Raw genomic sequence first — 115,026 nt, forward strand, 5'->3', positions numbered from 1 at the left:
TTGCGATGATCCACCTCCCGTCGACGCCCTCGAACCTCCGCTCAGGGAACGCGAGCTTGCACGAACGCAGAGAGGAGACTTTCTGCGGCCGCGAAATCGGCCCGAGCCTCTCGAAAACGTTTTCCACGGGCCGGATCCGCGACCACAAATTCATTAACGAGCCGAGGATCCCCCGGAGGGAGCGAACAATGCGTCGCCTAATAGAAATCAAATCGCCTCGCCGTTTATAACGACCCGCCTTCCTTTTGTTTCCCCCTCCTCCCCCGCCCGCCATGGACCTCCTTCGCGCCGCTCTTTTTCGCCCATCACGGAATAATCGAACAAGATTGATGAGAGCGGCGTGACTGGCGCTTAGACGGAGACAACAGACGCTCGATTCTCCCCGCTATCTTTTTCTATCTCCGCGTAACCTCGTTCCACGGAACGTTCCCTCCGGTGTCACGGTGCCCCGTGACACCGTGCTTTATACAGACACCAGCTCCCGACGTCCGGAACATCTAGGTTTCACGCCTGGAATTTCCATTGTGGCCGGATGCTTCAGAAAAATCGACTTGCACGCGCGACGTGGCACTCGGAATCGGTGCGTCCTCGTTGTTCCATTCGAATTCGACGACGATCGCACGACGCCTGGAGATTCTTATTAGTTCAGATCGACAGATAGACAGCCTGCGTGTATCACGCGTTGGTTCTTGATCGATGCGATCTGATCGAGACATTGATAGTTTTGTTGTATCGTAAGAAACGCGCGTTCTGCGATAGCTTACGTCAGGTTGGATCGATAGTTTCGTTGGTTTTCTAAGGAAATGACGGATGCACCACATTTTTCGCTTTATTTCATCGATTTTTATCGATTGGGGTTGATAGAACGAAATGGGAAAATAATATTGTAGGATTTTACTACAATTAGTTTATTAACAGTAAATGGATTAAACAGATGTTGGTTAAACAGGAAACGATGGTTGTTTAGCCTGAACTAATCATAATAACGTATTATAATTAAGACAACTAGACAGTTAATTTGCAACTCTCGTCACCACTGATCCAACGCTCTGTCGACAGCGCAATTCGCACTCTCTGACTTCTCAACTCAAAATGACTGTTAATTCGTCTTTGTCCCTTGGCAACCCCCTGTCTTTTGTCTTAGCCAAACCATGAAAATGTTCCGCAACCGCTTGTTTATAATTCGCCTGATATCTCTTAGGCCTTTCAATATAAAACAGAAGATGTCGTGAGTCTGTTGCTTAACCCTTTGCCCTGAAACAACGAGCGAAACTCGTGGTAAGAAATTTGGGCCAAAAGCACCAGATTCAAGTGGAATCAAACACACGATAAACGTTTATTAAACGCGACATAGTAGCACGGCAGAACAATTGGCTTAGAATTTTCAATGAGAATTGACTGTAAAATTCACGCAAATAAAATAAATAAATAAAAGCAATAACCAGGAGCATGACTCGTGGTAAATAAGAAAACACGTATTACTTTCGATGGACGTTGTTTTACTCCGAGGTCCATTGTCTGCCAGTATATTTGCGATGGTACAGAATATCCTGAATTAACAAGAATTGTTAGTTGCACTCGATATTTTCTTGTTCTACTTACGTCTAATTATTTGTTACGTTCACACGTTTGGATTATAATTTTCTTAAAGAATTAGACAACCCTTATACCTGTCGTATCAGTAAAAAGAAAATCTAATATTGTAGTATCGGGGGAATTTAGTTATAAATTTTTCCTGATATTATTTATAACTTATTTATAATAAATAAACTAAACAGATATGAATTAGAGAGAAAACGATGGTTGTTTAACTTGAACTAAACGCAACAATCTTATTTTACTTCGACCACTCGAGTCGACAACTCAATCTCTCAACAACGCTAGCAACTCTCGCAACTCGACAATGCTAACAACTCTTTTTTTTTCTTTTTTTAACTTTGTTTATTAATTCCAGGTCTTTTACATATTTTTTTTACATGATTTTTTTTCCAGAATAAACGCTGAATTCTAATTGTAGGGTGGTACAGGCAAAAGTACCGATACGCGACGGTACGACGTAGCCATGCATTATTACATTCTTTTCTCTTTTTTTTTTTTTTTTAAGATTATTATTGTTAAATAAGATAAAATTAAGCCGCTGTTGCGTTGTGCTTATGTACGATATTTTAATTTATGTCCTGAAAGCCTGGACGCAAAAACAGGACTAATGCTAACAACTCTACTCCTCGACTTGTCGACTAACTCTGACCTCTCGACTCACTCTTTGAACCCAAATCGTCCCCCTCCGCTAGTGTTCTTTTTTTCCTTTTTTTCCTCCGCAAGAACCAGATGACCTTAGTCATATATGATAGGCTATTTTCCTATGTAAACTAACAACTGAAGGACAGACGACACTGTTGTGATCGATCTCTAATTAGGCCTTTTTTACGATACTACAATATTGATGATAGTAATGAGAATTGCGTTATTTTTGCGGATAGTTTTATTCGGTAGATCCTTCTGATGACGACAGCGATGATAGCGATATTGTGTTTCCTATTGTGTTTCATCGTTTCATGAAATATCACACAGTTGAAGATTACTAATTTTCCACGAGTTTTCTCAAAACGTTATTAACAGTGCTTACAGTGCTGAATACTCGCGGCCTATGCGGTCCGTACGGCTAGCGCTGACGATCGCTGTGGACGGAATCTTTTTCGTTAGACTAAACTCTGTTGATTGACTATTCAAAGCGCAAATCGTAATAAGTTATAGTAATTCCTTTGCGCGAGATTAAATGATTCAAGAGCGTTATTTTTTTAGTATTAATTATTTATTATAAACATTGAAATTTACAACAAACTAGAATTTGGGTAATAAACTAGAAAACAATAAACTAGAAAACTAAATTTAGTAAATATAAGACAAGTTAATAATTCAGTTGTGTGTGAAAAATTTCAAAACAATTATCGATACATAATCCGACATCGCATTTTCCGCATTCTCTTATTTTTCACACAAACAACACATTTTCTTCTTGATAATTAGATGCGATTGTCCGCGAAACAGATAGACAACTGTTATAACGAGGTGTTATTGGCATTTGTTTACTGCCGTTACTAAGGAATGCATTTATATTTATCTCACACAAACGTAATAGTATTATTTCTACGTAGGTGTTCGGAAAAATTGACAAACGCATATATGCGTCCTTAGTCCACGCCGGGCACTTACAGATAACGCATATATGTGTCCTTAGTCCACACCGATAGCTTTCGCTAGACGCATATACTCGCCCATAGCACTCTAAGGGTTAATTTACAAATTCTTACTGATACATTATCCACTTGTAAATAATAAATCATTTTTCTTCACCAATGAAGCGATCATAATTACTTGCAAGACATCTTAAAAGTGTTAGTTGTGCCTAAACGTGTTTGTTATCTCACAATTCCTTTTCTTACGGTGAAATAAACATGTCATAAGACGCGTACATTTTGCGCAAGTTCGAGCACACGGCTGAACAGCTAAAACGTCTCGACGCGTAATCAACTTTCTTGTTTATTGTGGTCCAAGCAAGGACAAGGGGTTAAAACGAAAGAAACTTCGAACGACCTAAGATTTCTCGATCAAAAGACAGTTTTCCAGTAACTGGAGCAAATCAAGAAAATACGATTGAAAATTGGGCACCGTTTCAAAGCTGGTGAAAATTTTGTAATCCATTTATGTTCGCGCTAATAAACTTTCGCACCGAATATTAAGTCTATACGTTTCTTACTGTTCGATAAATACAATAAATAATTACACATTTTTAATAGAATGTTTAATATCGAAGCTGCTTGCTGCGCAAATCTACAGACAAGATAGCAATTGGCTGCCAAAGATATTTAAAAACAGAATTATATTTTACTATGATGGTCAACGTATCTAACGATAAATATTTTCCAACCTTCTAACGCGTCTTCTGTGCAAGTGCGTCGTGCATTTCGCAACTTCGTTACACGCAGCTAATTCGTCTGCACAGCGCGCGAAAGACCGCGTCTTTGCAAAACGAAACAGCGTTGAACGAGGTAACGAGAAAGGTGGAAAAACCGTTCGATTATAAGATGGAACTGCGTCTCGACGTCGCTGTTCCCAATATTCTCCACCCATCAGCGCGTTTATCGACCGTTTAAACTTTATAGATGGTTCATGGATTACGATTATATTAAGGTCGGGTCGGATTTGCTTCGGATCAGTCGAGGAGAATGGCGGGGGTTGGAGAGATCGAAGCGGCTCTCTCCGAGGGACCCCTGGCGCGAAACTACAAGCAGTCAGAAAAATGGATGGGCTGCTAACCGTGCCACACATGGAGCCCTCTCGGTTATTTCGCCTTTTACCTCACCGTCCCGCGGCGCGCAACGCGCTTTAATCGACTGCGTTCTTAATTACGTTTTCACCTGTGTCCCCGATAAACTACCATGGCTCGAGGTTGCTTTAAAATCGCGCGCCAGATACGCGATAGAACATCGCGCCAGTGAGCTTCCTTTAATCGTCGCGCGGATCGTTTCGGCTTCGATCGTCGCGTCTCGTCGACTGATTCTTCCGCTTCTTCGGCCAGGAGCGTCGTTCGAAGCAGCGTCGAGGAGAGGTCAGTACCTTTTACCTCTCGTAGAATGTACGTAATTTGATTGCAGGGTCAACGATTTGTAAAACAAGTAAACTGATTGTAAATCAGTGCAAAATGCTAATTACGATTAATGGAGTGTCCTAAATTGGAATGCTCTAAAACAGCGTATTTTGGGATTTCTTTTAGAAATGAAGTTATTCAATTTTGAGGTATGGTTTTATATATATTTGACGAATACGAACAAATCTTTGTAAGGTGAAAAGAAGATTATAACAGATTTCGGAACCTATTTCATGGGCTGCAGTTTTCAATCGATGGGAAAGATCCAGCTAGTAATTCTTGATTGAAACAAAAAACCAAAAAAGGATTAAATTATTATATATTTTCTTCCTGATGAACTAAGAAAGTTCGTGAAAAAGTTTATTTAAATAATTGTTACAGCACCTTAAAGTTTATTTTTCCTTTTTATAAAACACATTTCTTCTTTAAACCCACCAAAGATTTTAATTTTACACCATTTCCTGCATTTTTGTTCGTTCATCGAGAAGAAGAATATATAATAATTTAATCCCTTTTTGGTTTTTTCAGTCAAGAATTACGAGGTGGATCTTTCCCACCGATTGAAAACTTATTACACTTACAATTACAATTACAATCTTTTTTTTACTTTAACAAAATTTGTTCGTATTCGTTAAATATATATAAAACTATACCTCAAAATTCAATAACTTCATTTCTAAAAAAAATCACAAAAAGACGCTGTTTTAGAACATTCTAATTCAAAAGACCGCCTTAAGAAATATCGGATATGAAGTGCGGAAAATGTTGACCTGTCTAATCTGTTCGGGGGCGTACGAAAGACGATCGAGGAATATTTGCGGAAAACACTGGGAAGATTGAAAAACTTTGATTTTTCTATCGCGAAATGTTCCACATAGCAACGAGAATAACCGCGGTACAGAATTTCAACGCAATTTTCCTTTCTAGATAGCCGTTAATAATGCTGGTAGCTGGTGTCACCATGTCCCCAATAAATTGGTCAATTGGTTCTTGGCTTTTGTCTATGCCATTCACATAAATGAACGGAATATCGCGTTCTCTTTGCGACTAAGAGTTAGCACGCACAGGCTTTCCTACAAATACACCCTCTTTTCTCATGAATTTCGACCACACACTGACACCCAAGTTTTATTTTCCTCGTGAAAAAACTCGTTTCTCGGCGCTCACGGTGTTTTTCCACTGTCCAATTATAATTCTCGGCTGGCATGGCCGCGAGTAATTAATACAAAAGCTTGCGATTTACAACATGTAAATGCGTATTTATTTTTCGACCACATTCAAACAGCACGAGTTTTCTCTTCCTCCTGAGAAACTTGTTTCTTCGCATTCACAGCGTTTGCTACGAGCGTTCTTCCATCGTCTTACGTTGCGTTATCTGCCAACCATCGTTTCTTTCGACTTCTGCTCAAACTCAAAAGCGTATTGCCGCTGGAGAAAATAAATAACGAGCTCGCATTGGCAAACGAGTCAGCGGGCTGATCGAAACGAGGCTCGAGTGGGAAAAAAATAAGGTTCCCTCGGTGAGAGACGGTCGGAGAGCGGATCGATGGCCCTGTTTCCCCGGTATGTGCGAGAAACGCGGTCCTGGCGGTGGACGTTCGTGCCGAAGGCGTGAAACGGCCCCCGCAGGAACTGCACGGGACGGCGTGGTACGGCGGTGACGCCTCGCAGAGTGGCGTCGTTAAGACGCATTGCTTCCACCGTTGGTATCCGGGCATTTGTCCAGGACGACGCGTCCAGGAACTGGACTGCCGGCACACGGGGTTGGGGAGGATTTAGTGGCCGGCTCCCGCGCGTCTCCGGAATCGTGTTAGGATTTTCTTTAGCCCGAGCGCATGTTCTTCCCCGACGTTTCCACTCCTCCTGGGATTAACCTCTTCCGTACGCTGCTCGTCCATCGTGTACTGTCATCCGATGCGACTATGATATTTATTTGTTTGTTTGTTTATTTGTTCACGGCAGAGACCCATTACAGTGGAAACTTGATAATTCCAATAAAAATGTAATTACACAAATTTGTGTATTGTGTTTTTTAAGATTTTTTAAATTGAAAAGTACTTTCGCAACCTTGATGATTAGTCGCTATCCGAATCATCTAAAATCATATTCCAACGTCTTCGTTCTGGTGCAAGCAGACCGTGTACTGTCATCTGATGTGTATGATATTTATTTATTTGTTTGTTTATTCGTTCATGGCAGAGACCTATTACAGTGGAAGCTGGATGATTTTAACACAAATTTGTGTATTGTGTTTTTTAAGATTTTTTAAATTGAAAAGTACTTTCACAATCTGATTATTAGTCGCTATCCGAATCATCTAAAATCACATTCCAACGTCTTCGTTCTGATGCAAGCAAACCGTGTACTGTCATCTGATGTGTATGATATTTATTTATTTGTTTGTTTATTCGTTCATGGCAGAGACCTATTACAGTGGAAGCTGGATGATTCTAACACAAATTTGTGTATTGTGTTTTTTAAGATTTTTTAAATTGAAAAGTACTTTCGCAATCTTGATGATTAGTCGCTGTCCGAATCGTCTAAAATCACATTCCAACGTCTTCGTTCTGGTGCAAGCAAACCGTGTACTGTCATCTGATGTGTATGATATTTATTTATTTGTTTGTTTATTCGTTCATGGCAGAGACCTATTACAGTGGAAGCTGGATGATTCTAACACAAATTTGTGTATTGTGTTTTTTAAGATTTTTTAAATTGAAAAGTACTTTCGCAATCTTGATGATTAGTCGCTGTCCGAATCATCTAAAATCACATTCCAACGTCTTCGTTCTGGTGCAAGCAAACCGTGTACTGTCATCTGATGTGTATGATATTTATTTATTTGTTTGTTTATTCGTTCATGGCAGAGACCTATTACAGTGGAAGCTGGATGATTCTAACACAAATTTGTGTATTGTGTTTTTTAAGATTTTTTAAATTGAAAAGTACTTTCGCAATCTGATTATTAGTCGCTGTCCGAATCATCTAAAATCACATTCCAACGTCTTCGTTCTGGTGCAAGCAAACCGTGTACTGTCATCTGATGTGTATGATATTTATTTATTTGTTTGTTTATTTGTTCACGGCAGAGACCCATTACAATGGAAACTTGATAATTCCAATAAAAATGTAATTACACAAATTTGTGTATTGTGTCTTTTAAGATTTTTTAAATTGAAAAGTACTTTCGCAACCTTGATGATTAGTCCGAATCGTCCAAAATGACGTTCCAAAGTTTTCGTTCTGGTGCAAGCAAATATTCATTTTCGATCGTCGAATCAGTTTCGCTAACAGGTTCGATCTTTTCGACGAATCTTTCAACGAATATTAACCCTTTGCACTCCTATATCGAGTGTGACTCGACATCAGTTTTTATCTCAGGAGCTCAAAAGCAGGATTGCATCCTGGAGATTGTTTCAAGGCATATCATACACTCAAAAATTACAAAATGCAACAATAGAATAAAACCGGTATTTAAGTGAATTTCTTTCTTCCTTTATTTACTTAATTTGCCTTATTTTCTAGTTAAAGTAAATTTCAAATAAAACACTTAAAAGCTACTTGTAACAAAATCGGAATAAAATTCGCAGTGCAAAGGGTTAATTACATTTATGTGTCATACGGAAAATCGCGTTATACGGCAGTCTGCCGTATGTGTCAGATACAAAGGCCACTTTCGATGTTGCGCTACAGAAGGCGCACCAGCTAATCGGTACGAGTCGATGTCGTCAACAGTTGCTTCCTACGTACAGCTACGACATAGTGTGACAGGATGCGCGAAACCAATCGTTCGATGCGTCGTCTCCTTTCCTTGTTGTTGCAATTGTCTCGAACAACAGACCAAGACGACGCAATCTCCTTAGTTTCTTCATTATCCGTGCAAACTATTCGTTGCTCGTCAACCAGACGTACAATTGTCATCGTCCATGGCGACTGCAACTTGTTGCATTTACTTTGTATAAAACGCGTTCTAATAGGAAGCTGAAAAGGCGAAGGTTTTCCTGAAAGGTGAACGTAATCGAAGTTCCCGCAGAGTTTTCATCCGTCGAGTCTGTTTTACGCGGAAACTTCGAATCCTCTGCGACTGGAAGATCTCAGCGCTGCGAGTTACCGAGGTTCGACCGTGTTACAAGAAGAAAAAGAAGGAAGAAGATTGTTTGTCCCTCATCACTGTGTTTTCTGTGAAATCGAACGATTGAGCCGTGAAGCCTGGCCAATTATCACCGACCGTATAATTGCTAAATAATAATACAAAAGGCTGGCGATACGATCGAGAGCCGGCAGGGAGGATACAATGAGAGAATACGGTACTTTTTCCCTCGCAGCGTTTAATTAATCGGAAAAAGTAGGCGCGCGATAATTTCACGGTAACATCCTATTCGAGACTCGAGACAGACGCGCGGTTGCGTAACGAGACAAAGACATCGATCGTAAATCGCCTGATCGGACGCCATTTTGCGGAGCCTGGCGGTGGCGCCTCGGCTTCCGCGACACGACGAACGTCGTAAATCGTGTGCCGTGTACACCAGCGATCGCAGAATAACTCTGGCGGATAATTTTCCGTGACGCGTAATTTTCCGATCCATCGTTCGTGGAAAAGGTCGTCAAATGGAATATTTTGGTTCACGGTGTTTCGCGTTACGTCTGCCACCGCCTATTTATTTATTTATTTATTTATTAACAATCTACCAAATCAGGATATGCGTCGATTCTTCCTCGAATCAAGTTTCATCTCGACAGACAACAAGAGAATTTGTACGCGGATGTAACGATGCCACTGTCCCATAGATGGCGGAAGATTATTACGTCGGTGACAATGTCAGTGATAACATTGTTACGCTTCGCCTGAGACAGTGTACGTTGAGGTTGGCGTAACGGTAAAGCGCGATAGACACTACACGAAGGAAATTTGCAGGAGCGAGCGTACGCGGCGCGAGTTTACCTGGACTTTTCACAGAACCGGAGGCGGCGTTAATTACGAGCAGGATCCACGTCGGAGATTCGTGGACGCGTCGGGATAATGCGATTCCGAGACGATGGTAATCGCTGCCTCATTGTTCGCTGCCTGGCCTTACATAAACGCGCATACTGCCGCTGCAATTACTTAGCGTAATATATAAAGTATCGTGCAATTACTCCGGCAGCCGCGTTGCACCCCATCTTATCGAGGGAAAATCTGATCGGACTGTTTAACAGTATCGGTTTCATCCAGAGCAAACATCGTAACTCGTCGATGGACGCGCAATGCGTGTAAACGGCTCGCGTCGAATTTTGCCTGTCGGGAGAAACACGCGCACGTTCGCCGATTCCACCGACTACTTTCCAAGGTGAACTCCACTCCGTTCGGTAGAGCAGCTCTCCTCTCGGCGTACTTGACCCGCTGGCTATTAATCTCGTGTGCCATCACCCCTCTCGATCCCGCAGGAGGCGTTTCCCAACTAATATACGACGACACGACCCACGCCTCTATCGGCCACGGCCTAACGAGGACTGACTTTAACGGTTAAATAATATTGCTTTGAGCTCTTTCTCCACGGCTGCCAGGAAAACATCTACAACGTAACGTTTGCGAATTATTTTTCTCCTGCCTTCTTTTTTCCTTCGCCCGTTCGTTAGCAACGAATTTACAAGCGTCGATATTGCGATCCGCTGCAACGCACGACGAACGACTATCGCGCGGCGGCGGCCAGAAATTCGCGGCCTCGTTATGCTTTACGATCGTCCATGTAAAACAATGGAGCGTTCTGTCGGTTTTACAAGGCAACCGGGCGCGCACAGGTGGATCGTGGTTATTTACCGCGCAGTAATCGTTAACCCCGGCTCGCTCGTGTTGCGCGTATTTCTTCGGCCGACTTCTTGCCACGCCAAAAAACTCCCTGACCTAACCGTGCATCGACCTGTTCCCTGTTCGCGGTAACGTCGTACGAAATTGCGCCGACGAACGCTAGCTTCCTCGTGTTACGCTTCTGTTGGATGTGCCGGCTTGTCGAGACAAGCCGCAGTGATATCATCGCCGTGTCATTAACAGCAAACGCTCGTTTCTTCATACAGTGGCGAACAAAAGTTTCAGAACATTCACTTTCTCATAGATTCTCGCACATGCATTGTAAATAGGCTTTCGAGTTTGTTCTTATAATTGCGTGTATGCTATCTATGAACAGACTTTTGAAACGAACGATATGTTCGAGAGGATGAGCGGAACGATTGACCGGACACTAGTTTAACGTTGACCTTGGCAGACTTGGTCAAACAACCGGTTGCAAAATTTAATTTGACATTGTATATTCGTTGTTATTGCTGCTGTTCGAGCAGATTTATGCACATTCTTATATCATCAAAAATTGAGAAATTGATTAATCGAATGATATAAAGACTATCTATGAACAGACTTTTGAAACGAACGATATGTTCGAGAGGATGAGCGGAACGATTGAGCGGACACTAGTTTAACGTTGACCTTGGAAGACTTGGTCAAACAACCGGTTGCAAAATTTAATTTAAAGTTGTATATTCGTTGTTATTGCTGCTGTTCGAGCAGATTTATGCACATTCTTATATCATCAAAAATTGAGAAATTGATTAATCGAATGATATAAAGACTATCTATGAACAGACTTTTGAAACGAACGATATGTTCGAGAGGATGAGCGGAACGATTGAGCGGACACTAGTTTAACGTTGACCTTGGCAGACTTGGTCAAACAACCGGTTGCAAAATTTAATTTGAAATTGTATATTCGTTGTTATTGCTGCTGTTCGAGCAGATTTATGCACATTCTTATATCATCAAAAATTGAGAAATTGATTAATCGAATGATATAAAGACTATCTATGAACAGACTTTTGAAACGAACGATATGTTCGAGAGGATGAGCGGAACGATTGAGCGGACACTAGTTTAACGTTGACCTTGGCAGACTTGGTCAAACAACCGGTTGCAAAATTTAATTTAAAGTTGTATATTCGTTGTTATTGCTGCTGTTCGAGCAGATTTATGCACATTCTTATATCATCAAAAATTGAAAAATTGATTAATCGAATAATATAAGGACTTTTATTTAATTAGCGGAATTCGACGGCGAGGGATCGAGGGCTGTTGGTCGTCCATTGCCTGCGATACATCGCGATAATTTGTCGGGAAAGTGGTCTTAAGCTACTCTATACGTAGCTAACTATTGACACGCATTTGTGAATCAACCTTAATATGTGCGAGAGCAGACTGTGCACTTCATCCTGAAACGTACGAGTTCAGCGCGGTTTCTCGAACTAGAACTCTTCGAACGATCGCAAAGCGTAGAGTTGGCGGAGTGCCGGTTCAACTACGCGGAATTCGACGCTTTGTATCTCGTTGGAAACTCGTTAAGAAAGATGCGATTAAGAAAAGGGAAGAAAGGCGCGGTCTCGCAGCGAAGTGAAAAGGGAGCCGATATCGACTCTCGATTAGAACAGTTCCGACAAATCACCGTGATTACCGGACGTAATGATAGCTTGGTCGCGTTCCGCGTGATTCATAAGACCGCTGTTCCACGCAGAGGCTGCAGCTTGTGTTCGCTCGCCCGCCGCGCTCGCAGCTTGCCGCTCGTCGCGTGCCGAACGCGCGGCCCTCAATTTCCGATCCGCCGTCCCTTTCGTGACTCAAATCAAATTTAACCTCTTTACTTTGGATGAAACGCCAGGAAGAACAACGTTTCTCGTTCGACCCGTGACCACAACGATGGTCCAAACTAAAAAGGTGCAAATTCCCTTTAAATGGCCGTTTTGCTGTCGAAAGACGAGGCACGTGAACGAGACGCGGATCGACTTGGCCAGCGAGACTCGAAATAAAGTGGACCATGGCGGTGGCGTGGCTGAGAATGGGAAAGTTTCGTGCAATGGCCGAAACGAATTGCTCCCCCAGGTGAGGGCAAAGGCACGCGGAAGTACCGAGTTAGCGGAATTCCAGAAGTCCCGGAGAATCTGCAGTCGAAGATCGAGGTTGGACGAACGGTCGTGGCTGCGTCGCGAGGGGACGACGCTCCGCGACGACGAGGAAACCGTCTGGCTGACTTGCATAGTCGCCGAGATAAGTATCGTGGGCGAGATTTATCGCGGTGCACCGACTATGCGCCGACTATATGCTCGATAGTCGCTGCGAAGTTAGCGCGTTTCGCCACTAGCGCAACACCTGCGAATTTAACCGAATATCCGCGACGATCTGCAAGAGGGGGGACTTTTTCGCGCAACCTGCAAATCCACAGCCTCGAGAATTCGAAAGAGGAAATAGTCAGCCTGCCGAGAATCCGAGGATCAACGTGTACGAAGTTTAGAAATTCTAGGGGAAGGGGGATTTTGATCGCGATATTTTTGTAACTCGATTTGGAATCTAAAACTGAGGAGATAAATTTGTCGACTTCGAAGCTTCCACGTGTTACTTTTTTCTCCCATAGCTTTGAATTTTTATTCTAAAATTGTAGCTTGTTTCTTTTTTGAAATTTGTAATGGAGAGATTGTAAAAATAACTGAACTTCATTTTCAAAATTGACGATTGAATCTTCCCACGTTGTTTCAATGACAGACGTGGCTTGGGCCAAGAGTTTTCGAGAATCTATCGACGCAACGTTTCGAAAAATCCAAGTTAGACGTCAATCGTCAATGCCAAAGCTACCTGAAACTTAAAAGTCCAATGTTAACCAGTCAACTACGTCCCACGTGTATACGCTCCAACTTTATTTCGGTGCGTTTGACATACAACAAATTACCATTTGCTATTTATAAAGGCTCAAAATTTTAGTAAAAAGCAATGACATTCAGTGGTATGTTCCCTTTACGCTTCCAGTAAACCTACCAGGTATTTTACAAAAATAAAGAATTCGATTATTTGATCATCCCCTTTGCCGTGTATACCGGCTCTTTTATAGCAACTTTGCATAACTTTACACCAGCTACACCATCAAAAGCAAATTAACAAGTTAAAACACGCGACTAAACTAATCGATCCCGGAATTTTTCGCCAATCGATTTCTATCCATCGGATCGGCAACTAAGTGATTGCGGGTTTTGTCAATACCATCTAATGCCAAAACCCGCAATCACTTAGTTGCCAAGCCAATACATGTCGCGTCAACGTTGTCTGTCCCTGCAGCGGCGAAGATAACCGCTCGATAGAAGGGACGATAGAGGAGGCGACGAGAAGCGAGAGGCGACCTCGTGGCAGTCCTAAATCAAATTTAAAGTGCAACAGCGTGTATGGTTACAGGCGGGCCCGGATGTCTGGAATCGAGCTTAATAGCGGCTTTTTATCGGGGCGGCTCTCTGTCGCCGGTGGTGCGCGCTTACGCTAGCCGCGCGCCCGCGGAGCCTCGTATTTATGAAGGCGTGCGGATCGTCCGGGGCGACAGGTGCAGCTGCAGCACCGAGTACCGGCCACTGGGCACGCGTCTCCGCACGCTGCAGCTGAACTAATTACCGATGGCGCAGGCAAGTAACAGGTACGGTTAATGCGACCGAGAACTCGTCGCCGTGCCACCTTCCACCGATCGGCCAATACGTAACTTCTGCACACGACTCTTAGTCAGAGACCAGAAATAGCGTGTTTCGTGGCCGAGGCAAAATAACCATTACTTAACCATCTCGTTGAAGCAACGAGACCAACTTACAACGTACATCGTCGCTCGTAAGTATCAGGATATCTACTTGTCGTACTTAGCGTAGAATTCTAACAACTTCTACTTTATTTAGCGTTTTACGTGTGCAGGCGAGACGCGTGATTATATAGTCGAGCCTATTTTCAGGCTTTTCATGAGATTGAAGGAAAAATTGACAAGATGCTCTAGAAGGTTTCATGTTATAACGAAACATAAAAGTGAAGATACAAGGAATTGAAAAATTGTCTTGTCTCGAAGTTTGAGGGAAATTATATTTTCTTTGAAACTTGTGCCCTGAAAATGGCTGTGAAAAGACGTAAACTCGATGTTCACTTTGTTATGTTTTTATTCAACATTCCATGGATTTTTCTTTATTTTTGATCGCTTTTATTAACTCTTGCCTTCGACTGTGAAAAGACATAAACTCGATGTTCACTTTGTTACGTCTTTATTCAACATTCCATGGATGTCCCACTTGTAGTATCGGGGAAATTTAGGTATAATTTTTTTCCTGATACTATTTATAATTTGCAATTTATTTACAATAAATTACTTATACGGATATTAATCAGACAGAAAACGATGATTGTTTAATTTGGAACTAACTGTAACAATCTTACTCTAATTCGACCACTATCGCAACTGAACAACGCTAACAACTCCACTCTCAACAACGCTAACACCTCTCGCAATTCGACACGTTAACAACTCCACTCCCAACAACGCTAACACTTCTCGCAACTCGACAACGCTAACAGCTCTTAATTTTGATTAATTCTTAATTTTGATCGCTTTTATTAACTCGTGGCTTCGGCTGTGAAAAGACATAAACTCGATGTTCACTTTGTTACGTTTTTATTCAACATTCGATGGATGTCCCACTTGTAGTATTGGGGAAACTTAGGTATAATTTTTTTCCTGATACTATTTATAATTTGCAATTTATTTACAATAAATTAGTCATACGGATATTAATTAGACAGAAAACGATGATTGTTTAATTTGGAACTAACTGTAACAATCTTACTCTAATTCGACCACTCTCGCAACTGAACAACGCTAACAACTCCACTCTCAACAACGCTAGCACCTCTCGCAACTCGACACGCTAACAACTCTACTCTCAACAACGCTAACACTTCTGGCAACTCGACAACGCTAACAGCTCTTAATTTTGATTATTTCTTAATTTTGATCGCTTTTATTAACTCGTGGCTTCAATTGTGAAAAGACGTAAACTTGATGTTCACTTTGTTACGTTTTTATTCAACATTCCATGGATGTCCCACTTGTAGTATCGGGGAAACTTAGGTATAAATTTTTTCCTGATACTATTTATAATTTGCAATTTATTTACAATAAATTAGTTATACGGATATTAATCAGACAGAAAACGATGATTGTTTAATTTGGAACTAACTGTAACAATCTTACTCTAATTCGACCACTATCGCAACTGAACAACGCTAACAACTCCACTCTCAACAACGCTAGCACCTCTCGCAACTCGACACGCTAACAACTCTACTCTCAACAACGCTAACACTTCTCGCAACTCGACAACGCTAACAGCTCTTAATTTTGATTAATTCTTAATTTTGATCGCTTTTATTAACTCGTGCCTTCGACTGTGAAAAGACGTAAACTCGATGTTCACTTTGTTACGTCTTTATTCAACATTCCATGGATGTCCCACTTGTAGTATCGGGGAAATTTAGGTATAATTTTTTTCCTGATACTATTTATAATTTGCAATTTATTTACAATAAATTACTTATACGGATATTAATCAGACAGAAAACGATGATTGTTTAATTTGGAACTAACTGTAACAATCTTACTCTAATTCGACCACTCTCGCAACTGAACAACGCTAACAACTCCACTCTCAACAACGCTAGCACCTCTCGCAATTCGACACGTTAATAACTCCACTCCCAACAACGCTAACACTTCTCGCAACTCGACAACGCTAACAGCTCTTAATTTTGATTAATTCTTAATTTTGATCGCTTTTATTAACTCGTGGCTTCGGCTGTGAAAAGACATAAACTCGATGTTCTCTTTGTTACGTTTTTATTTAACATCCCATGGATTTTCCTTTATTTTTGATCGCTTTTATTCATCCGTTGGCTACACTATCTAACTTATTCGTATCTTTTTTTCAATATCCGCCCTCGTGGATTTTATTCATTTTTTTCTTAGGGGGATTGACGAGTATCTTCCAAGCGATGGTTTCGCTTGGTCGTAAACTTTTCTTGCTAAAATTCTCCGTCCTCGCTCGTGTTCGGATCAGGGCTCGGTGCTGGACATGGTAATAATTCTATTCCGTCATCTTGGAACCACTTTTTTGCACTGGCGACTGTATGAATAGGAACATTGTCTCGTTGAAAAATTGCCTTTTTGTCTTCTATTCCGGTTATCAAGGGCAATAATTGGCCGTGCAACATGTGTAGCGTGCAATTTATCCATTACAAAAACAATTTCGCTCAACATATTGAGGCATAATCAGTGGTTTCTTGGAAACACCGAAGAAATAAGGCAGAAAATCTGTCTCAACGTATAATTATTTACAGCATAGTGTACGATAATGCAATAGTGGATTTATAATAAAATTACTAACAGATAGAAACATGCAATTTTGACTAAATATCAATAGGTGCTCTAATGTATATAACATACATAATATACTTATGGTCGATAAGATAAAAATATTAAAGATTGACATACCATGAATTTTAATAACTTTCGTCCTAACATTATTTATCGTATTTATTAATTGCTTTTATTTCACTCGAATCAAATGGATGATAAATTTGATAAAATTTTATAAAATTACACTGTTCTTCTATAGTTTTTACTTTGTAAACTACCTTCTGTCAGCTACTATACGTACGTAAATCGTACGCGTACACGCGTGATCTGCAAGTTGCGACGAACTTGTTGGTCGCGCTGTTCCATCGATCACAAACATCGAACCAGGTTGCTGGAAAAATGTGGTACATATTTCCCACGTTGCAGAACAATTAAGAGAAACGTGATGGAAAGGAGGCTGTTGCGGCGATCGAGACCGGCTTGGTACAGCTCCAGCCGGACAGAATGGAAACATAATTTTCGGTCGATTATCATGTAAATAAACCGCGCATCATCCTGCCCTCGTGGTTTCTCCTGCTACGATTAATTATGTATCATCGTGGCCGATCACGCGAGCCCGATAAATCGATTAACCGTGAAAGGGGCTCGAGCCGTTTTTGGTGCGGGTCTCGTTTATTGAGGTTTAACGATTGCCGGTTTAATCGAGACTCAGCTCGACCGGAAAGGAAGCGCACGAAGGACAGGGAGGACGTACGAAAGTGGACGTGGAAAGCAGGTGCGAACTTTCGACCGATTAGGAAATAAATGCAAAGTCGCGGAGGCAGGTGAACGTCCCTGGCCGGAAAAGTCTCTGCCTATCGCCTCTCGTTCCTTCATCGGACAGATTAACGACCGAGTAAATCTCTCCGTGACGTTCACGAACCGCGCCAGCAACACCTGGAAATTCTGCCGTAATTGCTGATTACCTTGTTCCCACTTTTTTCTCACCGCCACCCAGACGCATAGTCAGACGCTCTAGTCTGCTCTGTTCTTCGTCTTGTCTGGTCGTTAGGGGATGCTAGAAAGCCGACCAATTAACCTGTTGATTCGTTGGAAAAAGTTTTTCGAAGCACCCTGGTTCTGTAGGAATCCGCGGATCGGGGGGAATATTAAGGTCGATCCACAGGTAGGAGACGCACCTGCTGGACGACGCGTGGTACAGTGGAGCACGCGACGCGTTTTTAAACGACGCGGCGTCGAAAAACTGGGTGAATGGCATGGAGAATGCGCTGCGAACAAACTGCGCTCGATTTTGTCGCTGTTAGTCGGATTTTGACAAACGCGTCGGCTACTTTAACGATTCGCAGACACGCTGTTCGCGTTCCTTTTGCAACGAAGGCTTGCAGTTCGAACGCTGTTTAATTAGGAGCTTATAGGTAGCTCGAGATTCGGGCACGCGACTCGGTGATCGGCCATAAAATCGCGATTTAATAGTTGCTTTCGGACTCAGCCGGACTCGCGTCCAAGGAGCGAAAACACCTGCAGCGGAACCAATGAATTACAGGCCCCCGTAACTGCCCCTGCCACTGTCGCGGACAGCAACGGAATCAAGGCGGGATTGTTCGCCTCCTCGACACACTTCCTTTGTCGCCATCCACTATGCAGCGGCGTGCGCCCTCCATTTCACCACAATCCTGTGTTTAACCTGTTAACTGCGCAGTTTAGTTTGGAAAATGCCTGACGCGGGTAAAATCAAGCAATGAATGAGGTATACACGTCAAACACGGGGTAAATGGCTCAATTGTAAACTTATTATTGTAAATAACGAAAGGGTGAAGCAAAACGAGGGAGGATTACATTTTTATTGGATAGAGAATTTGCGATTCATCGTTGAAAACGATATTGCTATCAAAATCTTTAAAATTAAAATAATTATTGAGATATGTATAATTAACTAGGTTAGATGCGTAGCAGTGATACTTGCATGTGAATATCAGTATGTGGAAGTATGTGTGTTCGAAAACAAATGAATGTAAACTGTTCAGTTAACAGTGTGGTATGGAAGAAGATGAGACGCGTGCGAGTGTGTATCGATGAATATCTTTGAAATCGCTTATCAAATAAATATATAATTGTTCTAATATGAATTTTAAGTGTAAATTTAGTGTTCCTGTACCATTATTTCGGCTATCAAGATCCACAGTTCTCAACAGATATTTTGAAAGTTTACTTCTATTTTATTTCTACATATGCAAAAACATGCTGTTAACGTTGATATATACAGCGGCTCGCTAAAGTATTTACATTTGTCACGGAAACTTTAATATTCATATTGTGTGTTGTATATAAAACATTTGGAAATTTTGTTAGCACTATAATCAGATCGCCCTGTTTATATTGCCAATTTGAAAATACATATAAAAGTTACAGAATATTTGATATAAACTTGTATTTAATATAAAGTTAATATACAGTATGTTAATATACATATTAAAAATGGTCCCACTGAATACTGAGACTTACTAATGTTACGAATGATCGCTTATTTAAATATTTTTATATGTGCACGTACTTGTACTAAATATCTTATAATTTCTGCATTCATTCTCGGAATCGTTTCAGATTTTAAAAATATAGTTATTATAGTTGGATGTCACTACAGCATTAATGAAATTTGAAAATGTTTCGTATAACATGCGTATGGTGATCGTAAAAGGTCTATCAATACTTTCAGAAGCCACGGTATAAAAGTGAAAGAACAAAATAAATTGACCCGTTCTAATTCTTCCAGTCTTCCTATACCATTATTTCGGCTATTAAGATCCAAAATTCTCAACAATAATACAATTCGCAAATGAGAAGAAACGACTGGAACGTTGCCTTTAAAAGGACGCAAAGAGATTGCTCATGTGCAAGAAAATTACGAATTTTATCAAAATATACTAAGATTCTACCAAAAGTGTCTTTCTTTTACAAACACGTCTTCTGCAACGACGTATTTGTACGCAAACATGAAACCTAATCTGTCAAATATTTCTACTGCTTTCTAAGATCTTCATATCATCGCAAATAATCGGAGACAAACGCAACGCGACAATCTGAATTTTTCTAAGCTCTCGACTTAGACAAGTTTCACGAGAAAGACAAGCGTGGACATTTGGCGACCGGTGAAGCGCGTTTTTAAATTTCCAAGATTCCAGCGCTGGAGATACGACGCGAGCGGATGGACAGAGGCGTAGGAACGCCACGTCCGAAATGATGACATCAGGGAAGGAGGTAACGAGCACTGTCGGCGGTAGGAACACCTCCTTCGAGGGGCAGCCTCTCATTGGCATACGAGTAAATCCACGAGCTCGTGTTTTACAGGATCATTGTCGGTGTTGCCGCGTGCGTGAACCACGCTCCCTCGCGAACAAAACCGTTTGCACGGGTTTACAACCGACTTCCGCTTGTATCAGCCTGTCCTTCGTGGTTCGTCGTCCGCCGCTAGTCGTCTAGACCAGCGATTTTCAACCTTTCTCATCTCGCGGCACGCATAATGTAATTACAAAAATTCCACGCCGAGAAACCTGCTACGCATATTTCATTCAATATGGTGCGTTCACACCAAACTGTTATCGTTTCTCTATTCGACGATCTATAGAAAAAAGAATCAGTTAACGCTAAAATTACCAGGCCAGGTGAAACAACCGGTTTCAAAATCAAATTAAAAATCGTACGCTATTCCTTTCGTTGGTCCAATTTTACGTACATCCTCATATTATCCGATTAATCGATTTCTCAATTTGTCAATAGACGAATTTGCATAAAGTCGCACGAACGTGCGATTTTTAATTAAATTTCGAAACCTGCCTGGTAACCTCGTGCACGTTTAAAAGATTCTCCTCTCCAATGGCTCATCGCCTAAGGATCGGCAAATGGAAAATCTCCTCGTACCTCTTCGAATCTGTAGCTGAGATTAAAACAGTTTAACGTTAGAAAGACAAGACAGCTGTGGAGTAACGAAATTTTCACCGGCGAACACGCGCAGACGATGTTGAGCTGGTCAGTGGTCGGATAAATGATACGAAGTTTCTCCGTTCTTCTTTCACCGACGAGTCGCTGTTCCGTGCGCGAGGGCCATCGAGCTAATGGGACGCGCGGCTGCTCTATAATTACAAAGATTGGCCAGTATATGCGCTGGCTAAAGCGGAGGCTCGTGGTCGGTTGCATGTGGCTGCCAGAGAGAGAAAGAGAGAGAGAGAGAGAAAGAGGCCGAGCGTATGGTCAGATTATAGATCGATACGAGACCGCTTTTATTTGCCGATCGAAGACGAGCTATTGCGAACGCCGCCCGCTGAAAAAAATGGGCCACAGCTGCGCGGAAATTTAGAGGCCTCTTCGCTTTCATTAGTCGCCGGTGAATAGTCTGTCGGCGCTTCGAGGGCCACTCTGTTCCGTCTTTCCATTTCAATTCCACGCTTTCAACGTCTCGAACCTTTTACGCTTTCGAAAAGTTCGCTTCCGATTTAAATCTTCCGCCAGTCTGAAACTCCGTGCTTCGACAACTCAGAGACAGCAGCATTAAAATTTTCGTGGCTTTCCGGAGGACCAAGGAACTGCTTCAAGATCCTAACTCTCTGTAATTTATACAAACAGAGTCCTTTTTTCGTAACGTAAACTGAAAGGAAATACCTATCTCCAGTCATATCGACATACATCTGCATATCGATTTACAAGTTTCGAAGATTTGGACGAGAGCAGCCGAAAGTAGAATCAGATGGAAACTTCAAGCTTGTGTCGTATTACGAGTTACAGAGCGTTCAATTTCGAAATTCCGAACGAAGAGAATTGCACGGCCGACGCTGGAACATTGAAGTTTGACAAATGCAGAGGATACGCGAATTCGGAAACGCTAAATTTCAGCATTCGAAGGGTACAGAAAATTAAATTGAGAAAATTAGCCGAGCAGACGAAATTTGAATATGGAATTCCATTGGAAAAGAGCACGCGTCGGCTGAAATTCGAAACTATAGATTATAGTTGGTGTTGGCCAGTGGCTCGTGCCTGCGGCAAGGAGGGTCGACTCTCGTAAGTCAATCAACCATAATTCGTACAATTGATATCACCTGCCCGTGTCCTCGAAGACACTTTTCCCCGGGCGCGGGCCCGAGTGTCGGATGAGCCTGTATTTTTCTTTACACGTGTCAACGTGCCGTGGCCGTGGGCAGCTTTGTGCGCGAAACCTACGGTGCTCAGGTGAGCCAAGGATTCACCTGCCGGGCCGGGCAGCTGCGCAGGTGTAATCCACTCTGTTTTGTGGACGACCGCGGTCCTTGGGGAGTTGGGCGATCGCTGTTTTCGTTTCGAGCAACCGTCTCTCCATCTCCGGTCTTAATTCCAGCCGAAATATCCCAGAAATCCTTCTCGTCGATGAAACGTTCTCGCGATTCTTCAACCGGTTCGCCGCTGCGACCTCTTCCAACAGCGAGTACCTCAAACGCGTCGCAAGAAATAAGCGACGACGAGTATACTCGTGAGAAACAGCTGTCTGGCTAAATTCGAAAATTCCTATGGTCCCAACTTACTTAATAAACTCCATAATAAACCATAATGAACGTAAGAAGCAAAGCGAACTGGCGACAAAAATACCGAATCCGATCGATTCGCGATACACGAAACACTTCCGTTTAGCTTGCATTTCTACAATCGCGTCTGCACGAGTTCGAGTTTGCAGAAATAAAGTATCCGCAGTCTATTTACGTACATAGTATAGACGAGGAGAATTCGTTCCGCTGCGAGGTAGAAGCTGTCAGCGATGAACCGTAACGTCCGCGAGGCTGGTTTCTGCCGGAGCAAAGGACACGTTTGCACGGACGAAGAGCAAGGAAACAGGAGGATTTTTGACGTGCGTGAAGCTACCACGATAACCGGAGAAAAGAAGGCAGAAACAAAGTGAGCGCTAAGGATGAGGAGGTTCTCGCGTCCGGCTTTTGTAAAGCAGGTGTAAGCGAGCCTGGCTCGTCCCGGTGTACTTTACCACCCGGTAGTGGCCGTTGGATCGCCGCGCCCGAGAGAGGAAAGAAGAAGACATCGGCAGCAGCTGAATCTTCGAGAAAAGTGGCACCTGAACGCGCTTGTAAAAAGAAGAACCGACGGGACGAACCGGGTTATGGATCGAACGGGCCACTTTGCGCGCTTCCCCGACGATTATTTAACGAGGTTCTAATTCCGGCGCGGGTAATTGAAGTCCCGCCGCCGGTTAACCGCCGCCAAATGGGGCCGTAAAGGATCCGCCGCGAGCGTTTCGCCCGTCATGCCTCTGACTTACGAGGAAAACTTAATTTTTCTACGGAACCGCGGCGCCCCAACTTCCAGTCGGCGAGAAGGTTAGTTGCCCGCTGACACACGGAACGCACGAAATTGTCAACGCGTACATAAACCCACGTAAATCTACGAAACGTACTTTCCACGTTTCGTACGGGCTCGAACGGAAAGTTGCAAAAGCTTTACTCCCAGTGCCTTTGTCCTTTCGTACTTGGCGCATTCGAACGAATAATATAAACTTGGAACGAGCCAGAGCCGGACGGTTAAGAATGGCGAAAGAACAACGGCACACGCGACTGTTTCGACGAGTGCGTTGCTCGTCGAACGCCACCCCCTTTTGTCCAACGCTGTGCGCGTTTCTTTGTCCCTTTGATCGTTTTCGTTGCTGAACTCTGTTGCTCGACTGGTCGGCGACACTCGACGCTCTTTTCGCGTGGCACGTGGTGGTCGATTAAAGGGGAATTTCGCACAAGGCGGGAGCAAATAGCGCGTCGTAGAGGTGGAACGTTTCGTTGTTCCCTCGATGGGGATCCTTTGTGGCCGGGAAAAGAGGCTGGAACCGGACGTCTCAATAAATAAGGTGTTAATTAAACGGGCATTTTGTTGAATTTATCCCCGCTGCGTGGCAGGACCTATGTCCGTAAATAAGCCGATATTTATAGCCCGTGGCTGTTTTATGCGCTGATGGTGTGGACACCACACAAAGCTGCATTTTCTGCGGTTTCTGTCTCTCGATGCTAATGTATCGCGCGTTCGTGAGCGTGAAACCGAGGCTGGTCCGCCAGCTTTCTCTCGCTTGCGCTTGGCCGCGTGCTGCTGTCTCCGTCTGCGCGGAGGTTCCTCTGGAGCCGAGGGACGAAACCGGGTACAACGGAGGACACCAGAAGGATTATAACGCCGGCTCCTTTTCCTTCGTTGCACGGCTACTATAAATCTATGCAGAGTTATGGCAGAGGTCGGGTTTTGTCTTAATGGTCAACCGTGTAATTCATGGTGGAGCCTGGCCGCCGAGAATACTCGATTTTCCCCATAACCCGAACGCGACAGGGTATCCCTTTCTATAATTCTGTACGCGTTCTCCGAAATGGCGTGTAGCAACGTACGCGAGAGTTCTGGTCGCGCCGCTTACAAATTGGCGAAAGGGACGGAGGAAGCAACGGTTCCGCGAAGTTCATTACGTCGATACGCGATCTGCTTGCCCCTCCGAACAAGAGGCTCAATCTCCGGCGTTGGCCGAAATTCTCACGGCTCTCGTAATTAAAGCCGGTAAAGCGCACGCTTGGAGAACCCGCCTTTGCATTCCGCCGATCGATTAAAGCCGATCCCAAAGCGTATTGCACAGGCTGACCAATCCGGAGAACCGCCGTGCCGGACAATCGAACAGAGGCAGACGAGCAACAGGCAGAGAAGAATTTCGGCGTCGATCGCGGAAGCGCCGATTACCCGTGAATTTATATTTAATTCGGTAATTGCCGGTCTGGCTGGCCGAGGAAACTCGAGATCGTTCGGTGGGCCGATTCTGTGTCAGTGGAGTGGCTGCACCTTTCATCGTGTCGCAATTATCCCCACCGGATAACGCGCGCACTCTTCTTACGCGGCGAACACGTTGCGTGCGTGTCGCGCGTGTAAATCGGCCGCCTCTTCCCCGTTTTCTTTCTCATTTCGCTCCTAACCGACCATACCTACGACTTTTGTATCGACCGCGTAAATAATCGATACGCCGCTGTCTCAGGCACAGACAGTTGTGTCATTACACGGAAATTTGCCTCGAGATTGGACGACGTTGGCAAACAAGCTGACTGCTATCGATGTACGCGGCAGAGAGCTTGCGGAGTGTAAAAGCTACTAATATTCAGACAGGATTTTGAGGAACGGAGGGATGGTATCTCGTTAAGGGAGAGATAACCGGGGGAAGAATAGGACCCGTTGAACCTTCCCCATGGCCGTCAGTCGATACCCTTCGATCCCGCGGCATCAATCTCGCGTAAAAATTAATCTTATGGGCCCGCGGTGCTCATGTTTGCCAATAATTACAGGCTTTCGAGAGACGGTTTCCTCCCTGCCCCCCCCCTCCTCTTTCATTCTGCTCCATGGGCCTGGTTTAATACGGTTTCGCACGAATCTAATATTTCCCTGTATATAAATTATCGGCAATTAAAAGGGGAAAAAATGGAATGGAAAGTTAGATGGGATGGGAGGAACGGCGTTGTCGACGAGTCGGCCGAGCTCCGTCTAGTTTTTACCTGAAAGCAACCGGGCCACGGGATCTCGGTCCGACGATAGCGCGATCGGTTTCGTGCATCGCGAGTCGGATCGTGAGGCTGAAAATCCCGGAAGGCGGCCCCCGATAACCCATCGATCCGATCGGTTTCGTCACGGTTTTTCCCCTCTGCTGAAATTTCTCTCGCCAGACGCCAGTCCCCTTTTAACAGCCGGACGAACTTCCCACGAGCCGCTCGGCTTCGTTCACAGTTTCCCGAGCGGAATCGGCCGGACGAAAGCCAACCGGTGGATCGATAGGAGGTTCATTTCGATGGAAGATTTCGGACAGTCGAAAATCCACGTGCGGACCGATGGAGGAAGAGAAAAGCGCAGGGCGAGGGGTGGGGGCAGAGGCTTGTTTCGCAAAAGTCGAGTACACGAGACACGGACAGGGGGTTCCGAGGGGGCGGCGAGGGGTAGAGATTTAGAACGAGCCAGTGCCTATTGGCGTTCGAGCGGAACGATATCTCGGTGGTGCAGACATAAATCCCGGCACCACGTACACGTAGCACGCCCCCACAGCACGCCCCCCCATTAACTTTTTAATCTCTGGTGCAGGGGCCCGGTCAGCCGCCGTGAAAGAGGAACAGGAAGAGCAGCAGGGGGACGAGGAACCGGCAGAAGAAGAAGAAGAAGAAGAAGAAGAAGAAGAACGAGCGGAGGAGGTGGGGGAGGAAGGAACGAGCCAAGCCAGCAGATCGACCAGCCCTTTTCGGGGTCGAGCATCTAGTTAGCATCCTTTCAGACACGCGGTCTACCAGTCTCCCTTCTCCGGTGCCGCACGATGTATCCGGATATATCGACGATCGGGAACCTGTGTTTTTGTCGGTCGGGCTAAGTACGAGCCAGAGGAATTGTCCACCGAGCAGAATTCCATCCTCGTCCTCCCACCGCCACCCCTTTCTCTCTTCTGCCGCTGTTGATTTACGATTTCGTGATGCGGCAACCTTGAAAATCGCTGCCAGCGTACAATATGGTAGACGGGCAGAGGAGGGCTCGTCAAATTTCCAAAACCCACGAAACCTTCATCCATCAGGTGGCAATCTATTCACGGGATCTGGATGGTTATCGAGCAGCGATCATCGAACGAAGATCTATCGTGGGTAGATGGTATCGCCGGAGAAGACAAATCGCGGTTACCGTGAAGCATAACGCTGGCAAAGTGGCAGGCGAGCAGGAGTCGCAGGATTTTTCGTTCAGCAGAAGGTCGATCGGACGCGGAAGGCGCGTGCTGGCCAGACGCGGAAGGCAAGTCGCGTCGAATTAGAGAAAATTACAAAACACCTCGTAAATACATCGTCGGGCTAAGTGGTTGATTGGAGAGATGGTCTGTGGAAGCGGACTACCGCTAAATTATATCCCAAGACAAGAGCGGTTATCGGCGCGATCGCGATCGCTCTTGTAAATTAAGCCACCCGTGGACACCGCGGCCGTTCATCCTCAGATTCTATCTTTTTCAATTTTTCACCAATTTCCTCGTCCCTGCGACGACGATCGCGCGCGATTCAAACAGAAGCTCGTACTGCGCGAGGTGGCAACGGCGAGAATCATCGAGATTAAAAGAATCTCGTCTGCGCAAACAGAGATCGTCTCGGCATCGGGTCTCGCGCGCGATATGCAAAACGGTTGGAGCCTGGCTGGTTTTACTTTTTACGGTGTCTTTAAGTTGCCTCTGTAAATATCGTAATGGCCGCGATACTGTCGGAGCGTGCCTACGACATTTAATCGGCTCATTTCTCCGCCGTTTTTTCTTTATCTATCCGCCTCTTTCGCCTGCCTTCTATTAGATAACCAGCGACGTCCAATTTTCCTTTTTTAGCAGCTTGCACACAGCGTACGCGTACCAACGGGAAAACTGGAGGAAAAGAACCGACGAAGAGGTGGGCACCGATCGAAATTCTCACGTGGTACCGAGTTTCTCGGTGATCTGATTGAAGTCTCGCCCCTGCTGGCGGCGCGGCAACATAAACATTATGATTGCAGGCAACATAAATACGGGCGCATTGGCGTGCAGATACGAAGCGAAGGAAAGGGGCAGGGGCAGAGGGGGTGGCGTCGCGCGAGTTTCGGTTTCCACGCCGCTGCGGAACGCGGGCCAGGCCGCTTTAATATAATATTATTGGCTATTGATAAATTGTCGATAATGATGGGTTAGCCACCCCCGGGGCCCGCGTGGGAGGGAGGGGAAGCGGAGCTGTTCGTTCTCGGGCCAGCTATCTTCCCAGCTTCTGCACCCCACCCCCGTCCATCTCGCTCGTCTCTTTGCGAGCTCCGAGCGAAATTCTTGTTAAAATCCCGGCCGACCCGCCACCTTCGCCCTCTTTCTTCCACCCCCTGCCCTCTGATCGCTCGCTTTTATTGCTCGCCTCGCGGTCGCAAACGGAACTCGAGGGACGCTGGAATATTCAGGGCCCCGTCTGCGCACGAATTTTCGCACGATCCGAGGAAAGAGAGACGAGCCTCTGTAGCCTTGTCGAGGCTGTGCAACGAACCAGCCCAAGAATCCACCGAGATATCAACGTATCGAGAAACAGCGTTCTCCTGTAACAACGATGTTATACCTGGCTCGGACTGTTGCAGGGAAATTGTCGAGTAACCGCGCGGAAGGCGGGAATTAATTAATTAGCGCGACTTTCGCGTTATCGCGAATGCATCTTGGTCCGGTTAATTGCAACGAGCTCGGCACATGATAAGCGGACGCGTCGAATTATTCAGTGGCCGGTGGCCACGGAAGGCCGATTGTTGCAGTCTGTAATTGTCAAGAAAGTGCGCGCGGCCGACAGAGGGAAATTTCCCTCCAACGAACCGCCTTTGTTCCAAGTAATTCTAACGAAAAAATTGTCGGAGTAAATGGATGTAACTCGACGATAGCCGGGACACGGTAGACGAAACAGCGGCCGGGGATAATTGGCGGCTGGCTGTTTCGCGCGTCCAATCGTTTGCATAGCGCCCGGAGCAACGGAGTTCACGAGGTTCGCGGATTCAAACTCGCAGGAATTTAATAACCCGTGAATACGGCCGGTCACAGTCGTTTGCTCGCCGACGGCGTTGATTCGCGATGCAACCGGAGGGAGCATGGCGGCCGGTTCCTGGAACAGCCGAGCAGAACGGTCGGCCGAGCCTGAAACTGGAAATTCACCGGGAATTTCCAAGAACCGTCGGAAATTGCTGAAATCGTAGGCGACTCGGCGGGAAGGTCGGATCGAGGTTTCGTTCATCGCGAGTTCGGCAACATCTTCGTGAACTTCCAACGGCGTTTCTCGAGTCGTCAGACTCGTTGCGGCAATAACGCGGTGAATTTCGACGAGTTTAGACGACGCGTATCTCGACGAGTCGATCACGCCGGCCTGACTCGGCGAATCCCGCGGCTTAATTAACATTTAATTATCGCGTTGCAAGGCGACGCCGCGCGGCATGAACAGCTCGACGATTCCGTGCGTTTCCCAGTCTCACCCCCGGCCGATTCTTCCTCTCAACTTTTCCCTTGGAAAATCCACCAAACACGTAGAGAGAAAAACGCGCAGAACAAGAGAGATATCCACGGAAAGCGCGTAATTTGTAATTCACGGGTTTTAATTAATATTTAATTAGCCCGGGCCGAGCGCAGAGACGGCTTATAAATAAGAACGCTGGAGGGTAGGCCGGTGCAGAGCAGGCCAGGGTGGGGGTAAGTTATGACTTAACGAGGGGTTAGCGTGATCCCGGCCACTGGACAAGCCTCGTGGAAGCTTACTGGCTCGTGTTTAAACGGCTGATTCTCTCCGACTTCGTCCTTCTGCGCGGCGAATATATAATCGGTTAGCCACGCCGGAAGTGGCCGCGGCTTTCCGTGAGAGAACGTATATTACCGGACAAGCTTGGCCACCGTGCCGTGGCCGGACGAGAGTTGCCCCGTGTCCCGCTCTTTCGCCTCCTTCGGCTTTTCGCCGATTTTCGTCGCCCTACCGCGGCCCGCGCGCTCGCGTGAACCTCTCCCTTGAATATTTAATTTCTAATAGCTGGTATTTTAATGGGTCGCGATAGCCGCACAGCTCTAGCCGCAGGTTCGTTACTCAATTGCCGGCTAATCTACTCGACGATCGCAGGAATAATGGTAAAAGGAGTTCGAAAGTTCAAGGTTCCAGAGGCCTGCGATCACAAGTCTTTGGCATTCGAGAAACTCGTACAAAGAAAGAGAGGCGTATCGATAAAACGGCCGGCTCATCCGAAAGGAATGGAAGAAACGAAGGAATGTTTATTACAAAGGAGAAACGCGGAAGATATTTTATTTTACGGGAAGCAACCGAGTTACGGAAATTGTAACAAACGCGTTAGCTAGACAGACTCTCGTGCAAATTCGTATTCTCCCAGACGCGAGTAGACAAATGGAATCTAAGTAGAAGCCTACTTGCAGGTCTGAACGTTGTGGAAAATTTTACGTTTCCTACGTTTTCTCGTCACGATAGCAATTTTCCTACGGACCTGTTCGAAATCCGCGGTCCAGTGAAATTTCCAAACATCGGGAAGAACACGGATACGTTGAATTGGAACATCGTGCGAGCTACGGTTGGAAGGAAGAATTTCGATATCGTAGAATCGGGGAATCCGAGGAATCCGGAGCACGGAGCAACGAAAAATTTCTGGCCGGTCGTTGCGTCGAATAAACGAGGGAGAGAAAATTTCGAGCGAAAAGGAGGCGAGGTGGTACGGTCGGGCGCGCGTAGCGGCGACACGCGAGCGATATCGAGCCGTTCGAGGCGAGTTTTCGAGATAATTCCCGGCACGTTATCTGATGATAAATAGATATACCTTTGCTCGGTCCGACGCTTAGCCCCGCTAATGGACGCCTCCGCTCGATATCATCGCCGGCCGTTCGTTATCTAAACGTGAATAATTATCTTCCATGGCGGCGCTAGATCACCAGCCCCGATATATTTCTTTTACGAGGACGGGCCGCTGGTTTTCGTGTTGCCCTTTACCCACAGCTCGAATCTTTTCTTCCGAGAGACCGGGCTGGCCCTTTATCGCGAACTTTCTCATTTCGGAGACGCGCGTTCTTAATCGTCGAATCGATGGAACGTAGGTGAAAGATAAACGGCGTACCGGGAAAATAATTTGCTCTTAATTACGCGGAGGATGGTTGGTCGTGCGGTTTAAAATGACGAGATAACTCGAAGTTGAAAGCGTCAAGTGTGTTTAACGCTAGAACAGTACTACACCAGTTGAATCGATTGGTTTCACAATTTTATTTTAAAATTCATACTTCGTGTTATATATTTTCCCGCAATCATCTAATGACTTTCGCGACGGTAACTGAAAGGATAATATAACGAATTTTATTTTGTCTTTTATGTATTCAAATTTAAATGGCAAGTGGCCAATGGCAGTCAAAATGACTGGTACTTGTCAAAGTGTAAAATGATCCTGTTTATCGGACCCCAATTAACCAGTTTCCTCGTTTTCTACAATTTCCCACACGCGTTTTTCAAATTAATTTTATATTTTTTCCATAATGATGTAATGACTTTCGCAACGATAACTGAAAGAATGATATAACGAATTTTATTTTATTTTCTTTGTATTCAAATTGAAAATAATTTCGTATCGAGGCTACTTAAACCAATAGCAGTCAAAATGTAAAAGGATCCTGCGATCTGTTTATCGGATCCCAATTAACCAGTTTCCTCGTTTTCTACAACTTGCCACGCGTTTTTCAAATTTTTACCGCGTATCGTTCGATACGACGATATCAGATATCAAGAAAATTCCGGATCGATCGCTGGATCGCTGGATGCTAACACTAGAAATACCACAGCAGTCAAAACGACTGGTTCTACAATTTCATAAATTTGTCTACCCTCGTTTAGGGATCATAGTCCCAGCTGAATTAATATGTGGTGGAATTGTAGAGGATTGATAAAACGGTAACGAGAACTTGCTGTCGCAACCCGTCGAATATATTCGAAATAAATGAAATAAATTATAAATAAATATAGACAATGTCCAAAGTCGCTCGTGCAAACGTATTCGCAAAGACAGTGTATAATCGCTGGCAGATAACTCGAAGATGTTAATCGATAACTCGTATAACTCGTATAATAACTGCTAATAACTGATTCGCCCGCGATCGCGTCCGTTTATTTATACTGATCGGGGGAGAGTCGGAAAATTCGAATTCGTCTTTGTTCGACGGCTGCACGTAGCGGCGACATCGTTTTGCCCGCAGTTTATTTATTCTTACATTTTGTATGTTCCAACGATCTTGATACTCCGAGGCAAAACAACAACATGATTTGTATTGTCCTCTGACTCATGTACTGTTACAAATAATACCGAAAATGTACTACAAAACATAGAATTGCTTCCGTAAGAAAGTAATAAATCAATAAGTATAAAAATATTCTATTGTTACGTATTTTTTAAAGACCAGTCATCTTCACTGGTTTTGGTAGAAATAACTTCGCATTAACTAGTTCTAGTGTTAAAATAATTAATAAACAAATACAGATAACGTTCGCTAAGACGCTCGTGCTAACGAACTCTCCAAAGACACTGTATAAATCGCTCGAGACTGACTGACTTCCGGAGAACATGGTTGTCTATTTATACCGATCGAGGAAAATTCAGATTCGTCTTCGTTTCACGGTTGCACGTAGCGGCGACATCGTTTTTCCCGGAGTTTATTAATTATTACATTATGTACGCCCTAACGATGCTGATAACGACGATGACGATTACGAGGCAAAAGAACATGATTCGAATTGTCCTGTAGCTCATGTGCCGCTAAAATGACCGAAATTGGAGAATTGTTGGCAACGACGAGGGATAATAAGGTGGCTGTTTGCAAGACGAAACGCTCGTTCCCGTTTTGCACCAATCATCCCCACCGCTTTCTGCAGGTTAATAATTAATAACAGATAGCTATCGATCGACGCATCTGGCTCGCGGCAAGGAAAACCGAGAAACGAGTTTCCAATGACGACTTCATCGATAACGATGAACGTCGATCGGACGATAATGGGCGAAGGATAATTAATTATTAATCGTGGCTGGTTTATCCGTGGGGGCATCTAATCGCGGCCGATACACGTTCTGCAAATCGCTCCGATCATCTTTCGTCTCCGTGAACCGTGAAACGCGTGCTTGATAAGCCCTACGGTAAGAATCGCAGCGAAATCGCAGGCTACTCGAAGCAGAAAATTGAAGGGTTCTTGCTCGTTACGTTTTTTCCTTTTTTCCTCTTTCTTTCGGATAAGAACAGATGTATTCGTCGATGAACGAAACGTGTTACAAACGGTCTCGTCCGACGTCGATAACAACAAACGTCCAGCGTGGTAGAGGTGCCAACGACTCGGGTAACACGAGGATCGGTGATACGAAGGTAAAAAGCAAGGATCTCGCATGATTTCCATTAATTGCGAGAATAATTCTGATCGATGGTCGGAGGTAGCGCGATTCTTCGACGTAATTAATAAACGTCAGACGTTGCCGGGCAGGTGTAGGCTTGCACACGTACATACATTGGAATTACGGCGCGCTATGCATAATTTAGCCCCTGAAAGGGCTAAGTCGATGCACGCTAGCCGACCCGCCGAAGACGAATATCTCATCCCCGGCAGCGGGGGATGGGGTCGCTACGTGTGCCAACGTCCCAGGAAATGATATACAATTATTCGGAAAGCTTCGTTATCGAAATCTGACGTTTCTGATTAAGTGAAACGTATGACGTGTTTAGAGCGCAAGCTGAGCAAAAGGAATACGGCGGGTTCGAAATGTGGCGGAATTTGTGCGACTGCGATCAACGTGATTAGAGAAGATTCCAAGGCAAACGGAAATCAGAAAGCCACAAACTTTCGGAAAAATTTCGAGAGTAATTTCCTCACATACAGAGTGTCCTGGTAAGAATTTAAGGACTGTACGTTGCTGTACGATTGCTACATGTTACTTGCAACTTTATTTTCTCATAAACAGGGTGTCCTGGTAAGAATTTTCGAACTGTACGTCGCTCTACGATTGCTACATGTTGCTTACAACCTTATTTTCTCACATACAGAATGCCCTGTTAAGAATTTAAGGACCGTACGATTGCTACATGTTACTTACAGCATTGTTTCCTCATAAACAGGATGCCCTGTTAAGAATTTAAGGACTGTACGTCGCTGTACCATTGCTACATGTTACTTACAACCTTATTTTCTCATATACAGGGTATTCTGGTAGTAATTTAAAGACTATACGTCGCTGTAAAATTGCTACATGTTACTTAGAGCCTTATTTCCTCACATACAGGATGCCCTGTTAAGAATTTAAGGACTGTACGATTGCTACATGTTACTTACAACCTTATTTTCTCATATACAGGCTATTCTGGTAAGAACTTAGGGACTGTACGTCGCTGTACGATTGCTACATGTTACTTACAGCCTTGTTTCCTAATATACAGGATATCTTGTTAAGAATTTAAGCACTGTACGTCGCTATATGATTGCTACATGTTACTTACAACTTTATTTTCTCATATACAGGGTGTCCTGTTAAGAATTTAAGGACTGTACGTTGATATACGATTGCTACATGTTACTTACAGCCCTGTTTTTTATCTACTCGTAAAACTGGCTGGCAGAATTCGTACGCTAAGCCGTGGGACGTCGTGTGTAGCGTCGTAATAACCGAAAAAAAGGTATCAAAGACACCTTGCGCGGGTAAGAAGGGCGAAGGATTGCTCCATATAATGAATAATCTAACCTCGCGAAGGTCTACTGGGTGCACGCCATCGGCCGGCAAAAACTAATGCCCGTTCAGATAAATTACCGATAAACCGGGCAGATAGGCATCTAGATAACCGAGCGTGCATAAGCGAGTGGCACGCGAGCCTCCATCACACGTACACAGGTACACGTCGAGTTTTATCCGCGTGTTCAGTTGGCCTGTAGATAATTCACGATTATCTGGTGACGTGGCCGAACACGTCTCGCCGTGGCCGGTTTTTATTATTTCGTATTAAGTATACCACGCCAGATACGCCGTGGCCAGTTAGCTACCGTATACGTATGTATTATACGTTCTAAGCTCGATAAGAGTATACAGCATTTATTAATCGGCAGTGGCGATCGTTCGCAAAGCCGAGGCCGCACTTTTTATCTGGCAGTTAGCGGCGGGAAAATTTACCGCGAGATTTTCCGCCGCGACCAGAGAAATTAGGCTCCTTTGCTACGACGAATCGGCGTATCGTTGTATCCGCGGACATCTGGCCCCGTTAATCAACCGGCACAAAGTTTTATTGCTTCGTAAATCGGTCAAACTCGCGCCACGACTCGCACGGTTTTTTAAAAGAGGGTGGTCGACGACGAATGGCAAAGTTGTATCCCTCCGGGCGTCTAAAATTCCAACGAGTAGGCTGCGGACTTTTACACGTTCGTGGGAAATTGAAAGACGCAAATGTGCGCAGGGAGAAATAAAATAGAACGTTCAGAGTACGGTGGTTTTTATAACCTTCGAATCGTACAAACTCGACATAGTTCCGCTTACTTCCCACGTCTTTCACGTGTCTGCGACGTTCACGGCGAGCCTGCAACGCGAAAAGCTGAATCGAAAAGCCCCCGAGAAGGAATTGAATTTGGAAGACGATCGCGACGATCGGATGCTGTGAGCGTGAGGAGAAACAAAGGAGCGCGTTTTAGGGCGGATTTGGCCGTCTTGCGGTGCGAATTAATGGGATTCTCTCGTTGAACGAGCACGAGGAAGCTCGCGAGATAGCGATGAAAAGGCCGTGGATGGTGAAAAGAGCCCGGCAGGCTCGTCAATTAACGCGGATGTAATCTTTCGAGTATCCATTAAGAGACGGAAAGCGAAACGCGTGGCTATCGGCGTCGTTCCGTGCGACTACCTCGCCGATTCCCCGATAAGTGGCGATCCTGCGGCCCGATCGTCTCGCTTCTGCCTGTTCCTCTATTTTTCGAAGAACGTCCAGCTGAAACGGCAAGATTAGCCGAAAGGCAGAAGTCACCGCGCAACATTCTCGACATTCGCGAGAGCAATCTTGGCGTGGAAAGCGCTAATGAATCGTTAAATTACTCTATCACCGGTGGCCGTGCTCGGGGTGAAACCGCCAGCTCCATATACAACGATTAACGCTGTCGGACGCGAGCAGGCCGCGGATAAATTACGACGATTCCGGTGATAGTTGGCCGAGCAATAAATATGGCGCGCCACTACGCGCCATAATTTCCCGGTGTGCGGAGCGCCTCCGCAGGTGTCGTTCATCGAACGGTGCGCGTACCGGGGCCTACACCTGCTCTCGAGGCCTCGTCACCGATCTCTAACGAGCGTTCGTCGATCGATCTATCTATCGTCGGAACGAGGGAGTTGCTGTCCCGACAAACCTTTCCACAGGATAACGTTATCTTCTCGCCACGCCGATTGTCTTGCGCGTCTCGCGTCCACGTCCACCAGCCTGTTCTTCCCCGAGTTATCGATCGCATCCAGCGTACTTTTTACGTATTTTTAGAGCCGACACGTAGATGGACACGCGTCGATAGGACGGCCGTCGACTTTTCCATTACGGCAACGAAATTACGCCAGCGTTTCTAACGAGCTGTCGATCGGCCGCCCGTGATCCCTAACGATACCGATCTACGCTGTTATTAAATCGCTCGATGAATCGCCAACGATTCTTGCGTACGTGCAAGGCGACGCGACGCGTAATCCACTCGTTTCTGCGATTTGGGATACGAATCACCGATGGAAACGTTGAGGTTTCGTTGTGTGACTGTATGCGTGGTTACTGCAGAGGATTGTTGGTTTGTTCGAATAACGAGGCAACTCGTTGTTGAAACCGGCAGGTATATTTTATACATAGGATATACAAGATAAAAATATTAAAAACAAATTATACCATACCTTTTATCAATTTATATTCTGGATAAAATATTACATTATGCTATATCGCGTGGTATTTGTTAAAACATTGCAAACACATTTGGACTGATTTTGGCCACTTTGAACAATAGTCGTAGACCTCGTCATCACTACTCTCCTTACTTTCAAATATATTTTCACGCTGTTTACTGACCATTTTCAGGGTGAAAATGTTGAGAATTGTGCACCTTGATGGCCGAAATATTGTTACGGAAACATTAAATTTACCCTTGGCATTAATATTAAGGTAGGCACATGTTTATTTTATAAACGATTGCTAGAATATTCATCGATACACACTTGCACGAGTCTCAGCACTTTCTTCCATACCCGATCTTTAATCGACTGTTAACCGACTGAACTGTTTACATTCGTCTGTTTTTCAGTCGCCGCGCACACACATATCTCCACACACAAATACCTCTACTACGCATTTAATCTAGTCCAGCATAAAAATTATGCATATCTCAATAGAAAAAATCACCGATGTACGTCTCGCGAGTATGCTTCTCGACTAAATGAAGGATCTGAGATATCTGCCATGAGATCCCTCGGATGGAAAGCTTCTCCATTTCACAATTAAATAATCTTTTCTTTACAATGAATCGTCGCCTGTCGTTCGTTTGCGTTACGTTGGATTTGGCCTCCGCAGGAAACTTAGCCGACCAACGTGTTAATTAACTGGAACAAGAAGAGCGTCGTCCATACTTGGGTGACGGGCCCCCACGCAAGTATACCCGTCACGTAGATATGGGTGACGTGGCGACCAAAGCGTCAAAGAGACAATATTCGCTAAAGACAATGTGTAAATCGCTAATCAGATAGCTGATAACTGATATCGATTCGCACGACTGATTGACAAAACTGGACTCCTTACGATCGCGTCTGTTTATTGTACAAGTCGCGGGAAAGCCGGAAAATTCGGATTCGTCTTCGTTTCGCGGTTGCACGTAACGGCGACATTGTCTTGCCCGGAGTTTACTTATTATCACATTACGTACGTCCTGACGATGTTGATAACGACGTTGATGACGAGGCAAAAGAACAACGTGATTTCAATTGTCCTGTGACTCATGCGCCGCTACAAATAATAAGAAAAATGTACCGCATAACATTGAATTGCTTCCGTAAGGAAGTAATAAATCAATTGTTGAGGTGGCCGTGAGTGAGTTATAGTTGTTGGGCCTGGTCCGCTGTAATTGTCACTGGGGGCTGTAGATGTCGCTGCCCGGGGTACTGCTGATTTTCCTCCGTTTTTGGTGCGTGGGAGTAAAATCGGACTCCGGTCGCCGGGATTCGAACCCGGGTTCCGAACGTTCGCAACCTAAGACGTTAACCACTGCTTTTTTTTTTAACTTTGTTTATTAATTCCAGGATTTTTACATATTTGTTTTTACATGGTTTTTTTCCAGAATAAACGCTGAATTCCAATTGTAGGGTGGTACAGGCAAAAGTACCGATACGCGACGGTACGACGTAGCCATGCATTATTACATTATTATTATTATTTTTTTTTTTTTACGCCTATTATTGTAAGTTAAATTTAAGCCGCTGTTGCGCTGAGCTTATGTGCGATGTTTTAATTTATGTCCTGAAAGCCTGGACGCAAAAACAGGACAGTTTCGCAAAAACAGGACAGTTGACGTTAACCACTGCGCTGCCGTCGTCCGACACTAATTAGTGTCGAGTGGTGGTATTTGGCTTGTCGAGTGCCGCCACACAATAAATATACAAATATTCTATTGTTACGTATTTTTCAAAGACCAGTCATTTTCTCTGGTTTTGGTAGAAATAGCTTCGTGTTAACTAATTCTAGTGTTGAAATAATTAATAAATAAATACAGATAACGTTCGCTAAGACGCTCGTGCTAACGATCTCTCCAAAGACACTGTATAAATCGCTCGAAACTGACTGACTTCCGGAGAACATGATCGTCTATTCATACCGATCGAGGAAAATTCAGATTCGCCTTCGTTTCACGGTCGCACATAGCGGCGACATCGTTTTGCCCGGAGTTTACTTATTATCACATTACGTACGTCCTAACGATGTTGATAACGATGTTGATGACGAGGCAAAACAACAACGTGATTTGAATTGTCCTGTGACTCATGTGCAGCTTCGTTGGAAGTTTGCAGAGGCGCGAAAATTCGTATAGCACGTGCGTAAATAAGCTCGGAAAGTTGGTTTCCTTTCGATGTACATTTATCGAACGGTGTATACGTGTGCCATTTTCTTGCACAAGCTTTCTCCGCCTTTCCATCCTTCCAGAACCTGTCGTTTTTCGGCGAAGAACTTGCCGATATGATCAAATTTCTTAAAAATCGGAACCAACTTTCCGAGCGATCGGCACGTGTTTCATGGCAGAAACGAGGGAAAACATGGAGAACGATCGTGGTTCGAGTTATGGGAAGAAGCAGAGACTCGAGAGTGCAGGAAGATTGTTTGCTCGTAATGCGGAGAATGTTTGTCGTAAAAGTTCGTAGTGAGTTTCCAAATATCGGTACACGGTGGCGTGAATCGAGATACTGAAAAGAAAGCGGCCACGTTAATTGCGAATGCATGAAAACGGCAATTTTCTGAAGAGAAACGAAGACGCGCAACGTAGGAATATTTAGCGGAGGCCTGCGTGGCTATCTGGTTGGATCGGCCATAAAAATCGTCCAGCCACGAAATGAATTCCCGCGAGGAGAAGGATGGTTAAACGAAAAACCGTAGGAAAAAGAAGAGCCGCGGGGCTATCGTGTTTTGAAATAAATTTCAAAGCCTCGCATCTTTGCTGGCCGAGTAATTGCCGCTCCTCCTACTGACAAATAGATAAACGACGATAACGTTACAACGAAATGAACTGGTGAAATGGCGGCGGAATGAAAGTAGCCAGGCGAAATTCCAAGTGGCTGAGAATGAATCGGTGAAAAAAGCGAATCGAATCGTTGGACGCGATGGATTCCGTGCGTGCATTTGGCGATGCTGGCCTAGAGGGGGACAAGGGGCCAGAGGGGCGGTGGGGGAGGTGGCCGGGAGAGCCGAAGGGGCTTACTAGAGCGTTGAAAATTGAAAATTCAAAATGGCCGATATTTCCGGCCGACGGGACCGAAACAAAAAGTCGCCAGCCGTTCATTATGACATGCATCGCTGTACGCGCCGCTGTGATTTGCACTGTTTCGCTGCAGAACGTTCCCGCCGATTGATAGGGCGCACTTGGAAAAACCTGCGCTCGAAAATCTTCTTCCGCGCCACGGGATCCTCGCGGCTCCAGTTTCCTTCCGATACGACAATCGGCCAAGTCTTATTTCAATTTCCCGCCGAAGAACTCGCCACCTTGCTCGAAGATGCGTCGACTCTGATTCGGCCAACATCCGGCGAGCCACAGGCGACGCGTTAAAATGCGTTCATAAAATATTCATTTCGCAAAGCACGAAGCCGCAGTTGCGACGAGTGGACTGCGAATTAGACGAGCGAGTGCGACTGCGATGAGAATCGCGGCGATTTACGCGGCGCTTTTTTCCATTTCCTGATGAAGCGTTGCAAGAGGAAAAGGGGAGTATCCTGGCGGCGTAGCGAGAAGGCGATCGAAAGTGGCGTATCTTGGCGGGAAACGAATCGCACGGAGTGGCATTGGATAGAGGCGTATCGACAGGCTTTTTCTGCCGGCCGGAGAGGCTTTCAGTGGATCTCTGGCGTCGACACGGTCGATTAGTCGATCGAGGCCAGCTCGGGATTTCGTAAACGCGAGATAAAAGCTTGGGCCCCAGCCCACTCGCGTGTCGTTTGCCAGGCAACGAACAAACGAACGAACCAGTCGTTTCTCTCTTTCTCCCTGTTTCCCAGTCCGCGTTCCCTCTTTTTCGCTGTTTCCCCGTGATTTTTGCACAATGGCCGGCCGGCCGGCGAGGCTTTGTTTTAAAATTATCAACGCGTCGCACAATCGGCCGTCGCCTCGCGTTCCCGAACAAAGAACTCGCCTCTTTCCCTCCTCTCTGTCGCCTTGTTGTCCCCTGTTGCTGCACCTATTCGCGTTTCTCTCTCTCTCTTTCTCTTTCTCTGTCTCTTTCTTTCGATCCCTGTTCCTCGTCACCGGCCGCGATTCACCGCCAACTTCCAGCCTCCACGCTTCTTCCTATACCCGCCTGTCAATGCTGATATCCCTCTGGATCCCTGTTTCGCTCCCGCTGTGTCCCTGTCTTGACGCCAGTCCCCAGCGCGACTCTTCTCAAACGCTCTTTGTCTCCTTCCATGGGAATGTCTCTGAGCTTTGCTCTTTATCGAGAGCAAGGTTTTAGCTCGGCCGTGCACATTCTCCACGCTTAGATCGCGCCACGTTAGGATAACGAGGGCTTAGCAAAGATTAAGTACAAGTTAACATATATAGATTTATGGAAGCTTCGAGCTTGGCTCAGCGGAAACCTAAATGTAAATTAAAGCACACCTAGGGATCTAGATTAACGTCGAACGGGAGAAGATTAGATTCAAGTTAACGTACATGGATCATACAATACATAAATGTATATACAATGAAACGGGCCTATGGAAGCTTGGAGCTTGCGTCAAGATAGGAAAGTTTATGGAAGTTTGAATCTAAATTAAAACAGACCTGGAGATGTAAATTAACGTTAAAGTAAAAAAGATTAGATTCAAGTTAATGTACATGGATCATACAATACATAAATGTATATACAATGAAACGGGCCTATGGAAGCTTCGAGCTTGCGTCAAGATAGGAAAGTTTATGGAAGTTTGAATCTAAGTTAAAACAGACCTGGAGATGTAAATTAACGTTAAAGTGAAAAAGATTATATCCAAGTTAACGTATAAGGATCATAGATACATAAATGTAGATACAATGAAACAGGCCTATGGAAGCTTCGAGCTTGCGTCAAGATAGGAAAGTTTATGGAAGTTTGAATCTAAATTAAAACAGACCTGGAGATGTAAATTAACGTTAAAGTGAAAAAGATTAGATCCAAATTAACGTACAAGGATCATACAATACATAAATGTATATATAATAAAACAGGTCTATGGGAGCTTCGAGCTTGAGACAAGGTAGGTTTGCGGAAGTTTGAATCTAAATTAAAATAGATCTGGAGATGTTAAAGTGGAAAAGATTAGATCCAAGTTAACGTACAAGGATCATACAATACATAAATATATATACAATAAAACAGGTCTATGGAAGCTTCGAGTTTGGCTCAAGATAGGAAAGTTTACGAAAGTTTGAATCTAAATTAGAACAGACCTGGAGATGTAGATTAACGTCAAATTAGAAAAGATTAGATCCAAGTTAACATACATTATAAAGTACATTATATGATCATACTATAACATAGGTTTGTGGAAGCTTCGAACCTGAACTAAGGTAGGTTTGCGGAAGTTTGAGTCTAAATTAAAACAGACCTGGAGATGTAAATTAACGTTAAAGTGGAAAAGATTAGATCCAAGTTAACGTACAAGGATCATACAATACATAAATGTATATACAATAAAACAGATCTATGGAAGCTTCGAGTTTGGCTCAAGATAGGAAAGTTTGGGGATGTTTGAACCTAAATTAAAACAGACCTGCAGATGTAGATTAACGTCGAACTGGGAAAGATTAGATCCAAGTTAACGTACATAGATCATAAATACATAAATGTATATACAATAACTCAGGTCTATGAATACTTCGAGCTTGGACAAGATAGGAAAGTTTGAGGAAGTTTGAACCTAAATTAAAACAGACCTGCAGATGTAGATTAACGTCAAATTGGAAAAGATTAGATCCAAGTTAACGTATATGATAATGTTCATTATATGATCATACAATAACATAGGTTTGTGGGAGCTTCGAGCTTGGGTGAAGATAGAAAAGTTTACGGAAGTTTACATCTAAATTAGAACAGACCTACAAATGTAGATTAACATCAAAGTGGAAAAGGTTAGATCCAAGTTAACGTACATAGGTCTATGGAAGCTTCGATCTTGGGTCAACGTAGATCTGCGAAAGTTTGCATCTAAATCAAAGCAGACCCAGAGATTTAAATTACCGTCGAACTGGAAAAGATTAGATCCGAGTTAACGTGCATGATAACGTATATTATATAATCATACAATAACATAGGTCTGTGGAATCTTCGAGCTTGGGTCAAGGTAGACCCATGGAAGTTTGTATCTAAATTAAAACAGTCCTAGAGATGTAGATTAACGTCAGAATGAAAAAGGTTAGACCCAAGTTAACGTATATAGATCTACAAAATCTCGCACCTAAGTCGATATACATAGATTTAGTGAAACTTAGATGCGAGTTAACTCGGAGTTAAATTAACGTAAAACTCGATGAAACTCGGATCCAAGTTAATACAAACCTGCGATAATTTCGATTCAACGTCGGTGTAGATTAAAAATGAAATCGTCGTTAACGCGGACGTAGAGAAATTGAAAGTCGGCTTGACGAAACCCTTTGAAAATCATTGAAAATGTGAAATCAGTGAGGCGAGTATCCGCAAAGCCGAGGAAGATAATTACGATACACAAAGAGCGTAATGCGAGCATGCGACGAGGGAAATCGACGGGGCAAAGAATCGAGTGGGGTTGATCGGTTGCGAACAAGGAGGAACACAGTGGTTCGAGACGGTCATTAGGCTGTTAAATTGCGACGCGGTGGCGTGTGCGATTTCGCGGGGCTGCTTTTAAAAACGCCGATGTTTATCCGAACGAAACGGACCCTTCCGCGATCGCAACGCGATAATGCGTTTACCATCGATTCCACCGGAGATCGTTGTATGACACAGGAGTGATACATATCGTCGGTTGTCCGTTACCACGGAACGTCGTTCTCGAATTCGTGTCGTTCCCCGGCTTTACAAGCCTCCATCTTGCCTCCCCAAGATCGGCCGAGATATGCTAAAATATTCCGAAAGCCGAGTCCGTTTAAAAAGCCAACGGGTCTAGCTCGAGCGAGTCCGAGTAATTTTCACCGTGGTATCGCGAGCGTACGGTCTAATAATTAACCGGCCTCTCCCAGGGCGAAGTTAACCGATGCTCCTGATAACGGATCGGCGCAAATTTAATAAAACGCGTCCGTGGTCCCGCATAATCGAAATACACGGTGTAATTTCAGTCGGAGCAAGTTTTTCGCCGGTTTTCTGCGTCGCGTCGGCCGCGGCGCCGCTATAATCAGCTCGACCGTATAATCGTATCGATATAGCCGGGTCCCCGGCTGTTTTCGTTAGCGAGAGGATCGCGTTCGCGTGGCCGGCCGCGGGCTACCATCACGGCTATCATTGTCGAAAAATGGGCAACGGCAGCTGATCACCGGAACCGCATTTAAATACATAATCGCCGGCATAATGCTCGCGTTTCGCCCACCTCGCCTTCCTCCTATATTTCGTCCTTTTCTCCGATTCCCACCGTCCATCATCCGTCTTTTTGCACCACCTGTCCTCGCCCAGCCGCACGCGATCCACCGCTTCACAGTATCCTCCGCAGCTGGGAAATGTATCAATCCTCGTTCCCAGTAGATCTGGACTAGAGCAAGACCGGAAGACTGAAACGCTGGAAGACTGGAAGACTGAAAGATTGGAAGACTGAAAGATTGGAAGACTGAAAGACTGAAAGACTGGAGGACTAGAAGACTGGGGGACTGAAAGACTGAAAGACTGGAGGGCTGGAGGACTGAAAGACTGAAAGACTGGAGGGCTGGAGGACTGAAAGACTGAAAGACTGGAAGATTGGAAGACTGAAAGACTGGAGGACTGAAAGACTGAAAGACTGGAGGGCTGGAAGACTGAAAAACTGAAAGACTGGAAGACTGAAAGACTGGAAGACTGAAAGACTGGAAGACTGAAAGACTGGAAGACTGGAAGACTGGTAGATTGGAGGACTGAAAGACTGAAATATTCGAGGGCTAGAAGACTGGGTTGGTCGACGATGGATGCAACCGACATATCCGCGAAGGTTTAACCAGTTAGCTGTTACGATCTCTTTGAAAAGTACCTGAAACATGTACCTGAAACGTGCGGCAAAAAACAATCGACGACGCGTACGACGAGTATGTTCGTGAAACAGAGAGTGGTGCGTGGCTGTTGCAATATAAAATTAAGTTGTAATTGTAGGCGATAAAACATAGAAACCTTTCTCAAGGAACCGTGTCAGTCATCGATGTTGGGATCGAACACCGATAATCTAAACGTTCCCCGACGTCGAATCGTAGACGATCGGTTTTAGTCAGCCGCCGAGCAAATGTCAAAAGATACGAGGCTTCGGTCGCCTTTGTCACGTTAAATAGCTGAATAAATGAACGTAACTGGTTTTTCTTTTTACAGCATCAAGCCGTCCTCCTGCGTAACGAAACGACCGTTTTACTTTTTAATTTTACCGTCGACAGAGCTCGTCGTAGCAGAAAATATCGCCGTTTATTCGTGACGAGTGTACTCGTCAAGTACAGCCGACTGGTTTAAAGGAACACGGTCTGAAAATCGAGTCAAACAACCAGCGACTCGCAGCAACTAGGATCGATAGCTCGTACCAATAAAGAAGTTAGATAATGTGCCGGATAAAGTTGTCTCGATGGAGATATCGTCTTTCAGCTATCTTCTATCTTCTACGAATATAACGATTTACCTAATGTCTATGTCTGCGAGTCGCATGTATATCGCATTCTACGTATATGGAAGATGTAAAAAAGAACAGGTTCGGGTTAACTGTCGCGTGCAACAGTCTGGATCCGCGTTAACTGTAACCTTGAATAGCTCGAGTTTAGGATAACTGCGTCCTACGGTAACGCAGGTTGCGGTTCAACGTGCCTCCGATCTAGATTTAACGCGCATTACAATTAACGGATTAACGAGCAGTCGGATGGTGATTCGACGTGGAAAAATAAGGAAAAACGAGATCTTTTCATCGAAGGCTTGGTTCTCGAAAAAAAAAAAAAAAAAAAAAATGATTTTATTGAGATATGTATAATTTTATGTACTAGACTAGGTTAGATGCGTAGTAGTGATACTTGCATGTGAATATCAGTGTGTGGAAGTTGTGTGTGCGCAAAAACAAATGAATGTAAACTGTTCAGTTAACAGTGTGGTATGGAAGAAGATGAGACGCGTGCAAGTGTGTATCGATGAATATCTTTGAAATCGCTTATCAAATAAATATATAACTGTTCTAATATGAATTTTAAGTGTAAATTTGGTGTTCCTGTACCATTATTTCGGCTATCAAGATCCACAGTTCTCAACAGATATTTTGAAAGTTTCTATTTTATTTCTACATATGCAAAAACAAGCTGTTAACGTTGATATATACAGTGGCTCGCTAAAGTATTTACATTTGTCACGGAGAACTTTAATATTCATATTGTGTGCTGTATATAAAACATTTGGAAATTTTGTTAGCACTATAATGAGATCGCCCTGTTTATATTGCCAATTTGAAAGTACATATAAAAGTTACAGAATATTTGATATAAACTTGTATTTAATATAAAGTTAATATACAGTATGTTAATATACATATTAAAAATGGTCCCACTGAATACTGAGACTTACTAATGTTACGAATGATCGCTTATTTAAATATTTTTATATGTGCACGTACTTGTACTAAATATCTTATAATTTCTGCATTCATTCACGGAATCGTTTCAGATTTTAAAAATATAATTATGATAGTTGGATGTCATTACAGCATTAATGAAATTTGAAAATGTTTCGTATAACATGCGTACGGTGATCGTAAAAGGTCTATCAATACTTGCAGAAGCCACGGTATAAAAGTAAAAGAACAAAATAAATTGACACGTTCTAATTCTTCCAGTCTTCCTATACCACTATTTCGGCTATTAAGATCGAAAATTCTCAACAGATTTGAAAAACATTCTCAAATTCTCAACAGTTTCGAATCGCGAAACACCTGTTCCTCTTCGTCTCTCTGTCACAACAGACAACGTCACGATCTCATTCGCGATTGATAAAACGATTCTTGAAACGCGCTGATCTTATACATATTTATGAAACCATTCGAACTAAATGCAGAATAAAGGAAAGCGTGATAATCGATAAGGAAGAACAATCGATATCACGAGATAAGACAATAACAGGAAGCCATTCACATTGTCTGTTCGTATGTAATAATTTCGATATTTAATAACACGTTTCATAATTCCAAGCTTCCGGTTAAAACACGCGGCTACTCGACAGTTCTCCCAACTCATTTTTCTCCAACAAAACCAAACCTTCCAACAAACGTTATTCCACCTTCTCCATTTATTTCTGCACGCAGAATCATCGTCCGGTCGCCTGTAGCGCGATTTCGGAGATACCCTGTATAATTTCGCCTACAGGTAACCGAGGCTCGCGTTAATGAACTCCGACCTAGGCCAACCGACTCACCTAATTAAGGCGAAACCGAAGGAAAGAGCCGGCAGCGTGGATGAAGTTTCGGCGAACGAGGAGAGAGAAATCGGCGTGGAAAACGGCGAGGCGGCACGGAATGGAAGCGGTGCCGCTGGTTCGGGCGTAATGGCGGCCCGAGCGCAGGAGGAAGAAGAGTTTGAAGAAGCGAGGATGGCGCGGTGAAGCTAGCCAGCCGAGACCGACGGTCACGCGAACGCGAGGCCGCGTCTTGCTCCGCGCCGTGGCTTTATCCGCGAATTGAACAGAACAATGCAATAACTCTAACGAAGCCCGCGGATTCTCTCTCCGACTTTTCGAACGCGCAGCCGCTTATCAAGATACACCTCGAGCCGGCACGCTTGCAATTACCATTCATGAGATGCTCTATCTTCATGGAGCTTGAAAACAACCGGGCAAAGTGGCCGATTACTCCAACGTACTAATTTTTCCCCGGAAGGATGATTCGCGAAAACGCGTCCGACTACCGTGTTTTACCCAACCTGTCGGAATTTATCCTTCGAATTTGCAGCAACGTACAGGCGAATGCGTCGTTTGTTCGCTTTTTGCGAAATCAATCGCAGCTCGCGAGTGCGAAAATCGTACGACTACGCTCGATTTTACAACGACTTTGCAGAAGTTGCGGCTAATAGAAGGCGCTCGATCGGACCTATCATGCGAACCACGCTAACCAGTTTCTCTTTTATTTCTCGTTGCGTAAGAATTATTCGACGCGAGTGGGTGGAAAGCCGCGGACGAAATCGAGGACGGTTGGCAACACCGAGAGAACTCGAGAGAAGAAACTGCGCGGCGGTCGTCGAGCCGGAACGGCGACCACTCGGGAATTATCATAATTTCATAATTAGCTCGTTCCAGGGGTCCTTCCCGGCAGTCTCGAGCCGTTTAAACGCTCCCCGGACACGCTACTGGCGCGCACTCGCTTCTGTGTATCTTCTTTCCTTCGTTTTCGACCGCTTCTTCCGGGGACAAGCGTGGGACCAGGTTTCTGCTGGCGGAGATCAACGTGGCTCGCGCAACTTCCACAAACTCGAGCGGATGTTTGTAAGACCGCGTACCGCTCAAGCGGACTCCACGCGTGATCTGCCTGCGTCAACACTTACACGCAGGCCGATGGCATCGCGTCTAAAGACGAAGCCACGCGGATCTCTGCCGATAAACGTAGCGGCACATAAGGACGCGTTAAGAGCGGAGCGTTGGACGTCGCGACGGTCCGCCAGCTGCTCGCGAAGCGCGACTATCCGCGACTATTGTAGCGTAGTTAGTCGTAACGTTAGGAAAGTAACGTTAGTCGTACTAGTCGAGTTTATCTTAGTATTAGGTTGTCCGAAAAGTTTCTTTCGTTTTATGAGCAAATAATAGACGCACAATGTTCTTTGTTTTATATTATTTTGTCGAATTACGTACGATCGATTTTGTTCTGTTGAGACTTAACTAATGAAACTTAGAAGCAATTGTTAATCATCTAATCCGAGTATGTTTGCTCAAGATATATGACAGTAGGCTTGGACTCGAAGTGACGCTAAACGTAGTCACAGTCACGGGATGCAAATTTTTACCTAACAGAGGTATGACGTAGTTGTATAGCTCTCCTTCAAAATATAGTTGACCCGAGGGGTACAGAGAGGTACAGAGAAATGTACATGGGAGAGGTCCACTTGGACACTGTGGACAAGTAAGTTCAATTCTACTTGGACTGTGAACAAGTAAGTTTAGTTCCACTTCAACTATGGACAAGTAAGTTCAGTTCCACTTGGACTGTGGACAAGTAAGTTTAGTTCCACTTGGACCGTGGACAAGTCAATTTAGTCCCACTTGTACTGTGGACAAGTAAGTTGAGTTCCACTTGGACTGTGAACAAGTAAGTTCAGTTCCACTTGGACTGTGAACAAGTAAGTTTAGTAACACTTGGACTCTGAGCAAGTAAGTTTAGTTCCATTTGTACTGTGGACAAGTAAGTTAAGTTCTACTTGGATTGTGGGCAAGTAAGTTCAGTTTCACTTGGACTGTGGGCAAGTAAGTTCAGTTCCACTTGGACTGTGGACAAGTAAGTTTAGTAACACTTGGACTCTGAGCAAGTAAGTTTAGTTCCGTTTGTACTGTGGACAAGTAAGTTGAGTTCCACTTGGACTGTGGACAAGTAAGTTCAATTCCACTTGGACTCTGAGCAAATAAGTTTAGTTCCACTTGGACCATGGACAAGTCAATTTAGTCCCACTTGTACTGTGGACAAGTAAGTTCAGTTCCACTTGGACTGTGGACAAGTAAGTTGAGTTCCATTTGTACTGTGGACAAGTAAGTTTAATTCCATTTGTACTGTGGACAAGTAAGTTGAGTTCCATTTGTACTGTGGACAAGTAAGTTTAGTTCCACTTTTACTATGGACAAGTAAGTTTAGTTCCATTTGTACTGCGGACAAGTAAGTTGAGTTCCACTTGGACTGTGGACAAGTTCAATTCGACTTAGACTTTGGAAGAAGGCGCATTTGCTATCGTTGACCGTGTATTCGTTATTGAACCTAAGATTATTGTCATTAGCACCTCAAGTATCTAATCGCTACGGTTAATTGTCAAATTCTGTAATAATCATATTTGTACCATTAACTATCATCTATATTGTATAACAACACTGGCTAATCTAAATGAAGATTCGTTAAACGCCCCTAACCCCAATGATAACTCGACATATATAAATCCTGTCGCTTTTATCCAACGCATTCCAGCTGGTTCCGAACGCGTTCCACGAATATTCCGCGCGTACTCTGGCCACGCGCGATCCGAGAACAAGCAGAGGAAGAAGCGCGTATCGGCGAGGCGGCCAGAATCGAATCGATAAACGTGGACGAGTCGGCGGTCGCATCGTTACCCGGTTGTTTCCGTCGAGAGACGATCGGTATCGCGCCGCGGCTTTCGTGCGAGGGGTGGCTTTCGTCGGTTAACGAGGAAGCAACAAAACCATCGAGCTTTCCGCTTCGTACTCTCTCTCTCTCTCTCTCTCTCTCTCTCTCTCTCTCTCTTTCTCTCTTCCTCTTTCTTCCTCCTAGTTTCTTTGCTGGACGTACACGAGAAGGAGGATGACTTATCGACTGACTGGCAGAACCTACACGGAAACGGACGTGCACCACGTTTCTCGGCCCTTTTCCTCCTCGTTCCGCGGCCAGGATCGTTTCTCCCTCTGGACGCGCATTATGTAAAGCGCGACGGTTTATTTCGGCACGAGAACCGGCACGTCTAGCGCTATCAGATCGCGTGTTCACGAGCCACCAGGACGACGATGTAGGTCGTTGTCGACGGCGACCAGCCTCGTGCCTCGATTAGCCGGCCAGGGGCCATTTTTCGAGCGCGCCCCCGAGCTCACGATGATCGATGCCCCTCCACCGGAATTCGGATCCTGAAGGATCAGGGGATCTTAATCTCTTCATTTTCAGTCGTTTCAACTGCCAACGATACGTCGCTGATCGAATTTCACCGAGTTCGTTAACATGCCAGTAGAAATACTCGAAAATTTTTGACAATTTCTCGAGCAAAGGTCCCTCGATTTTTTGGAACTGATTCTTCCGACATACGACAGCTTACGACCACCGGGAATTTTCAAGTTGAACTGGCAAGTATAATAGCTTCTCCGATAGGACTCGAACGTAAACGTTGATCAAAAGTAATTGAAATAATCGTTCTCCAGAGTTCTGCCGACCTCTGATGCCAAAACTTGAACTTGAAGAGGTAAAAAGATTGATAGATTTTTAGAAGCCGCAAGGGTTTACAAGTTTACCATTTCTTCGCGATTCCGCTTGTCGACGTCGGCAGGATGTCAACGATATTCTCGCTGGCTATCGTTTCCATGTTATTACGGCCGTCCACCTGTTCCCGCGGCCTTTCCCAACCATGGACAATGGCGTTAGTTCCAACCGAACGTTTCCAACCGGTTCTCCGCGCGACTTGTGCCACCCTTCCGCGCGAACGTTGCCATTTCGCCATTACTTCTACTACCCTCGGTTGAGTATCTTCGTACGAGTGGACCAGGAGCGAGGAAAATGGCCCTTTGTTCTAATACGATCATTGTCTTCTCGCCCTGGGATTTATCCCGAGCAATGGCGACGAACGGTCGCGTTTTTCCATCGCAGTCGCGTTATTGACACGTGTTTTCATCGTCCTTATCTCACGTGCCCATCTACCGCGAGTCCATTTTTCCTGTGCCACGTCCGCGTAAATGTTTAACAAGGAGAATGTAAAGTAGCCAGGATGGACGCGCTTTGAAATCGCTCGATGGTAATTCCGACTTTGAATTCCGATCGGTAGCTAACGATACAACGATACTAGCAGTTAATCAAGATCCCAAGCCTCTAAAATGCTTCATAAGGGAATTAGAGGCGTAGAAACATGGCTGGCGACGTGACGAGCAAAGATCGGCCAAACAAAATCTGTGCACGTCACGTTTACCATGAGAAAACTACCTACGAATAGCGTTGAATAGACAACAACGGAGAATTGGCGTCAAATTGGCTACGATACTGGTCAAGGATCTTAGCAGAAAATCGACAAGATTTAGGCCAACAGGCTTACACAAACGATTTGGCTAGAACCAGCAAATTCTAGGAACAAGACATCCGGACATCCAGATTATCGATGTTTGCCTAACTCTGAATTATACGAACAAAATATATTATAATAAATATACATGTATATGTATATTTTTAATACACACGTGACGTATGTCATTAAAATGAAAAAGAAGAAATTTCGATCGGTTCGAACAACGAAGTGGCCGTTTCACGTGGAGCTGCTGGCGTCGATAAGGACGTCATAAAAATGCAAATAAATATGACAAAGGGGTACAATCGCAGCCGAGGATCGCTCGTCAGACTAGTTGCTCGATATTTCTCCATATCGAGGTCGTGGATAGGAGCTGGTGTCATCGGTAGAGGAAGAGGTGGGCTTATTTAAATAATAACGTCGGTGGCTGGGACTTTTAAGAGCTGCCTGTCCCATCCCGCCTTACATGGCACGACAAGATTAGATAAACAGCGGCCAAGAGGGGCCTCACCTGGCTCCCTCGCTTATATCACTTCGAAAAAGGCACTTTATTCCTTATTCAAATTAGTTGAAGGCTACTTTGAATACAGGCCGACCGCGCGCCTTTAAATATCCCCGGCCCGGCTATTATAATACAAAAGGATTTTGGAGACGAGCTTCCTGGATCTCGCTCCCATCGCGAATAATTAAAAAAAAAAAACAGTGATTTTTGTTTCGCTCACCGATGCCTGCGGCGGTTCTCCCTTCCCCTTTCAAATTCCTCGGCGTCGCCTGAAAAATAAATACGGCGTTGTACATTGGAAATTCTAAGCTTTTCCGTATTAACGGGGTGTCCTAGAGTTTTTTGTGATTTTTTTTTTTTTTTTAGAAGGGAAAGAGAGAAACGGAGTTATTGAATTTTGAGGTATGGTTTTATATATATTTAAGGAATACGGAAATATTTGTTTTAAAGTAATTTATGGAAAATTATAGCAGATTTCTAAGCCTATTTCATGGGCGTCTTGACGCTGCAGTATTCGATCGGCTCGTAATTTTTGACCGAAACAAAAAACCAAAAAAGGATTAAATTATTATATATTTTTCTTCTGGGTGAATTAAACAAAGTTCGTCAAATAGTTTATTTAAATAATTGTGAGAGCACCTTAAAGTTTCTTTTTCTTTAAACCCGCGAAAATTTCTAATTTTATATTTGTTCTGCCTTTGTTTAGTTCACCCAGAAGGTAAATATCTAATAATTTAATCATTTCTTTTTTTTCCTTTTAAAAGAAATCACAAAAAGTCACTGTTTTAGAACATTCTAATTCAGGACAGCTCCTTAATTAATCGCAACACCATCGACCACGTTAACCGACGATTATAATCGAAGAGTAGTTGAAATTCACGAAAATGGTAAATGCATCCATGGCAAAGGCTGCATATGCCAGCTCTTAGTTGCAGAAAAGACACGACGTTCCCATTGCGATGCCAATATTCCGAATGAACGTGCTCGCTCGCTTAGATAGATGGCATAGACAAAGGCCAAGAAACAATTGGCTAATGTTTACTGGCACTCGTAGTTTCCTCCATACAGCCAACATCACGAAGTCATCTTCCAACGTCATTAACGACTATCTATGGAGAAGAAAAATTGCACTGGAATTCTACGCTGAGATATTCTCGCTACGTAGAACATTTCCCATTCGCCAATTTTCCAAAAGCGACAAGTTTCCAACGTGCCACCCACAACGTTTTCTATTGTACAAGGAGTCTTCAAGTACATGCGCAGGTATTAGGTTGTCCGAAAAGTTTCTTTCGTTTTATAATATTATTTTATTAATATTACTTTTATAATATCATTTTCGTTTTATAATATTATTTTATTAATATTATTTTTCTAACATCATTTTCGTTTTATAATATTATTTTATTAATATTATTTTTATAATATTATTTTCGTCTTATATTACTTTATTAATATTATTTTTATAATATACTTTTCGTTTTATAATATTATTTTATTAATATTACTTTTATAATATAATTTTCGTTTTATAATATTATTTTATTAATATTATTTTTATAATATCATTTTCGTTTTATTAATATTATTTTTATAATATTATTTTCGTTTTATATTAGTTTATTGAATTATGCACGAACATAGTAATAAAAATATAACGAAATGGATCATAGCTAATTCAATAAAATAATATAAAACACAAATTGTCGTTCACCTATTATGGCCTTGCAAAACGAAAGAGACTTTTCGGACAACCTAATACCCCGACACTTCGGAATCGTTTCGCAGGTATCGAGAACGCGCTTCCAACGAAGCTCTTTAATCCGATTTTCGGCTGTGATCTCATTATCTCAGACAGCCACGTACATGGGAACGATGATTCAGGTTTGAACGGTACGAACGAAAGAAACAAGGATCGAACTAGAGCTGTGGTTGATTTCTAACGAATGACAAACGCTGCTGGATTTCCGCGCAGGACTTTCTCCCGTGTCTAAACAAAGCAAGCAAAGACAGAGAGTTGCTTCACGTTGGTCGACGGAAGGGAAAAGAAACGGGAGGACCTTGAACCCTCGGCGGAGGGGTGAGGCTCAATGGCGGTCAGACGTTCCGTGGAGTATCCTTAATGAGTTGCCACATAGGAAGAATGTACACACGAGGCTTGTTGCATGCCTCCGGTTAAACGCGAGGAAACGTCCCTATCAGATAGCCACGTTCGCGTTCGCGTTCGAACGTGCGTGCGCCTCCGCTTACTGCTTTCGGAAACGGCCGGTATTACGTATGGTAATTCCCTAATTGCTTCATTTCAATCGCAGCAGTTGCTTTCCCGCACGGAAAATAACCTGTGATCGGCTGCCTCTCCGAGGAAACTGCCGTCGAACGATCCCGAAGTAGGTTAAAAATCAATCTGGGCGAAAGAATCGAGCTGGGACGATTGTATCTGGTCGCTTGGAAAGCTCGTTTTTTAAGGAATAATTCCGATTTTGAGGCAATTTGATATAAAATATCACGGCAGCGCGTAAAACGTTGGCGTTTTAACGTGTGAAATTTATGGGAGAAACGCGTCGTTTTTAGGCAAAGCGTGGATGTTTTAATGTACCTTTTGTATATTTTGCTGGACGTTGTAAGGTAAGCGGCCCAATCTTCGTCGTCGAGTGGTGCAGCCTGTAAATGGAAATTTGAAGTAGTTACGCCGTTGGTTAAGTAGCGGCGAAAAAGAAAGAAGTTCATCGTTTGCAGAGTCTTGCGTAACAAGAACAAGATCGAGCTAACGTTTACGTTAGCTGGACTGTCGTTAGCGAACGAAGAAGAATTCGCTGCTGGAATTTTTCTTCTTTAGTCATCGAATGTACTACGATTAATTGTCAACGAAAATTACTAATTAGTACAAGTATGTATATATTATTTATATATTTGTACTATTTTTATTATTAATTATATATATGTAACTAACTATAAGCAACTGACTATAAGCAACTAACCATAAGTAACTAATTATAAGTAACTGACTATAAGTAGCTAACTATAAGCAATTAACTATAAGTAACTGACAATAAGCAATTAACTATAAGTAACTGACTCTAAGCAACTAACTATAAGTAACTGACTATAAGCAACTATAAGTAATTTCAAATTCCTTACAGTTGGCTTTTACGCGAGCTAATGTCCCATTTTAGCCGAATCTATCGTGTAATTCTGGAGGATAGCGGATTTTAATCTGCGAACGTCTTCCGTACTGTCCAACAGTTGGATGACCAATACGTTCTGTTGATTGTTTACGCGTGTATTATATTCATTGCTGTACTTTGATGCCTCTCCTTTTATCGCAAGCGATCGTTTCATCGACTTCACGTAGCAAGGAACGTTTGTGACTGTTCTTAACCAGTTAACTGTTTTCGACGAGTATACTCGTCACGAAGAAATGGCAATACCTTGTCTCACGACGAGCCCTATCGGTAATAAAATTAAAAAATGGAACATTCGTTACAATTTAACTTTATATTGCAACAGTCACGCATATTCTGTGCTTGACGAATATACTCGTCATGGTTTATTTTTTCACACTTTTCAAGGAACTCGCAACAACCAACTGGTCAATGTCCTCGATTGAAATCGTTGGAGGATCTCTGTGTTAAAATCGCTGGCTGTCTCGCACGGTTCAATCCCACGGGTCCAAATAGGTTTTAGTACAACTTTGTAGAGTAACGCTTCGCCTTCCAGGCTTTGTTCCTGGAACGCACGCATCCAAGCGAGCGAACGCGCGCAGTCATTTGAATTTACAATAACTGCACACGACATCTACAAGGGCGTACTGCGATCGAGAAGCGACATAACTATACAGCGTTGATCAAACAGTATCTTTGATTAAATGGTTCCTCCTATCGACTCGATCCACTTGTCGCAACGCGAAGCTCTGCTAAACAAACGAGAAATCACGTACGCGTATATCTGCCGTATATACAGGGTGCGACCGAATAACACGTAAAAGCGCATACGACGCAATTTCTTATGGAAAAATAAAAAAATACAACAGGATTTTCTCATCTTCGGTTTAGTTTTCGAGAAAGTCGAGTTTGAAAATTCATCGAATGTACTTGATAAATATTATGGCTAATTATCGAGTGGATATGAGTAGGCAATTAACAGGACATTATCGTAGAAGCGAAAGTAAGTAAAACATAGAAAATAAGATTCTTCCGTTTAAGGTTTTATTCTCAAGAAAATAGAGTTCAAACGTGTTTAGTTAAGAATCGATAAATTTTCAAATGTACTTTTTCAAAAACGTGTCTTGAGAAAACATCGTGTTCTACGTCTAGTTAATTAGCCACGTTCAAGTATACTTGATGAAACTCGACTCTCTCATAAACTACGACCAATTTTATTCCACATTTTCTTCTCATTTGAAGCAATCACCTAGTGGCCGCTTGTACGCGTTATTCAGTCACACCCTGTACATATAATCCGACGTGTTACCAATGTGAAGCCCGGCCGAAACGTAGCAGAAGTCGCCGCCGTATAAACAGGTACCGACGTCCGTACACCGAAGCCTTGGGAAAAGCGTGCGAAAACTGAGTCGCGAGAACTCAACATGTAGGACAAGGAAGTTCTCTTCGTCGTCTTAGACAGAAACAGAGTCGCTGTACTCGCCTCTGTCCCTGTCTCGCAAGAACGAAAACTTCGTTAATTGAACCGCCACACGGTTTTCCGTAAGCTTCGGTATACTAGCGTTGAGACACGTTTGCACGATCGTAGAGGAGACCTTAGGCAATCGCGAAACTGTTCCTCCAAAGGCTAAGTCAACGCAGTGCTAGTTGCCGAGGTACCTACGAAGAGCTCGGGCGATAGCCAGAGGATTAGCTTCCACGAAGGCGGACAGGAAGGAGGAAATTCCGATGCGAGAGAGCGGAGGCTGCGTGATAGGGTGTCGGAAGGTACAAGAGGATCGGAATTAACACGTAAAGAGGAAGAGCCGCGGCCGAAGGTGTCGCGAGGGGCGCGAAGAGGGCCGTTTCGCTCGGCTAAAGAGGCAATCGGCGCCTGGGCGGCCGCGCGGGGACACACAATGACCGGATTGCTTGAATTATGGATGGCCAGAGTCTTTGTCGGGGGCCGACTCGGTCGGCCAGCCGATCACACGCGACTGATAATTCGCAACGCAGCTTTCGAGGCCCCTTAAGCTCTCCCCCGTGGAACCCAGCCACCTCCTCAGGATCGTCTACAGTCTCTACGCTCTACACGTTCGACGTGTCCTGTCCACGTTTCTCTTGCGCCTCCGAGAACGCCGGGCGTGGGTGATGCGGGAATAATGATGGGGGGAGGGCGGGCCGTGAGAGATTTTAGACGACGATTGTCGTGTCCCCGCTCAACCTTCTCGGAAACGTCACTAGCCGAACACGTCCACGAGGGCTAACAACCCGCTGATTCTACCTGATTTACGCCTTATTAACCCTTTCGCGGCTGACATCGACTATTTCCGGCATCCAGCAATTCGTCCACGGTGCATAGCGTCGGTTATATCCGGCGTTGCCGGCCTCACGCTTCTTACAAATGGAATTGCAGCGGCATATGCGACTGAGGACGTTTCGGTACGAACATGCCTCACGTAGTTGTTTTGCCACAGAGGATTAACGCTGTACGACGCACACAATGTCATAAACAAGCTCTGGACAAAGCAATTTCGCTGCTACGTGCAACCTACCACGGGCGACAAGTCCAAACCTCGACCAGTACAAATAGACGATCAAGTTCTCCACGAGTCATTAGTAGTGCGAATGGATAACAGTATGGAGTCAGTAAGTCAGTCGGAGCGAACTGGTATAACGAGTATCATAAAGCGAACAACGCTTGCGATTAATTTTGTATTGTACAGCTTAAAATGTCTGTAAATATAGTTAATTAAATGAACTCGTCTCATTATTGATTTTTATAAGTATGTATATATTATTATTTATATATTTATACTATTTTTATTATTAATAATATATGTAACTAACTATAAGTAACTGACTATAAGCAACAAACTATAAGTAACTGACTATAAGCAACTAACTATAAGCAACTGACTATAAGTAACTGACTATAAGCAACTAACTATAAATAAGTGACTATAAGCAACTGACTATAAGCAACTAACTATAAGTAATTATTAATTTAACCAACAACACGTTTCACCGTCCACCGCAGAATTTAGAAACGTTTCGCAGTTAGCATTTCGCAAAATACCGCAATATTAAAATACCACAGCTGCTGTATCCGCCTGCTCCGGCTACCTGTAACTGTTTTCCGCTCTCGAAACTGCAGAAAGGTCAACAAATCCTTCGTCCTCGTTGCGCGGGATTTTTAGGGTACCGTGAGAAAAGTAGACCAGTGGACCGAAAGTCGAGTGACGCTAACTACGTATGTACAATAGCTTGATAATTGCCAGGGCGATCAATCCTACGGGCATTGTTCCGCGTTGGTGCGAACCTGGCGTAATTTATTCGGCGAAGATTCCAAGGTAACACCGAGAGCAACGCGCGTCGAGCCGGCAGCTCGTAAAGAAGCTCGGGAGGGGAAAAAACGGACGAAAGAAACGCGAGAAACGGAACGATTTGCCAATCAGGGTAGACGAGGCGCGAAACGCCAGGCATACCGGCACGACAAATGCGGCCGGCAGAGACAAAAGGCGCCAGGTTTAAGTCGGTTCGATCCGCCTTCGCCTGCGGGTCGTATATTTTCCGCTCGTTGCGCCGCGGCACACGCGCGGCATTCGCGGAATGAAGGCGTCCGCCGGGTCCGCTGAAATCCGCCGTGGAAATAAAACACGCAGCCTCAGAGGCAACGACGCTGGCTTCTAACTCGAAAATAATCGAAAAAACAACCTTTGATCGCGAAGTGCGAACGAATTCCGAAGGAAAATTGAGAAGATAAAGGCCCAAGGGAAGAGAACATGGGCTACCCGATGCAAGAAGAAACTGCAGACTGAACGCAGTTGATCTTCAACTTCCCATACGAAAATTCTTCTCCGAGGACCGCGGTACGATCGACAAACGGCGTATTCTCGTACGAACCGCCAAACGATCGAAGGTGAAAAAAGAAAAAAAGAAAATTCAGAGAAGCTGAGTCGGAGAAAGCCGCGTTTGTTGGGCCAAATTATCACGTTCTTCGACGTTCAACGAGGAAAAATGTAGACGCGACGCGTACAATGTTCAACGTTGCTGCATCGATATCGGCGCAATTTTATCTGCAGTTTGCGAGACAAAAGAGTTTGCCCTGTACACTGCGCCGCTGACGTACAATGTCCGTAGATTTAGCCGAGCGTCGCGTCGCGCCGGGCTGATTGCTGCATACAAGACAGGTTGAACGGCGAGATTTAATCGAGCAGAAACGCGAACCACAGCCACCAAGTAATTATAACCGAAAACAGGGTACGCGGGTGGCGATTAAGCATCGATAACGAGGAACAAACTATTAGCAACCGCTGATAGCAATTTGCCAAGAGTTAGGGGAGGGCGCGCAACGTTGGCGCGTTCGCCACGGAATGCGTTCCTTTCCACTCATTAACTGGTAGTAATAAGGGCGTATCGGCGTATTCCACTGCCTTAAATAAATTACCAGACTGAAACCACGGCGCACCTGAAATCTGACAAAGCGTAAAATTCCGCGGCGCGTGGACCATGGCCGGTATCGCGTATCTTGATTTTCCACCCTGCGTTTACGATTTTCTCTACGATACTGACCGTGGCCGCGGTTTAATAGGAGGGTCCGAGTAACACAATACCCTGCCGGGGGCTGACTTCCATCGTGAGCTACAGCTGACTAGTATTCGCGCTATAATTTTTCCTCGCCAGTCCACTTCGCTACCGATTTCCAGCGAAACTCAACAGCTTCGCTATCTTCGCATCTACCTCGCAGTACTTTCCAATAGAGCTGGTAATTTTAATTTCGTTTATTATACGAGTTAAATAACCACCACGTGTCTTTTGTACGCGGAATAGTCGCAGAAATTGCATGAGATAGTCGTACAGACGAGAAACGTGAGAAAACGAAAGAATGGGGTGCAGGAATATGTACGGGGTATCCTAGTATTGATGGTACCGCAGGGTGTGATCGTACGCGAGAAAATAAATAGAATGTGTGGATTAAATTGTTTTCATTGGAGGCTTTGGATTTTCTTTCAGTATGTTTGGCTATGTACTGGTTAGACGTATTCAAAAAATATATTTTTTTTATCATTATTTAATTTGTAGTTTGCAATTTGTCCAGCTGGATTTTGGTAAATTTTTCTAGCTTAATTATTAAATAAAATGTGCATTGCTACCCCCAATGGGATACCATATTCGAGACGAAACATATGCCGTAGGTTTACGAGTAAGCACAAAGCATCGTTGTTAGAATTTATTTTATTAATGCAAAAATTGTTGAAAATGCTGGACACTGTACTGCATACATAGATGTGCTCCCCGAATTAAATTTCCGTGCACGTTTTCCAACGTATTTCCCGTTTTTAGTTCTTCGAGAAACGATCCTCGCTTTTAATTGTGGAAGACCTGCCTTTTCATTTAATATGTACGTTTCTATATAAATAAATAAATAAAGTAAATAATGGTTTGTATCGAGGTTTGTATTTAGGTTGTACCCACAATACTGGCTACAATATACTGCTATAATATAAACTGTAAAAACCTGTATGATAAACAAATGACACCCAAAGGTGAAGAAAAAAGTATAATAAAAGAGGAAGTTCAAAGTTTATGTTGGAACGGATTTCTTTCTTTATACGCGTGTCGGTGATTACGAAAATGGCCTGAGTCGCGTATTTTTCGTTTCGAAATGTGTATCCTGTTGGCTGTTTTCCACGAGTATACTCGTCACGAAGAAATGGCGATATTTTGTGTTACCATGAGTCCTGTCTGTGATAAAGTTAAAAAATAAAACAGTCGCTTCACAAGTCGTAACACAAAATATCGTAATTTCTTGACGAGTATACTCGTCACGAAGAAACGACGATATTTTGCGACGAGTCCTGTTTGTGATAAAGTTGAAAAGTAAAATAGTCGCTTCACAAGTCGTAACACAAAATATCGTAATTTCTTGACGAGTATACTCGTCACGAAAAAACGACGATATTTTGCGACGAGTCCTGTTTGTGATAAAGTTGAAAAGTAAAATAGTCGCTTCACAAGTCGTAACACAAAATATCGCCATTTCTTGACGAGTATACTCGTCACGAAAAAACGACGATATTTTGCGACGAGTCCTGTTTGTGATAAAGTTGAAAAGTAAAACAGTCGTTTCACAAGTCGTAACAAAAAATATCGTAATTTCTTGACGAGTATACTCGTCACGAAAAAACGGCGATATTTTGCGTTACCATGAGTCCTGTCTGTGATAAAGTTCTAAAATAAAACAGTCGTTTCACAAGTCGTAACAAAAAATATCGCAATTTCTTGACGAGTATACTCGTCACGAAGAAACGGCGATATTTTGCGTTACCATGAGTTCTGTCTGTGAGAAAGTTCTCAACTAAAACAGTCGTTTTACAAGTCGTAACACAAAACATCGCCGTTTCTTCGTGACGAGTATACTCGTGGAAAACACTTAACTGTTTAATCATCGAGTACCACCGAATTTCTAAACCTGTCTTCTTCTAAAAGAAAGCTAAAAACGAACATATAATATTTGTGCAGCGATCGCTATCGATATCGTTCCCTTCAACTGCCCGTCACAGGTAAACAGATTGACAATGAGAGAGAAACGACGAACGCGGTCGTTGGATGGATTTCCGTTCCGTTGGACGATCCCTGCGCCGTCTCAATTAGTTCTGTATTCAAATAAAGCTCGGTGGGAAACGGGAACGATTTCAAGCGATTCCGACACGCACGATCGGGCATCGATAAACACGGAGACTCGAAAATTCATGGCACAACAGCCACACGCCGGTGACATAGTTAATTTAAGGATTAACGTATGCGAGGTGGTGAAAATTCCGCGTGAATTCGAATCGAGGATTCTTGGAGAATGGCAAACGAACCGATCGTGGACAGATTTCGTCGTATTTGCATCTTTTCCGATCCTTCGCTGTACCATCTTCCCAGATATTTTCTACTTTTGCAACGTTAAATTACGTGTAGCCATTTTTCTGTATATCCCAATGAACTGAATTTTTGTACGGAATTTGTATATTGTAAATTAATTAATTTTAAATTTTGTATATCGTATGAGAAAACTGTGGTAAAGATCTACTATGCTTCTATAGTTCTATAGCGTATTATACTATAATCGATACATACGTAATTCAATTAGAACTTGCAAGTACAATTCGAGTAATTTTAATTAACAGGAACCAAGTCGAGACCAATCGAAATCAAAACACCTCCTTTAAAACGCTTTACGAATAGCCAATTTTCCATTTTCTGTCCTTTTCCAATTTCCAGAATAATCCTGTTCAAACTTCCTCTATTTCTTCCTCTATTTTTCGACAGAATCATTTCTCTTCCTCGGTAGAAAATTTCGAAAAAATAAGAGACAATAGTCAGTTATCGATACGCGTGATTTTTCCCTTCAATTTCACGTCCAACGTTTCTCGCGAATATTTAAGCACGTGCTCCCGGTTTAGAAGAAAAGCGAAATTCGAATATGAGGAACTCGATCATTAAACATTGAAAGATATTGCTAGAAGACTGCGTAGAAAACGCCGCAACGATCTTCTTCCAATGAGAAATGTATCTACGTGACGCGTAGACGTATAACGACGCCGCAGCTAAATCAATTTGCTGAACGTCGTAGCTGGACAAATTGCAAAGTTTCTCGAAGCCAAAGAGGAACAGAAAACACTGAAATCGCCTTCTTATCGCTGCGAGCTGGTCGACGCGTGTTCCCTAGAACGTATCATCCGCAGATGATTAATTTTATACAAACTTTCTCGTATTCGTATCTGTTGAGGTTTTATATATCTCGAAATGGAAAAAGCAAACGCTCTTTCGTGGGTGAATATATCATAGAAATTCTTTATTCAAAAATGTTAGAAATTAGGATTTTCAATGGTTTCTGTTCTACAAGATAATGTACTGATAGATGCATTTATTACAGTGGATTAAATAAAAAAGAAACGATGATTATTTGACGCCAACTTAATACAGTAGTGTGATATCACTGTTACGTTTTATTTAGTTGCGTTAAGTGACGTTTAATGCAACTGGCCATAAGTTCCACTTCCGGCTAACCTGCTATGTGCGGGAATACTGGCACGGGAGAGGATTAAAGTCGTTCGAAAATAAATTAACAATATGTAATGATTTATTCAAATCTTACTCGATTTCGATATTGACAATTGACTGACAGACTGACGGATGGTAATTCTTCGATTGACAAAATGGTAATTCTTTGGTTGACAAAATGGTAATTTTTCGCTTGACAAAATGGTAATTCTTTGATTCACAAAATGGTAATTCTTTGGTTCACGAAATGGTAATCCTTCGCTTGACAAAATGATGGTTCATCGGTTGATAAAATGGTAACTCTTCGGTTGACAAAATGGTAATTTTTCGCTTGACAAAATGGTAATTCTTCAGTTGACAAAATTATGATTCTTTGATTGACAAAATGGTAATTCTTCGGTTGACAAAATGGTAATTCTTCAGTTGACAAAATTATGATTCTTTGGTTGACAAAATGGTAATTCTTCGGTTGAAAAAATAATAACTAACTCTTGGATAGACAAAATGATAACTCTTCGATAGACAATGGTAATTATTCGGTTGACGAACTGTAATTAATTATTACTCGATAGACGAACGCTAATTAATTATTGACTCCTCTGAGTCGCTACACTTATTTATATCTGTCGGAGATGAAAAAACATCGGGGTCTTTCTATTGAAAATGTTTGGGAAGATTCCCAACGTTTGTTCAAACTGCCCACTTTCTTTACAATTTTAAACTGCCTTAATATCATTATAAAAACACAGTTAGATAAATTTATCGCAAGATATAGCTTCTAGCGGCTTTAACTGCCTTTCACTTCAAATACTGCAAACACGGTTTCAAATAAACGTTTCAAATTACCTTGATTTGAAAAGAAATTACCAATTTTACTTTCGCGCTACCGATCGTACGAAGCGTGGGACGTGACAATCACAACTCTTCACTCTCCGCTGGTTAACTACCGTGCCGAAATACATCGATGGCCATTAGGCCCATTCAAGTTTTCCGACCCTTTCTACTTGTCTGCATTTCCACTTTATCGTCGTCATTGTCTGTACGTCGACGATCTTCCCGCGGTATTATATCGAGTTGGCAACTAAGCAATCACTTAGTTGCCAACGCAATAACAGAGACCAAAGAATCCTCTGTAAAGAGAATCGTTGTACCAAAAACTAAACACCAGAGAAGATGTAGAGTTTCCCTAAAAGGGAGACCCACTTCAACAGTATCGTTTCGAGTCATTCTCTGTCTATGTTCAATCTCAACCATCAACGACGCTTGTATCTGGCAGCGCGCTGAGTCGACGACGCGGGAACTGACACTCGTAAAAGTTGTAAAAAGGTTTTAACAAAGCTGCGAGACCACGTGGCAGGAAATTATACGCCGCGTGTCTCTCCTCAACCGAAATTAACGTCAACGCGATACTTTGCCTGGCCATGAGCGTCGCTTATCGATAGCCGCGCGCAATATCGACAATTTGAGGAAACGATGGACGCCTATCGACGAGGTTGCCGATAACGCGGTACCTGGACTCGGCACTGTCGGCAGGTCTGGACGAAAACAGAGGAGGAAGTGGATGATCGCGGCGGGTTCCCGCGGGGCAGCTCGAAAAAGTCCCTCATTGTCTCCCCGTGCGTCCGTTTCCTCGCGTGCTTCTTTCCTGCTCGCGTCGAAGCAACGACCGGGAACGGAGGCAGCGGCTCGGCTTCAACCGAACTTAGCATCTGCTCTCTGGGCCTCGTAATATGCGTGCTCGATATCGCCGCGCCGGATCTTAGATGCGTGTCCGCGATATCACGCACTCGTGCACGCGTCTACTCTCTCTTTCCCTCTCGTTTCACTGCCGTTGCACGCGTGCGTCCGTCTCCGTCGGCCGGCCAACGGAATTGTCTGGTCTCGCTACCGCGGCAATTCGCTGGCAAAAAGAGAAAAGCAAAGGGGGACGGATGAGAAAGGACGAGCAACGTGTACGGGAACCGCGCGGATAATTTTCGGCCACTGATTACGTTAGAAACGTCGCGTCGATTCGTTTTTACTCAGCCGCCAGACTCAGCTTGTTCGATTCACATGTATCGAGAGCATCGCGTTGCCCCGCGATCCTGCGAAATCCGCTCCAGCGCACCGCATTTCCTCGTAAATGGAATGGAGAAACGGCCGGGAAATCGGCGCGGTCGCAGTCGTTGCATCGATAAATCACGTGGGAAGGGTAGGACGGATATATGGCGGGTTCGTGTGCGTTAATTAGTAACGGTCTTAGCCGAAGGGCCCGCTGGCCGCTCGGTACCGCAGGTTCCCCAACCCCGTCGGCCTACTTCCGCCGCGAATACATTACCGTGGTGGCTGTTTTTTGTCGCGACGTTTCATTAAGGAACACGCGGCTTCCTCCTGCTTTCCACCTCGCCCTTCCCACGTGTCCACTGCGGGCCAACCGACCAGTCGCCTGCTATAATTCGTCGGCTAAATTTAACGAAATTAAAAAGGAAAGCACTGGGCAGCGAGAGGAGCACTGCGCGATGCGAGCAACATGGAAGGATTTATTTTCTCGGCCATCTCACCGCACAGTTCTCTCGTCTAAGAATACGTTTCACCGTGGTATGCGGTAGAAGCGGAGCGGAGCAGAACGGAGCGGAGCAATCCACCCCGCGAGATACGAGTGGACGGTCCAGCGTGTTCCCCTGTTATTAGGGACAATTTCCAATTGGCCGCGGGCTGCCATCGCGGTCCGAGCGAGAAGCACCGCGCAACTTCCATATATACGTGCTCTTACGAAAACACGAGCTCTCTCGCGGGGAGCCACATAATGTTATGTGCCACCCGGGGGTAAGTGCGTGGAGGAAGTCTCTGCGCTCGGGTACACGGTGTTCCGCGACGAGGAGAAAAAACCTTCGTCTCTAACTACGTACAAGTCGATCTGTTGGCTGTCCGGGTGGTTGGAAAATATTCGCGCTAAGTGGTACGAGCGTGGAAATAACGGAAAAGCGAAACTGGCGAAGACGCGAAGGCGGGAGATTCGCGAGAATTGGAAAGTTGGCTGGGGAAATACTTTCGGGACGCCGGGTAGGTGGAGGGCTGAGAGCGGTGCCCTCTCTCCAGGTGCATCGCGAGCATATTGTATGATAAGCAGCGATGCATTTTTGCCACGAGACCCCGCCTGGGGGCGATCCAGGCACTTGCAAGTTCCAGCCAGACGCCGTGAGAGGGTGGAAAGGATAAGCGTGCGGGGAAAAAAGGAAGAGAAGCACGGCGATCACGGGGCCAGGGTGTGCGTTGTGTGTGCACACATTCCCCGGCCCCGTGAGAAGGCAGATTGGGACGTATAATCATCGTGATTATCTTGTATTAGGTATTGACTACGGATTTGCATAATGTTGCCCTACCTAGGGCAGCCTCCTGCCCCTCGTGGAAACCCATCCACTACCCTCGTCGCTTCTTTCGCCAATTTTTGCTCGAGATTCGGATCTAGCGTAGACGCGAGCGACGCGCAACGCGGTGAAACTCGTGCGCGTCTCGCGATTATCGTGTCGAAGTTCGGCCGAGCATCGAAATGCACGCGGCCGATATTAAATCGTAGCGAAAGGCGATACAGCTCAGAGGGCCAGTCTCACGAGCGTGGCGTTAAATTTGAATACGCCGATCGCGATCGCTCTTTTAGGAGCGCTAACCACAGGCTTCCAAGGTGGATCGAGTTTCGTGGGGAAAGAGGGAGGCTGGGACGCGCGTCCCACGTAGCCTGCCACTCATCCTCTTTTCTCAAACTTTCTATCTCTTTAAACTTCCGTCCTGATCGACCGCCGCGCTGTCTTCGCTGATGCTGTTGCTAATTTTCGCTAATTTCTCGTTAGATCAAACATAGACACGCGTCTTCGAAGAAAATAGCAACGCCTTCCTTGTCATCGATCTGGCATCACCGTCGCGATCCACGCTGTCCTCTGTGATTTGAGTGGCGAGCGAACAGAGCGGAAAGTTCGTCTGGTCGAAAGGAATCGAAGTTTGGGAACGAGCGAAGAGGAGGAGAGGAGTGGAGGAGTCTAGGAGGGCGTTCCGGAAGGAGGAACCAGGTGAGACGGTTTTCTGCGACGACCGAGGCATAACCGGCCAGCTCGAGATAACGATCCCCTCGATCTGGATCACAAAACGCATCCAGGGTCGTAAACGCACGCACGCACGTACCGCAAGATGCGGCGCGGAACGCGGCCAACGATCGAGAGAAAAAGAGAGAGAGAGAGAGAGAGAGAAAGAGAGAGAAGTAAAATGGAAGGAGACGGAAGCGAAGATTTTAATCTAACCCCGAACGAGCTCGGCATATGGGACCTCCGTTCGTGGGACCATCGAGTCATTTGGCCGGACGACTAATTAGCGAGCTTGCGCGACCGTGAACCGAATTTTCGTCATCGGTGACAGAGGGTGTGGGAGCGAAGTACGCGCTGCAACATCGCCGCTTATCTACGATCGCTCGTCTAACGTTCCTTCGCGCTAAATATTAAAATACGCGCCCTGACTCGCGCAGCCCTTTCCACATTCCGCGTTGGACTCGTTGTTGCGACGACTCGAGAGCCGCTTCTCGGCTGTTTCCGGGCCCGTGGAACGTGTTCCCTCGTTTCCACCCCCGGGGCGCGAAAAAGAGGAAGCACCGGACTGTCGGACCGGCGAGCGAAGAAAGTCACGTAGGCGTAGTTTCGCGTGGAACCGGTGCAGGGAACGGTAGGCGTAGTCGAGGCTGTTGCAACGACGCATACCGATGGGAGTAGGAACAAGAGGAAGAAGAAACTAGAAGCGAGAGAGCTCGGGGGCGGAGGGGGAGGCGGAGGAGGATCCGCGGGAGGAATTATCGGGGTCTCTGCTTTGCCTACGGGCCCAGCAGACCCTCGTGGAGTAGCTAATGCAAGCGACCATTACTCGGATGGTGAACCAATGGAGAGGATCCCCACGCCCCCTTCGAACTTACTCCGCACAGACGGCATGCAAATACGCGCGTGCAGGACACCGCAGGATATACGTGTGTATATATATATATATGTATATATGTTTCTCTTTATTCTTTTCCAACCTTTTCTTCTTCCTCTTCTTCGTTATTTCTGCGGCTTCTCGATTTCTACCGCCGATTCTTTCCCCGGCAACTTTTTAAGTCCGAGAACCGCTTTTTCCAGGTTAATTGAACCAGGTTCGTGATGGATGTATCGTTTCACGCTCCGAGGGTATCGATTATGATAATTGCCCGGCTGTCGAAGGCCGTCCATCCGTTCGTCACTGTCGCACGAGCAACAGGACAGGGATACCAACGGTCGTGTACTTCGCGCGAGCAAGGACTCTGCCAGGACGAAGATGCAGGCCTGCTCGTGAAAGGATCGAGAGCGAAATAGGGGGCACGGACGCGGCACAAGGGGTTCGATTTAAAAAAGTGAGACCTGACGCTGGTAAACAATGGGCAATGATAAATACGACGCATTCCCACAGGCTATTATAATCTTATTGTTGGACTTGTTTCTCGTGTGCAGGTGGCGAGGCCACGAAAACGGGTGGCGAGGGGGGCCGAGGGCGGCAGGGTACCAGTTAGAGAGATATAAACGAGTACGGAGAACCGAGAGCTCTTCCACTCTCCTTTCTGCCTTCTCCTTCGACTGTCCTCCTCCTCTCTCTCTCTCTCTCTTTCTTTCTTCACCGCTCTCCGGTGAAGCACCCGGTCGACGAGGGGGCACAGATGCCACCGCAGAGATACTGATTATAAACTCCATTCCATTTGTAACGAGGTCCATCTATTTTGGCGCCCAACGATCCTTGCCTGGCCTCTAGGTAGCGCCAGATTTTAATACGATATCCTCCGCATTATCATTCGTTTCGGGGGCCACCTCCCCCTACCCCTTTTCCTGCCCCCGGAACTCGCGTCTTCGAGGAACCCACGATCCTCTCTCTCTCTCTGTCTCTGCCTGATTCCGGGTGGAAGAGAGCGCAGGTCTCGCGCAGGAAAAGCCAAAACCCTCGGGGGTGAAAGTGCAACGAGAAAGACGCTCGGTTGTACCGTTGTCCTTTCTGTTTCTTGGAAACGAGGATGTTTGTGAGCAGGCTGACGCACAAATCACGGGGCGACTACCCGAAATGGACAGGGGTCGTGGACAGAGAGCGGCTGGTTCTTTCCGTACACGGGGGAGGAATGCCATGCTGACATTGTTTTAAGGAATTCCTAACGGGAGATGCGTGCAGGTAGACGACTTTTACGAGCACGTTCGATCGTTAGAGGTCCCGGTCAGGGGGTCCTGCTCGACGTTCGATTAAATTTCCTCGGCCGTTCGTTTCACGACGCGTCAGTTTTCGCCCGGTGACTACGCGCCGACTGCACGAAAGAACCAGTTTCGTTGTCGGGTGTTACCCGACCCGTCCGACGCCGAGGGAAATTCCTGATGGAAAGCGAAACAAAGGGCCTAAATCTCGGCTGACGTTTTTCGAGGGAACACGTGCCGCGAAACGCGCCAGGTAGAAGAACCTTGGACGCGATCCTGCCAGGTAATTTTTCCCTCGTATCAGACGTTCGATGAAGATTTCCAAGATTACCATGGCGGAGAATATTAATCTTCCCTCGACCAGACGTTTCCACCGGCTACCGAAATTCCCTCTGCCTTCGACCAATACGGACCAATTGATTCCACCTATCCACCGCCAGGTACAAATGTCACGCATCGAAATCCCATTCCGTGCGTGGGAATAGAAAGAGCAGGAACGCGTGCAGGAGATCCGACGATCGACGGGGGGCTGACGCTGGTAAAATTCTCTCGACAAATGGCGATATTTAGGACGGAGCGGCTACCGTGATATCGATCTACGAAGAGACGCAAAACTAGCAATCAACAGTCGACTGTAACGAGCCTGTCGCAGCTTGTAAAACATTTATGGAGCCCTTGGCAATGGAAATGGCTGGCCCGAGTAATTAAACGACACCGAATCCCGGTGGACGTCACAGAATTTTCACTCTTATAGTCTGGTTCGTTGGCAACGACCATTCGTCGCGCATCAAACGCGTACGTATCTCACCGGCGAGCATGGGAACCGACGGCGTCGTCGGCCTTCAGGGAAGCAGGTGTTGATTCAGTAATCGTCCTGTAATTAGGCTGCTGAGCGATGATCGCAAGAACAAGCTCGGCTATGCGGCGATGTTCGCCTCGGCTAAGCGCCGCGCCGGATGTGCATACGCGCCAGGGCACGCGTGCATCGCCGCGCTCGAATCAATTTTTCCCAGCTGGGCCGACAATTAGCGACCGCTGTAAACTGTCTTAATCTCCGGTCTCGGCTCTCCGACGTTTCGCCGGGGAAATAATGTTCGAGAGAACGAGGAAGCGCGACGCGATAACGCGGCTCGGTCATCTCGCCTTCACCTCCGACTTTCCTTATTAGCCATCTTATGCAAATTTATATCTTTATGCACGCGATTCGAGAGATAGAGGTTAGCTGATGGACAGGCTCGTCTTATTTATCGACGATTATGACGACTACTTCGCTGTAATAGTTCTTTAACTAATCGACAACCTCGAAGGAGCAGCAACAGTCGCGAGGCTAACGAGAGGAATCGCGTTCAAGGTGGACGCATGGTAATTGAATTTACGACGATTAGCAGGGGACACGTGGGCCCCGGTTCCGTGGACGACGATCGATTCCTCGATTCACGGGCCCGACCGGTGGTAGCGGCACGTTATCGAGGATAATGTGTCCCGACTAATTTAGAGACGTCTCTCCGCTCTCGGCCCGGTAGATCCTGTATACCTGCAGATGGCATTCTGACTGCCATCCAGTCTTTCTGTCCCGTGGCCTCTTCGCCCCTCGGCCATGGGGGCCCCTCGCTAACGAGGTCCTGCCACGAAGTCGAAGGACACGGGACCACGGCCTGTCAATTAAGGACACGGCTCTACCGGGCCACATTTCTGCCTCCTCTGTTTCTTCTTCTTCTTCTTCTTCTTCTGCTTCTTCTTCTTCTTCTTCTTGCTGTTTTCTCCTCTCGGTCTGTTCTTGTCAGCTTGATGTATGCAGCGACAGTAATGTGAGAGTGGAGATCTCGGGACTTTCACATTTTCCGTGCCGATTATACGTACGTACGTATCTCGAGTGGGAATATTACACAGCATCGTGCGAAAATATTCGGCCGGCGTTCTCTCTGAGAAACCCGTTTCCATATTTCTGAAGCATTTCCTTCCACGGAATAGTGGAACATCTATCGTGCCGTTAATATCGCGATATTAGTCGCCTCGGTGTTCCACGATCAACGTAACAAGTTGCTCGCGTATCACGTAAAATTTATGGTAAAAAGGGAGTAGTCGAGCAATAACTTAACGAGACCGTGCTTTTAGAATTTCATTCACGGAAATTATTAAGAATAATATTACAAGGAACTAGCGAAGTTCAAATCATAGGCAAAACTCTACACAAGACTCGAGATTCAAAATTTAAAGGACTCTTCCTGGTCGAATGCTTGCAGTTTTCATATGTCGCGTTTGTAGGTGTCGAGGGGCAAAGGGCGGATCCTAATTGCCCTTGGTAATGGGGAAATGTAATGGGCCATGTGCAAAGGTCAAGTCGAAAGCTAACGGTCAGGCTGTCGGATAGCATGGAATAGCGTGGATTTGAGTATTGCCACACTCGCTTAGTTTCGTCCAAAATGATCTCCGTGCGAGTTTCTGCGTCGGATTAAAATATGCACGGCACGTATTTTGAAACAAAGTTACCATTGCGCGAAACGTCGAAAGTATCCTACGCTCCGACAGTAATCCGGCTATCGCACGAACCGAAATAGACGAACGTCGGCTGACTTATGATCGGCAGTGCGTATCGGTGTGTCTCGATCAAAGGACGAAACGCTTGGAAACGACAGGCTCGATAATTTACTCGTTTCGCAGGCGGAAGATGAAAGTGACGATGTTGGAAGAAAGACGAGGGAATTTATTGGTCGATCGAAGGAACAGGTCGTATCATCGGATGCTGTGCGTCGTAGAAATGTGGTTCTGGAGGCCACCGTGCGTCTAAACGGGACCGGGACCAGCATAAAGGAGACAGGCGCGGCTAGATCGATCGGGGCCCGATCGGCCGAGGATAAAGGAACGCTGGGACGACGCTTACGCGCTTCCTCCGCGTCTTCTGACGCACAATCGGGTTCCGTTAACGCGCCGGGGGGTCCGGCAACTCGTCTGTGAGAAGCGTTAAAAAGCCACGTACACCCACACCGGCGCTGAAGGAAGAGACGCGGCGATTATCGCTTCTTGGCGATCTCTCATTATCATTCCCGACACTCTCTTTCTGCTCCCTCTTGCGGAATCGCTTCTCCAAGGCCATCACACTGCCCCCTCCCCTCCGCCACTGCCATGATTTTCTCCGCGTTTTCGCGGACCTCTTCCCCTTGCCTCTTCGCTTCCTTTCGTCTTTTTCTCGAGCCTGTGCAACGTCCGCTCGGAGGACCTGCTCCGTCGATAAACCGGCGAAACAATACCGTTTGTTTCTGGCCTCTCCATTGAATCGCGTGCGGTCAATTATATTATGTTAAGTAGAGCATATGCGTGGCCCGTGACGTATCACCGGCAACGATCTGCCGCTCTAATAACGCATTGTCCCCCTCGCGTGGCATATTAGCTTTATGCTAATATCGAAGATGCACCGATCCAATCTGCCTCCCACCTGGCTGCGCGCCCCGCATCGGCCAAACTCCGCGGCGGAAGTCCGCCTCAAGGTCGACCCGCCGACGACTACCGATAATCGCGCCGGTCACTGGCCGACGAACTTTCCAATAGTTTAACACGTTGACTGCCATAAACAGCCGTATTCGGGTGTCAACAAAGTTTCTGGTCGGTCCGCCTAACCCATATTCGGGTGTCGCTTATTTCACTACTTGCGAAGGATCGTCGTAGATATTTGAAAAGATATTCCATAATAATAGAACTGTTGAATTGTTATAAAAGTAATACGAAAATGGTTTATTAAAAAAATTATTTAGAACGTAAAACTTTAAAGCATTCTATACGTAGCCGAGGTTGGTCGGCACAATTTGGACAATAAGTCGCTGTTTTCTTCAAATTCTTTTGTGCCTTTGTTCGGCCCATTCGACGTCTTTTATTCGCATAACATGGTTCGCATGCGCGTCTAATGCTTCTTCCGGGATCATTTTTCCGAGCGGCGATATTATGCTGACTCCGTCGAAGGCAAGGATTTTTTGTATTTTCAGACAACCCTGATAATTTTCCAACTAATAATTGTCTAAATATTCTAATATATATATTCTCCCTCGTTGCAATTTTGTAAACCGTCAAAGCGTTTACGATAGAAATTCCCTGAAGGAGTTGAACGCCAAGTTTTCCGTTTGATTCCTTTTCTAATTGTGGTGGCATAAGAAACCATTTGCTCGGAATAATCTATACCGCACTTTCCTTCGTTATATTCAACAACAGCTAATGGTTTTAACATTGCGAACGAACGAAACGAGAGATCATTCTTGAGACCATCGCTTGAGCGACTCGCATTACTAAAATATCGATGGGAGCAGCCAGCAGAGAACGCTTGGTACTGCTGCACTCGTGGCCTGACGGAGATTTCTTTGAAAACACGCGTTAAGGCGAGCTTCCATTTGACGGCAAAGCTATAGCTTTTGACTAACGAGAGTGAAGCTGTAGAGCCTCGTATAACGCGAATTTCTACAATGCGACTGCTGTTTTCGCAGCACGCGGTTCTGACGTATAATCGAAATTGGGAAGATCGAATCTGTACGTGAAACTGAATCGACGATTGAAAGTGGATCTTTGCTGGCAGCGAGATGAAAGTATTTTTGATTTGAAAAATCTTAACAAACGTGGTGCATAATTTCTGTAATTACATTTTCAAGTAAAAGATTGCTTACACTGATAATACTTCGTACATACTTGTTTCGACGATACTGTCCTGTTTGGTGAAACCTGGAAAATAAATCTTGGCATAGCAACGATCGTTTCAAACGCGTTTCAATTGCTTCGGACGCAACTAGAAGAATACGATTCTCGAGTTATCGCCGGGAAAACGTCATTTCCTTCGTTTACCTCGTTGCGACTCATCGTATCCGAACTGGAAGCACAGTTCCACAGGCTTAGCAAACAAAGAGAAACTTCCATTGGATTACAAACGGCATAAAAATGATTTTTCGTCGTTTGAGGAAAACGCAGGTATCTTCGCTTCGCAGGTTTTTCTCGAAGAATGGCGTTAGGACGGTTAAGAACTGGAGCGGCGCGTTAGCTTCGGGAACAGATTATCGTCGAATCAACGTGGAAACCGGATACCTTTGGCATTCGGAGCGGAGAACGCCAGGTTCTGCGTTTTATTAGGTGGCCGTGGCGTCGAGTTGCCACGCATTGTCGCCGATGACTCGTCGAGGGGCTCGCGTGAAATTTGCATTTCCCTCGTCATCGGAAACCCGGCCGTGAAACAGGAGAAAGAGAAGAAGCGTGGTAATCGTGGCCGCTAATGGAGTTCGGGGAAAATGAAACGGCTCTCACCGGGAGGCTTTTAAATGCATCAAATCGTTGCCAAGCGAGTTCTGGACGCGCGACCAGGTGAGAGATGACCTGCTTACCCTCCACCCCCGGGGGCGTGCCTCGTTAATTATTATATCGCCCATTAACTACACGATATTTCATTTTGAAAGGATATTGCCGTGGCAACGCGATCGGAAATAAAAGCGACCACTTGCAAGCGATGTCCGGGTTCCGTTAGACCTGTCTAATCTTAACGACTCGTGTCGAGCTGATTGGGGCTTGTTTACGACGCCCAGCTGGCCCGCAGAAGGAAGATAAAGAAATCAGAGGTAACTTTTACCAATCTTTCCGAGAATAATCTAAATGTGCCTGTTTCGGTAAATTCGTGGATTTCGTAGCGCGAACTGTAAACGTCAGAGCGTGTCCCCTCGTGGGACGATATTAAGCGGTAAAATTAGGTGATTTTTAATTAACGATAAATTACAGAGTGTTCTACGTATTCGTTTAGACGCGCAAAGATCCTGGCAATTTTTATGCAAATCATGCTCATTTTCGCGAGTGTAACTGAAAGAGCAACACTTGGCAGGAAATTTGTTTCAGCTATTATCGTAATTAGGCGAACCTTGCGCTATACTTTCCATACTTTACACGTCACCGCGCGTCGCGTGCATTCTGTGCATTTGAATTTCTCAAAATTGCAAACGCGTCCGCGGTTTATCGATGCCACTGCGCTCTAAAGATCTAACAACACCGCTCGGCTGTTTCCTACGGAGATTTTTGGCATTCCACGGAGATTTGTTCCTAAGAAGAAAGCTAAATACGCCGCGAAAATGTAGCGGTACGTTGACTCGCGAAAAAGAGCCAAAGGAGAAACTCGAATGACATTTACGTCGCGAAATGGACTTTGTTTCCACGCGAATTCGCAGAAAAGGAAACCAGGCAAACGTGAAACTTGTTTGTGCCTCGTTTCAATTGGAAGATGCGACGGTCAATTTGGACACGTGAAACTGCAACGACGTCTCGTTAGGATTTCAGACGGCCGAGCAGACACTTCGCCACTTTTCGGCTTCGAACGACGTCGGAAAATCGAGGATACAAGAGCGAACAAAAGATGGCGATAACATCGGAAGCCACGAAACGAGTTTCTCGCGCTGATGAAACCAGCAATCGCTTTGCAATTAAAAACCGCGACTGGCAAGGCATCCCTTTCCACGATTTCCACACGGCGAGCAGCGTGGCCGATCGGGCTAACGATAAAGCCGCTGACTAACGCGCTTAAAATTCACTTTCATGCGTAGCCGGCTAACGAGGACGTCGTTGGATCCTCCCTTCCAGCCATCGACCAAAATAATCTTTTCGTCCAAAGTTTCCTCGCCCGAACTTCCTTTCCAGCCATCCTTTCTCCTCCAAACGGTTCTCCCTATTTCTCTGACGAATTTTCTTCCGTATTTTCCATCGGCCGTGCCTCGTATTCGACGAATACAAGGTACAAGGTGCAACGTGGCTTCTGAGTTTAGAAACCGCCGGTTCAAAGGTCGTTATCAACAGGTATACGAATCGATTCGTCAAATATCGCTTCGAACGAGCGAGTTGGCGACTTAGCGATAGTGTCGACGAAGATGAAAAGCTTCAAAAATGCATCTCTGGTGCGCAAGACGAAGTAAGCCGAATTATTCAAAGAGAATAAAATACGCCTGACTTTTCACGCAATTTATGTCCGTACACTGAAAATCGACCGTGTCGTTGATCGAGCGCTAGCAGAAAGTACAGCAACAGTTTGCAAGAGAGCGTTGCGAGCCATCGGCGACGAACGAAGAATTTAGGCGTTTTGTTCTGTGGTGAGGGAAATATGGAAATCGGGATGCGACGCGTGAAACAGGAAACGATCTGCGTATAGATGGGCGAGATTGTAAACGCGACGGAGCTGTTAATGCGTCGGAAAAGAAGGCTAATTCATACTTCTCGACTCGGTACGCTTTTTTCTCCCGGTTTTTTCAGCGATTCCTTTTTCTTTTTCCCTGCAGCCGGTAGATAGGATCTGCGGACTGATTAATGGAAACGATGCGAATGCCGCTGGGTTCTGCGATTATACAGCCGGCTTGTGCCCGTGTATGTACGCGTATTAACATGCTAGCAAAGCGCACACAGTCTCGGTACGGAGAGTGGCCTTTTTACAAACAACTTTACATGCAACTTCGAGCCCGCGGTAGCCATTAAGCCAGGCACGCGATTCGCCAGATAGAGTCGAGCAACTAATTCCGGGTGTAAGTGGGTGTCGGCGAGAGAGAGAGAGAGAGAAAGAGAGAAAAAGAAAGAAAGAGAGAGAGAGCCCCGTTTGGAATGTTACCCAAAAATTCCCCATAGGAAAATTCTTTCCGCCCAGTGGCTGGATCGATCGAGAACCTGTTCACCTTTGGCCGATAGATCGTCGAGCACGGTGCTTAAGATGGTCGAACAGGGGCGCAGGTTCCTCGAATCGTTCTACGATCCCCGTTGGGAGCCATCTGGTGGTGGTTTCCACGTCGGGATCGGGGGATCAGGAGGCTCGTGGCTCGCGCGACTCCGAGGGCCGTCCACCACGTTATATTTTATCATCGGCCTCGCGGGGGCAGCGGCGGGGGCAGAGGAGGAGGTCAGAAGCGAGTGGAAGGAAGATGGAAAAGAGAGGATCGGGATGTGTTGGCGGAAGCGAGAAGAAGAAAGAACGACAAAGAGAGGCAAAGACAGAGACAGAGAAAAGCAAAGAGAAAGAAAGAAAGACAGAAAGTGAGAGAGAAGCTGGCCGCGGTTTATTATTTCGTCTGTTGGAAAGCAGGCTTGTTAGCGAGGCCGGGGGCCAATCAGAGACGTGCTTCCATGGACGCCCAGGTTGCTGGTCGACCAATCCTGCTGCATCGTGCCGAGAACATGCTACATCGCGTGTCGTCGAGCACCTCCTCCTGGCATCGCGCGTCGCCCCTGTGTTTCCCTCCGTGGAAACCTTTTACGCAACCTTCCCCACGACCCCGCTTCTCTCTTTCCTTCTCTTCGTGTGTTTGTACGTCTGTCCGTCCGTCTGTCCCTCCGTTGCTGCCTTTATATACGCGTCTGTGGCTCGCGAGAGCCTTTGTTTTGCTCGCGAACCATGCACACCGCCCGCCGCCCACCCCCCGCCTCGCTCTCCTCTTTCTCCCTTTCCGCCGCTCCACCGCCGCCTCTTTCCACCAGCGTCGCGCGGCTTTTTCTTCTCGTTTTTCCCTTTTAGCTGTGGCTTCTATGGAGCGAGAAGCTCCGACAGCCGCGCACACTTGTTCGCACTTATCGCCGGACACCGGTGAGGGACACGGACCGGCGGGGTCTAACGAGCACGCATCCCCCTATTATCGGGACTTTTTGATTTAAACGCCGGCCACGGGCGATGGTTCGCGACCGGACGAGAAGCCCGCCGGCCCGTACCGAAGACTTTGACCTCTCGCGGGCACCTAGCCGCGGATTATGGCCACAGGCTAACGAGCACCGGGCGCATTCACTTGTCTGATCGCGCACGGGACCAATCCACTGTGGCTTTTCGCGCGCGCCGCTACACGCGCGTCCCCGTACACCAAACTCTGCCAGCGGACTAACCTGTTAACCGGTTAACTGCGTTCGACGTGTACACACGTTTACTTTATTACGACGAGCTTGACGTGTATACTCGTCGTGAGAAGCAGGAAATTAAGGTTTGATGCAAGGACTGGAGGTTTTAGTAGAGAGTAATATGAATGACGTTTGGCGATATGTTTTTTTTTTTTTTATGTTTGGAGTAAAATTGTTGCGTGCTTTGTAAAAGAGAAAAAGACAGTTTGGAAGAATGAAAGTTTGATTATTTCTGTTTTTGTATATCAGTTTATGGTACGTGTAACGTACCGCTTTTTATCACTTGAGTCGATTAGTTTCTACAATGCATCGACTATTCCATGAATTGTTTTGTATACTTTGGTTTATCAGTTTTTGATCATTTTTAAATTTTTCATAAGAATTCTTTTTTTTTTTTTTAATTGATGAATTGTTAATTTTTCATCGAATGAAAATTTATGCTCCCCTCGGTTTGCTTTACCTTTTTCGTGACGCTTATAATAGGAACATTGACCCTGCGGACGACGTGTATACTCGTCATTGCTTGATTTTACCTGCGCTTCCCGTAAGGGATTTTTGAAACTAAACTCCCCAGTTAACAGGTTAACACTGACCTCAGCAGGTCCGGTCGAACGACCGGTTTCAAAATTTAATTTGAACTTGTACGTTCTTTCTTCTCGTCATCCAACTTTACGTAAATTCTTATATTAACAAAGTTTGAGTATTTGATTTATCAGATAACGTAAGAATTTACACAAAGTCAGACGAATAAAAGAAATGACAGTGAACGTATAGTCTTAAATTAATTTTTGAAACCGCACATTTTTATTAGTTCATTTTATCAACAAAAATTGAGAAATTGATCAATCAGATACTATAAGAACTTACATAAAGTCGGATGAAGAAAAGAACTGAAGAAGAAATGATGAATGTACAATTTTAAATTTAATCTTGAAACTGTTCATTTTTATAAATTCATTTTATCAATAAAATGTGAGAAATTGATCAATCAGATACTATAAGAATTTACATAAAGTTGGATGAAGAGAAGAACTGAAGAAGAAATGGTGAATGTACAATTTTAAATTTAATCTTGAAACTGTTCATTTTTATAAATTCATTTTATCAATAAAATGTGAGAAATTGATCAATCAGATACTATAAGAACTTACATAAAGTTGGATGAAGAAAAGAACTGAAGAAGAAATGATGAATGTACAATTTTAAATTTAATCTTGAAACTGTTCATTTTTATAAATTCATTTTATCAATAAAATGTGAGAAATTGATCAATCAGATACTATAAGAATTTACATAAAATTGGATGAAGAGAAGAACTGAAGAAGAAATGATGAATGTACAATTTTAAATTTAATCTTGAAACTGTTCATTTTTATAAATTCATTTTATCAATAAAATGTGAGAAATTGATCAATCAGATACTATAAGAATTTACATAAAGTTGGATGAAGAGAAGAACTGAAGAAGAAATGATGAATGTACAATTTTAAATTTAATCTTGAAACTGCTCATTTTTATAAATTCATTATATTACCAAAAATTATGAAATTGATCAATCAGATACTATAAAAATTTACATAAAGTTGGACGAATAAAGGAAATAACAGTGAATGTATAATAAATTAATTTTTGAAACTGCTCATTTTTATTAGTTCATTTTATCAACAAAAAGTGAGAAATTGACCAATCAGATACTATAAGAATTTACATAAAATTGGACGAACAAAGGAAATAACAGTGAATGTATAGTAAATTAATTTTTGAAATTGCTCATTTTTATTAGTTCATTTTATCAATAAAAATTGAGAAATTGATCAATCAGATACTATGAGAATTTACATAAAGTTGCACGAAGAAAAGAATTGAAGAAGAAATGATGAATGTACAATTTTAAATTTAATCTTGAAACTGCTCATTTTTATAAATTCATTATATTACCAAAAATTGTGAAATTGATCAATCAGATACTATAAGAATTTACATAAAGTTGGACGAATAAAGGAAGTAACAGTGAATGTATAATAAAATAATTTTTGAAACTGCTCATTTTTACAAATCCATTTTATCAAAAAAAAAAAAAAAAAAAGTGAGAAATTGATCAATCAAACGCTATAAGAATTTACATAAAGTTGGACGAACAAAAGAAATAACAGTAAACGTACATTAAATTAAATTTTGAAACCGGTCGCTTAACCGAGCCTGGCGTGGTAAGCGTTAACCGGCTCATTTCTCTGTCAGAAAGTTCTGCAACCACGGAATCGAATGTTCGTGCAGAGGAATTAATTTCATTAATTTGATTTCACGCTTAGACTATTCCAACGTAGATGTAATACAGACAGATGCGATATAACTTGTTTCCGATAAAAGTGAAACGACTACGAATGAAAATTAAGATTCATAAATAAAAGAACGACAAATCAATTCGTCTTCCATACATCATTTAAGACATCGACACTCTGAAAATTATAGGTTGTGGAATTTTTACCTTTGCAGTAAATATAGGCACAGCAATGAACTGAAAGAAAGTCCGGACAGGTATAATACGAAACGTATTATAATTTTGCAGATTGTATTTCACGAGAGCAGAGAATAAATACGTGTATCTGTATTCTAAGTGGTATAAGTAACTGTCAGCAGCACGGTGAAATATGTATATCAAATACAAAGGTAATTAATATGCGCATATACACAAGTAAATTACTTGGCGACTTTAGATTTTCTTCTGTCCGTCACTGTACATTTCACCTTTCGGAAAATTAACGTTGACTTTTCCCATCGATCATTCTGACAGAAACGTGGCTACGTGTTATTATATCTATAATTAATTCAACTTTATCGATTTAATTATAATAATTCATATGTAGCAATTTAACTGCATGTTACAGATCGATATACGCTACCTGCGTGTTACAAGGCTGGGAAAAAGATGTTTCTAAAAATAATTCGGACAAAGCTCGTTGCAAACTTTCACGCCGTGTAAAACAATTCGATGAAACGCGGCTAATCGGTAGATCGTGAAATTGTACGCGATCTTGGCAAATTTCAAGGTACAGAAACCCACCTAATACCCAAAGAAATATAATAAAAACGTGGAAATTATCATCAGATTGTCCGAGAAGATTCTCTCGTTTTGTAAGCAAATAGCAGCACGCACGATATTTTTCTTTTTATATTATTTTATTGAATTACGTATGATCCATCTTGTTCCATTAAAATAAAGATAACGTTTGTATAAACATTCGTCGTTGTAGCGGACGCGTTTGTACCAGAGGGACACATCTGTGACAATTTAGCGCAACTTTCATCGCACCAAGCGAATCTCATTTACCATTAGGTTCACAGAGACGCGAATTCGCATAAAAATTCGCTGTCGGATGATCCAGATAAACGAAAAGCTTGTGGGAAAGCTCGTACCTATCCGTGGTAACTCCTTTCGAGTTTCCACGTGCAACAACGTAGAAACGAACGACTTGCAGCGGCTGTTCCGGATATTAAAGATAATTTACGAAAGATGGAAAGCGGCGCTGGAGATTTCGCGATCGCCGAATGCTCAACTGTATATCGGTCACAGTGAACGAACGTGGTCGCTGTCGGAGATGACGAAAACCGCGACTTCCTCGGCTACTCGATAAAAAGCGACGTAATTAAGAGCTCGAAGAGCGACCGATAACGATCTAGCAGTTGCACGAGCCGATCGTTGCGTAAATGTTTTCTTGATACTGGCGGGAAATTAATTTATTGCTGGACGATCGAGCGAGCGAACGACTACCAGAGGAGAGGGGAAAATGGTCGGTGGAGAACGTCGAGGACGTTGAAAATTCTGATTTGCCGTGGACAAGGAGGACCTAAGTAGCTGCCCGTTCCCGTCCGGTGAATATTTGAAATGTTAATCGCGACGGGTCGCATCGTGAATGGCTTCCGAGATCGAGGGAGACGATTCTCTGAATCGGCTGACACCTCGCGGTGATGTACGGGCGCACATTGAGTACTTGTTAATTCAGGGCCGGCAGTTCCGTAGGATGCCAATGGTTAATGGCTGTACATTTTGAATAACGTCTTCACACCTCGATGGAGATACGTGCTTCATGAAAATGGACGGCCTGTCGGCGGATTTATTCCGTTTCTCCAGCATCGCCGTCCGCTTCTTCTCTACCCTGTGAAAAAAGCGGACGAGAAGAGGCAGCACGCAGTGAGGGAAAATCATGCGATTGCACGTTCTCTCGGTTAATGCTAATCGAAGCTCGTAATTTAACCAGCTAAGAAAACAAACTCTGTTCGATATCGATGACCTACTGTACACATATCGATCCGATATCAGCGTTTCCGAGGAAAACAGTTTCGACGATTCAATGGTAAATTGTAAATCGATGCTGTTTCTTATCCGCTGCATCGCTGTATCGATACGGAAGATATCTTCTTTGAAATTATTTTCTCCGTGTACAACGATATAGCGACTATTGCTACGACAGTCGGCGATTGGGAAAATCCCAGTACCGCGCTGCTCTTTCTGTAATATGATTTCGCTCTATCAACCTACACAGTTTGGAAATCGCACAGATTGGAGAAATTGAAAAAATCGGTGCGCAAAGTGACACAGTGAAAATTGAATTGTTTCGCTTTGCACCTTTTTCCAGCCGTTTCTTAGTCGTCTGGGATGCAGAAGATTCCAATATGCAAATTTCTTATTCGTTTTTAGTTCGTCGGGAATTAATCCCTTTGCGGTGGACAAATTTTCCAATATTTTCTGAAAATGTATATCCAATATTTTCTGAAATGTAGGTGACTTTTTTTTCAACTGACATAATACCATTGATACTGTGAGCGTTACGTATTAACACTAGAACTATCGATAGTTAACACGAAGCTATTTCTACCAAAACCAGTGAAAATCACTGATCTTTAAAAAATACGTAACAATAGAATATTTTTATACTTATTGATTTATTACTTTCTTACGGAAGCAATTCTATGTTTTGTAGTACATTTTTGGTATTATTTGTAGTGGCACATGAATCAGAGGACACTCAAATCATGTTGTTGTTTTACCTCGGAATATCAAGATCGTTGGAACATGCAAAATGTAAGAATAAATAAACTCCGGGCAAAACGATGTCGCCGTTACGTACAGCCGTCGAACAAAGACGAATTCGAATTTCCCGACTCTCCCCCGATCAGTATAAATAAACGGACGCGATCGCGGGCGAATCAGTTATTAGCAGTTATTATACGAGTTATACGAGTTATCGATTAACATCTTCGAGTTATCTGCCAGCGATTATACACTGTCTTTGCGAACACGTTTGCACGAGCGACTTTGGACATTGTCTATATTTATTTATAATTTATTTCATTTATTTCGAATATATTCGACGGGTTGCGACAGCAAGTTCTCGTTACCGTTTTATCAATCCTCTACAATTCCACCACATATTAATCCAGCTGGGACTATGATCCCTGAACGAGGGTTGACAAATTTATGAAATTGTAGAGCCAGTCGTTTTGACTGCTGTGGTATTTCTAGTGTTAGCATCCAGCGATCCAGCGATCGATCCGGAATCTTCTTGATATCTGATATCGTCGTATCGAACGATACGCGGTAAAAATTTGAAAAACGCGTGGCAAGTTGTAGAAAACGAGGAAACTGGCTAATTGGGGTTCGATAAACAGATCGCAGGATCCTTTTACATTTTAACTGCTATTGGTTTAAGTAGCCCCGATACGAAATTATTTTCAATTTGAATACACAGAAAACAAAATAAAATTCGTTATATTATTCTTTCAGTTATCGTTGCGAAAGTCATTAGATCATTGCGGAAAGAAATATAACATGAAGTAGGAATTTTAAAATAAAATTGTAAAACCAATCCATTTGACTGGTGTGGTAGTTCTAGTATTAACACGTAATGCTTTAAGCTAATTATCCATCGTTTTGATAAACGCGTCTCTCTCAGTTACGAAGAAATACTACGTTTACGTACTTTTCTTAGCTGTTGATTGCACCGCGTGATACGAACGACGCCTGTACATACTTTCTTCTATAGTTAGCTCGTTGCCTCGTGCGAAATCGAGTCGCGCTATAAATCGGTGCTACGATGAATGCAGATCGCATTTGTAGCAAAATTTACTTACAACGTCGCTGTTAGCTGCAATTGTTCTGACGCGATTCGCTTTGCATCTGACGCGATATTACAGCGATGGAAGCTGATCTTCGCTTAAGTAGCTGTTGCGAGAGGTTGAACGGTCTTCGAAAAATAAGATGAAAATAATTCGGAAGAATCTTCGCTCTCTCAGCCTCGTTGCTTCGTAAATGGAGACGATCGAGATTCTCCACTCGAACGTTATCGAGCGATAAGCCGAAGGATCATGGGCAGCCGATCGCACGCTGGTTTTCCAAAATCGTCCGGCCAAAGAGCAGCGTCCGTGGAAATTCGTACGCTGCTACGTGATTCGCCTGGGGAAGAACAGAGCGTAGCTTTTGACGTTCCACGAACGATCCCTCTTCCGGAGTTTCGTAAAACCGCGGACCCTCCACTTGTTCGGAATTGCGCTAATCCTCGGTTTGCCATCGAAACGTCGGCCGTTCCTCGCCAGACGCTCGTTCGAAACGAGATCTGACGTTGGACGAAGAAGTTTGGAGACGAATGGGCGAGTCCGCTGGTAAAACTTTCGTTCGTGAGAAGGCTTTTCGCGTGGAAGTCGGACAAGAAAGGGCACGAAGTCGCGTGACGACGCTGTGAGAACGCGCGAGACGCCGGGACATAAGCCGACGAATTAATGGGCCTATTTTTTGTATTCAGTGGCACGCCGTCCCTTTATTTTATTTTATTTTATTCTACGACCACCGACATATGAACTCCACCGGTGTAAAACGATCGAGGATCGCGATACCAGCCCGGAGAACGTTCGTTAATGTCGCGCCATCTTCCCCTCGTTTGTTCCTCTTCTTCGAACGCGTGGCACCCGTTCTACCGACTTTCTCATCTAACGCACGCACCACCGACCAATTTCTTTGAAACTCCGAAGCTCTTGAAATCGTCCAGTCCCGCTGAAATCCTCGATTTTCCCTAAAACGGTAGCGCTCCTGTTCGAAAACCACTGTCCATCGAGCGGAACCTGAAGCGTCCGCTCCGGTTTTACGAGCAAACCGAAGGTGTGTTCGATCGACGTTATATACGCCATTGCTTTCGATGGCTTTGTTGAGAATTTTGGATCTTGATAGCCGAAATAATGGTATAGGAATACTAAATTTACGCTTAGAATTTATATTAGTATAGTTTTATATTTATTTGACAAACGATTTCAAAGATATTCATCGATACAAACTTGCACGCGTCTCACCACTTTCTTCCATAGCCGACTGTTAACTGAACAGTTTACATTCCTTTGTTTTCCAGACGCCGCGCACACACATACTCCCGCACGCTGATATTCATATACATGTATCACTACTACGCAGCTAAACTAGTCTAGCACATAAAATTGTACATATCTCAATCGACTTTTCGCCATCTTTGTCGCAACTTTGTTATTCCATCGGCGTAGGATCGCTTAGGCTGCCCTCGGACTATCAATACACATCGTCAATATCTCGAGACAGCCGAGGATCGATACGCATTGTCGAACCAATATTGTCAAAATTGATTGACAAAGCGAATCTTGAAACATCGGTCGTCGTTATTGATATTTTTTTTCGTCCAGGGACACTCTTTGTTTTCCGACAGGAAGAAACCTTCCAGTCGTCTTTGCAATCTCCCGAGGAAGACGAGTTCGTGTCGTTGAGGTAGTTTCGCAACGAGCGAGATAAGCGACAGTCTGAACGTGCAAAATTTGGAGAATGCGGTAGAACATCTCGTACAAGTTGCTCCAATTGCTTGGTGAACAGTGTTCAAGCTCGTTGCACCAAGAAAGAAGCGAAGCCAGCATCTACCTCGAAAAAAATATTTCTTTCACTTGTACTCCAGCTTGTTGACTGTTAATCGGTGATTAGTTCGATTTAGAGCAATTCAGGTTAAAGCAATTAAATTGAGATTAATAGCCACAGCCTAAGCTCGAGCCTCGCTGCTCGAATAACAAAGTTTGTTGAGACACAGTGTCGATACTGTGGAAGGTTCGCGTGTGGATATTCAAGTCACAAACGAAAAGTAAAAGGAGAAATATCTATAATTTTATGTGCTGGATTAGATTAGTTGCGTAATAGCGATACGCGTGTGTGAATGTGGCTGTGCGTCTCGAAAACAAAGGAATGTAAACTGTTGAGTCAGTTGGTATGGAAGATGGAGAGACGAAGAGAATGCTGAGACGCGTGCAAATGTATATCGATGAATATCTTTGAGATCCTTCGTCAAATAAATATATAACTGTTCTAATATGAATTCTAAGTGTAAATTTGGTGTTGCTATACCATTATTTCGGCCATCAAGATCCACAGTTCTCAACAGATATTTTGAAAGTTTACTTCTATTTTATTTCCAGATATGCAAAAACATGCTGTTAACGTTGATATATACAGTGGCTCGCTAAAGTATTTACATTTGACACGGAGAACTTTAATATTCATATTGTGTGCTGTATATAAAACATTTGGAAATTTTGTTAGCACTATAACGAGATCGCCCTGTTTATATTGCCAATTTGAAAATACATATAAAAGTTACAGAATATTTGATACAAACTTGTATTTAATATAAAGTTAATATACAGTATGTATAGTCACCTTAAGCGTATAATGTATCATGTTAAAAATGGTCCCACCGAATACTGAGACTTACTAATGTTACGAATGATCGCTTATTTAAATATTTTTATATGTGCACGTACTTGTACTAAATATCTTATAATTTCTGCATTCATTCTCGGAATCGTTTCAGATTTTAAAAATATAATTATGATAGTTGGATGTCACTACAGCATTAATGAAATTTGAAAATGTTTCGTATAATATGCGTACGGTGATCGTAAAAGGTCTATCAATACTTTCAGAAGCCACGGTATAAAAGTGAAAGGACAAAATAAATTAACACGTTCTAATTCATCCAGTCTTCCTATACCATTATTTCGGCTATTAAGATCCAAAATCCTCAACGATAACAATAGTTATAACAAAAATTATTGCAATTGTCTGTGTGCGAAAGTCTTGTGGCTGCCTTTATACTTCAAAGGCTCTGACCTCTTCGAAGTTGGAAAAACTTGTACTACAACAAAAGCGACAGGAATCTCGTTGCTCATCGGAAGAGAAGCGAGTTGGGGACGTAGAAAACTGATGGATCGCGACCGAGTGAAGCAGTGACAAAATGGTAGCTAATTTCCATGGGTACAAAGTGCCATTAAACGGCACAGAGATGAGATTGCGCAGTGGCGTGTGCTTTTCGCCGACGAATCGCCGATAATCTCGCGTATGAATTTCAATTTCTCCGTTGATTTGCGCCGATAGCTCACGAAACGCCGGTCTTTCCTCTTCTTTTTCTCCTCTTTTTTTCCGCCAAGTACAACTCTCCAGCTATCTATTAGCTCCACGAAATATTCATAACTCTATTTGAATATTCGCTCACGAAATTTGATCCACGAGGCGAGCTTTCTCTTTCCACACACGCTATTCGAAAAGCCTGGAGCCAAATGGCAGCTCGCGAGTTTCTTAATAAGCCTGGCGACGCGATAAAAACGAAACCACGTCGTCGTTGAACGTAGAAATATCCTTTGGACACGGAAAATACCGTGGCGCGAATTTGTAAGTTTAAGCGCGAACAGCCACGTCCGAAGGAACTTTAAATAACATCGACTGTAGGGACGCGATAAGCGAAACGAGATAATACGCTCCGCACACTGTTACGCGGTTGTGTAGTATTGTTAAAAAAATCCGCCAAAAAATTGCCCAATGTCGATCTAGTCGAAAGCTCGAAACTTTGACGTGAAAATAGAAAAGCTCGAGCTGAGTTCAGGGAAGCTTACTTAGAGAGGCTTGTCGTTATCGTAGTCCTACGAGTGTAATTAAGTGGTAATTCGCGCAATTTACTTTCCCATTAGCAATACTAATTTACCTGAACTCCCCGGAGTCTTCAGATTGAGCGGTGATTGCATTATTTAGTGCGTTATCGTACGCGTCGTATCGGGGCTTCTTCTTGTACGTCGCGTTTCAACGATAAACGCGATTTAGAAACGAAACTTTAGGAAAGAAGCTTGGATCTAAATTAGAATATAAAGCGAACATAAGAAATACAAGAAACGCGCGCGGGAATTTCTGCCTGGGTCGAGGTTCGCCTGGATCTTACATCTAAATGAATTAAATTAACGTAGATCCAAGAGAACCTTGACCTACGCAAGTGTGCAGAAATTGGCGCGCGCGTTTCTTCGCTTTACGTTCGACAGGCAACGTTGAATGTTCAATGTTCAATCTGATTTCGTGTAAGGCTACGATAAACACGATAAACAAAAGCAGATATAATACACAGGCAAACACGCACTCGCGCGTTTACGTAATCATTGGGACGATCGTTAAAATTGTTGAAAACACCGCTATCAAAATATAAAACGAGAGATACATCTGGCTGGAAGCTTGTACATATTTGTACCGAAGCCAAAGCTTCGCCAGAGAACGTATCCTCGTGCGATTCTCACAAACACGGATCGTAAAGGTTTCGTTGGAACAGAGAGAGGAGGCACGGAGGCGAGAAGTTAGAAGGAAAAGAGGTCGCGAACTGGATGGCCCGTTCCATAAACTCGCCGCGTAATTGGCCACGGCTTATTGAAATGTACGGCGGGCAGTGGACGACACTCCGGCAGGAGGCCGGAGTGCATGATTCCACGGTGGAAATAATGGAATTCTGGTCACACGGCGGCCACTAGGAGATTTTTATCTGGTCCCCGCGACGCCTCAGCGCCTCCTCGGCTCTCCGCAGCCTCACGCCATACCACGAAAAAACACGCTTCTGATTCCGTTACGGTGTTCCACGGAATCCTGCAAGAGGCACGCGCGTGCCTCGTCTTCGGCCACCCGATTTCGACACCTTCCGTCCAACGAATTAACGAGCTGGCTCGGCATTCGTGATCGCCACCGATCACGAGCAACGGCTCTTGCAACGGCGTTGTTCGTTGCCCAGGAACAAGAATTCAACGTGAACGAAGAATCATTTCCGGCAAGAATTTTCAACTTCGTGAAACTGTGTCTAAAAGAGTCGAAGAAGAAGAGCTGTTGTCGTACACAGGGTGCGGCCGAGTAACGCGTACAAGCGTGCAGCACACGATGGCTTGTGGAAAAACAAGAAGATGTGGAATGAAAGTGTTCAGGTCGGTTTACGAGGAAATCGAGTTTGAACGTTTGTCGAGTATGCGCGAACGTGGCTGATTTCGGAGAAGACCGGACCAAATAGTCGACAGGAGAGGACAATTTTTCTTAAGGCGCCTTGTTTCTGAAATTTATCATACGCGTGTACCAGGTCGATTCTTAGCTAAACGTTGGAACTTTATCTTCATTAAAACGAAGCCGCGAACGGGAAAATGTTACTCTACGTTTTTCACTTATCTTTACACGTAGAATAACCTCCTGTCGATTATTTAGTACTTCCAATCCGCAATTAGCCACTTTCAAGCATATTTGATAAATGTTTAAACTCGATTTTCTCGAAAACTAAGCCGAGACTGAGGAAGCTTCATTGCACATTATTTATATTCTTCCATAAGGAATGTCCAATCTCTCCAAAGGACCCTGCATATATAAAACACATCAATCTACTAACTATAATCCATAAATCTCATACATCGCTATTTGTCCCGTATCGCGGTACGCGGTACAAATCGTAGAATTCTTGGAATACGGAAAGACATGTAGACACTGAAAAATGGAAAAATGCAAGTGAAAGATACGACAGGAAAATCGTATTCTGAGATTTTGCCAGAGTCTGTTAGAGTCTGAAGGATTTTACTGAAAGATCGTCGAATGGGCCGTTTTCCGCGGTTCCAATTAAAGAGCTGCGCATGCAGAATGGCGATAAAGGGAAACAGCAGCCTTTTATGGCGGGTATTTTTGAACGTTGGATGTGCGCGCGGTCGAGTCCACTGCGCTCAGCTACGCTCCGGTTGCTTTCGTTCGAAAGATCGGGCAGAGGTTACGTCGAACGATTTATTCAGCCTGGCGAGCAATAGGAATGTTAGATGGCTGGGATCTTGACACGACGAGGCCTCGCAACAGCTGCTAACTAACGGTAGTCCGTCGACCGAAGAAATAAATTGCTTTATCGATGACAACGCGTTAGCATATCGGTGAACTCGATTATTCCGCGAGAAACGTTCCAACACGTTAGCTTCTCCGTTTCCAAGAAGAATTCACCCGTTAGAATATTCGAACCTACGGGATGCCTATAATTACTTTATTTTTTATCCGCGTGTCGCCCACGTTGGCATACTTTCCGCATTGTACAGCGCACAGCGACCTCGGTCAAACAGCGATCCCAGCCAATAAAAAATCATTGCCCTCGTCATCCGGTCGTCACAGGCAAAGCCTCCCATGTCAACTTTCAAGGGATCGTAATTCATCGACGGGGGAATTCGATCTTCGAATTCGCCGTGGTTTGCATCGTTTTCCGGTCAATCGTTGAGAGAGAAACTATGATCGCGGAGAAGCAAGTCGAAATTGAAGTTTAGGGACGTGAGAGATTTCACTGCCACGTTGGTCATTGGAGAGCTTCGACTTCTTACAATCGTGAAAATTGAATGAGAAGTTAGGGCGTTTTGAATATAACCGATAAATAGAAGATACTCTGAAATAGAAAGTGCTCCATTGAACAATTAAACATTTTTATTAGAGCATCAATTAAAAAGAATGAGAAGAAATGTTGCATCTGACGGTGCACTGCGTTAGAACACTGCGGGCGAAACATGCGAATTTGACGTGGCAGTCAAACTGTTAAAACGATCTCAAGAAGATCGTCGCGCAACTTCTTGGCGCTGCGTTTCGCTGGGAGCGAAGCTTCGCTCCGACTGTAACAATTTTTGATGAAACTTTTATGGAATAATCTTCGTATTTCGTGTGTACGAGTGAATGTTAACGAAACTGGTCGCGGCGAGCCTGCACGATGTGGCAATGTCGAAATGTGTCAATTATCCAGATGGGACTGCGTGGGAGTTGAAATAGGCGCGTTTTAACACGAAGCTTAGCAGGGCCGGTGAAACGACCGGTTTCAACATTTCATCTAAAATCGTATTTCTTTTGTTCGGCCAACTTTATGTAAATTCGTATATCAACGAAAATTGAGAAATTGATCGATCAGATAATTTAGGAATTTACATCAGGTTGGACGAGCAATACAAATGACAAATGTACAATCTTTCGTTCGATTTTCAAACCGGTCGTTTCAATGGGTCTGCTCCGATTAGCGTTAAACACGTTCTGTTTCTATCGCTTTTCCTGAAGATAACGCGATGAGCGACAAAGTAACGTTCCATTGCACAACGCGTAATCATGGGATATTGTTAACCATCGAAATGTCGCGTAGATCGCGATTACTATTTGCAGATGAAACATTACGAAGAACACGAGAGTTCGTCTTTTGGTAGACGTCGATACGTTCAAAACGCGTGGCATTCGCGTCGGGACAACTGTAAAGCGAGCGAACTTCGAAGCTGTTCGGCTACTGATCGAACATGATCGCGTAACGATCGAAGAAATTTGCTGGAAAGTTAAGCGGCGGAAGTGCGGTTTCTGCGATTCGGATGGAGCGCAAATTGCGCTAAATCGCGAACGCCTGAAGAGTTGCGAGCAGGACAAGGTTGCAACAGCAACGAAGAAGTAGAGCAATTGGCGTGGAATTTGGCTTTGGACTTAGCCTTTCACTTTCTACGGAATTGGAATAAAAAAGTTACTCGTCCATTGGCAAAAGCGTACAGAGACGAGCAGAGGAAAATAGCGCGATCGTTGCTCGGTTCACTGAAACGCAATGCTGCGAACAGGATCGGCGCTTCGTATTTGATTGGCCGTGTAATTAAATAAGCTAATAAACAGTGAATTTGTTTAACCGTATTTTATTCCTCTCGGTGAGGACTATAAGCCAGAGAAACCTTAGATGCCCTGTACAACTTGAGAGTTTCGTTGAACGATTTTAAAGAGCAAAGCTCACGTCGCAAAGTGAAAGAGAAAAGCTGACGAATGCATTAACTTTGGTCTAAAAATTAAAATGCATCGAGTCGAATTTTTAACGAATTTTTAGCACGCCTATCTCAAAATATCATCGGCTGGATAAAAGTTTTCTTTTATTATAAAACGAGTAATCTAATGTAATGTAAGTACGTGTTTTCCTGTACAAAATCTATCAAAAGGGAAATAACTCACAGTTAATATCATCGTTTACAAGAAGCAGGAACATTAACCGGTAAATGGTATCCTCGAGGATGATAGCGACTATAGACTTGTGTGCGCGTATTATTTATTTATTTACGTATTTATGTATATGTAACATAGGGTGAGTCTATTAGAATACATACATTTACAACGACAGATAGTGATCGGATACAGAAGCTTGGAAAAAAAGGAAAGGAAAGAAAAATAAAAAATAAAAATTATGTATAATATAGATGTAAAACGTAGTTGAATAGTAAATTTAAGATCAAGATAACATGTCATATATCGTTCGCTTGAATAACATATCACTGGATAAAGAGGATATTATTCTATTTACAAAATTCTCATAGATAAATGGCGTTCCGTTTGAAGATCATTTAAATTCATAAGATCGTTCCAAGATTAAAGATAAGGGATTGACTTAAACAAACTGAAAATCTAGTAACAGAACACGATCGAAATATAATTTTTCTAATTGAAATGATCTTGGAACGATCATTTAAATTCATAAGATCGTTCCAAGATTAAAGATAAGGGATTGACTTAAACAAACTGAAAATGTAATAACAGAAAACGATTAAAATATGATTTCTTATATTGAAATGATATTGCTACGCTCTTTGAACGATTAAAGATAAGGAATTCATTGAAACAAACTGAAAATCTAATAACAGAAAACAATCAAGAAATCATTCCTTATATTGAAATGATCTTGCTACGGTTTTTGAACGATTAAAGATAAGGAATTCATTGAAACAAACTGAAAATCTAATAACAGAAAACAATCAAGAAATCATTCCTTATATTGAAATGATCTTGCTACGGTTTTTGAACGATTAAAGATAAGGAATTTAAAGATAAGAAAACGATCAAAATATGATTCCTTATATGGAAATGATCTTGCTACGGTCTTTAAACGTTTAAAGATAAGAAAACGATGAAAATATGATTCCTTATATTGAAATGATCTTGCTACGCTCTTTGAACGATTAAAAATAAAGAATTCACTCAAACAAACTGAAAATGTAATAACAGACACCAATCAAGAAATCATTCCTCTTATTGAAATGATTTTGCTACAGTTTTTGAACTTTTAAAGATTTATTTACTCAAAGATTAATTTACTCAAAGATTAATTTACTCAAACAAACTAAAAATCTAATAACAGAAAACAATCAAGAAATCAATCCTTTTATTGAAATGATCTTGCTACGGTCTTTGAACTTTTAAAGATAAGCAATTCACTCAAACAAATTGAAAATTTAGTAATAGAAAACGATCAAAATATGATTTCTCGAATTGAAATGATCTTGTTACGCTCTTTGAACGATTAAAGATAAGGAGTTTACTCAAACAAACTGAAAATCTAATAACAGAAAACAATCAAGAAATCAATCCTCATATTGAAATGATCTTGCTACAGTCTTTGAACCTTTAAAGATAAGGAATTTACTCAAACAAACTGAAAATATAATAACAGACACCAATCAAGAAATCATTCCTCTTATTGAAATGATCTTGCTACAGTCTTTGAACTTTTAAAGATAAGCAATTCACTCAAACAAATTGAAAATTTAGTAATAGAAAACGATCAAAATATGATTTCTCGAATTGAAATGATCTTGTTACGCTCTTTGAACGATTAAAGATAAGGAATTTACTCAAACAAACTGAAAATCTAATAACAGACACCAATCAAGAAATCATTCCTCTTATTGAAATGATCTTGCTACAGTCTTTGAACCTTTAAAGATAAGGAATTTACTCAAACAAACTGAAAATATAATAACAGACACCAATCAAGAAATCATTCCTCTTATTGAAATGATCTTGTTACAGTCTTTGAACTTTTAAAGATAAGTAATTCACTCAAACTGAAAATCTAATAACAGAAAACGATCAAGAAATCGATACTCATATTGAAATGATCTTGCTACAGTCTTTGAACTTTTAAAGATAAGGAATTCACTCAAACATACTGAAAATCTAATAACAGAAAAAGATCGAAATATGATTCCTTATATTGAAATTATCTTTGCTACGCTCATTGAACGATTAAGGATAAGCGACTCGTTCAAACTGAAAATCTGTATAGCAACAGAAAATAACGAAAAGACGTTCTTTTACTATCTAGAGCCTCTGTTCGATTGGTCATGTTCAAACACTGAAATCCATTGGATCCGATCGCTGTTCGACTGTCCGAGGGTAAATAAAACGATACGTAAACGCTCGGTGCGTGGTGTCTGCTACCTAACAAAGTCGATAACTACGCGAGACGTTAGAAACTTACGATCCAAACGACGATATCCGCATCGCATCTACGGGAACGCGTCGCTAAGCGAAACAGGCGGATCTACTCGATCTGCGGTGACGATTTTTCGTCGTAGGATCGAGAAGCTCTGACGGAGAAAGGGAGCTGTCGCGGGACGAACGCTAGGCGGACGCGAGGCGGGTGTAACGGGCTCGAGGTAACGAATTCCAGCCGGAGAAACAATGTAATATACGTGGTGCAGAGGTACGCGGGAGATCGCGCGGAACAATGCATCCAAGCCGTGTCAAGGGGATCGGAGGCGGCGGGGGTTCGGAGACGGAAAGAGAGTCACGCACGTACCCGGGCCTTATCGTCGCGTTCACATCCGCCGAGCAGCCAGAGAAACGGATAGAGAGAAAGCGGGGAGCCGCGGAAAAAATCCAACATTCCCAGGATCCAGGCTGGACTCCTTCGGATTCGCAGTTATGCGGAAGCAGCCTGAGGAATTTGCGTTTACACGCCACTTACCGACGCGAAATTCTCCAGGTTCTTAATTGTAAGTTGGATCCGTTGCATTCGTTCAGACATATCCTGCGGCTCGTTTAACGCGGGACGTCTGCTTCCAACGATATTAGGTAACGATGCGTCTTATGCAATCCACCAGCGAGATCCTGTCGAGCTTCGGCAGAGTGGGAGGAGAGCGAACGACCGCCGATTCAACGTCTACTTTACAGCTCTTCTTCTGTCGCATTAGCGTCGGTCAACGCGCTCGACGCGATCGTCAACGGCCCGCGCTTTTCGCGCCTCGACGACTTGGCGCGCGAACATCGTACGTCCACTTTTCGCGTAATTTTCGTTCCTTCACGCCGCATAGAAGCTACGTTCGTATCTTCCTCGTACGCCTGTCGCGGATAATATTTCCGCTTATCGTGCTCGCTTATTACCGAGATATTGTCAAGAATTTCAGCTATGTCGCTTGTGCGAAAAATGGATCGGCGTAAAACTTGCAGGACCGATCGTACGACATCGTGAACGAAGATGAACAGAGGCAAATGCAAGAAGAAGTTAGTCGATTATCAGGTTCCATAGAATTCTTAACTGTTCCTCTGGGAACCGTTAAAAGTGGACACACAATGCTGAAGCGATCCAGGTTCTCAGAACCGTTTCGTTACGATATTCTTCCCGAAGCTGATCGAGTTTCGTTGTCATCGTGCGAAGACGAATATTCCGCGGAAAGAGACGAGTTTCTGAAAGTGCAGAGCGAATCGCGAGTCGCGATCCAAGTCACGCTTGTCGACTAGAAGAGACAAACGAACGAGGACCCGTAGCATATTTCTCGCCTCTTATCTGCTTGCACGTGCACATTGGAAACTTGGCTCGCGCCCGAACCTACGGTTTCGCGCGGATGGCCGCGAAGGCGTGGACGATTTTTCCTCGAGCGAGCAGCGCGCAGGTCCCGAGAGAAAAGGGCAGATCCGATGATTCGAGTGGAAGTGACCGGGCCGATCTATCGCCTAGCTAATTAAATAATCCCGTGGAGCGGCGGTCGCGGCTCGTAGATGGTCGGAACAGGTCGATACATCTCATTGTAACAGGATAAACAGGAGTCGAGACACGGTAGTGGCCTGTTGGGGCGGGAGGGAGGCTGACTCGAAAGAGCAACGAAACGGCCGAAGAAACGAATAAGAGGAGCAGCTGTGCGTGGTCGCTGAGAGTAGAGGAGAGACAGCGAGAGAGCACAGCACACGGTTCAAAGAAGAAACAACCACCGAGTGGAGTGGAGGAACAGAAGGGAAGAGGAATAAGCGACGGAGAGCGAGGCGAAGAGGGGTCGAGGAGAGAGAAGAGAGGAGGCGAGCAAGCAAGAAGAACTCGAGGGGACTTCTTAGGTTCGGTTCGTGGGCCCACCGGCCGTTGGAATCCGAGATCGCGTCTGATCGCAATTAAGGCCCCGCTCGGGCCGCGGCTGTGAATATTTTATTCCAGTCGTCGTCTTTCTCTCCGCTCTCTGTGCGCCGGCACACACAGTGTTACACCGTGCATCACGCTTCTTCCTCCTCTCGAACACGCTGCTGCTGCTGCTGCTGTTGCTGCTGCTGCTGCTGCTGCTGCCTCCTCCTCCTCCACCATCTCTTCCACTCTCTTCTTCCTCCCTCTTCAGCGAGTCGGCGTGTGTTTCGCCCGATCGTAATACGGAGGCGAGCCTCTCCACCTCCTTCTTCTCTTCCTTCCCTCTTCTCTTCTCTTCTCGTTGCTCTCGCTTGGTCGCGGGATCCGCGAGCGGAGCCGGCCAGCGGGGCCCCGGCCAATTCGAAACGAGCGAATTTGAATACGGACGGCCAGGTTCAGAAACAATGGGGACATCGACGGACCACACGGGATGCGAGCAAATGGTCCAACAACCGGAGGACATGCGTTCCGGCAACCGATGCCTTTTACCCTGTCCCGTGGAACCGCCAGTTTAGTCTAAACTCCTGGTCCCCGGGATCCGGCGAGCACGTCGGGCTTCTCCGCCTTCGGGCACTCGCTTCGCCAGGAAGTTGGGTATCGCGGCGTTTCTTCGAGATGGCTGGAAAATCGGAGGCGGGTAGCGATTCGATGGCTGGTCGACAGGAAGGAAAGGACTCTGCTGAGAGAGCCAGTATAACGTGGCCAAGTCAGCCACAGAGAGAGAGAGAAAGAGAGAGAGAGAAGGTTTTGTGAAATCGATACCGGGCGAAGATGGTATCGGCCGGATCCAACACGTGTAACGTACTACCGCGCCGGGACGAAATGAAATTTATTTCGTTGTTATTTCCAGCGGCGGCCGGCTGGTCAGGAAATATGGGAAATCGAAGGCCTTGAACGCGTCGTGGCCACCGTGTAACCGGTTACGCGCGATAACCCCCGTCTTGCGGGTTACGTAAACTTATTTTATACGACGTACGAATCTCGGTTGTCGTCGACAGTCCGCCGTACCGTCGAAGCGTCGATCACGTCGACCGAGGAAACGGTCGAGTCTCAGCCGAGCGGGGTCCGAGGGTTCCGTGACAGGTCACGTGACAGACGGGGATACCTGTCGGGTGCACGGGGTGGTCTCGCGTCAAGGGGGCCCCGCGGAGGCCCAACTCGCTCGTGAGCCCACGAAAAAAGACAAGAGACAACCGGCCAACAGAGGACAACTCATGCAGAATCGCTAACGAGCCGAGCAGACACCCGAACGATGGATGGGTTGGTCCAGAACCCGAACAAACGCCCCGGGACCCGACCCGAGAAAATCCTCCCGTCCATCCTGCCGTCGTTCTCGGCCCGTGCGTCTCGCTCTTCCCACCGGAAAATCCTCTGCCGACGTACCACGAAACGTAAAAACACGCAGCGTTGCAGGATCACCGGTGTGACTCGAGGTCTGTGGCTCGACCCCGGAATAACTCGGACAGAGGGCACGGAGAACCGCGCGGCAATAGAAAGAATGCGACAGAGAAGGGGCAGAGTGATAGCCGATGGAGGCGGCTCGAGATATCAGATCGAGTGCCGGGAGAAGACGCGACGAGACCCGGCAGAAGATGGCGTATCTGGCTTGCAGGAGCCAGAGAGAGAGCGCCGGTAGCCGGTAGGGATGTTCTGGTAGGTGAGCACAGCGTTCACCATCGCTACCACATCGATCGATCGCTCCGATTGCTTACGTCGCGTCGATAACGCGGCTATGAGTCCACTTTGGCCTCGGCCGGTTGACAACGGGCCACGACGAACAGCAACGGGCGGCACCTTGCAAGCATTTCAGCCCGCCGACACACAGCGTAATTGGAAACGCTATCAGGGTCAGCCAGGATGCACCGTGGATCACGCGGCTGGAACTCGTTGATAGGCGGTCGCGAGATCGTCCAATTAGTAATCGCCGCGAATTAATTAGACTAAGCAGCGTAGACTACTAGAAACGTTACCGCGTTTCGCGCACTCTTGCAGCAAGTTGTCTTGTCGTTTTCGTGCAACGGACTGCCATAATTTAGGACGAAATTTATTACCGTGCACGTTGGTCAGGTAACGCGGTGATAAAGGTTCGGATAAGGGAACGAACCTTGGTATCGGCAACGGTTTGTGCGTGCCAGATGAAAGACAGATCGAGTTGCCAACCTGTCGGCTTCGCTCCTGAGGCCAAAATAATTGTCCTTGGACCTACGGTAGCTGTCCATCTCCGTGCACGTGTACGCGATTATTACAGCAGCATCGTCCGCGAGATCTCGGTCGAATCGAAGCATACGGAACTCTAAATCGTCGCGAGTTTGTTGGAGAATCGTTACGTCGATCTTTATCGCTGTACTTTGATACATTGTATCACTCGGTACTATATGGTGATTACCACACCAGTCAAATCGACTAGTTTTACAATTTTATTTTATAATTCATACTTCATGTTATATTTTTTCCACAATAATGTAATGACTTTCGCAACGATAACTGAAAGAATAATATAACGAATTTTATTTTGTTTTCTGTGTATTCAAATTGAAAATAATTTCGTATCGGGGCTACTTAAACCAATAGCAGTCAAAATGTAAAAGGATCCTACGATCTGTTTATCGAACCCCAATTAACCAGTTTCCTCGTTTTCTACAACTTCCCACGCGTTTTTCAAATTTTTACCGCGTATCATTCGATACGACGATATCAGATATCAAGAAGATTCCGGATCGATCGCTGGATCGCTGGATGCTAACACTAGAAATACCACAGCAGTCAAAACGACTGGCTCTACAATTTCATAAATTTGTCAACCCTCGTTCAGGGATCATAGTCCCAGCTGGATTAATATGTGGTGGAATTGTGGAGGATTGATAAAACGGTAACGAGAACTTGCTGTCGCAACCCGTCGAATATATTCGAAATAAATGAAATAAATTATAAATAAATATAGACAATGTCCAAAGTCGCTCGTGCAAACGTATTCGCAAAGACAGTGTATAATCGCTGGCAGATAACTCGAAGATGTTAATCGATAACTCGTATAACTCGTATAATAACTGCTAATAACTGATTCGCTCGCGATCGCGTCCGTTTATTTATACTGATCGGGGGAGGGTCGGAAAATTCGAATTCGTCTTTGTTCGACGGCTGTACGTAGCGGCGACATCGTTTTGCCCGCAGTTTATTTATTCTCACATTTTGTATGTTCCAACGATCTTGATACTCCGAGGCAAAACAACAACATCATTCGAATTGTCCTCTGACTCATGTGCCGCTACAAATAATACCAAAAATGTACTACACAACATTGAATTGCTTGTGTAAGAAAGCAATAAATCGTATTACGTATTTTCTAAAGACAAGTCATTTCGACTTGTTTTGGTAGAAATAGCTCAACTGTTAATTAACCTTAGCCAACGAGCCTAGGAATCGACTTGACTGACACTTGCACTCGGTTGACGTGGAATTGGCTTAAAATTACCGCTCCAGTCTTCCGGTTCTCGGTTGTATCTCGTTGTTTGTGGTTATCGTTGGTTTGGTCGCGTCGTTGTTATTATTATCGGTAAACTTACCGACCTTGGACACGGCGATGTGGTTGTTACACCATCGCGACATTACGATGCGATCAGAGGCCAGCCAAGCAGCGAAGAAACAAAGATCCGCCGACCAGCGAGAGGAATTAGAAAAAAGGTAATGGAGTGAATGGACGGTTAACGTCGGTGGTTGCCCAGCGACTGGTGGGAGTTTGAAAAGCGAAAGAAAGCGTGGAAGACTACGCACAAACAACGGCCACGCGATGCATAATGCATGCGTGCGCCTCGAGTTTTCTCCCCCCGATGGGAGTGTCGTCAAATCAACGCCCTATTCGTGTCGTTCACGCCTCGGACGACGCGTCCCGATCGCAATTATCGAGATACCTTTTGCCCGTGGCGTGGCTCCGGGGGCGGTAAGGAACAAGTGTCTCTTTGTTTCCTCGACAAATCGTCGATTCGGCGTTTGCTCGTGGAGAAATTTCAATCTCGGCGACGACAAAGGGATTAATTTCGTTAGGGACCGCGATGCTTATTATTCGGGCTCGTCGGTATCTTATGTTACGCAACAATGGCATTCGAGTTACTCGGGGAATGACTATGAGAACGCGAGTCGATCTCGCTCCGCAGGAGACGCCGCCTAAACGGTCAAATTACAACTCCGACAAGCCGAAAGTTCCCCCTCTAACGTGCACGGCCGACTTTCACCGCTAGAGGAAAACGTGTTGGGCCATGAGCAGCGCGAATCCTCGGCCGAAATTCTTCGACCGTCTTCACCGAGACGAGGAGATGGAGAGGCGCGAACGAACGACGAATCCAACGGGTTCGACGACGCGGTAAAAAAGTTTCTCACGTATCGCGAAGAGAGGAAAGGGGGTGGAAAGGGCGCCTCGGTGGTAACAAGGAACCCCCCGCGGACGAACTAATTTTCCCGGATGACTCGCGAGGCTACAGCCCCGCGGGGGTCTGAAACAATGCGCGAGAAACGGCCCTTAAGACCCTGTAAGACTTGCACGCCGCTTCTCCGCTATTCGCTGAATCACCCTGCGCGTCTCGCGAGCCTAGCGATGTCTGTGAACCTATCGATGATGCCTTCCGCTCCAACGATTCCAACGAAAATCCCACGTCCCACGATATTCGTTATCGAAACTCACGCGGACATTTCCCGTAGCTTTCCGTTGGAAGCTTGTAATTTCGAACGCTTGCACGCGTGCAATCGTATCTGGATGTTAACGATGGCGATAAACAGACGAAAGAAATAGCGTTGTGGATTGAAAGGCGACTGACGAACAACAGCCGCGCGTCCAACTGACTGCTGGAAATTTCGATCAGCAAACAAGCGGGCAGATTGTTCGAGACAAGCGGACTCGTAGCCATCGCTGATCGAACGAAAAACACCTGCCCCATGCGGCGCGACGCATTGTCCTAATGGCCTGGCTTGTAATTACCATTGTCCCTGCGTGACCACCAGGAATCGGCGGTCTGTTATATCATCGAGACTCGATTCCACCGATCACCGTCTCGCTAGCTTATTCATAAACCAATTAGTTAACTGTGCGCGTACGAGAAATCCTCCTATGCTGTTCTTCGAGTTATCGCGAACGAGCGAGAGGATTCGTAGGCCGCGTGGGCCAAACGGCCACGGATACGCAACAGATGGTGTGGTTAGAGGCCAGAAACCCGATATCGCGGACCGTTCAACGAGAGGCGCGCGTCTGACGAGCATTCTCGTCACGTAGGACGCGTATACGCGCCTCCTAATCGCGAATAGAAATCTAGCCGGTCCATCGAGAGCTGGCTTTCGCCGAAACCGGGCGCCCAACCTGGCTCTGGATTCTCCGTGAGACCGAAAAAAACCGGAATGCACAGCGCGCATTCGTAGATGAAAAATCGCGTTCCGCCGTAGCGTCGTCTCCTTGACCCTCGGATCGATCCGAATTGCGGGAAATCACGCGGACAATTGGCGACGATAACGAGCGACAAGACGGAATCTGGAAACTAAGGGGCGACGCTCGAGTAGGAAATTTGTTGCTGAGTCTGCGAAGAAGATGGAACGTCGGAGGTAGGAAACGCGCGTGCCACGTTCCTCGCGCAGTTTCCTCGCGCTCCTTATTCGGCGCGACGTTTATCGCGGCGCGGGCAAATTTTTTCACCAGGTACCACGACCACAGGGACGTTAAGATTATACGGCGAAGAGGAGAGAAGAAGGTGGACGGTGCACGAAGACAGGCGCGCGCTGCTTTACATCGGTCGCCGTTCGCTCGTCTTTTTCCTTCTCCGTCGTGGCCCCTTCTCGGAAGCTACGGAGATTTTGACGATAACAGGGTGGATCCAGCAGCGGCCTCTCGCCCCGTCACCGATCCATAAATCCAACAATTTGTCCGGCCCGTCCGCGGCGTTTTGATCTCGCCCGATCCTCGGCCAGCCTCCCTACGCCCTGTTTTTGCATAATTATGCCGGATACGGACGTGGATATCCGTTGACTCTTGCTCCGGGTTCGACTTCTGGCACCATGGTTGCGCAGGCCGTGCAGGGTTCGTGCAGCTGGAAATTAAAGTGGGGACGCCGGTGACCAGGTTGCGAAGAGGAGAGAGGATGACTCGAGAGCAAGGCACGCTGTTCCCGAGTTATAAAGCGGTTCACCAAAATGGCGCCGCGGCCAAAATGGGCCCCGGCAACTGGCACGGTCTCGCGGTCCCTTTGTGATGCCTGCCTCGCGAAGGAATTCCACCGCCGGAAACCTACTCCTCGTAGAAGCCCGGCTCTCTACGCGCATACAGTCAACACCGAAAGTATGTTAACGAGCGGCGTGGACCATTCCCGGGACGTTCTCGACCGCGCGGTACCAGCCTCGAGAAAAATATTAATCCAGCAGACACGCTCGTAACATCGCGTCGAAATCTTCTCGAAAGCGTGGCCGTGCGCGCGGACCTCGATAAATAAGTAGACTGTCGCCGGCTTGTTAACCGATAAAATGGTAAAAAACAGGACGACGTCTAAGGTTTCGACGGGGCAAAAGACACGCGATACCGAAGAGCGAATCGAAAATTGGTTTTTCTTAGGATGGCAGGATAGCTCGCATACTTTCCGATAGGACTGTATGGCCGTTGGTGGCGTGTTTTATTGGAAGGTTGCGCGACATAGTCGGCGCGTTTTGACGGGCCCCCGCGGATCGCATACGAAATCAACGTGGATCGCTTCGCTGTGAGGTGTATCGCCGCGGAGTACGCGTGCAAATTATGCCTCGTCGCAACCTTGCCAGCGCTGCTCTGCCGCACTTTCCAGTGCGAAGAAACGAAGAAAATTATTGGCAAGGAAGCTCGTTTACCGAAAGCTCGAGCCCGATGGACTCGAGCCGATCTATAAAGCGATCTATAAAACGGAACGTGTATTATTCAGGCGGGCGGCGTGGCCTTGGGAAAGGCTGGCCGGCGATAATGCGCGCTAACGACTTTATCGCGTTCTAAACGGGCTTGCAAGCTCGCGGCCCTGCAAGCAAACGAGGAAGGAATTATCGATCGTCCGGCAGCCGGAGCACCGATGCCGGCCGCGATAAATCTTCATAGTTCCTTCTGACACGTTTCACGTGACCGTTTCGCGTTATCTTTGGCCGCATGAAATATGTCGGAAACGCTTTTCTTTCGCCTCGAATATCGCAAGCTCACGCTCCAACCGACGCATCGCGCCGAGCCTCGCTAGCGATTAAAAGGAAAACTCGAACAAGTTGCCCTTTTCGCTTTTGCGCCAATCGATAACGACCGATCGATCCTACGACCAGAACGGCGAAAAAGCGCCGTATTTCTGCCGTTTCGCCATTCGGATGCTTCGAGTTTTAATAAGTCGCCGTTGTACGAGTCCCGAGGTATCGTAAAAGCACGATCGTTTGTGACAAATGCGATGAAAAAGTCGTAAAAAAAAAAAAGAAATTACAGATGAAGCCAACGCGAAAGACAAATTGCAACTTGCCGACTTTAAACGATCGTAATCTTGTAACGAACGAATAAAATGCAAAGATTCGAACGTTGTTTCGTAAGGCAAAGTCGCTATTTACATAGCACGTGGAAACATATTGCTCTTATCGTTAATTGATAACGCTAGAACGGTGATAAGGATAAAAATATTCCGACTAATCCGACGACAGATCAACGATCAAACAAACATTTACAGATATAAATCTTCGCTTTTATAGCAAATACGTAAGTACACGTAACGCTGTTGTATTAATCTAAGATTTATTTCACGTTCGTATGTACAGAAGTCGCCTGTCGTAGCCTAACCTTCGCTTGTAGTTTCTAATATTAAGTTTTACGTGGCAATTACGTGGCATTACGTTTGACAGCGTCCAGAGCCTTTTGCTGGAAAACTGTCATAAATTTATTAGCAGCAGGTTTCGCTACCAACTGACACGTGTGTACAACTATATGAAACAATAACGTACTAATACAATGTTGTACAAGCCTGTGAAATACAATTGTTTAATGACTCTCAGAGATCTATGTGAATGTAAATAAATAGGTAAACTGGTAAACTTGGAAAAGGACAGCAAAAAGAGAACAGTAGAACGCGACAAATTATTTCTTCCGATTTTATTATAGTTTGCTTCAAAACTGTGGAGAATTGTGGACCCTAATCGCCGAAATAAATGTATAGGAACATTTAAATTACACTTAGAATTGATATCAAAAGAGCTCTAGATTTATTTATGTCGAAGTATTTATCACTTCTAAAAAGAAAAAAGAAAAACTCTGATCTGTTACAGAGTACATACATGTAGAGTACTACATACATGATCTGTTTAGTCTTCTCGTAGTTTGTCTTTTGGTAATAAATTAATTTGACTGAAGAAGAGAAAGGCGGCTGGCAAATGTATTTGTGAAGACATTGACAACATCAAGGTTCAGGTATTTACGACAAGAGTTAGAAAATTATTAAGATATAATTGTTTGTAGGCATGTAGAGTTTTAGGGAGGGTGTTGAAGTGGTCACCACTTCTACGAAAACTCTACATCTGGTCTTTTTAGTTTTCTCAAACGCTGAAGCCATCGACAGCATATAGACGAAAGACTGGCACGAAGGCAGACCATAAACAATAGACAGGCGACGTTGACTTCGGGGTTTTTCAGTCATAAGGTAACACTGCTAGCGTGCGGATCTGGACCAGCTCAAATTGTATTCCTACTTATTATTACACTCCTCTATTAAATATATATTTTCTACCTTACACTTTATCCACGCGTTTTCTCTCTTTATACATCTAATAACGTCAACAGTTTAACACGTGATTCGCAAGATCTTCGTCGATATACATTTGCACGCGTCTCGCCACTCTCTTTGCCTCGCCATCTTCTATACCACACTACTAACTGAACATTTGCATTCGTCTGTGTACGCACAGACTTCCACATACTCATACTCATACATACATACAAATGATCGTATCTTAGTACCCTAAAAACTCACAGAAAGATGCTTAGGTACACGGTTCGGGTAGAAATACACGTGACCGTTCGAGCGGACCAAAAATTTCGTTCGTTTCCATTCGAAATGGACGAAACGGAGTTTGCTCTAAGCTGCAATTGGATCCGGTGGAGCGACGGGATAAATTCCACCGGCCGAAAATGCATACACAGAGAGGAGACTCGGCCAGTAATTTAATAACTATGTATCCTGTTTCCTCGCGAATTATGCCCGCGAGCTGTTGAACAGGCGACAGGGCACGAGAACAGCGCGAGAAGTACCATTTTTCCAGTTGATGTTGCCGAAGAAATTTTTAAGGTGCATAAAAAAGAGCAGGAAGGAGCGGGCGGAGAGACGCGAAGGCGAGAGGCTGGAGAATTTTATCGAGTCGCATGGGGAATCGGCTGGTTACAACACAAATTTCGCCGATTCGTATCCCGAAACGGCAACAAGGGATCCCCGAGGATAGGGCCGCGTGGTAGGAGCCGAGCGTTTAATATATAAATATGTAAATAATGCGCTGCCGCGAGTATCTCTCATGCAGCCGGGTTCAAGCCGGTGGCAGCTAACTTATGGCCGGGACCAGGAAGACCGGCCTCAGTTTGCTCATCCATAATGGCGTTCCTCGCTGCGAATCTATCGTCACGTTTTAAACTTCTACACAGCGGTGGCGCATCGACATTTGGTAATTCGAAATCGACGAAATTCGCTGTTCCCCAAGGTCGGGAACAATCATCTTCGGGGACATTCGAGTTAACAGCATTGAGGGCCTTGGTTCATCGCGAAATAGGACTCTGTTGGAATACAACGATATTACACACATAGACACAAATAATTTTATATAGACACCTACACAGGCAATTGAACAGGACACAAAGATTTGAAAATCTTTAAGGGACCATGGGTCACTACCTACAGTCAGTCTGAGAGTAACTGGCCAACAATCCATAAATTCTTGACCTGCACACTTTGTTAATTATACCATATCACTCGCTCATATTTTAAATACATTTGCTTCTGTTTAATAAATATCACCTGATATTGTTTCAACATAAACATCGTGTCTTCCACAGATTATTTATCTTAACTTTAAGATTAGATCCTAACAGACTCGAAGAACGTTGTGGTAAAAATTGGCTTCCCTCGAAGAGCGCTGGTAGAAAAAATACGGCAGGTGCCAAGAGACGAGTTTTCAAGGAAAAGAGAAATCTTAGGCGCGAATGCAGTCGAAGTTGATGGAAAAGAAAAGCCTGTGGAAAAGCCTGTTGTACGTGCCAGCTCCTAACCGCAAACGAAACACAGCGTTCGGGCAAACACAAATAGATGGATCGTGGACAGGAGCCAAGAAATAATTAACCGTCGTTCACTGGACTTTGTACCTTTCTGCCATTATTCGTAATTAATTATTTGGTAGAGAAAATTGCACTTGGATTCTATGCTACGGTACTCTCGTTGCTGCGTAGAACATTTTCCAATAAAAGATCAGAATTCTTAGATCTTCTCACTTGTGGCGTTTTCTTGGCAAATGGTACTGCTGTCCTTTTCTTTCTTCGATCGTGTGTTTAAAGTCGCCTTTGACACCTTTCAAGGTTACTAGCGAACACGTTAAGAACGACCAGTGGAACGAAACGAATCTGTAGCAAATTGTGTAATTTGTATATAAATTGTACTCGTTCAACAGAGTTTAGTATGTCGCAGGTGTTGCAGACATTTGGTTCCGTTTTAGTGATAAAGTAGAAGCGTGTCCAGTTTGTAATATTCCTATCTTTTGTCGCATTAAATTGCCTTAAATTGCCATTAAGGTTGTTGAGCAATAAACCAAGTTACGGTAATATACCAAATTATAATTATCAATGATAACTTAGCCAAAATTAAATTAACGAGATCGTAGATCAGAATTGTCTCTGTCCTCTGAAGAAATTTTAAAAGAAACCAGTCTCTTCTCGCGAATGATGCAGAAACGCTTCTAATAAATGGCGATGAAGAGTGTTTCTATATTTTTTATTTGCAGGAATATTATTTAGCGAAACCTATCCGCTCCCGAAGTCATCCCGGAACGACGTCGTGGGCCATTTCGCGACGCGCCGCTTCCCCGTTTTCGTTCGATCGAAGAAAATGCGGCTAAAAAGAGCCGGCTAATAAAAATCGCCGTGGCTAGATTTCGCGATTCTAAAAAAAAAAAGAGGAATAACAGCGACGGAGCTGGTGGAAGCTCGTTAGGATTGGAAGTGGGACGCTCGAGATAGCAACAAGTCGATTTTTCTCGTGGAAACGGCTGCAAGTTCGCGTGACGCTCCTCGCCAGCCCTGACCTGTTCTGGAAAAAGCGTGCAGCTCTGAAATCTTTCTCCCACTGAGAATTAACCGACGTTTTTAACGTTCTTCTCCCCAAAAATCCATAGGAAAATCAGAGATCGGGCGGAGGGACGTAACCGAAACGTTCTTACAAAATCGATCGATTTCTAACGTTACGAGCAGTTTCTAAAGTCGAGCTGATAAATAAAATAAACTGACGAGGAAATAAACTGTACCTAAACATGGAATATAGACAGCCAGGCGTGAAAACACTGACACCAGATATGACATTTTCATAGGAAACAAACGAGAAACAGTTTTATTCCTCTCAACGATCGAGGCACAAAATTATACTTGAAAATGTTTTTTCAGAAAAAGACAGCTGTTTGCAACGATCGGACAAGTGTGAAGCTCTGCGCCATCGTCGCCGTTTATCATCATCGATGAGCATTTCCGCAGATACCGGCGCATCACGCACGTTTCTCCGTGCGAGTATGGCGAAAAATCTTCCTGAGAAGATAAACAGCGAGAAACAGTGAGAAAACGCATGACCGCGCAACAAAGTACGCGTCTTGCGGCGATCGATCGGGACAACGTAAATCAATTTGACAGACTGCATCGGTTTATCGGATTCTTAAAAATCCCATCGTACATATTACCGTTTCGTATTTGGCCAGTTTCTTTTAAAATCCTGTTCTGGAAATTGCCAAGCAAAACCGGAGATGGCGTATTCGGCCGAGTCGTAAGATATTCGTCCGTCCCTGGAGAAGACGAGAGAACACCGCCGCGCCGGTTCGACAATAGTTTGGCTGGACCGGTGAAACAATTCCGAGAGGGCTGGCCATCGCAATAAAAGCCCTTCGACAGTGGATGTGACAAAAATGAATTGTTATATTGTTTTAACAAATGAAGGGAGACCGGTCACCCCGTTGGGCCCTCACCGTCTGTCTCCGTCTGCACTCCGGGGACCGTGGTGACTTTCTTTTTCGCCTGTTTGTGCACACAGCCCCTCGGCGTATTATGTATCTGGACCCTCTCTTCTCCAGTCTCTTTCCTCCCATCGTCGTGGTCGTCGTGGTCGTGGTCGTTGTCGTGGTCGTGGTCGTCGTTCGATCTGCGCCTCGGCTGGTTTTGCAGAGCGCGCGCGAAGCACGTGTTTTGCCAGTTCCTATTGTTTCCTGTATGATAAATGGAGCCGGGCCTTCTGGCCGCCTCAAACCGCCTCGTACACCGGCTCCTTTCGGCCTCTCGATCCCTCGATAGCTTCGCCAACACCCCTGCAATTCCTCCTAACTCGCGGCAAACCATTTCCTTTAGCCGCTGCCGGATATTTTCGTCGATCTCGCGGCGCGAATTCTCCACCAAACACGACGCTCGCGTTTCACTTGGTCGTAAGACGTTTGCGCGCCAAAGGAGAATAGCCTGTCGATCCGACAGCTTTCTACGAGCCACGTCTAACGATCGTCCGTCGTCAAGGACGCAGTTCGTCCAGATGGAACAGCGATAACGTTCACCGTTCCTTGCGTTATTACGTGCATTTAGCAGAATCTACGCCGCCGATCAAACTGGATTTCGAGTTTCCGGAGACAAGCGGGCGGCTGGCGATTTCTAGTAGCTGGCGTACGATCTAGCCACGTTGTATTTCCCGTTTGACTGTAGTCGTTAGCGTAAACGGAGGAATAGTTATCGAGGAATAAATATACATTATACTCGATCCGATCTGGTATTCTCTTACCGGCACGCAACGTAGCAAGGAGAATAGCATTTATTCGATCGGGTTCGAGCAGGCGGCAAGAAACCGAGAGCATCGAGGGATCGAAGATCCGAATCCAGAGAGCAGAAAAATCCGGCACGTAACGGGCGACATTCTCGTATCGGCTCGATTATTTATCATCGTTTAATTCAATTAAAAATCCGCGCGTAAAAAGGGCCGATCCGGGCATTCCGCCAGTCGTAAAGTCGGCTCTGCCCCCTGTTCCTGCCTGCTTTTTTTTATCCCTGCGGCCCGGACCAGCCGTTTTTCGAATATATACGACGTTTCGACGACAGCGTCCGCTCCGACGACTCGTTAGGTATTAATAAACCGACCAAGATCGTAATTAATTTAACCGAATTCGCCGCCGCTTCAGGGAGATCTTCATTCCTATTGCCCCTGTCGAGCGGTTCCAAGTGGCGTTCGAATGGTGAACTGGTCTCTGCCGAGGTTAGATTAATTTATCATAAAAAATCTCCGAAGAGAAAGACAGAAAGCGAGCGAGGGAGAGAGAGAGAGAGAGACAGGGCGAGGGGGAGGGAGAGAGTCTAAAACGACGCGTGTAATGGACTCGGTGAGCCGTTTTCAGCGAGCTGCTTTGCATATCCTGGCCATAAATCATCCGGCCGAAAATAGACGGAGCAATTAGACGAAGCGAGTACTCGCGGTATTTCCATGAGATCCACGGGAAATCAATCATCGATCGATACCGAAATGGAATCTAGAGATAGATAAACGTTGGCCGGGATTAAAAACACCACTGCAGGAAAGTTGAAATTGATTGGCAGAGGAAAGAAGGTGGACGGACGAGCTGCAAATTATTACACCTTTTTCCCATGGGCCATCGACAGCCACGCAGCCGACCAGGGGACGAACAACGGCGAGGGGTTAGGCCACCGATGGCCACCCTCTTCCTTCCTTTTCGCGAGCGGAGAGTCGCGCTTGCTGTGCAGCAGGGGGTCCGTAAAGACTGGCCGCACACAGGCATAAACATACATAAACACCGTGGATATATATAAGTTGGTAGCTTCTGAAATCCGTGGCTGATCCAGGAGCGATAGTGTTGGGACGCCCAGCGGGCAGTCTCGGCTACCACGGCACCCAACGATCTATGGTCGTGACGAGAATCCGGCGACCATTACCGTCTCGTCGAACCCATGCCCTCCGTCAGGACTAATTTTTACCCATTAGATCGTCCTCTCGTACGTCGCTCTCGTCCTGGCGAATACGAACAGCACCCTATTCGTCGCTCTATTGCCGCAGCGATCGATCGAGGAACGCGTCCGCCGAAAATTCAATTGGACAAACGAATCGATGGAAATTCCGACTATGGGCGAGGTGGAATTAAAGGGTACTCGACGATGAACTCGACGAGGCTGACTCTCGACAGCTACCCTCGGTCAAGCTTATCTCGGCAGCCAATCTTGCTGGAAAAAAATATACCCGGCCGATAATCAAAGACGGTAGCCGTGTCTAGGGACGGAGACGGGGGGATGGTCGAGCCACGGCCAGTTAATAACGTTGAATTTGACGAAGGAAAGTCGCTCTCACCATGGCGCGGATGCAGCCCACGTAGCAGCCATGGATACTCGCCGTAAAACACACTGTTATCGTGTCGTCATTGTCTCAGCGGGTTTATCTGCCTCGCGGGAAACATGCCACGAGGTCGTTTGACCTTTTTTCTACGGCCGAGCATCGCCTACCGTTACCGATAACAGCGTCGTGATCTCTCGCGATCGATGACGAACTCGGCAAACTTAGGCTGCACTTGTCCGAAACCTGTGTCAATCTTCATCGACCTGCTGGCGAAATTTGTGAGAAGAGCGCGAGGACACGGAAAAGAAATCGTCACGGAAGCTGACAGAAGCGTCGAAATGATTGGCAGCGGAGGTTGTCCGGGAACACGCGAGCCAGCGTCCGGGGCGAGGAAAAATGATGGAGCCCGCGGGGGTAATAGGATCTGCGGGCCCCGATCGGCGCAGTTAGACACGATAAATCCAGAGGGGAATTAATTGCCGTTTGGTGCTGTCGGGTCTGGGTCCGATCCGGGTCCCATGGCCGCGCAGCTCCTCACTGTCTCTGCCTCGAACCTCCGCCTCTTGCATCCTCCTCCGACCGTCCGCTTGCTCTCTCCGTCTCGTCGCAGGCTCGCATTCTGCGTCCCTCGGTTGGTCCCTCCGTGGCCGCGACTGGTTGACATCCTACAAATAAAATCAGCTGCAGGAATGCCCGCGACGACACGGGGCCTGTGGGACCTCTTCGAGCTTCTCTCTGCCCTTCCTCTCGGCCTCCTCCTGGCCTCCTCTTCGTCTATCTCGGAAGTGAGCGGAGAAACCGAGCGCGAGAGAACGCCAGGACGCGCAGGTGCGACGAGGACGACCGAGCCAGCCCCACGGTCTTCCGACGTAATATATGGTAGCCTTAAGACAACGGTTTGGTAGAGGCGAGCTATATACCTGCTGGCTGTCCCGTGGTATCCACCTTTACTCACACGGTTCTCCGAGCTGCACGTACGTGTGTCCCGTGTCGGCGGAGTGTGGGAGTCGGTTGGAAGCCTTGGACGTGCGTGCAGGCACCGATTCCCGCGCCACCTGGGACCCACGGGACCCTCTTCGGCTTTATTTAATTGTCGCTTAACTCGACCGTGTTCCAGCTACATCGTCCCATGCCTGTGCCTCCTCTTGCACCGATCTTCGGCCAATCTTCCACACCCTGGTGATTTCTCCACTGTCGTTTTTACTTCCACTCGGCTATCAACGACTGCGGAGGGTAGCCGACGATGTAGCGGAGGGGTGGAGCACGAGTATCGGGGATGGAGCCGGGGGTTGTTGGATGCAAATTTCGACGCCGGTAATCGAGGACAAATAAATGGACAGGGGCGGAGAGACGCGGCAAACAATGGCCAGGCGAAAAGGAAGAATCGCGGCCGGAATGTTGTTAGCCGGTGGAGTTTGTCAGCGTGGAACGCGTTGCTACAGTGGCCGGGAATAGAGAGCAGAGGCTCGTGGTTCGCGCGCCACATTTGCCACGGGGCCTTGATTTACATGGAATGCCCGCGTCGCGTCGATCCGATTTTTAGCCGACGCTAATTCCAGGCGACTCGTTCCCGATATGGTTCCGCGAAGAACGCGGCCGCGTTCCCGAGACCAGCTCCCCTTTCCGTCCACGTAGACTGCGGCAAAAACTGCATCGTACTACGGAGCTCTGGCCAATTATCATAAAACGCCGCACAACCGACTAATAAATTCCCGGAGCGTCCGAGCGATGCGTCCCTGTCGGACTTTATCCCCGAACTGGCGTGGTAGGAGATCGATCTTCTCTCGTGCGGACGCGTTAACGAACACGGTGGTCCTGCGTGGTACGGAACAACGTGGAAACGTCGAATTTTCTGATAAAGTAAAAAGAGGAATCGCAGCGAGGATAAACCGGAGAACGAAACGCTCGGCCGATCGAGGGTAGACAAGTTGAACGACCGAGGGAGCAGCAACGGTCGATCGGCTTAACGCCAAGTCCTTTTCGATTCCCGGCAGCCATAGTCCGAGACAGCAAAGCTCTAAAGAGCACGGCGGTCCGGCCGATGCTTAAATCACTCCGGTCACTCAGTCTCGCGGCTCAGATTGATGTAAGGCCGTGTTTTACATTCAATTCAATTGGGCAAAAAACTGCTATCCGTTGCCGGCCGCATTGTGCCGCAGCTCCTTTCCAGGACCCCACGGTGCAACAGGTAAACCGCGCTCGTTAGAACCGTTCCGGAGGAACCGGTGACACGAAATTGTCATTATCTATCACACGGTGAAACGAGCCTCTGCTCTTCTTCCCTCGGATCTCCCTCGTGCTGACTTTCCTCGTGTGGCGGGATCCAGGCGATAAACAGCACCGTAAGAGAGAGAGAGCAGTAAGAGGAACGAAGCGCAGTCGGTTTTATCCCTTCATCTTCGAAAACGGCACCGATGGTGGAAGAACACCCTGTCCCGTTCCTTTCGCCTTTTATTTTTCCCTTCTTCTTCTATTTTCTCTCTTCTCTCACCCCCTTCCCTCCCCCTACCTACCCACTACCTTCTTTTTTCTTCTTTCCCTTTTTGGTTTGTTTCAACAGTCAGGCACTGCGCCGAGATACCGGCGTGGTATTTTGCTGCTATCGGGATCGAATCTACATAGGCGACATTATTCTCGACGACGTCGTTATTCGGTATGCGGGAATCCACGACGCCGCTTTTGACGTAAATTGCGAGGAGCGCCGGTCACGTTTCTGCTTTATTCCGCGGCCGTTCTTATTGCCGCCGAAGGACGTGCAGATATGTATTCCTGCGGTGTCGCGCGACAGCGACGCTCGACATACTTTCCGAAACTCTTAATCATCTTCAACCCTCTGTAACGTCCTGCCACACTCGCATCTAGCGACCACAGAATCCCCATAGCTTTGGATAGTAGGTTTGGGCTACTCGAATCCTGTGAGAGACGATCGCTTGTTATATTAGATGGTAATTACGTAACAGCTGCGTTAATAATATTTGGTGTTTCTTCTTATCGACGTTATAGCGCTTCTTATATTTCTTTACGCGTCCATCGTAAAGCAAACGTCGTTCTATCGCGCCTACTATTTTCGGTCTATCGTTGTTGCTCGTCTGTTGAACAAGAACAGAGTAATCGCGCGAGAAACGCGCTCGCGTTGGCAGTAAAGTCAGCTGACCGTGTAAGCGTATCGCGTAAACGTTATATTCGACAAATATAAAGCGTTCTAAGACTCTATGTACTTGACATAATTTACTTTTCTCGATAGAACCGGCGTGTGCCACGAGTAAACGGTAATCGGTCGGTTTGGAGGCGAATAAAGGAACGAGACGCGAATATGAAAGAAGAAGCGTAGATTTTAACAACGCAAGCCCGTTGAAACGCAGCCTTTCGAGTTTTCTTTCTCTACAATTGGCTGAGAAGTATCTTTGACACAATTGTTAAATACATGGTATATTTATACTGTACGTGTGAAAGTGTATGTGGGCGTTGAAAGACGTGCAGGTTTCAGTTGAGAAAAAAGCGATTAAAAGCGGTTAGAAGTTGTTAAAAGCCGATAGAAGCGATTAGAATCATCAGAAGAAAACAAACAAGCGAGCTGAATAATTCGTAAATAAATTGTAAACTATTTGTTTCTCCAAATGCTCTCTATACCTTAACAAAAATTAATATCGATTCTTAGTCGAAATAGTTAGGTACCTAATGGACGATACCTGAAACGTAAAATTTCATTTCACTCTGCCAAAATTAATATCGATTTCTAGTCAATATTGTTCGAATTACATCGATTTACATACGAAATATTTAGGTACCTAATGATCGATACCTGAAACGTAAAATTTCATTCGACTTTCCCAAAATTAATATCGATTTCTAATCAATATCGTTCGAATTACAGCAATTAACATATGAAATATTTAGGTACCTAATGGACGATACCTGCAACGTAAAATTTCATTTCACTCTGCCAAAA

The 115,026-nt window shown here is 45.0% G+C and overlaps 1 long non-coding RNA gene across 1 annotated transcript; it reads right to left on the minus strand.

The window, feature by feature from the left end:
• Positions 1 to 2,033: 2,033 nt before the first annotated feature.
• Positions 2,034 to 105,497, minus strand: LOC126925492 (uncharacterized). The gene is made up of 2 exons (XR_007713953.1): positions 105,085 to 105,497; positions 2,034 to 2,216 (listed from the first exon to the last, which is right to left on the minus strand). It is a non-coding gene; the product is annotated as an uncharacterized LOC126925492 (long non-coding RNA).
• Positions 105,498 to 115,026: the final 9,529 nt, after the last annotated feature.

This window comes from Bombus affinis, chromosome 16 (genome assembly GCF_024516045.1).
Source record: "Bombus affinis isolate iyBomAffi1 chromosome 16, iyBomAffi1.2, whole genome shotgun sequence".
Classification (NCBI taxonomy): Eukaryota; Metazoa; Arthropoda; class Insecta; order Hymenoptera; family Apidae; genus Bombus; species Bombus affinis.